Source organism: Aplidium turbinatum, chromosome 4 (assembly GCF_918807975.1).
Source record: "Aplidium turbinatum chromosome 4, kaAplTurb1.1, whole genome shotgun sequence".
Lineage (NCBI taxonomy): Eukaryota > Metazoa > Chordata > Ascidiacea > Aplousobranchia > Polyclinidae > Aplidium > Aplidium turbinatum.
Window position 1 is genome coordinate 30,708,621 of NC_137475.1, and position 144,179 is coordinate 30,852,799.

A 144,179-nucleotide genomic window follows, 5' to 3' on the forward strand; every position below is an offset into this window, starting at 1 on the left:
GGTTACTTAAAAAATAGATCTTTGGTCAAAAAAGTTGGCCACCTTTGCAATAGATTTTATAGACGTATTTTGTTACTTAAAAGCATTTTTTGACAAAATTTACAGTTGCTACTGGAGATCGTCAAAGTTGTATCGGTAACTGTGCAATATTGTGAAAGTTCAATGTCAACTTGAGGAAATTTAGCTTTTTATCAGAAACTCTCAAGACCGGGAATATAAACTTTGTAGCAGAAAATCTTTACGTTACATGGAGTGTAACTTCTTTATCCCAAATAAAAAAGATGTTCAAAAAGAAAAGCATTCGCTTGATTAAGTTGTTAACTTGAGTTCTGGAACTGGAAGTAATGAAGGCCATTTCTGTAAAAGCATAGACTAGCTCTGGACCAGTTCAAACCTCAACGTAGAGACAACGTTTCTTTTGACATAAACGGTTCATTCAAGTTCTAGCATTGGAAGCACCAGTGTTATAATCTGCTGCAATCGACATTCCATGGTAAGAAAGAGAGTAGAGGTTATGGAAAATGAAGGAGGAATTTAATATCATCGCTCCTATTTCTGATTTTTGGTTGCCGTTGACAACTCTTGCCACAGGCTTACACAAGACAGGATAAATGTGGTCAAGAACGCAGTATGTAAACATGATTGCAATGAGTTCATTTGAAGCCAAACGTGGATTTCGCAAATGATTGGTCATAATTCATAGCACCGCTACGATCACGGCAAATCATACCACTTGTACCAGTATTGTTGTTTATCAGTATCAACGGACCATCTTCTCATTTAGGGAATGGCGCTCAGAAATGGTTGTGGACTCATCGATCAGCTGCGGACACTCAAGTTAAAGCAGTCTAAAATAAATTAACCAAAACATAAAAAGGTTTAAAAACGAAAAAAAGTTGTTGACTCAAATGTTGAACAAATTCTCTTTTTAAAGTTTACCGGCAAGCGTGATCGGGGTATTGGGCTTGAACATATGATCAAGTCCAAATCAGACTTTATTAGGCTACACTAGCCCAAGTCTGAGTCCCCGAGACAAACCTTGTGCAAGCTATGTAATGAATGAAACGCAACTCTTCTAAACTCTGGCTGTTTGAAAAACGGCTATGATTATATGTAAATATTTTTTTAAATGTTTGTCACTTCAAATCGATTAGCTTAATCAATCATAAAAGATAGACATATTTAATTAACATAGTTAGAATTTTGTCAAAATAAAAACTACAAAGTAAATGAAGCCGACTTGGACTTACAGTAAATATAAAAACTGCAAGTCCAAGTTTTTCCAGGGTAAAAATAGTCAGGCCGCTAGTTCAATGCATTGCGTGACGATACAAAATTATTATTTTTCAAATTGTTTGTTTTTGAATTAACCACGTTAGCTTCAATGCATTGATTTAAATCAAAATTCAGTTGTAAACGGCTTTAACAAATCGATTATTACAATGCAAGTACATAAATCCCCTGCGGGGGTGTTTTCAACTTCTATGTCAGTTCACCAGAAACTCCCCACAAAAAAAAAAAGATGAGCCAAGCCCAAACAATGGCCATCTTGAATTGTACCAAGGTCAGTTTTTAACTGTTTACATTTTTTTTTGTTAAAGTTGTTAAAATATTTTTACATTTTATTCTATATTGGTAAAGTTATCGATAAAAAAAATTGACAGAATCATGATAAATATGCAGTAAACTGATGGCTCGTACAAATTTTTATTGCTGAAAAAGTTGGTAACGGTCTGATGTCAAGCACAAAATTAAATTGTTGATCGCATTCTTGACCATTATTGTTATCTTGTGGCAAAGTTGTTTTTTTAGACACGATATGACTAACGTCATAGATATGACTAACGTCATAGATATGAAACATGAGATTTAATTGACTGCAATTTCCACCGGAAAAAGTCAACTAAACTGCACTTAAACTGATATCGATATACCGTACAGAGCACCTGCATCACATACCTAACGTCCTAAGTGCTTGCATTTTGTCAGTTCAAGTCGCATGGTTAAATTTTATCTAAACATTTTTAACGTGAAATGTTTTTCTTAACACAAATTATTTGTGTCATGGACTATATGATACACTGCGACGATATATAGGTGCAAAATGGCTACATCGAAAAATAACAAGAAGATTTAAAAAAGAAAATATCATTTTGTATTTAATACAGGGGGAATGAAAGAGTCAAGAAAAATCTTACTCATGACGTCATTACGCTTGGTTTTAGTGCGATGCAGCTTAAGAGGAAATGCAGAAGAGAAAAAACGTAGTCACAGTTAATTAGATTATAATAAGTAAAGGGAATAAGTTAGAAGCCAGAAAACGAAATTGTAAATAGTGGTACAGTTTTGTTTTAAGCAATTAGGTATATTTAAGTTTAACTGCCTTTATTATTTCAAATGCTACAATAGGTTTAAAGAAGTTTTTAATATATACATTGCTTACACACAGGTATGCTATTTCAGACAAGCAATCAGCTAAACTCCATATAAAATTTGTTAAAAAGTTTGTTAAAAAAACTTATGTTTTGTTAAAAATTGGTAAAGTTATAGATAAAAAAGTAGTTATATTTACACAAGATAGAATTTATTTTTTATGTTAATGTATCCAGTTATGAGCTAACAGTAATTAATATTTTTCCTTTTTTTTAAGGGTAAAAAGTTAATTATAATAAAATTCAGTATTAATTATAAATCTGCAAAAGAATTCATTTATTCTATATCAAAGTATGCAACTGTGGGCATTTTGTTTGTAAAATAATTTAACAGACATCTGCTTGTATTGTTATTGAGAATGTAAAGATTGGTATATGAAAACGTCTGTTCAAACAATTTTTACAGAAAAAATTTCAAAGAATTTTTTCCCTTGTTTTTCATTGAAAAGATATTATTTATAACATTTTCATATGCTTCAGTAAACTAAGCTTGAAGTAAAAAGATAACTTTGATTACTTGTTTAGGTATAAACTGTAAAGTAAAATTGCAGTAAACTGATGGGTCGTATAAATTTCTATAGCTGAAAAATGTGGTTTAAAACGGTCTGATGTCAAGCACTAAATTAAATTGTTGATTGCAATCTCGACTATTATTGTTATCTTGTGGCAAGGTTGTTTTTAGACACGATATGACTAACGTCATAGATATGAAACATGAGATTTAATTGACTGCAATTTGCACCGGAAAAAGTCAACTAATATGCTCTTCACTACTATCGATATACCGCACAGAGTACATGCATCACATACCTAGGTGCTTGCATTTTGTCAGTTCAAGTCGCATGATTAAATTTTAACCTTTCATTCATTATTAACTGAATCTAAATATTTTGAATGTGAAAAGTGTTTCTTAACACAAATTATTTGTGTCATGGACTATATGATACACAGCGACGATATATAGGTGCAAAAGGTCTACATCGAAAAATGACAAGAAGATTTAAAAAAGAAAATATCATTCTGTATTTGATACAGGGGGAATGAAAGAGTCAAGAAAAATCTTACTCATGACGTCATTACGATTGGATTTAGTGCGATGCAGCTTAAGAGGAAATGCAGAAGAGAAAAACCGAATTACAGTTAATTAGATTATAATAAGTCAAGACAATAAGTTAGAAGCCAGGAAAACGAAATTGTAAATACTGTAGTGGTATAGTTTTTTTTTCAAGCTATTATGTATATCTAAGTTTAACTGCCTTTATATTTTCAAATGCCGCAAAGGGTTTGAAGAAGTTTTTAATATAATTATACATTGCTTACCCACAGGTACGCTATTTCAGAAAAGCATTCACCTTGATTCCATATAAAATAATAAACTAAAACGGCATTATGTGTAGAAAATAAAAACATGTGTAGGAAGGAAACTATTTTTAATCAATCAGAAGGAAGCTTATTCAAAAAACAAAGTAACACGGTCAAACTCAACCAACAAAATTCGCAATTTCTTGGTCTTGTCGCTTTGTTTCTCAGTAAGATGTGAACAAGTTATTCACCTTTACTTTAATATCCAAGCAATTTTATTTCGTTGTGAGCTGGAAACGAAAACAAGAAACACAACAATCTCAGAACGCAGATGGAGTGGTGAGATTCAAGATGACACTTGACACTCTCTTCGAAAGTTTAGCACCGACATGCTGATTCACGCCTGCGGGCATCCATAACAGAAGCATGTCAAAAGTTTTCTTTGTTTTTTTTTTTTCTTCTTAAAAGCTGTTTTCACATTGTACAATTTCTTTTAAAATTTTTACTTTAGTAAAACTCTGATGCTTCAAACTTTTTTATAGATTTTCTGCTGCCCTTGATCTACTGTAGATGTAATTGAAAAGTTAGACAACCAAAAGACAAGAAAAGACTTGGAAAAAAACTCAAGCTATTCTACCATTAAAATTGCATTGTTTTTTGAGCTACTGCATAAGAATAAGTCACAGATACGTTCTTAGGAATCATCCGTTTAATTATTTGGAAAACTTTTTGGCTGAAACAAATTTCTCTGAACATAAACCTGTTTTCAGATAAAGTACTTAAAAGTTTAGAAACAATGTGACTTGGTAAAAAATATTGCTTCTCGTCGATAGTAAGCTGCGGTCATTGCAGTCATATACCACATAGCATGCTACGAATATCCACTTGGTTGGTTATATTTTATTGTAAGTATTTGATACTGCTTTAAAGCCGTTGAAAAATTAAAATCATTTGATGTTATTGTTATTTTTATTAAAGGAGTCTCACTCACGAAAATTGAAATAGCCTACACGTTTTAAATAAAGCTTACATTGTGAATTAATAGCAAAATAGTTTTGAAAATAATTTAGTAATTTTTATTTTGCGTCGCAGTGTGTACATCAGGGGTGGGCACAGTTGTTCAAAGAAAGAGCCGCTTGCGGATAAACCATAAACACCGGCGAGCCGCAAAATGAGTTGACACAAAATAACATATCAGCAATAAAAACACAATGATTGCTTATCTATATCAGTTTTGTACTTGATTCGCTAATCTTTGAAAATTTGGACAATAAGTTGTTAATGCTGTGCGAACTAATTCTTCTAAGTGTTCATTTGTCAAGGTTGCACGATGTTTTGATTTTACAAAGTTCATTACAGAGAATAAAGATTCACAACAATAAGTCGTAGATAAAACAGAAATGAGCCGTACACTGGTCTTTTTGAGTTCTGGGTATTTATTCTCTGGAACCTGTGGTAGAACTCAATGGTAGAGTGGCACTGACCGAAATTTTTTAGAACCACATCTTCTTGCATGTCAGTCAGTTCCATTTCTACAGCGGACATGTTAATGATGAAAGGTTGGCGAATTGGACAGCCATCCCTGACTACATTAACGTTGAATGAATTGTTGAGAAGGAGTGATCTTCCTGGCGTCAGCACTACCTGACTATACTCACTATGGAACAGTGAGCATTGTGTTTCGCAAACCATACCGGTGTAGTCTCCACACTAGCCATCAAGACTTTTCCCGAAAACCTGTAGATGAGCCTAGCCTCATGAGAGAAACACGTGTCTATCGCTGAGTTCTTGCTACACTCGACTGCCGAGAAACACATGTTTTTGGGAAAAGCGTTGAACTTTTTTGCTATTTGTTTTTTTGGGTCTTGTGGCCGTGCTAACTGCTGTCATATAGCCAACTGCATGATTTTCCATTCAGGCACGTTTTAAACCTTTCAAGGTTATGCCACCTTTTCCCATTCATTAACGTGCTGGTAGGTCTATATCGATTTTTGTAGTTATAGTATGTATGGCTCGAGCCATGCCTGCCATACCCTAGGTACGCCATGCACTGCTTGGTTGACAGCGTGAGATAACATTTATAAAGTATAATCTTAGTTTTTTTGTAATATTACGATTCAATATAAGAGCCACAAAATTTATGTTGTCGAGCCGCAGTTTGCCCACCGTTGGTGTACATCATGAAAAGAAAGTCATCCTACTTTGATATAAAACTTAATGATTTCAATCAGATTGGCACAATCGATCAACATATACACATAGTTTTAAATTTTCCAAACAGGTTACACGTACAAAACGTAGACTTACTATAAAATATCCCTGGTTGTTGCAACTTGCTATAGATTTACATAAAGTTTAATGGAAATAAGCAAATGTACAGTAAAATAATAAAACAATAATATGTTTCTTGTGATGAGTAATGAAGTAGAAGCTTATGTTTCGCTGTATTCATTCCAACTTGTTAGTATTGCTTGTGACTTATAAAATGACTTGAACAGGTTTCAAGTTGATTTTACAGGTAATTTTTGAATGGTTAATTTCATATTTTTACGCTATCCCTTTGTTTACTGAAGATATAGCGTTTACAGTGGCGAAAGCTTTATAAGCTTTACCAACAAATTATACAAGCAACCAAAATTGGATACTTTATTTACTTAATTTTGGGTGTTAATAAAGTTGTTTTTGAACAAATCTGAAATTTATACATGTCATAATTTCAGCTAGTGCAGTGTGGAGTCAAAAGTGCCAATCCAGTCTCGAAGCTTCTCATTACCTGCAAAAGTTCAGTTCCCCTGGCTACCCACATAAATACAGAAACAATCTAAACTGCGTGTGGGTACTTACGTCACCACCGACTTATCAGGTTGAAATTGAATTTGAAGATATTTCTACCGAAGAAGAATATGACGTTATCAGTGTAAGCAAAATAAGTTTCTGATTTCCCGATTTCGCTCACATTGTCGGCTTTGAAAAGCGCTGAGGAGCAACGCATATCTGTGATGGATACAGCGCTATATAAAAACACACATTTTTATTATAACTTTTTGTAAGACGCAGTATAGCAATAGCAGCTTTCCAGTTGTTGCTGCCAGCTGCTGAAATTGTTTATCTACTGTATTTCCGCAAACGAATCTGAAAATTTGAATGACTTCAAACCTGGCTTGAAAACATTCCATCTTACTGCACATTATGACGAAAAGTATCATTTCATCACCATCGTCACAGCGCCCATGCATGGTTTGGACAATGGGTGTATTTGTAATCCACAGATCGCTGCAGCAGATGGTGTATTTTGACCAGCAGACGCTTTGACATTTTTCTCTATGAATCAGCTGACTGCAGTCATTGTGGCCCTTCTAGAACTCAGCCAGAAAGTTGACTCTTGCTTTAAACTTTGTATGGGATTTACAAAAGAAAAAGAGTAACGGCAGTGTTGGGAATTGCATTCACGGCCAGCCTGGCTTGGCCAAATGACTATTTCCTAGCCCTAACCTTACGGGCCAGGCTGGCGACGGGAAAACGTTCCTTTCATTTACTTTCTAACGTACATGAGTGGCATGACTGCAATCAACTGATCTAAATATTGCCTTTTGATTAGTTAATAAGCCTCATCTGCTGCAGCAAACTCTAGATTACAAATACGCAGACGGTGAATGTGACGCCATATACTGTAAATGTTATTGTTATTATTATTAATGCTAAACAATTGAGGAAACTGAAACATTTGTCGTCATAAAAGTCAATGCAACTCTCACATTCTAATGATACAAACAAGTAAAAAAAAACAAAAAAACTCATTAAGTCATGGTACCGAAAATTTGATGCAGCTGTATTTTCGAAAACGGTCAACTTTCAAAGAACAAAAAGTTTCACCCATATTTATTTCATTACATTTAATAGCATATCATGCATTTAAACGGGTTAATTCATCTTATCGCAGTATGTGTTTTCAAATGCATACTTCTATTTTTAATTGGTAAATACCATATCTGTGGGCCATTTAAAATTCCAAACGGCTACTTGCGACAACTATGCAATATGCATCCTGATGAGAGTTGTGTATTATTTTGTACATTTTATTACTAATTTTGTTACAGGTGAAAGATGGATCCAGTAAAAGTGCCGTCTTGCTGGCAACACTAAGTGGGAAACCGAAAAAATTAAGAACTTACATTTCTTCTGGTGGTGTGCTTCGTGTAACTTTTGACTCTGATCGAAGTATTGGAAGTCGTGGGTTTAGAGCCACTTACCGACTTGGTAAGAAATTATAACAAACTGTGTCATTATACAGTATATAATTTATGTCATTTAAGGTGTACTACTGTATCCAGTCCCCATATTTTCTATCAAAGCAGTTTTTTCTCAATATTGCAAATATTGAACAGACTAACGGCACGGCTTGAGCTAGTCGATCTTTAAGTTATCCGGCCAGCAAAAAGTTATTTAGTGACTCTTGGGTCATATCATGAGTGCACGAAATATATGAAGAGTCCAGGTGCATAACGAACAAACTCCAATATTTGTGGTTTTTAAATTTTACCATCTCCGGTTGAGTTAACAACGAAAGTTTTATGTAGCAGCCTTTTTTCAGGCAAAACGATCAATATGTCTCAAAATAAGGCTTTAAAATAACAGGATTCAGCCTCAAAACGATCAATCTCAAACTTAATTTTCAGTCTACTCGAAAAGTTGGTTTTGGTAGTTTGATCGTTTTGCACCTGGACTCTTCATATGTTAAACATTTATAAAACAGCATCTTTCTTGTTTAGCTCTGCAAATGAAATACAACATCACTTCAATAGTTCAGTCTCATTTAATGGAAACAACAGTTACAAGTCACGTGACGAACAATGATAACACAACAAGAAAGGTATGATTTTTTTAACTTAGTAGGCTATAGCTACGTGGTCGCTGGAGGAAAAACAAATGGCTTTTCTTCAATTTGAAGGGCCCAAACTGAGATTTAGTTGTGTTGAAATAAGATATTATTTTCAACAACTTTCTCGAAAACTCGAAGTAGATAATGTAGGTCCCATTTTGGAGTATACTGCAGCTTTTGAAACTTTGCACATAAACTAAAAAAATTGAGATATTAGCTTCCATGTCCTAAATGCAATATTTTGTACTACTTAGCCAATTACAACAAGCTGCAGTTCGCCTACCTGAAGGTCTGTCTAGATATTTTGAAATTCAACGTGCGGTCAGACAAGACTGTGTGATGTCACCAGATCTGTTTAACTTGTATAGTGAAATGATTCTCAGAGAAATAAAAGGCATTGATGAGGAAGTTTTAATAAAAGGCATCTCATTAAACAATATCCGCTATGCTGATAACACTGTGTCAGAGCGACATCCCCGGACGGTCTACAAACACTAATTAACAAAACTTCAGACATCAGCGCAAAATATGGAATCCAAATTAATGACAAAAAAAAAATGGATGACTGTCTCAAAACAAAGTCCTGAACCCCACTTTGCACTTCACCAGGGAGGCAGTACAATTGAACAAGTGTATTTTTTTAACTATCTTGGTGCTCTGTTAACAGCAGACGCACGATGTAAAAAAGAGATACGAAGAAGAATAGACCTAGCCAAAGACGCATTTTATAGACTACGACCTATTCTATTTGATCGCAAGCTTTCTATTCCTCTAAAGGTGGGACTTCTCAAAGTGTTGGTGTGGTCTGTTCTCCAGTAAGGCTGTGTAACATGGACCTTCAACACAGAAACTAGGCGTAACATTGAAGCAGCTGAAATGTGGTTTTACAGAAGAATGCTCAGGATTTCATATACTGATCACATCACATGCAGAAGTTTTAAACCAGATACATCAAGATAAGGAACTATTGAATAACATAACTCAAAGGCAACACAACTTTCTCGGTCACATCATCAGAAAAGATGAATTCGAAAATTTTTGTCTAAGCGGTCGCCTTCTCGGGAGACGTGCTCGTGGCAGGCAACGAACTACATTTGTATCAAATTTTCAACGAAATACATCAATCAGCCAACCAAGAACACTTTGGGACACTGCACGACAAATGGAGCATTGGAAGAATTTACGAACTGAGCATCTAGTTCATCAAAGGCCGCATCGGCTATGATACTGCAGAAACCAATTGAAGGGCTTAGAAGCAGACCGGTCTAAACCACAAAAACATTATTTTGAGTAAATCGCAATTGAAGTATTTTGAGTACCAAAAAATCGACAAACAATACACACAACAATGCTTGCAAGTTTATTAGATATTGTGACAAGCCTCATCTGTTATCCACTGAATGTTTCAAAAAATCGCAATAACTACTGAACAAAATACAAAAATACGGTTAGACCATTGTGGCACACATTGTAACATAACAATACAAACTACAAAAATGCTGTTAGACCATTGTAGCATACATTGTAAGTTACAATTTTGGGAGTTCTATCTACAGTTGGATCTTTTAAGGGCTGAAGAATATTTAGGTTTGGCAGAAAAACTTTACCAAAAGAAAGTGTCAATGCATTTAAGGAATAAAAGCAGTTCTATTGTGAAAAACTTTTGGGATATCATTAACTCACACAACTTTCCTCTAATCATTTTCGTTTTCATGATCTGCTTCGTCTGGTAGCATCTCATCAAGATCCTGATCCGCAGAACTACGCAAGTTCTTATAGAAATCGTGATAGACAGGAGAGGAATATAATCCAACAAATCGTTGATATCTTTTAGTTTTAACGGGTTAATCAGCACAGGCTGATCATGAAGACGATTGAGAACTGCCAAACCATTGGCTGGTCGACCACGACTTTGACGCTTTGCCAAATCCAATACATTCCATTCAGTAATATCAGTCAAGTTGTACTTGAAATACATTAAACTTGATGATTCACTGACAAGTCTGATCCATTGAATTTTTAACCACTCCACCTTTCTGCCACCAGTATCCCTTTTTCTGATCACCCGTTCTTTTTTGTAATCACTTACACCAATAAAGTCTTCTGAAGACATGGGAATAACGTTGAAAGGTTTTTTCCTGTTTGCCTCTGCAACAATGTCCATCCACTGCTGCGGAATGTAAACATTCTCATGACGCTTTTTCGCGGTTTCTACTTTTGCAAAGTCACTATCGTTCGGAAGATAACTATGGCCAGAAACCATGAATTTGTGATTGACTTCTTCAATACCAAGTCTAGCTACTCCATAACTCCGTAAATGTCCTAGCTACTCCATAAAACGGCTGACCTTCTCACAAACAAGGTTATTAGCTACCTACCTTTCTATTAACACAGACAGTGGCGTAGCCAAGGGAGGGGTTTTGGGGGTTACAACCCCCCCTTTGGCACGCGTGTGACGTCACGATATTGAGAATGATGCTTTCAGTCTAAAACAAATTGCGTAATTTTCAACAAAACTGCATTAAAAGAGCGAGTTTTGCCAATACCAAACATCTCAGCCAGGAATTAGCAACAAGAAAACACAGAGACTTAGCTTTATTTCCGAAAAAGGCCGAAAAAAACATGATCTTATCCTTTTGCTATGCTACCGGACAGCACCATTTTACAGGAATATTCATACCCACATTTTTGTTGAAAATGCTCTCAGAATGCACCAAATTCAAAGTAATTTTTCCAAATTTTCTGGGGGAGGCCCCCCAGACCCCCCGCCGCTGGGTTGTCAAAACCCCCCCTTTCAAAATTCCTGGCTACGCTACTGAACACAGAACATCAACTCTTAATACTTTAACTAGCTAAATACTGCTATCTTGTAATTATGATTCTTGTTTTGGACAACCTATAGGCTAAAAATGAGTCTGCAATAATTTGAAGTTGCCAAAATTGCATCATACAGATTTATACACAACATAATATTGAAATGATATTGAAAATAGCCAAATTTGCAAATAATGGCAACTGACAACCCTGAAGCATTTGCACAGCAGCTGCTTTGGCTCAAGCGCAGGGGAAAAATTGTAGCTTAGACCGCTTTGGCTCAAGAGCAGGGAAAAAATTATGGCTTAGACCACTTTGGCTCTAGCAAATATGAAAAAAACCGAAGAGCTTGAAATTAGTCTGCTCATTTCGCCTTCACATACACGTGATAAAGGTTAGACCGTTATAGCATAAACAGATAATATCGATATCTGTTGAATGGCGTCTTTAAATCAAATTTGACATTTTTGGGGTTAGACCGGTTTGCCTCTAAGCCCTTCAATTGTAGGTTGAAATCCTCATATGATAGATACCAATCGCAGTTCTAACTATACCAAAAGTTCTGAACTGTGAGAAAGTTTACCTTTTTTAGGTAAATCTTTACTACAATTTAAATTTAGACAACTTAAATAAGAAAAATAAGCTGCATAGTAAATGCACACATTCTGATCCCAAAATCTTTTCATAGTGATCTAAACGCTAGTAAAAAGATTGAAAACCGTTGGACGATATGGTCATTTTTGAATTTGAAAGTTTACAAGAATTTAAAAGAGATTGTTTAAAAGTATTGTTGGTTACGGTTTACTTTACATCAACTTGGTTTTACAAATTCGTTATTTGCCTTCAGTGCTGCGTGAATCATAAACACTTTTTATCAATAAATGTCTATTGTAAAGCCTATATGCTTCTAATCTAGATAAATATTCCACCGAAAAAAACACCCTGTTAAATATTGCCCTGGATGAAAGTTCTTTGATAAATATTGGCCTGGTAAAAAATTGAAATTGTTTAGCTGGGAAATTTTTGTGTGGGGTGATTTTTTCTGGGATAGTTTTATCCATTACCGCATACCTTAAACAGCAAAACTTACTTAGAATTCACCTATTAGCCTACTGCGTGATGAAGGGTACAAAATTATGAGCTAAATCATGTAATATTGATTCTTTAGGTTCCTTTCGTCCACATAATGCCACAAGATGCTGTTGTGTCAATGTTTGAAGCATCAACAGATGGAGCGCGATATTCTGGAATGATAGACCCCAAACAAAATGCTATTTCAAATCATAGGAAATCATCGGTAGCCTAAATAGCATCTTATCCATTTTGATTGACTGTGACCTAATTATTGTACTAACCTATGTACCTTACAAAAATTGAAACGACGCCACAACATGACGTTAATTTTCAAAATTTAAACTTTACAACAAAAACGACCATGATTTAGCCCACTTTTAAAATCTAGTGCAGTTGTTTCTAAACTTTTCGCAAAGTTTTTACATGGTGGATCGCTTGAATCGTTTTTGATGGTTTGCGGTTCCTTATGAAATCGAGTACTACCTTAAAAATAATATGTTCGTTCATTTTCGTTTCTAATTTACAAAGGCATGAACTTGCATTTACCATGTCTCGCAATCTTGCTAACAAAGATGTTTTTTTTATTAAAATACCTTGCAGTTATCTCTGTTAACATTGTGGTGCAATATCGCAATTGTGGATCAATGAAACACTGTTGCGTTGCATTCATAACAAATTTTTCGACTTTGTATCTATGTAACGTTATAAAGGTATTCCACACAACTAAATTTGAGACTTTTCAAGATAGCAAAATCCGTTATTTTTGCATTGATTTAACGTCTGCAGACGTTGAATCAGTCTGTAGACGTTGAATCAATGTCTGCAGACGTTGAATCAATGTAAAAACAACAGATTTTGCTATCTGGGTTGTAATTTGAACTCTGTACAAGATTAATCCTTGTAACTTGTGTGCGTCATAATGAGATTACGATCAAACCATCAATTGCCAAGAGGAAAACGTTTTCTTTTGCGCACTTCCAAAAACTGTCTTCCAAACCTCAAAGGGTCCTGGGAACCACTGATATTCTAAAGTATTAAAAACAATAGTATCTATATCATAGCAAATGATAAGGCCTCCAAATATAATTCAGCTAACTTATGTTCATGTAACGTTAGTTATCCTTTGCAGTAACAATTCTTCATTTTATTGTACTGTAGTACACATTAGCAGACGTAACAAGTGATAAAATGCTTTAAACTTACCGGTAATTAAAACCATTACACCACTTTATTCTTGACAAATTAAGCCTTTAACCAATCTCGTTTTTCAGCCTCGACAGGTCACGTCAACTTACATAACGTCAAACAGAGAACGGTTAAAAAAGTTTTCTATTTCTTTCAATATCCAACCAGGAGGACGTGTGACGTTTCAGTTCAAGTACTTTCGTTTATTGACTCGGTCAAGATCTAGGTCAGTTTGATGAAGTATGCTGTGACATAATTCGTTTTTGAGATGAATTTACTAAACCTGTTTTCTAAGTAGGCTTTGTATACTATCACTTCGGTTTGACAAAAAGATACTCTGTCTGGCGATAATAGTCTGGCCATAGCTTTTGTTTCATTAATTGCAGCTTACCGAGGGCATCATTGGGTAAAAGGCTTTTATCTTTCCTCAAAGGTTTTTATTGATAAACAAAATCATGATGTTTCTTGCATTGATGGTTTTTGTCAATAGGGTCGTATCCCACTGAAAAGTGGTTTTGCATCATGTTGCCCTTGAATTGAATCAACATCCCTAAAAACAGCATAACTGTGGAAGACAAGCAATATTGTATCATGAACAGAGAATTAAAAACGAAATGATAGTCACAAGCTTAAATAATGTCATTCAACCAATAATGTTTCGTACACAAAACGAATAACTAGCTTTTACTATTTACCAGCAATAAGTGTTTGGTCATTATGACTTGGGTCTTTCATATCATGCTACAAATTTTACCTGTCGACTCTCAATGTATAAAATATTTATCCAAAAGTCAATTTTTTGTCTTATATCAGTAAAAGTTGTTTTCATAGACAGTAGACAAAGGATTTATCATTAAATTATTAACTCTTTCAATCCTGCATTCAGAGTTGAAGCTTAAAAGCATGTGCAGTAATTTAAAGATCATTGTTTGTTATGTGTGGGTTATGCTATGGTGGTTATTCTATGACTTTATGTCATTCAAATATCAAATGACTTATTGTCAAGTGCTATCTCAGTTGCAACATCCAAAGTGGTTGATCAACATTTCTCTGATCTTCTTGTAGATACGTGTACCGGGCAGTGGTAGATCGGCGGCAATTCGTTAGCGATATTTGCTTGGATATATACCTTTGTGAGCCAGCGCCGTTTCGAGTTTTGAGAATCCGGGAAATTGCCAGCATCAATACGGGAATGTTGCCAGTCAGAGGTCAACCCCACCCACCTGGATTCAATGTGACAAGATACAGGTACAGAAAGTTGACAAGTAATCTGTATTGCTGAATCCAATTGCTGTTAATAACAGAGAATTAAAAACTGTACGTTAATTTGGCAAGTTCCACTATTTGGCCAGCAAACGTAAGCGCTTCTGATATGCTAAACTGCCAAGAGTAAGCTTTCAAAGAATCTGTGTCAGCCCTAAAATATAGATTTCCTCAAGTAATCATTCAGCATCTTATAGTTAAAAATGCTCCATATGACTGGCTTCCTTTTAGGGTTTACAGACCCCATAGAAATGTCTCGATTTAAAAAACTTTAACACCGGATAACAAAAGATCCGGTTATGCAACGTTGAATAATTACTCAGCTATTTTATGCAGAGGTTTAGGATTATTGTTATTTTCACTGCGTTCCATGATTAAAAAATCCCGAATAAACTACTTATCAAGAGTCCAAAGTCGAGAATCTAGATGCCTACAATTTATAAGTTAGGCATTTGTGTTCTGATTTGATTTTGGGTGATTCTGAAGTGTAGATTACTTTGCATCATGAAATTGGTGCGAAATCCCTTTGGAATTGTTGAACATTCATAGGACCTTCATGAATAACAAAATTCAAAATTGTTAGTTGAACAAAAGATGCAAGGTCAATTGTGGCATTCAAAAAATAAAAACCATGATGCGACAGATGATTGCATAGTTGTCTGTTCAAAGCTCGCTAGAGCATCGTTACTTGTTGGTATGGTAGCCTATTCACACACAGAAAAGAAATGTGTGATTTCACTTTCCCACAACCCTTATTTCAAACTTTGACCACTAAGCTAAAGCATAATAATAAAATTTACTCACTACTGGTGTTTTTGATTTGGGTTTATGTTTAATCTCAGAAATTACGCTCATATATCTTATCGCCCTCCCGCAGTCAGAGAAACTATATCTAAAGATGGAGAATTCCAAATTCAATACAACAACCAACGCCTGTATAAAAATGGAGTTTTTTACATCGAAGGAACGTGAGTTGATGCAATGAAGTTTATTTGCTAAAGCCATTTATGGCAGTATGTAAGTTCAGACAAAGAAAATCTTTCTTGCTGGTTAATATCAGTTCACTTAAAATCTCAATCAGTTTATCAATACATTTTCCTTAACTGTGCGAAAACTATCAAAAGTTATTAGAAAACAAATGTGTGGATGCTGTAAACCACAAGTTAGGCTATTATAAGTGTCACAATCAAGGTGCAATGCCTCGCGATGGCTTGCTTTGTATCTTCAACGAGCGTGTTGTTTTGGTTGTAGAGTTCTGGTGCGATGTGTTATTATCGGTTATGACCTGAAGTAACCTCTGATTACGAAATCTGTATTATGTAAAATGTGTTTTCTGGAATCATTTTCCCTACGTGACTTTCTAGAGACTTCTGTTGTTTACATTTAAATGCTGCTTGATAGAACAATGGTTCTTTATGATGTAACCTTACGTAACCTTCTCGAAGTTACTGGACTAAACAACCAACTATAAATAGTGGTGTAATTTGTGTAATGTTTATTATGATGATTATTATGAGTTGATTATGAGAGTTGTGTTATGAGTTGTGGATTAGTAGTTGATGCAGAAATTATTGTTGATTGAGAATTTAAGTAATCGAATACAAGTAGATGAGAATTGATGCTGATATAAATTGTGTTCGAAATTAGAGTTATTTGAGAAGCCGTTCGTTAAAGTTCTTCAAGAAGTCAGATTATCATTTCACTAATAGAATTATTCGACATTTAATTGACTGCTTTTCGGTTTGACCCATTAAACTACGTCATTTTGTTTGTTTGTTTGTTTATCTTTATCCTGCATTGCGGGAAAGCGGACTTGAGCGCTATGCATCGGTGTACGCCTTCCGACATACACCTGACCCACGCTGCAGCCGACGGCAATGTCTGTTTCCGGTTGTCTACTTTACGTATGACTTAAATTTGGTACTACCCATTACTCGAAATCGATCACTAGGTAGAGGCAATTATCGTAAAGTTTCTTGCCAAGAGAAACAACAGCAAATGCGGGTGGCTGGAGTCGAACATGCAGGCTCTCGACTGCGAGCCCAACGCGCTAACCACTCGGCCATGGCTGCCGACTTTCCAAGTCTTTTTGGCTTGAATCTTTCCAAGTCTTTTTCCTGGTAAGAGATAGAAAGAAATCGTGACAATAAGCTTCCAAAATATAGTTTATTCCGATTTCCAAATTGGGTAAAGATCTTTTTATTACAACAACTTAAAGGGGCACTGCAACGAAAATATATAGCTTTTGTATTTATAGAGCTTTATGAGAAAAAGCGATTTGTAACAATAAAAATTTTTTGGGGTTTGTCGTTAGCCCAAAAATCTAATAAAAGGGATATTGATTTAAAGGATTCTGATTGGTCAAAATCTTTGATGACGTACTTGGTTGTTCAGGCAGAATTCAGAACCACTAGTTTGTATACAAATAAACTATAAACAAGTGGGCTACTTAATACAAAGAACAATTTTATACTTGAGTTTTACTCGTTGAGATGTTTTTTGTATGGCTCCCGGTTGTAGTAACGGAAGAAACGTGAAAGGGGTACACTTTCATCGTTCACCTCTGAATAATCAAGACAAGCTTTTAAAAAATGGATCTCTGCGATGAAACTCAAAAACCCACCAGTCAACAAGCACTGCCGTGTGTGCAGCGACCATTTTCTGGCCAGCGATTACCAGCGTGATCTACGGGCAGAGCTACAGGGCACCACATCTAAAGTTAGGAAGGGTTAAGACAGGGGTCACCAAACTTTTTTCTCTGAGGGCCGGATGCAAATTTTTAAGAGATATAGGCTACAATTATTTAGAATCTCCAGTGACTTGAATTGAGCACAATTAATAACAAAGTTAGCCGTGGAATAGCAAAGTTGTGATGAAAATCGAAAGGTTGCTGGAAATTTCTTTTAACAATTTGAATATAAATACTGTCCCAAGCAAAACACTGGAGAGGTGGAAACTGTATTTACAAAAGAATTTTTATTAATAATACAATAACCAGCAAGATAACTTTCATTTTCATTAAAAATCATCAGGCAAGTGGTCATCAATGGCTTCTTTGTATTCTTCGTACTGGCCATCTTCTACAGGAAATCTGTTGCGGATTGCAAGGACTGCACAGGCAGGAATTACTTTACGTCTCTTTCAACCCAATTTTCCATATATCCAGAAGTTGAAGCTGCGATAAGCAACATATCTGTACAACCTGTAAAAGAAAATGTGATTTACCGAGAAGTGTAAAATCATCATTTTTTTTTCATTGCAACATTATCAGTAAATCACAATGTAGAAAAGCCCTAGGCTAGAACTTTAGAACATAGGGTAAGAATGGAAACCTTAGGATTTGAGACCCAGGCAAGGGTGCATGTACAGTGGTAGGCTAACTCTGATCTCTTGATTTTTTACATTACCATAGGCTATGTGTAACTCACATATTTAAGAACAAAGTTTACCATTTGGGTTCTAAAACTGCTAAGTTTGGATAATATTTTACAACTATCTAAACTGACCTGTTTGAGATTGGATCTCGAAGATCCTCGCCGACCACATCCTTTAGTGCAGCCATAATTGCTTCTAAGACTTTTGTATCCAGGCACATCTTTTCAAAGCTGCCGACCTGGTTTATGCATTGGCGGGCTATGTCCGTTTTGGCTACCACGGCGTCAATCTCCTGGCAACATTCATTTTCCATCATTGTTGGCATGATGGCACAATTTCCACACCTACACCATTTCAAATTCTCCATCCGACTGCTGTCGGAGCTGGCACTGTCGGAGCTCGAATCCGAATCACAGTCATCTCTGTCAAGGCGCTGTCTTTTTGGTTCAAACAAAAATCTTTTTCTGATTTCAGACATCTTTAAAGATTACGACTTGTGCAACGCTTCCAGTGTTAATATATGAAGCTACCAACTGAGTGAACAACCAACTACGTCATACGGCACATAGCGCCATCCGGTGGCTGATTTTCTTTTCGTTATATTTGCCAAACAAAAACGTTTATCAAAAAAATTTTTCGAAAAAGATAATACTCAAACACCAAAGAATCAACAAAAAAATTTTCATTTTTCATTTCAGGTCCCCTTTAAATGCTGCTGTAACGAGTGGCTACTGCAATAGCTCCTGCCATTAATTTTGCCATGCTAGACGGGTAGTCATTACCTGATCTAGCCCACAGATGAAGTCAGTCCTATCTGATTGACAAAACGTCGGAAGAAAAGCAGATTACCACCTTACACATCTTGTGACAGTTTAGCTTAATTTTCACCGGAAGAACGTATCATGTTATTTTAATTATTTTATATTGTTGATATATGATTGCTGATAATTGTGGGAAATCAGAAAAACAAAATGACAAAATTATTTTGTTAAACTTTACATGCGCTTACTTTTAGTCTATTCCATTTATAGTTCAAGTTAGTATATACGAAACGTCTTCACAGCTTCTTCAGCAATTGCATTTTATTTGAACACGTTTGTCGTGTAGTGTAGCGCAAACAACACAAAAGTCAACACCTTTTGCAGGTCTTTCACCCATATTTTCTCTCCTCGTCTGCCAGCAATTTCAAGGCGCATTGTGTTTGTTCTGGACATTTCTGGTTCAATGGCTGGACTTAAAATTCGACAACTTAGAATAGCTATGTCAAACATCTTGCAAAATTTGGATCGTAAAGTAAGTAATTTTTTTAAAAGAATCTTCTTCGTCGTGTGAGCTTCTGCGGCCGAAGGTTTATCCTTTTCCAAACCCGGATTTTCGATGTTCCCGGAATACACTGGACTACCTTTTAAAAAAATTTGATAATACACTGTAAACGCTTGCGCAGACTAAAAATTAAAAATGCCAAATCCATTTTTACAATGCCGTTACTTTGTAAGCTTAAATTCTTTGAGATTTAATTTGTTACAACTACCACAGCCAAGGACCTCTTTATATTGAAGCACTGTGAGGTTTTTAATCAAGGTAAAAAGAATTGCTGGTTCCTGTACTCATTTCTGAATGCTTGAAAGTAGAGACATACGAAGATTTGCTTCCTTGCCTTCCCCACGGATACGCCAAAAACAATTATTAGAAAAACACTTTACTCCACCAATAGTTCTTGTTCTGATCACATTGTATTGATAGGTTTACTTCAATATCGTGTTGTTTGAATCGGTGATCCGTATATGGAGGGAAGATGTGGGATTAGTCAGAGCATCGAAGTCCAGCAAAGCATCAGCTAAACGCTACATCAATAGTTTGACACCTGACGGAGCCACTAACATCAACGGCGCCTTACTTACTGGTTTAAGACTTCTCACACAGGGTATGCTAGTCAAAGCAGCCAAAAATTTGATTGTAGTAGCATGTAAACCTAACCTAAATTCCATTTTCAACGCACCTAAAGTCTACTTGTTGTTTAATCATATAGCTAGTAGCAAAATACTGAGTACGGTTTACAACATTTATTTTCCATTTAATTGGCAAGAAATATAAGTTATAAGTATAGTAATAACTATATTTAATTTAATTGGCTCTGCTTTGCTTTTTGCTTGACATTAAGCACTTTTTGTAGTATTAATAGTTTTCATTGTTTAAAATATAAATAGATTTTTCAAAAATTTTCAGATTTACTTAAAAATCAGGAAAACATGAGAGTAGAGTGTTTTTCAACACGTTTATTCTATGTATATTTACAAAATCAACTAAACTAACAACATCATTATTGGCCATGGGCTAGAATCAGAATCAGTTTATTTGTCATATAACACCAACGTAAGAATAATAAGGGATATGCCATAAACCGCTATGTGTCATGTGACGAGGAAACAGCTAAAATACCAGATAAGTAGATAACGACGTAGATAAGTTCAGGTTAAACATTTTTTTGTGTCTAAAAGTAAACAAGACAACGTTAACATTATATTTGTGTATAAATTTTATATGTTTTTTTCCAGGAGCTCGTGGTGAATCTCCATTCAGAAAATCACAAGTTCACCCTCTTCTGGATTATATAGTTTTCCTCACTGATGGCCAGCCTACCATTGGAGTACGTTCTCCTTTATTGATTCTGCGAAATGTGGAAAGGCAGAATTCAAGAGGGTTAGTTGACTGTGTAAATTATAATTGTGCTGATAAACCAAAGTTCAAAAAGACGACCCTAATGTAAAAGCAGGTTATATTATCTGGTTTATTCGAGACAAGGACAGTCTTTATAGTACAGGAAAAAACATTGAAATATCAAAGCTCTCTACAATCTACATAGAGTATGGCGATAGTGAAGGATGCATAGTCTAAAATAAAAGAGTCAGATTCGAGACTGTATAAAAGCATTTTCAGATCGAAAACGTCGAGTCACGAGTCACGACCAAAAATATTTGTTAAAGCATCGAGTGAATCTCTACACCACACACACAACTTGGCGTTCACGCATACTGGCATAACTTCTCAAAAATTGACGTGTTAACTTTTCATCTTGCATTGTGATCTGAATTTACTTCTGCACAGTGGTAAAGATGATGAAGACCATTTTGTTAACTCCTCTTTTACTGTTTATAGAAAGCCGCTGAGCTTTATTGCAAACTAATTGCCATGATTGTTTCCGAATTAGACTGTTGCATGACTGTTGCAATGTTTATCATGGAGTATTTTTATTTTTTTACAAAGGTCGAGTCAGGTCAAGTCATGTAACCTCGTCGTAAAATTGTTTTGCAGTATCATTTATAAACATACGCCTATACGCTACGCCAGAGATAAAGTTACCTTACTTGTATTATTATTAAAAGTATTTAATCAAAATTTTAATTCACAAGAAACGATTTTTAATATAAATGAGATTGAGTTAAAGTTTACACTCATCTGTTGCAGCGTGGGCTACACAAGTCATTAAACCTAGCAGACTTACGTTTCACAGTCATATGATTCCATGCAATGTGAGTGCAACTTCACAATATTTTAATGTTGTACCCTTCTGACGTAAAAAACATTAAAAATGTTAATGTTAAGTTTTGAAAAAAATCTCTAAACTTACAAAAGTGTTTTGAAAGAACAATACCATCACAATAGCGGACGAATCGAAAAAAGTAGAAAATATAGCGTAAGCAGATAGCTACTGGAAAATCGTGAGCGGATGTCTCTTGGATGATAATTAATCGAATATGTTCACATGACAAGTGAATAATTACACTTAAGTTTTACACTTATATTTGTTTGATGAGTTTCGCTTAAATTACGCCTACTTGAGGAAAACGTCTTGTTGACTGCAAATATTTTTGACTCACGCCTTCCTCAACTAGTATGCTCTTGAGGTAAACTAATGAGACCAAACAAAAGCAGACCTAAATCAAATTATTTTCGGAAGAGTGTTTGATTGTTACGATGCGTATGCCATATGATCATACGCGCCAAGGCAATTTCTTAGCAAAACTTTCGTGCAAAGACTATATACTACAGTTTTATTTTAAGACTTTCTTATTTTACATGTTATGTTATAATTTGCAGGTACGGAATTTTGTCTATTGGCTTTGGTAAAACTGTAGACGCAACATTTTTGAAAAATCTAGTTGAACGAAACAACGGAATATGGCGGCAAATTTTCGAGGATGCAGATGCTGCAATTCAGGTGTTTGATCAAATGTATGAAATACCACAAATTGATAAAAGAAAATACAAAGACACAGCTTTTTATGTGAACAACTGAACTATGCGAATTCACCAACGTTGAGAAGATATTTTGGGCCCGATTCCGATGAAATTTTCGACCTCCATAATAGCTTAATAAGGCACCTCTAAAAAGAATACGTGATATGATGATATTATCTGTATGTTCCTGGGGCCCTAAAATTTTTTGGGTCCAGGTTTAAAAATATCTACAGTACCTCCTGTCAACATTAATTATTGACGGTAGAAGCATCTCTTCAAAGGCCAGGCAATCTTAAAATAAAATAAGACCAAGCATTATACAGCATTATATACGCATTATATATTATACATATTACATAATAATATAAAGCTTTGGTAGAGAGTTTGCTTTATTGAACCATAGAAAAATAAAACATAGTAACTTTAGCGGGTTTAGCATACTTTATTTCACACAAAATATAACATAATTAAAATAAAATAAACTCAAACGTTTTCGACACGTACGTGTGTCCTCATCAGGAATTAAATCTGCAATACATAAAATGAAAAATCGTAAGATAAATTTGACTATGCACTGTAACTGTAACAACACTCTGGACTGAAAGCACAAACTGAACAAATGATACAAAAATGATTGCGAGTAAATTATGCGGTGGGAAACAGATCACATGAGGTGTAGACTACAGGCATTGGACAAAACAATTAGAACACACACAAAAGGAACGATGAGCCACAGGCAAATAACTGCCGGTTGAGAGATGGATTGTTACGTTTGATTTTTAAGGCTTCCATGATCTTAGTCTGAAAATCAGATCTGCGTCGAGAGATGATTTTAAATTGGTCGATCGAGACATTGTCAGTGCACGTTTCACAAGAGGCGATGTGCTCTTTAATTGCACTTTTAGTTGTTAGGTTTGGGTTTAAGTGCTCCCGGGCCCTTGTCAACAAATGTCTGGTTGACATACCAATGAGAAAAAGGGGGTAGGCGACTTCAGTTCAACTGAAGTCGCCTACCCCCTTTGCTCTTTCTTCAATTGTTATGTATAAATTTAGTTGTTTGCTTGACGCAAACCAGACATACATTGGTATGTCAACCAGACATTTGTTGACAAGAGCCGGGGAGCACTTAAACCCAAACCTAACAACTAAAAGTGCAATTAAAGAGCACATCGCCTCTTGTGAAACGTGCACTGACAATGTCTCGATCGACCAATTTAAAATCATCTCTCGACGCAGATCTGATTTTCAGACTAAGATCATGGAAGCCTTAAGAATCAAACGTAACAATCCATCTCTCAACCGGCAGTTATTCGCCTGTGGCTCATCGTTCCTTTTGTGTGTGTTCTAATTGTTTTGTCCAATGCCTGTAGTCTACACCTCATGTGATCTGTTTCCCACCGCATAATTTACTCGCAATCATTTTTGTATCATTTGTTCAGTTTGTGCTTTCAGTCCAGAGTGTCGTGACAGTTACAGTACATAGTTGTGGTACTCGATTTCGGACGTTTCTGTCCTGAAGCGCTTTGCGCTGACGCTGATTAATTTGTACGCTTACTTTGTTTGCCACAGTTGAGTTCTGTCTTGTGTACTGAGCTGCAGTTGCTTTGTTTAGTTTAACCTTTAGTAGAAGTGTTGTTTGTTGAGTTTTGTGAGTTAACCTTATTGTGTTTTAGGTTTATGCAACTTCTTAGTTAATTAAAACCAACTTAGTTTGTGTGACTAAATGTATGGTATTACAATTTAATTAACTAAGATTAGCGGCAAAGCTGGCCATGGATAAAGTGCTGAAACCTGCAAGGTTTGATGTCAGCCCGAATACTCAAGATGCAGCAAAACTGTGGCGACACTGGCTTGTCACGTTTGAAAACTTCGTTGCTACTTTGCCGTCAGAGAACCTGAACAAATTGAATGTACTCATCAATTACGTAGCAGCCGATATTTACGACTTGTTCAGCGAAGCTACTACCTATGAAGACGCCTTAAGAGTTCTTAAAGCAGCTTTCGTTAAAACACCTAATGAAATTTTTGCGAGACATGCCTTATCCACTCGTAAACAGCTTCCAGAAGAGTCCTTGGATGAATTTTTTCAAATTCTGAAGAATATGAGTAAAGATTGCAATTTTCAACAAGTAACTGCCACTGTTCACAGAGATGAGGCCATTAGAGATGCTTTCATAAGCGGTATTTTAAATAGTAGTATTCGACAACGTCTCCTTGAAAATCAAACGCTAACACTTGCAAACGCATTTGATCAAGCGAGGGTTTTAGATGTAGCACGAAAAAGCTCGGAATGCTACAGAAGTCAGGATGTCGGTTTGTCGATCAATACATCATGTGTTGAAAAAGAAGAGTTTGCGTCTAAAAGTGTCGAGGAATCAACTCTTTCTTTTACAAAAAGGACTTGCTTCTTCTGTGGTTCAGACTATCATCCCCGTTCGTCGTGTCCTGCTCGCGAGGCTACTTGCCACAAATGCAAGAAAAAGGGGCACTACCAGCGTGTATGTCGAGCAAAACCGACCAAGTCTTTAAACGCAACAGTTCGAAATCTTACACTTGCTACTACAAGGCCTGTTGGTGTACCTGATAGTTTAAGAAAGTCCTCCATCCACGTCGTTGTTAACGGTCAACATGCGACTGCCCTCGTTGACTCGGGAAGTACGGACAATTTCATTCACTCAAGAGTGGCAAAGCGTTGCTCCTTGGAAATAACTCCGAGTCGGGAAAGCGTTTCAATGGCCACTCAGAACTTGTGTGCTGAAGTTGAAGGACATTGCATTGCCAGTATTCGTGTTGGCGATAGGCATTATCGTCTTAAACTGTTTGTGTTTCCAAACCTGTGTGCAGATATTATACTGGGACAGGATTGGCAAGCCAAACACGAAAGTGTAACGATCAAGTACGGCGGAGAAGAACCACCTGTAAAAATCTGTAACTTGACCACCTTGGATGCTCCACCACCGCCGTTGTTTCTGCATTTGTCCCCGGAATGTAAGCCTACTGCCACCAAGTCGCGTAGGTACAGTCGCGAAGATCACGATTTCATCAAGAATGAAACTGAAAGATTACTTTCAGAAGGGATTATAGAACCAAGCAACTCACCCTGGAGAGCACAAGTGGTTGTCACGAGAAATGAACGTCAGAAAAAAAGGTTAGTCGTTGACTATTCGCAAACGATAAACAAGTACACTAACCTAGATGCATATCCATTACCAAGGATAGATGATACTGTGAACAAAATTGCGCAGTATCGTGTGTTCAGTACCGTGGACTTGAAAAGCGCGTATCATCAAGTCGCTATTCGAGACGAAGATAAAAAATACACTGCTTTCGAAGCCAATGGTCGACTTTACCAATTCCGTAGAATACCCTTCGGTGTTACGAATGGCGTAGCTGCGTTCCAAAGAATTATGGACAATTTTATTACTGGCGAACATTTATGTGATACTTTTGCGTATTTAGATAACGTAACCATTTGTGGTAAAGATCAAGCACATCACGATCAAAACCTTCATCGCTTTCTGGAAGCAGCTAAAAGTAAAAATCTGGTTTACAACGAAAACAAGTGCATATTTTCCACGACAACTTTAAGCATTCTCGGAAATGTAGTTTGTAATGGTCAAATAAAGCCAGATCCCGATAGACTTAAACCTTTACAAGATCTTCCCCCTCCCTCCAACATGAAAAGTCAAAAGCGTGTTATGGGATTATTTGCTTATTATTCACTGTGGATACGCAATTTTTCTGACAAAATCAGACCTCTTAATCAAAACAAATCGTTTCCACTTAATTCAGAAGCATTATCAGCTTTCCAGCAGCTCAAGCGTGAAATCGAAAATTCAGTAGTTGCTTCTATTGACGAAGCACTACCCTTTCAAATTGAAACCGATGCTTCAGAGTTTGCTTTAGCCGCAACGCTTAATCAAAATGGCCGCCCAGTGGCATTTTTTTCCAGAACTTTGCAAGGGTCCGAACTGAAACATTCAGCAGTTGAAAAAGAGGCAGCCGCCATTATTGAATCCGTTCGGAAGTGGAAACACTATCTCACAGGCAAACGATTTACTTTAATTACTGACCAGAAGTCAGTTGCCTACATGTTTGACACAAAGCACAAAGGTAAAATTAAGAACGATAAAATCATGAGATGGCGCATTGAACTTTGTACTTATGATTTCGATATCATCTATAGATGTGGGAAAGAAAACGTTCCAGCTGACACACTTTCTCGTATTAAATGCATGACACTGAGTAAAAATACCTTGAAAAGTTTACATGATTCTCTTTGCCATCCAGGTGAGACGCGCATGGCCCACTTTGTGAAAATTAGAAATTTACCTTTCTCACTCGATCAAATTCGCGATGTTATCCGATCCTGTAAAACTTGTTGCGAGTGTAAGCCCCGTTTTTATCGACCCAACGCAATGCATTTGATAAAGGCTACTCAACCTTTTGAAAGACTGAGTATGGATTTCAAGGGACCCTTACCGTCTACTAATAAAAATCGATTTATACTAGTAATATGTGATGAGTACTCCAGATTTCCATTTGCTTTCCCTTGCAAAGACACAAGCACTAAAAGCATCATTATTCATCTTCAAAAACTTTTTTCCGTGTTTGGAATGCCAGCTTATGTGCATTCGGACCGAGGATCAGCGTTTATGAGCGAAGAACTGAAACGTTTCTTTCATGAAAAAGGTATCGCTACAAGCCGAACCACAAGTTATAACCCCACTGGAAACGGTCAAGTCGAACGTATGAATGGGACCATATGGAGAGCAATCACTTTAGCCCTTAAAACGCATGGACTGCCGAATAATTGTTGGCAAGACGTGTTAGATGATGTACTTCATTCTATCCGCACGCTGTTATGCACAGCAACAAATCAAACGCCACATGAACGTCTTTTTGCATATCAACGCAGGTCAACAACTGGAACTTCCATACCTTCATGGTTGACGACGCCAGGCCCCGTTCTACTGAAACGTCACGTCCGAGCATCAAAATATGATCCACTAGCAGAGGAAGTAGAACTCATTGAAGCAAACCCCCAGTACGCTCATATACGATTCCAGAACGGCAGAGAGGACACAGTTGCTCTTAAAAACCTGGCCCCAACTTATGGTGAAGAAGCAGAGATAGCAGAACCAGAGTCACAAGAGAATACGAATGCTGATGTTTCCAACTGCTTTAATGATCACTCAAGTAATAACGAAATTCACCAAGAAGTTTCTGAGAACAAGGAAAATTCATCAAGCGGGCCTACTGTTTCAAATCCCTCAGATACCGCTACACAAGTTGAAAACGACTCACAAGGAAAGACGGAGCTTCGGCGCTCGCAAAGAACAAAAAGACCTCCTGACCGATTCAACCCATCTAATTACCTGTAATTTCAGACTATCGTGATAATTTGGCAAAACATTTTAAGGAGGGAAGAATGTGGTACTCGATTTCGGACGTTTCTGTCCTGAAGCGCTTTGCGCTGACGCTGATTAATTTGTACGCTTACTTTGTTTGCCACAGTTGAGTTCTGTCTTGTGTACTGAGCTGCAGTTGCTTTGTTTAGTTTAACCTTTAGTAGAAGTGTTGTTTGTTGAGTTTTGTGAGTTAACCTTATTGTGTTTTAGGTTTATGCAACTTCTTAGTTAATTAAAACCAACTTAGTTTGTGTGACTAAATGTATGGTATTACAATAGTCAAATTTATCTTACGTTTTTTAATTTGATTTTTTTAATGATTTTTTTAATGATTTTTTTAATGATTTTTAAATTGATTTTTTTAATAAATTTGAAGTTTTTTAATTAGTTTTCGACACGTACGTGTCGAAAACGTTTGAGTTTATTTTATTTTAATTATGTTATATTTTGTGTGAAATAAAGTATGCTAAACCCGCTAACATAATAATATATTACATGATACATAATAATAAGATTCAGATGTTTCATTTTTAATAACTGCTGTGACTGTGTACTTGAGTTACATCTCGGAAGAACGGTTTTGATTTTCTGCTTTTGAAAAAATCCTAATTTGGTGCATATTCGTTGGTTAAGTAGCGGCAGCGCTACAAAGTGTTCTTAAAGTCTGTATCCCAGAATATAAGAAAAAATATTATTTTTGTATTTCCTTTTCAGATTGAAAACTTTTTATCTGCTTCTTTAACTACTCCGCTAATGATCGACTTTAAGCTTTCATATCCTGATGACATTGTTGAACAATCCTCAAATGTAACTGGAACTGTGTTAAGACGAGGCAGTGAATTTGTTGTGACTGGTCGGTTAAGATCTCATGCAGACGTAACAGAAGGTGATACGGTGAATGTTTCAGTTTCAGGTAATGTTGAACTAATTTATTTTCAGTCTCAGAAAACTTTGCCAAAAAACGTTTCTTTTAGGTGTGATCGATATATTTCTAGTGTCATGATGAGGAAGTGTTGCGGTCTTCATTCAGCAGAGTTTTTCACAAAATCTTTTATTAAAGAAAAACCTACATGACTTAAGCAGTAGATTAACGTACAGAACTATCCTAAAGCACTTAAACTAAGTTAAGCACAAAACTAATCTAACACTACTAAAGCAAATATAAAGCCTTTTTAACTTTCTACTTAATTTAAAAAGTCTACTCATCTATGCATCACACACTTTTGCGTAATTAAATTATCCAGAAATTATATACTTTGTCAACAGGTTTAACGAACAGACGGTTTCTAAATGTTTCATACAATGCATTGGCACGGAATACAACAAAATGTTCAGGAGAATCTAACGTTTTTAAACACAGTAATGTCTCTGAACTTCTCTACGCTCTTACCCGCATCGAAGAATTGAAAGAGAAGTTTCAATTCGCAACCACGGAAGCGGATAAACGTCTGTTTAGAGAGGAAGCAGTTGATTTGTCGCTAAGGTATCTTCATTTGTCACTCACTAAGCAATTAGATAATGAGCACCCGACTTTTAAACCAAAAAAACATAGCCTGCGTTTGAGCAGCAAATTTCAAGGACAGCTTTTCATTAGCGGTAACTGGCGGATGAAAAAAGTCACAGAGAACAACGCATTAAAAAGAGGCACCTTCAGTTTATCAATCCTTTTGACCGGCCTACGTCAGTGGTTTGAAGTCTCTGCAAGTACGTGAAACTATCAGGATGCTCTGTAAGAAGCTTACCCAGTCCGAGAGTAAAGATTCCTTCAATCAAGGCTGTTACCTAAGGTAGATTTTCTAGTTTTCTGTTTAATTTTATCACTGCCAATCAAAGCAAAAGAAATGATTGCGGCAAGGTATTGTTTTGAGTGAATGAGAATGAAGGCTATGCAGAACTTAGGGATAGCAGAACTTCAACCTCACTCTCTCGTTTCAGACTTGAAAGTTGATTGGTAGAACGGCTGAAATACAGCAGAATGACTATCAACTCTTTTACACGTTTTTATAGGAGAGAGGGCTTTGGGCCATGGCCTCCTTCCTCCTTCAAAAAATGTAAATTTTTTTTAGTGTTGTTGTGGTTGTGGAGTGCAAACATGTTGCTGTTGAAGAGTGGTCTTGGGTAGCGGGGTCGTATTAACCGCCCCTTGTACCCCAGCCCTCGGGGGAGGAGGAGGGTCACGGCTGTTTAGATGCCCACTCATTTCAGTTGTTTTATGTTTTTTGATTGTTTGAACTGAAAAAAATGTGGTAAATATTGCTACAGAAGCTCAATATTCAATATCTTAAATCACACAAGGCCCTATTTACCGCTTTCAAAACCCCGGCTAGTGGAACCACATCTCTGTTTAGGAGCCTACCTATGTTCATAATTAGTTGGTACAGCATTTTTAAATAAAAAATGTAACTAAACTCAAATTTCATAGCTTAGGCTGCATACATCGGGTTTGCAGCCTGTTGATTCCTTTGAAATGACTATTTTAAATCAGCGAAACGAGTAAGTCTATATTATTTTGTTGGAGTTTACAGAAGAAGTAATACTACGCTCTCACTTTCTTAGAAAATGTCTGTCAACGGTTAATAGCACACGACTTGTCCAAAAGTAAATGCTCGTGAAACAACGAAGATGCTCAATAAGGGTTTTGCATACGGAAAGATAGCTCTTTGCATAGCCCTTTCATAGCCCTTTTGCATTGTTAGTTTGTGGAATCAGCTGATGTTTTTGATCCGAATTCACAACCAATATTAAAAAAAAAAACTTTTTAGCCACTTTTACTAAAAATTAGAGACCCACTAGTAAGTTTCGGAGAGTGGGAGGCGAGATGGTGCTCACACGGCCCTGTAAGGTAGGCTTTATTTTATGATACGTTCAAAGTGCGATATTTTTTGTTTAAATTACGATACCGCAATTACATCGATATTTAAACTGTCACAAAACGGATCTATTTATGCTTTAATTTAAGGACATTGTCTGTTAATCCAACTATTACAGTTTCACTTATCCGTTAGGCCTAATATTATGCTTTTCCCAATCCAAAACTAAACAGTGACATACGCAAAGACCATGATAGTTTGTATTTCACCAACAAATAGCATCGGCTACATTAAACTTTGTTTAGACTATACAGTTGCATTAGGTTAGGCTACTCTTGATTTAAAAAATGTCAAATTAATCGAACGCTCCCCTCTCCCAAAACCAAAATCATGCGTATGCCACTGAACGTACCCTCAATCCGCGTGGTTTACTGGGTTCAATAAGCTAACTATGTCTTCTACCTAAAACGCGTCGTCAATAGTGTTATAGAATATCACATTTTTTGTTTTTAATACAAGATCTATCTAAATGAGTAAACTAGTTATCGTCAATGCAAGCTGAGTAAGATAGACTAATCTTACACAATATGACTTACTGGATATTATTAGCAAATGGGTGTTTTTTCAATTTGTTTTCGTTTCGAAAAAAATTCGAATGCCCCCCTCCCACCTTTGAGAACATACTGCGTGCGCCACTGGACATACCTGAGGCCTACTTGGGTTCTGTGCTTGATACGCTATGCAATTATAACGTAGATTTTTTTACATATGAATCCACTATATTAGGTGTTGATGTAGGCTAATTGCGAGTATAACCTAATTACTAATGCTTGTCATTTTATCACAGCTATTCTTTGGTTACCAACTTTACTGTCCTTTTATTTGAGGAAAACAAATCTGATATCCGGGATGCTTCAATTGGTCCCATACTAGCACGTCCCACATTTTCGCCGACTCTGTTTCCAGAAACGGACAAACCACTCCCATGGATATTTCAAGTAGGTTAAATTGTGACAGAATCAAATGACCATACCCCTGTAGGTCTGAAATCTGCATTGTAGCTTATTCCCGATCATGGCGAACTCTAGTGACAGGCCATGACATCGTTATGCGATTGCGGTTGGTATAAATTGGTAAATTGTCTACTGATGTTTTTTTTTTGCTAGTTGATGGTCCGATTGTCGCTATATGGTTTAATTTCATTATGTTTCTTTTCAAAAATACAATAGATTTTTGCAAAGCACTGGTTGTGAGATGCGTTTTACGAATCTTGAATGTTTTGTGAAATTTGAACGCAAAGTCATCATTTATTGTAGTTTGTAGATAATAATTTAATCAAGATAGGAAACGTGGTGCTATCTGCATAATGCGCAAAACTCATTAAATATTATTTTATTCTATTTTTAATGAGTAATGGTTTATATAAATATTCCACTAAATATTGAAAAGATAATAAAGATCAAAAACGATCATTCAAGTGTAATGTAATGAAAACTACATCGGCTTTCAATCACGTCTTAAGAATTAAGATCGCACATTGGCAAGGCCTGTGTGTATAGATCGCTATGCTCCCCATCTACAAACAGAAAAATCACAAGGTGTTGCTGGTGAATAAGTTGACCATATCATATCAAAATAGACACAATAAAGGACATCAGATCCTCGGCATAACGTTCCTCCATAACTTTTTCTTGACAAAGCCCAGGTTTTAAGCAAACCCCGTTGACCAACGAGTCTGCTACTTGTTTTGTAGTCAGGAATTAAACGAAAATTTCGATTCACTCTCTTATTATGCATTCACCCTATTGTTAATATCTTTTATGATAGTCTATATCAAATCACTATAAACTTTTAGATTGATTTTAGCAGATTCTACTGATTATGTTATTACAATTTTTTTACAGGGTGATCCACATTTTCTGATTACTATCAACAACAACCTCACAATTTGTTTTACGTTTGGTGGAAGTCCCGGAAAGGTCGGGTGTAGTTAGGCTAATGTCAAGCGGCGGTAATTAAAACGTAAAATTGCCTATCGTAAATTAATTTTATCTAAAGTGTCTAAGAGAAAAATTGTACTTTCTGTATGGCCAGGCAGCACATACTTCGTGGTGCAGAAGTCGCCAATCCAAAAATTCAATTGCGCAAGCCTACAATTTGTAAAAACATTAGGTAGCCTACCAACCGCAAGGCAATAGATTAGTCATGACTAGCACTAGACTAATGTTTCATATAGCCGAATTTCATTATAGTACCGATAAGCTACCATTAGTAAGATTCAAAAACAAAAAGCTGACTCGATGCTTGCTAAATTCTTTAGTGACTTTCCAGTACGGTTCTGAAGCTTAGCATTTATGGCTGTATCATGACCACATGACATCGCTATTTCTACTCCATTTGTAGCTTACTTCTTTTTCGTGCAATATAGTGTCTATTTGATGGCAAAGGACACTAAGACTCCAGACGACTATCTTTGTTGCTTAGGTAATTGAAGTAAGCTGGTTGTAAGACAAAAATAGCTTTTCGTAATAAGGCTGATTGCAATAGTGCAGAAACAGTAATCTGCTTTAAAATGTAGAAATGAGTGTTCTTCCTGGCAGTCAGCAGCAGTGATTGAGACTGCACTTGCTAGAACAACGAGTAGTTTGCGATTCGTTAACCATCACGGTGTAGCTTCCACGCTAGCCATAAACTGCCAATCAACGATAGCCTATATCTTTCGACAGCCGATTGTAGCAAGAATTGACAGCGATAAAGACAGGTGTCTATCGCTATTAATTCTTGTTACAATCGGCTGCCGATAAACAACACCTACAGTAAAATGTAACATATCATTTACTGTTAGATCTATAGTCTTATCAGTGATCCAAAGCACAAAATTGACGTCAGTGGGAAGATAGTGTCTGCTCCTCCTCGTCCTGCCGATGAAGTTTCTGACATCCACTGCTCCAACAAACCACCGTTGACATATTTTGGTTCTCTTGTGTTTTCTTTTGCAAGAAAAAACATCGCTTTTGTGGTAAGAAAGTTTATCACTTTTTATATATCCTTTCAGATTAAACAGTGTAATCCGACGTGAAATGGCAAGTGGTTTTGCTTACATTTCCTACGCATTATTATTGTAACTGTCTCCGCGCCAGTGTAGCCAAATCGTTTGGCATCCGCTGGCTTCGATCAGTCTTTCAACAAGGTTGATAGGATGTCCATTGTCCAAGCTGTTTTGTCCTTTGCGATGTTTTGCAATCGATGGAGATGTGGTGTGCTGAGTAGGGATCCCAGGCCAGCTTTTCTGATGTCAGATCTCAGCAGTTGTAATAAGTTGGTACGGTGACGTCCGGTTCGGCCTTGGTACTTTTTGCTGCCAATTATTGCAAATTCAAGGGCTTTCTGAGGAGGTGAGTCCTGGTGAAGTCTCAGAATGTGTCCAAACATATTTTCTACGCATATTGATCAAAAATTATCTTCATCTTGCATTGAAGTATTCTCTCTTGTGGAAGTTACCAAGGTCATAAATTAAAGCTATTTGAAGATAAATCTATTTTTACAGTACCGGTAGGCCTACATTTTTTCCTGTGCGAAAATGATACAGCAACGTAGGCTACTTTCGTCTAGCTCTAAACAGACAAAACATTCAACGATATACCATACTGTAACTTACATAACTAGGCTACAGCAAGCACAAAAAAAATGCAGTTTATCAAAATCAAACACACGTTTGCTCTGACACAAGAAACTTATGATAAATTAAACAATTCTTAGAATCATCAATTCAAACAATTCTTTGAAGAAATCAAACAATTCTTAAACTGTGGAATACAAACAATTTTTAAAAGACTGCTAGATTATTTAATGTGGCATATTGAGAAGCATAGCCTTTTGTCTACTGTAGGCTACAGATTAGCACCAGTGTTTCACACTTACGTTCAGTAAAGTTGTAGAATATTATTTGCATGATTTACAAGTAAAAAACAAACATGATATGAAGTCCACCATATCTATTTCTTTTTTAGGTGACTCCTCATAACATAACGATATACAATAACACAAATCGAAAACATCTTAAAGTAATGACTTATCCTACTTCCGACAACATAGTACATCTAGAAGATTCCAACACGAAGATAGAAGTGTATGATGTTTCTAAAATGCACTCTTACGTCAACGTCACACTGCGAGGTGTAGCAACATTTATGGTAAGTTTTTCAATGATTGCAATGCAGACTGATTCCTACCAAAAAGTTCAAACCTGGACCTAATAAAATGCAAAAATGTTGAACAGTCAAACCCTTTGTCTGTCAAAGCCTCTATTTACAAAGGATCAGCAGTGTAAGATTATCAAAAAAGACATCAAGTTTTTGCTTACCGTATAAAACCCTTTAAAGTATTTTCTGGAACAATAAACAGATTGTAGGTCAGACTATATGTGCAGCCATAAAAATATATGTAAATTGACTTTACATGAAAAGAAGACAGCTGGTTCAATTTAATAATTTTCATCACCGTTGTAGTACACACGAAACCGGTTAACCGCAAAGTCAATTTACTAATTTTTTATGTGGTTAACCGTTATACACATGCCCAATTTACCGATACTCCAGGCTTAAGATTTAAAACTGTTAAGGATATTTCATTGCGGGATGTGAAGCTCCGCTTTTCCACATTAGGTTAATTATCATCAACACGACATATTTTCTAAGCTTGTTAGAACCTTGCTTACTACAAAAACTTCGCATTCCTTCAAAATTTGCTTCTATATTCCTACATGAACTACAAAAAGTACAATATTTTGTGAATCAGAGAAAAGTGAACTTTCTTAATGTTGCAGAAAAGCGAATGTAGCTTCGCATCCCTAATCGATTCTTGTGCGATAAAACAATACATACGTTTTTTTTGGTATGGAGCTAACGGATCTTCTCTGTATTATACAACAAATTTAGCGTAATCATACAACTTTGTTACTTATAAATATAATTTTGTACCGTAGACATGGCTTACTTCTTAATTTTACCTTAGGTTAATCTTCACCGCACAAGAGACTTTTTGTACCTTAATCATACTAAACCGGTTGCTGATCATTTGGATTTGGATGTTGTTGGAGCTGATCAATTTTCCTCTCGATCTGGGGGAATTTTTGGGCAGTTTACTTTGCAAAGGCGACAAGTTGAAGCAGAAATCAACCGCGTAATTTTGGATAAAAATCAAAGTGTTTTATTATACAAGTAATGCTATTTCTTTTTTTGTCACTCAGTGATTCATGAATAGATTAGATTTACACGTAGGCTATCGGTGCTCGTACGCAAAGTTGGTGTTAGCAGATATGCCGTCAATCAGACAAAAGCGTTTATGACTTGTGTATATAGATTATTTAGAGTGGCTCCCCTTCGACTATAGCCCTTGATTTTTCTCATGATGATAACAGTAAGATGCTCAAGAGATAAATGCTTCCGCCCTTCTTAGGGCTACGCCTGCTGAACTGAACTCATTTAGATTCACCATTGTCTGTTTTTTTAGAATAAGATTGAATGTGCTATTTTGCGTAGCCTTGCTGCAGAGTTTAGCAGTTTAAATGTATATTCTCAAAAAAGTATAATTTTATTAAATCGAATTATCTGATTTAGCATATGTCATGTTTTTCAGGGGCCATCGAATTAACGTCCAACGCACTGAAATGGTTGATCCACTAGTAAGGCGGCACAAGTTGAAATGCTGGTATGCTTGTGACTCAGACCTCCTTTTGGGTAAATCAGCGAATTACTTTATATCTTCAAGCATGTTTGACAATGAGTTTATGGATTTCTTGCACACACAAATACCCGGATTCAGTTAGCTTCATTCCAAACATGAGCAAAGCCGCTATTGAGCACTGTAATATTGTATTTTGTCTTGGAAAAAAGACTTTGAACGTAAAAGGAAGCTTTGAACTGGTTAAGGATTGTGGATTCAACTACATAGCCACAAGAGATGGGGGAGGGTAGGGAGGACGGTCGCTACCCCGCTGAAAAAAAGTCTCGAATTTGGGAAAAAATGTCCAGTTATTTGGGCAAATCAATCTTACCATGATGTTTCGACATCTCACCAGTTTACTAACTCTACATAATTGTTATAATTTATGAGATACCTTGATATTTTCCAATGACTGTAAAATGTTTTATCATTTATTTTGAAAACTATTGCATGTGGTATTGCAATTTGGGCAGAATGATAAGTTTCGATTCCTCAACCGAAAAAAGTAGCTGTACACTAAAACAGCACAGTTGGCAAACAAAGGTAAGAGTTATTCGCTAGCAAGTAGGCAACCTTTCTTTATGGGTAGGATTCAAAAGCTTGCTGGATACTGATAACCTGATGAGTTTTTTTTTTTCTCTACATACCATTAATGCAATTATATAAAATCATTTGGACTAAAATGTCAAGTTATTTGAACAAAATAAATGTTTACTGTGAGTTTTTAACATTATAGCCTACCAGTTTAGGAACGATGTAGGCTATGTGTTGTATTTTGAAATACATTAACATTTTCTTAGAATGTTAAATGTAGCATCATCAGTTTTGGAAGCTTCTGCATTTGGTATTTCAATTTAGGCTGAGTGTTAAACTTCGATTCAGTATCTGCAGAAATTAAATGTAAAAGAATGCAATTGGTAAGCAGATGTAGCCTAAGCTTATTTTAGATATTCATTAGGATACTAGCCTACATTTTTTTATCGGTACAATTTTGAAAGCCTGTTGGATACTGGCAACCTCACGAGGTTTCTGTTTTAGCATCGGAAATATGTGTAGGCTTATTTCATTTTTTTGTTTATATCCTACTAATGCAGTTATTTGTAAAAGTATTTGGGAAAAATGTCCAGTTATTAACGTAACGATGGTACTGAAAGATCATTGACTATGATTTCATTGTAATATTACATTAAATATTAAAAGTAGCTTTGTTCAAGGGTGCAAGTTTGATGCAAGAAAGATTCTATTTGATGGTTTATTTACGGTAATTGGGACACAGACAGGTCTATGAATGCAGATTAAAGTTAAGTCAGCCTTGTTCACCTAAGTTGAACGTTTTGTTGCCTGTGTTTTTGTACACTGCCAAGTGCCAAGTTGATGACTGTGTAGTTATTTGACCAGGAGTCGAGAACCCATGGCTCTTCGAGACGGCACCTGCCTCACAGATTTTTTTTCATAACAATTTAAAGCTGAAAATACCGCCACAAGGCACCAAATTAAAAGCATTTTTTTCAAAATGTGTTTCTCATCTTCAGCAAACACATAACCCCACTTTTACAACTCGTCACCTGCCACTACATGTTAGTTGTATTAAGTGTCAAAACATTATATGGTTTATACAGAAACATATTTCCAAAAATGTAGCTTTCATGGCTCTCTTACCTAAAGGTTTCCGACCCCTGTATTAGACTACAGTATACACCACCTAAGAGATTGTGATTAATGTTGCGTTGTTGAAAGTACATTTGTACAGACAAACTTTTGCCAAATTTTGTTCGCCCTCCAAAACGTTTTACTCTCCTATGGCTATGCTCAACGATATACATGGTATTTTCTAACCTGGTTATTGGTCACGAAAAAAATGTTTTTGATTTAAAAACGTGTGAAAATGCGTGTCCATGCAAATTTTTAGACAATGCGTCATCTCACTCGTGCATAACTTTTGTTCTGGATCAATCATGTTCATGTAACATCAATTTATGAAAAGACTGTAATTTGCTGTCACTATGCATTGTATGTTGTGTGATTAATTTCAATTATTGTTACACGTTAGATTGGTAAAACTAAAAAAATGTCTTGGCTGCGTTCAGACAATGCTGCAATTTGTCAGTCAAAGCGAAAAACATGACTGTGATAACAATGGTAGATGAATTATTAAAAGATCTATAAACTTCCCAATGAACGAACTAAAATCTTGTCTTCCGCGATTAGCCACCATGCAGAGAACAACAAAAAAGCCGTTCAACAAGCTGGTTTGAAACATATTTTTCAAACAGAAAAATGACAGATTTAGATGTCATACCTTAGCTTGTTCTATGATGTTTCAGTTTTCTAGAACGAGCCTTTTCATCAGTAGCCAATGTTACTCAACAATCTAACTAAGTTACAATTACATTTTCTACCGAGGCTATATCAGGGAGAGTAGGCAAGGGTCACTCTTCTAAATATAGAACAGTTAATTCTTTCAAAAACATCGCAAAGATACAAATTCCTTAGCTCTAACAAAATTTCATTTATTAGGGTACTCGAAATCATGAAGTAAACATTTTACACCAGAAACTTCTTCCATTACGCTTCTGCCGACCCGGCAAGTCTGTCTCTAACTTCACCTTCAACTGACAATACCTATAAACATGCATGGCGTTTTTAGCTACAATATGTCCGTGAAAAGGGTTTAGAAAACTTAATTAGGTTTTATGATTACCTATATTTTTGTAATTTTATTTAAAACAACCAATAAATATTCGTTCTTGATATAAAGGAACTTGTATTGATTTTTTATCGTATTTACTGAAATAACCTGTAGTATAAATAATATTTATATTAGGTTGTAAACCTGGTTTAGACAAATTGCACAAACTTTCATTTCGTTTAGCTACACTTTTACAAGTTTAGCTACAAGAAAACGTGTTTAATTTAGAATAACTGCTCGCGTCTGTCTTATAGTCTTAACTATTCTGTGGTGTACTTTAAACGCCATGTAGTAACACGGCATTTATTTTGTCAAGCAGTTTATTGTGTAGTGGTGTGTAGAAGGAGCGATCCATTTGGAGTCACCACAAGGCTACGTAGTGTGTATTCCTATTGCTATTAGAATATCGAGCATTGCGTTTCACTAACAACAGCACTTCAAAAACTGTGGAATACTTACCCAGGTAAAAAATACCGCGGCAGCTTTACTGACAATTTCCACTTCTTCGGTGACCAAGTCTTTGACTAATTCGTTTGCTGCCTCGGCATCTGCATACGAAATGTCGACAATATTTCGCTCAAGAACACGTCTCTTGATTGCCCCCTTTCCAGTTCTTCCAATTAAACCCTGGACGAGCTTCCAACTCTTCAAATAAAGAAGGTAAATCAGTGCCCCACTAATTTTTTTCAAAGCCATTTCTGATTGATATACGTTGTTGGGCAGTAAATTATCTCTTAACTTTTTTTTATATTTGCAGTCCGAGGATCTTCTGTGTGTTACTGGGCTGAACACCATTTCCAACTCAATAAAGAAGTAAAAATACGACTTTTACGTCAGTAACAAATTAACTATCACATTTGAATGCCACGATTACATTTACGGCCAAGTCAAAGGCTGTGTAAACTTCGTTTTGATTTGCTGCAAGAAAACCTATTTCTGATACACAAGCTCAGCCAGCTTTTTTCGTTGCGAAAGAAGCTAATGCAAGTGTGGCAACATTGTAGAGAGAGAGGTATTTTCTTAATAACCTACTGCAATTTTGTAAAGTTATCCCCAAAGTAAACAATGGAAAAATATTAAGTTAAACTTACTCTGATTTTTTCATGCTCTTCTCCAAGCAAGATGTAAGTAGCTTCCATAACTTTCCGAATAGCGTCCGGGGGGTTAGAATAACTTCTTACTTCGGATATAGTAGTTTGTTTTAACGACATAACAACGGACTTCATTCTCTCTAACTGTTCAAAAAGCGACAAAAGATCTTTTGCTCTTTTAATGTTAGCTACTAATGCTTCGCATCTATTCACGTCTGCTTGTGTGACATCATTTTCATCTAAAGCTGTAGTTACTGCGTCTAAACCAGTTTGAAGTTTTGTTCCATCTCTCATGTGAATGGCGCGGGTCAACCGTAATGTTAAAATATACAAAGTAATGTCAATCAGTTTCCGTTCGACCGCTTCAATATATTTCTTTGCTTTAGAGGGAATGGGTTGCGAACCAAACGATCTCTTAAATTCTTCTAAACTTTCTTTGATTTCATTTTTCATTGCAATCAATTGCGTTATCGGAATTGCATCGCTAAAAACATCAACAGAAAATTGAATAATTGATACACAATGCCCTTGACAAAAACAAAAAAAATACGGTAGATAAAAAGAAAAGGTTGAAAACATTCTACAAATATTTAACCCTTACTTGAAACAATGAAAACTATTAATACTACAAAAAGTGCTCAATGCCAAGCAAAAAGGCAAAGCAGAGCGAATTAAATCAAATATAGTTATTACTATCTGAAGCCTTTACTAATTGTTTCACCTAACGGATCATCAGAAGGTCTTATTCAAATAGAAAAGATAGGTCTTATTAGGTCTTATAGAACAAATAGGTCTTATTCAAATAGAATAGATTCTATTTGAATAAGACCTTCTGATGATCCGTTAGGTGAAACAATTAGTAAAGGCTTCAGATAGTAATAACTATATTTGATTGAACCCTTACTTGAGATATCATTTAAAAATAAAAAAATGCATTCTACGCTCATTAAACTATAGTAGCATGCTTTACTGAAACAGCATATATTCACACCAGAACATGTTCGGTAATCGGGGGAGGGAAGAGTATCTGAAAACTGTCTATCATCACTACACGCCGATCCATTTTTCTGGCATGTTATCATTTAAGAGAAGCACTCTTTCGGTGGAATGTGGCCAAACCTTGATCTGTTTCTTTTTATTCTGTGAAAATTTGAGGCCATTTCAGCATGCATTGCTAAAGTTATGGCCTTCAAAATGTGTCAAACGTTTTGAACTCCACCTACGAAAACCTACCATCACTACTCACTAGCATATAAAACAAAACATGTATTGTACGATGTACATACTTATGAAGATTGTCAATAAGATCATCCATCTTTGTCGATATGTTAGTTGCAAGTTTATTTCTTTTACCCGAATCTTCAGCTTCTTCTTTTGTGGTGAATTTTTCTTTTTCCGAGTAAGAAACCTGTTCTGTATTCTATAAAATAAATTTAAATTATGTCGGCTGCATAGTCGCGTGGTGAGAGCCCTAAAACGGCAATAGAAAGGGTGCTGGTTCAACACTGCTCAAGAGCATGCATCTGTGAATTTAGCAGGACACTTAAAGACATGCCTGAAGGTGGACGTGAAGATTGGCCTTCTTGCCTTCCCGTCTACTTGATCTAAATCTTCAACCATCAGGCGTAAGCCTGGGTACGACAAATAAAAAAAAATTAAATAGTGACAAAATCCGATGGTGATATATTTTTGATTTTTAACCTTTTTTCGAAAGTAGAAATACAGAAATTTTTAGCTGCAAAGCTTGGTGTATGGATTTGTTTTAACCTGTTCTCTTGCAATTAGATAACAGTTTTTTAATGCAAGTAGGCTTATAGGCTAACTTTGTTTTATTGTGTATGTAAATGACAATTTGTACACCTAAACACAGCAGAGCACAACAAAATTTGTAACTGTTAAAATTTATGTGCTTTATGGCCTAACTACCGTAGGAAGAGCCTTTAACAGAATAATTTTTGGGCCCTGTAAGCTACTAATGAGAAATTCGGACTCCAAATCAAAACAATTCTAAGAAAGACGCACAATAGGTTATGTAAAGAATAGGCGATAGTTTCTTTAAGTTCCCGGGCCTCTTAAAAAAGTTACGGGCCCCTAAAATCATTCAGGGCCCTGGTTCAAAAGCATTCTTTGGATACTCCTGTTAACGCTATTGACTGTAGGTATATAACGGAAACAACAAATGTCAAAATAATTAGAATTTTAGCCTACATGGCCCATTGGTACTAAAAAAGATATCTTACTGAGATTAAGTCTATGATCATATCCAGCAATTGAAAAATGAAAAAAAAATTCTAAGTATTTGTGGTACTCGATTTCGGACGTTTCTCTCCTGAAGCGCTTTGCGCTGACACTAATTACTTTGTACGCATACTTTGTTTGCCACAGTTGAGTTCTGTCTTGTGTACTGAGCTGCAGTTGCTTTGTTTAGTTTAACCTTTAGTAGAAGTGTTGTTTGTTGAGTTTTGTGAGTTAACCTTATTGTGTTTTAGGTTTATGCAACTTCTTAGTTAATTAAAACCAACTTTGTTTGTGTGACTAAATGTATGGTATTACAGTATTTTACAGGTGACATTCATCAATTTACTATAATTGTTAAATAAACTTTTCATTGCTTTGTTTACTTACCGCCAACTCGCGGAAAAAGTTCTCCTGTTCATTTGACTTTTGTAGGCCACCTTTAAGCGCTTTCTCTGCGGGCTGCGCAAATACCGAATTCCGTCTTGTACCTCCCAGTAATGAGTCACGTTTTCTTCCACCTAAAACCATGCCCATTTTTTGGTCAGGTATTAACGAACTGCGTCTTCTGTTAGACTGCACTAGATTTCCAAAAATACTTTTATCTGGAATGTCGGGCATTGGTGGTTCTCTTTCTTCCAGAGCACTTGCACCATCCGGCTTTGTTTTCATGTCCTCTTTTCGCTCCTTGCTCTTTTCAATGTAACCAGATTTTTCTTTCAACACTTTAGTCTCTATGTTTTCTTGAGTTTCGTTCTGTGTGTCTGCGTCACTTATTGAAGAAGAATCCTCATTGTTGCGGCCATTCAGGACATCATCTACAGCTGGTTTGCTTAATGGTGATGTTGATCTTTTCATATTTTTACTATTTGCGAATTCATTGCCATTGATTGCAGTTGAAGAGTTTATAAGCAAAGAAGTATCAGCGGTATCTTGAATTTCTTCATTAAATCTCTGCGACGTTTCCTCCTTGTTTTCCAATGTTGACTTTGCAAATGCATTTGTATTTTCTGCATCAGGTTGTGCTTCTTGTTCTTCTGAATGTGCAGCAGGTCCAGAAGTAAGCTTATTTGTATTTTCACTTGATTTTTTGTCATTGGATACCACGCCCGTTAACAAAGCCGTTTCAATGGTTTCTGCTTTTTGTTGATTAGAAATATTTTTATCTGCGGTAGACACTGAAACTTCAGCGTTTTCAGGTGAATTCTCATGTTCAGAAGACACGCTGTTTGCATGCAAAGGCATTTTGCTCATTTCTTTTGCTTCAGTTACGATAGGTGCTGTTGTTTGTTTAACAGGGTTCAAATTCATCATTGTATCTGTTTCATTACTGGAACGTGCTTCGTTCAGTTTTGGTAATGCTGTGACTAAAGCAGAGTTATTGTGTTCACTTACTTCTGCATCAGTAGAAATCGCACTCGCCAACGAAACTTCAGCATCTTGAACATTTGATATATTTTTATTTTCTAAAACGTTTATATCTTTTGCCACAGGAACATACGTATCTGAAGGGTCTTTTTTGTCATTAGTTTCCATGCCAACCAAAGCCTTATTTTCTAATTCCTCGTGATTAGTAATTGTTTTGTTTAGTTCAGACTGAGTGATTTCACTGTTTCTATCTTCAGTTTCAGCAAGATTTTCGTCTTGGGAGACATTTTGTTTTCTAAAATCTGACTTTTCTTCTGGCTTCACATCACAAGATGCTTGGGAAAGAGAATCAGGGTTATTTTTGACTTCTGATTCCGATTTCTTGGCAACCATTGGCATGAAAAATCCTGATAACACTCCAGTCACAATCTCATCTGCTAATTTGTCTGCTGCCTTTTTAGCGACTGTCTCATTTACAGAATTAACAATAGCAGCTTTGTTGGCAAAAGCTCCTGTTTCACCTCCTCCGTAGTCCTATATTTAAAATGACAAACATCGATGTAAAATTAGATGAAAAACTTTTACAAGTCAGAAATAGTTTTATTAGTACAATTATTACATTTTGTTTTTGACTGGTTATCTTGTTAGTGCTGTGATTTATACTTATACCCAATTGATTGGTGTTGTACTATTTATTCTCGATGGTGCCTTGAATAATCAAAACTGTACAGAAAGTTTTTTCTTGCTTGTTTCTTGTATGAATTCAACAAGTTCTACACTTCCTAGACTAAATTATTACGATTGAATTTACAAAAAGTGCTAACCAGCGTGAAACGAAGACACAACTTGGTCGTTCGTGAATAAACGAACAACTAAGGTACTTTAGTGTTCATTGTGACAACATACACTAGGTTGTAATCGAATCAGTTGCTTTCATTTCTGTGTGCCAAAACACATCCGCTTTCTTAAGAGTAGTTAATCCTTCCAACTTTGGGTCAATCTTAGACACTACGATAGACTCATAATAATTTCATTATTTACTCATTTCAGAAAACTTTTTCAAATTCCATTGCGCAAACACGGGCTAACATCAGGCGATACTTTTTGTAATAATTATTCTTCAGCATCAAATACAGTGCGAGTGCTACCACAATGCTTACACTTTCTTTCATGTCTTGAGTAGTAGTTTTTTCTGCATTCTCAGCATGAACTTTTTGGCGCTTTTTGCGTCGTTTATAGAGAAAGAATATTATCGTTAACGTTCCAAGTAAAAGTGCTGCAATGACAGGAATAATCCAAGTCATACTAGTTGCGGCCGTTTGAAAGTCCTTTGAACCAATAGTGTCACTAATCCCATCACCATTACTGTCCTGCAATAAATTATTGTACATAACTGCATTGATAAACAGTGTCTAACAACTCTTCGAGCAAACCGTTAAGTTTATACGTAGTCTTGGACTATTTTTTTTTTTGGTAGTAACGCTACTCTATTTCTTATTTTAATCCAAAGAACGTTATTTGACACACAATTAAGTTTCAATAATATTTTGACTTAACAAATTTAATTTGCAATAAAAGTTTTCATGCAGAGATTTTGCTTAAAGTGTTGTAAAAAAGGTAGCTTATAAAGTTTTAAAATGTTGTTGTTGGTATTTTTCCATTCCCAGTTACCAAACCCGAAGCGTCACTGCAATGATACACAGCACAAAATGAGCGCATAGCATAATGCGCAATTGCGCATACAAGTCACTATGTTACTATTAATCGTTTCAACCAATCCACATATTCAAACGTAATGTACTAGATAAAATAGTATCAGAAGCTCAATAAGTATTTTCATTACAAGGTTTTTAAAATACTGTCACATATAAAATTTGTAGGCCCAATAGGCTTCCCTGTATTTCTTAAAAGCGAAACAAGTTTTTTTCAAATGTATTTAAGTTCTATTTTTTTTAGTAAAATTTTATTGTTTCAATCAACAGATCAAATGCTCAAGGCTTTGTGATCAAACTAAGCGATCAAATGTTTAGGGTTTGCTTACGACACGGGTAAGAATAGGTTACTAAGAGTTGTTGCAGTATGTTTTGTTGTACGAGCTGAAGAAGTAACAGTAATATATACACTTTTGCACAGATAATATGCGCACAATAAGTATGATTTTAATAAAAGTAGCTTAAGATAATAGATTGAGTTTCACCTTTAGCAACATGATCGTCACTTATTTCACAAGTAGAGACAGAACGATCTGTTTCAGCCAATGCTGCGAGTTTGCTGTGGCGATAGTGGTTTATCCTAACGGTAAACCGCTTCTACCACTGTGAACCTGCAACATTAGTCTGAAACAGATTGTTAAATCTACACTTGTAAAATAATTAAAAATAATACTCTGAATTGAAAATCATATCCAACAAGTGTGCCGTTTGCAAAATGCGTTTCATTTCCACCACCATCATTTATTGGACTTCCATTTTGATCGAAAACAGGAGCAGTGATAATAGTTCCGTTTTCGTCAAAAACGTTTGTCCTAATTGGATTTCCATTTTCATCAAATCTAGTGGTCGTAATTTGTGTTCCATTTTCATCAAATACATTGATCGGAACTGGATTTCCGTTTTCATCAATCACATTGGTCGAAACTGGATTTCTGTTTTCATCACTAACAGTAGACGGATTTTCATTTATTGGACTTCCATTTCGATCGAAAACAGGAGCAGTGATAATAGTTCCGTTTTCGTCAAAAACGTTTGTCTTAATTGGATTTCCATTTCCATCAAATCTAGTGGTCGTAATTTGTGTTCCATTTTCATCAAATACATTGATCGGAACTGGATTTCCGTTTTCATCAATCACATTGGTCGAAACTGGATTTCCGTTTTCATCATTAACAGTGGACGGATTTTCATTTATTGGATTTCCTTGATCATCTACCAATATCTGTTGATCAGAATTATCATTACTGCCATCAGAATTGCCATTACCGCCTGTTCCATTTTCTCCGTCTAGTTGACCGTTTTGCGTGGTGTCTGCCTGAACATGAGCACAAAATAGTTGTCAGAACATTCCTTTGTATTGTTTATCCAATGTTTTCAACCATTAGCCTGATGACTTTAATTTCATTGAAAGTAAAGCTTACCGTGTTCTAAGGCTAAGCTACTCTTGATTTATAAATATGTAAAAGAAACAAAAATGATAACGTTCAAACCAAAGTATACGTTCACTGTACAGGCGAAATAAAATGGTTGGAGGGTCCAAGCCCTTTAATGATCTATTCTTTTTATTATTACCCTTCTACATCTAGTTCATGCCTATGCTTTCCAGAGTATAGAAAGTGCATCAAATTGACTTGAAACACAAGTCACTTTAGGGTGAGACTGACTATCTCAGGTAAAATGCACTCACAGTATTCTTGTTTCAATAAAGAGTTGTGAATCAACTACTGAAATTAATCACTTAAAATTCATTTAAACACAGACGTTTATTCAAAAAAATAGTCAACAGCAAACAAGCTTCAAAATCTGAAACAGTCGATAAGGCGATAAACGATGCAGTTTTGTCCTAAGTGGCAAGAGATTAAGAACTCGTAAATGGCTCAGCGAAAAAAATCTGTTTTTAGGCAATCTCATATCTACACAACTGTATCGTAGCTGTTTTATTTCTAAAATGTTACATACATCTATTTATAATGATTGATAGCTCTTTTCTTGTCACTCGCGACAAAGTATTTTAGGCATTTGCTTCTTGACTACTTTTTTTCAAAACAGACCACAAAAAACACTTTAGAGTTACAAACGGTGGCTGGTCACTAACATCGGAAGGTGACTGTTGTTCATTAGACGATGAGCTATATGATGCGGTGGAAGTGCGAACCCGAGGAGTCGTGCTTTCCAAGTCCTCTTCCAATATCAAATACGCAAATATCTTCACCACAAAATCCACATCGCCGCCGTTGACCACAGAGATGTAAAAGTTTAACCAGTTGTCCGAACTGTTGTTTGTGTTGTTGTCTGATAAACTTGGATATCGCTCTGGTAAGGAGCTTCCTTTGATCCACATTATTTCAATTCCCTGAAGAAATTGAGAATATTACAATATTCATTAGTATAGCATGTTAGTACACTTTTGAAACAATATACTACAATGTGGTGAAAAGCATCTAAAGACATCACAAAAATTAGAGATCAACAGAAGCAAAGCGAATTTTCATCTATCCTCAAAACTGTCCAGACTTCCAACATTAAAGAACAGGATTGACAATTGCGTAAAGGCATACTAAATGAAATTTTCAAACGGGAATTAAGCATTAAAATGCGTGAACTGAACATTCAAGAATACATTCCAAAAAAATTTACCGAAAAAAATTTGTTTTCAATGGCACTGGCAAGGCCCAAAGTCCAATGTTTCATTTATTTTTAGTCTTTTCAAAATGACCAAAAAGTGGAAAGACTGCTCGAGAATACGTCACTATCGACAGCAATAACAAAAGCCACGTTACCACATCTGATGTTTTAACTTCAAATCTAATGTTTTGAGCAAACTGTCTGATGTTTTGATGTTGAAATCCAGTGTTGTACGTTGACGCCGTCAATTTGACGGCGTCATTTGACGGCGTCAACTTTTTGTTGACGCTGAGGCTAGCGCCGTCAATTTGTTTTTCAGTTGACGGAAGTGATAGCGCCGTCAACTATTTTGCCGATTTTAAGCGTCAAGCGCTATGCGTCATTTTTTATTTTCATGGAAAAAAAATGAAAAATCTCGTTTCACAATTAGAGTTTCACCTATGGTTTCACAATGTATTCTGGCCAGCGCGACTCATCCGAATTACCGGCTTTTGCGTTGGTTGGAATGGCTCCCTGGAATACACGCGGAAGAAGTTCGCCAAATGGTGATCAGTCTAGGGCCATTTTTATTTTGACCTAAAAAAAAAATTTTTTGACTTTATTTTTATCAAATTTTGACTTTATTTTGACCTAACGAAATTGCTTATTTGTAAAGGTCACATTTCTTCCTTGAATTGATACTAGTTATCCAAACATAATAGTTTGTCGATTTCAGACCCAAACGTAATATTTTGTCGAAAAGTCAAGGTTTTTATGGATTATAAAAAATGCGTCGTGTTTTTCGGCAATAGGAAAATCTCCACAAATCTGTCTAACTTTTGCTGAAGACGATTTAGCTTGGCTATTCCTAAAATCCAAACTGTTGATTTTCGAAAAGACTACGTTTGTGAAGATGGAGCTTTTTATAAAAAATATTTAAATACGTAACAATGAATAAACAATGGGCAATTTGCGATAAAAGGTACTGCTGATCCGTCAGCATTGTGACATATTTCCTGCTTTTATGGGTTAATATGGTTTAATTGTGTCGCAGTTCCTGATTTACAATGCTTCCACGAGGATTTTGAGAAAAATTACTTTCAAGAAACACAAAAAGTTTGTCAAAAGCCATAATTTGACAAATTTTGACTTTATTGAAAATTTTGACTTTATTGTCAATTTTGACTTTATTTTGACCTATAAACTTCTTAGAAATAGTCCCCTAGGTGCTAAAAAATAACTTTATTCTTGGATTCGTGGATAGACGAGGTCCTTAAAAATTTTTGACTTTATTGACTTTTGCGGGCCCTAGTGATCACCCATGTATTGAGAACGAGAGATCAGAGACAGAAAGCGAAAAATCCATGATCGGCTTCGCGGAACGTTGAAGATACTTTATTTCAAGAGCTTTATGCCTCTGAAAAGAGCGATGTTGGTGCAGTGAACCTGGTTAAAAGATTTATACATGCTAAACTATCACAGCACGTTAGGAACAGTGATACCTTTCCGAGTAAACGTTTTCAATTTATTTTTGAAATACAACACACCAATACCAACCAGCGCTGCTGTGGAACGCATGTTTTCACTTGGAAATGACAATAGCCTAGGCTATGCGTCCCAAACGCAGCAAATTGTCAGACAAACGTTTTGCAATGCTTGCTTTTTCTGTAAGGAAATAACTAATAGGCTAAGCAGCTAATTACAATACAGTCTCAAAACATAATATCTGCTCTTTATTTTTAGCTATTGTTAGCCTAAACTTGGTTGAAATATTTCCGTTTTATGAGACGCTGGCAAAAAATAGCGCTAGAAATTAGCGCTGACGCTGACGCCGTCAATTTCTTCAAGAGCTTACGCAGTACTTTACGCCGTAAAGTTTTTAGGCAATTCGCGCTGACGCTGACGCCGTCAATTTATTTCAATGACGCGTACAACACTGTTGAAATCTGATGTTTTGATGTGCATACATACATAGCCTACAGTTAAATCGCCCGCAGTAACAACTATTGCTCGATCAGCTGATTGCTAGTCTATAGTGACGTAAACTGTACAGTCGCACGCTTCGCTGCTCACGCCCATTCACGTTTTGAAAGCTCTGACAAAAGCAGGCGCGGAATGCTGATCAGACCGCAATGGGGCAAAAATTTATTGAAAATTCTTTTATCGTAGCATGTTAAACACAATGAACGTGTACAATCGCCAAGTCAGGTTTTTTCTTTAGTATCCCTTTAACACAGTTTGAAATTTACCGTAGGGTCTAGAATGTGTATGACATCTACTCATTGATGTGAAAGGCTGCTCACATAGAATGTAAAATCTCTTTTTTAAGGCCACAGATCGTTAAAAACGTACAAAAAAATAAATAAATACCTCACCTCTAAAAGATCAAGAGCGAAGTCATAATAAGCCGAATTTGGTTCAGAAATAACTCCAGACATATATCCTTTTCCATTTACGTTGGCTGTTGATTCAAATTGAATGACAAGCACTCTATCCTCCAAAATTTGCGTTTCCAAATGACGCCTTCTACCGTTTGTTAGTGGAACGACTACTTCGACATTCAACTAAACAAATAATATCTTTATTCAAAATTAAGCCTACATCACCTTTTGTCAATCGATTTTTCTTTGATACGTATTGTAAATTAGGCTACAAAAAGAATTAATAGAATCTAAATTCCGTTTACCCGTTTATTTTAAATTTAAAAGGCACTATTATTACATTGTTCCCAAAACATTAAATTTAAAAGGTAATATTATAACCAAAACAATAGCATAAGGATTAAAAAAAAAACAGTTTGAGAACCTCTGGCTTATCCAATTTGTAAATCAAATGAACAGTTGACTTACTGGTAAGTCAATGTGCAGGTTACAAACGTTGTCATACATTTGTCGATGAACTACAGCTACAGTAGTCGTCGTCAAGTTAAGCAAGCTATCAAACGTTGGGATAGTCTTGCTGAGATAAGGATTTACGGAATTAATTTCTCTCAGTGCAGTGAGATTAATATTGTTTCCAATTCCAATTGAAATAATTGTCACATTTTTGTTTTGAGTCTGAAAAACAAGATAGTCCACTGCAAAAAATATTTTTTGTCACATCCAAACGTAGTGCGATGCGAGATGGTTTGAAGAGCTCCTCTCTCTCTCTAAATTGTTCTTTACTTTGTCTTACAAAATTGAAAGCATGGAATTCATTGCAATATAGTTCTAGTAAAATAACTAGTAAGCTACGTCATTAATGGATACAAAACAGCCGCTGAAGCTGTATTGAAAATAAAATACCGCCACGATTATATGACCCATTCCTGCATCTAAGTGTAGCCTAAGGGTTGAAATAAATCTTCGTTTTTTATCCATGAGAAGAGGCCACAAACTATAAAAGTTTGAAAGCCATCGGCCTTGTATTTTTATTGGACTTGTATTTAATAAGGCAGACGCCAAAGCGAGTAATCAAATCAGACGTTTGTACCCTGTAGACAAAATGCTACGTTTAACCAACGAAAGACCAGAACAGGCCTGGTTTTTGGGATTTTATTGGAGGGTGTTCTACATTGGTCTATGGTAGTTAAAGGACTTTAGAGACTTAAAAAATACAAATCTTGTCAGTGCGAAAATCCTGTATTTCAGTATAACAGTAGAGAATAAAAACTAGTAGGAGTCTTAACACTTGGTATGTGAGTTTCGGTAAGTTATGGAATGAATTGGTTTTCAATGCCTAAGTAAGTTATATGTTTCAAGAAGTTTCAACGTACAGTCGAATGTAGAAAAGTAGTTTCAAGTTTTTAAGATGAGAAGTGTGCTCCAACTGTAGAAACTCTCGTTGTGGGTTTCAATTTCAAGATTGATTTCGATCAGTTTTGTATTCTTTGAAAAACTTAATTTCGTCAGATCGGTCTTACTCTCTTTTGTTCCAAAGTGTCAACCGCAATAAACTACTACGAATAGTATACACGCCGTTCCCTGTTCACCCCTACCAATGTCGATTTAGGTTATCCTTTAAAAATAGATTACCTGAAACATGTGCGGTAGCGTACCTGAGACAATCAATATATGGTACAAGTTGACAAAAAAAATTGTGACGTAAATAGAACGCTGAAATTGAAATAGTAGGTAGCCTAGCAATCACCTCTGTTGCTGGTGCCACGAAATCGTCATGACTACTCCCATCTAGCAAAATAATAAGAAAGCGGCCAACTTCATCGTCGCCAATACGCGCTCCTGAGGAGGAGCTAAACCAATTGTCATCTACATCTTTAATTGCTTTACCAATATAACCTTTACCTGGAATAAAAATATACGATTGGAATAGTTATATTTTAAGAAGTTTTATAAGAAGTGTTGCAAATTCTTTATTTAAAATGTTTGCTCTGCAAAAAGGGTCCAGAAAGCCAAAAAATATGAATATTTTAAACATTTGTTAGTCCTTTGACTATAGCTATAATTGATAAAGCTACTCGTAGCACACAAATCTCGATCAGGGCTTTATTAATTTTTTTACTCATGCCAACGTTTCATTCTTGCGTTACGCCTACCTACTGGCAGTAGCAGCAAGGTGTATTTTACTCAACAGTCAAGTTACTTTCTGGCTTTGCTGCGTATCCTGTGATTCTTATGAAGGCAGCAAACGAAGTAGTTTCCTCAAGTTTCATAAAAGTGTCATATTCCGAAGCATACGAAACCGAATAGCCAACTCGAAGACGTTCCGCATGAGATATCCGATCGTTAACTTCATTCACAAAATTTTCCATAAAATTGATCGCAGACATATATTCCTCATTAGTGTAATTCTCAACATTGTCCAACAAAAACCACATATCAAGCTTGTGATCGTTGAAACAATCTAAACAAGTAATATGCAACAGTTGGTCTACCGTTACTTGTTAACTAAATTTGTTTATCAGGATTCAGGAAGTGATAAGAGGATTTAGTTCAATAAAGTTTTATCACGTCTTTATCGGCGCACCGAATTTGGTCTTTCGATGTGATCGAAGCTTTGCAACAGATGACAATTGTTGCGTAACCAACAAGCACCACCATTTTTTACAGTATAAGTGTTCAAAACAACCCACCAATAGTGTGAGCAATGAATTGACGGCGTAGAAAACTAAATATCAAGAAAATTTTCATAATGGTTGTACAGATTGTCTCAGTTGCTAGTCTGCTTTACGTTCTAGTTTACAAGGGTTCATCTTCGCTTACTCATCTTTGTACACGGCAATCACGCATACATTTGTTATAGCCTACGGTACATACAATACAGAATAAGATGTGCTACAATCTCACGGTAACAAACATGTCTTACTGACACATACACTAGCCCATCACTGACTCTTGCAACTGAACGGGATAGGACGTGATACTTAATGAAGGAACCATAAGTTTGAAGTAGGGATGCACAGATCACTGAGCTTTTTAACATTGAGCTTCAGAATATGAATGAAGGGGATTTTTCTCGCCACTAACGTAAAAAGCGTCTTTGACAACAAAATAGACAAGGCTAGCAAAAATTGTTATTTTTTATTTACATACCTTGGGAATTATCATCCATCCAAAGTATTAGATTTTCTTTAAAATTTTGGCCGTAAGTTCCTCCAATTACTTTGTTATTCTGTGAAAAAATGTTTTCGACATCGTCTTGAATCCTTAACCTGTTAACATTGTAGTATCGCTGTTTGAATTAGCTTCTCGCTGATTTGTTTGCAGAACTTAATTTTTTATATTTAAATTTTACATTCAGAATCATCTTTCCTTTCACATATTTTTTGAACTTTTGTTTTGAATGGTCAGCATTGTTGGCCTGTACCTTTTGCCATCAGATGAAAAATCCACGCCATTTTGATACAAGCGATCGAAACATGACCTTCAGCAACCAATTTACAAAAACAAGTTTGCATCGAAACGGCTGTTGATGCAATAATGTTTGACCTAATTTAAAATCATGTAACTGCAGATGTTAAAGAACATAAATTGTCACATGATGCTTTCTGACTTGCGAGATGCAGGAAAGGTTTGTCACAATCATTGTACTGGTTTTACAAAAGATGTAAGAATGAAGCTCATGGTTGAAAATTTGTTTTGCAACAAACTTTCACTTTAATAAAACAATTAATGAAGGTTGCACCCGTGTTGAAAAATACTTACCCAGACGCATAAGAACAAGGAAAGCATGAAAATGAAAATTGAGTTCTTGTTGCAGCTAAAAGCTCATCAGCATCTGTGTAACTGCTTGGGTTGTCTTTCAATTCTGTTTTCATCCACGCATACACCTAGCTCAGATACAAACAATTAACAATTATGCAATTATGATTGTTGTAAAATTTAACCTTGTCTAAGAACTGAAATCTATACATAAATAATATCCAGACCAGAGGTTCTCAACTAGGGAGGTAATTTCCCGCTATAAGGTGGAATTTCGTATAGCCTACATGTAGTGTGTTATAAAACTCTTTATTCTCTCTTCTGATTAGTTGGGTTTAATTGATCTTGCGTGCTTTGCGCACACTCCGCACAGTCGACGTGTTGGCTTCTGGCGTGATTTGCAAAGCTCTTGTTCACATTTCTCTTTGTCCACTTTTCAGTTGTGTTGTGAGGGTTGTAAAAAGTTTGGGTGCTTACTTTATGTTTATGTTTAGCTATGTTTTATAAAGCTTTTGTTATGGTAATCTTATTAAGTAAATAAAATATGTTACAGGGTTGGCATGTTCATTAGGCGAACTAAACGGTCGCCTTGCGCGCAGGCTTTAAGGGGGCGCAAAACTTTTTTTCTTGCAGTTTTTTTAAAGCTTATAAACTTATATTTCTTTGAAAAAAGATATCTTTATTTTTCGAATATTGTCGTGCGAATTGCAGGATTTACTTTGCAACAGTGATTTCAACCGGTGTTAAGTGAAAGATCGTCAGGTGTTCCACAAAAAAAATATCAGTTTGACTAGTGTTGCATGGAACAGTTGGAACACCGGTCGAAAATCAGATATCGTATCAGCCCAGATGTCATACTGAAAAAAACTAGAAGTGAATAAATTGCTGTTGTGCTGTTTATTTTATTGCATCATTTTAAAATTTCATTTGGTGTTATACAAGATTATTTTGATAGACAAATAAAACCCAACAACCACACGGCATTTAACATAATATAATAACATGAAAACAAACTAAAAATGACAAACGTTTTCGGCCATACTCATGTTAGCCCTTTTAAAGTGATCAACTGACTGATGTTCTACATAAATCGAAATTACAAAACTGATCTACATAGCCTACATTGAAATCGAAAAAAAAAAGAAACTCATAAGAATGAAGTAGCAAGGCAGAGGAGAGGCAAAATCACATGACGCTTGATTGTGCAAGAAAAAAAACACATATAAATGACGCAAAATTAATGACGTTTAATATGCAAATATGTATATTAAACAAATCTTTTGCATATGAAGGCAAAACGCAGGAATAGATTGAATGAAACGACATAGAGGAGCCTATAGGCAGCCTCCAAGACAATAGCCCTGCCTGGCCCCGGTGCAGATGTTGCTGCCGAGCCCGCCTAGCGCGACATGTCGCGTCATATCTAACAAGTCACAAATCACAAGCAAAATTTGCGGTGCGCTTTACTCCACCAGGCCAACGCACACATGGTGTTGCGGACAGTGTTTTTATCTTAAAACCAGATCTTTTTAAAAAATAATACAAAGAACACATTAGGTTCAACACTCTATTATTTCACAAAGAATGCAGTATTGTAGTGGTGTTTACAACTTAAACTCACAGATACATAGGCCTACTAGTTACACACGAAGATAAAAATGGTAATACGATCCGGCGTGGCTGACATAGCATTGCATAGGCTATGTGTGCATACAGCTTTACATTAACATACAATACCATTTCTGACCTTGAAATCTGCAGAGACTAGGGGAGAAAACTTCAGATGAATGCAAACTATTGGTTCATGACATTAAGAAATACCAAGTTCATTTCAGGATCAATGATGGGCTGTTTCTTCTTATTTTCACTTCTTTGGTTTTCTTTGCTTGTGGATCGTCCCTCAAGATTGCTTAAGGAGACTTTCAAATTTAGCAAGCTTGTATTGTAAGTTTCCCAAATCCAAATCCTTTTCTAAAACTTCCTTTAACGCACAACTTTTTGAAGCTTATTTGTTTTTCTTTTCAAAGGATTAAAAATAGTTCTATACAAACATCAAACAATATCATCAAAAGATCTCAGCCATCCAGACGGCAATAACAAAAAATTGAAGTGATTGAATGTAAGCAGTGAAACAATACTGGCTCTATCTTTGAGAAGGCGCCTTTCTGCAGGTAAAGCGTTAACGAATTAGGCGACTCGTGCGCAGAAACAATTAAGCTCATTAAATTTAAGCGCAATTAAACAATTAAGCTCAATTAAGAAACAATTAAATCAGCCTCTGGAACAGCTTGTTTGAGTGAAACTGCATTCAAGCAGGATTGAGGGTCACTTTCTCTTCATTTCCACAGCAAGTTGTCAGTATTCAGTAGAAAACAAAGTCGAATATATTTCTATTTTCAGATGCTACGAATGTAAATGTAGCCTACCTACATCTATCACTATATTGTGTATCGAGACTTTACAGACACCCTGCATGACTACAGAATGTCTGTTTTGAGTCAATATTGACACTGTTGCTGAAATTCAAAAATAAGATTGGAATAGCCTGACCGGAGAAGACTGCTAAGAAATAAATAGCGAAAAAAAAAACGAAAAGGAAAATTTAAGAAATATAAAAAAATATTCGTTTATATACTAAGCATATTTTTGAAAATCAGCACCTTTCTGCAGTACTTTAAAAACTAAGTTGCACTGCAATTAGGACACTTCTGATTCTATCTAGAGTTAACAGTAACTGTACTTGAACAGAAATGAAGACCTATGATTTTTACTCAAAGATCACACTTTCACTAATCTTTTAACTTTTTTTTCGATTTCTGTTAGATTGTTATGACATTTGGCCCTGTGTCAAGGACAAAAATTATTTTCCAGCACTGCCTCCATGAAACTTGCTCGCATTTCAATATAGCAAAATGATTTAACAAATCTTAAAAACTCAAAAATACTGTGTATAGGCCTATTGTATATCAGAGAAGTTGCATGATTTCAGTATAATTAATACCCAAAAAAGAACACTTGAACATTTTGTACTGAAAAGTGACAGTGACGACCTCTTGCTCAGCAACTCTAACAATATTTCAATACTTTTACTACTTTCTTAACTCATAAAATATCACACTAAACAAGATTATATAATATCACACAGTATTTTATAATATCATAAAATATCACACTAAACAAGGCTAAAATTGTACAAGTTCAACATGATTACACACAACTGTCACTGTTTGCTTGTGTCATAAATAGACAAGATGTCAGAAAAATACATGGAATATCTTCTGTGTAATGACTGTAACCTAACCTGATCAATCAATTTCTTATTAAAAGATACACACGCAAATATTCACATTAAAGCACCCAGACTAACACTGAAATAAAAATACTAACACTGAAATTAAAACATTGAAGTAAACTGAAATATTCACTCACACTGCAATATTTGCGTTAAACATAAACACTGAAATATTCACAATAAAACACACATACAACCTCTTCAAATCCCTGGCAGACATTTCCGCCTCATTCAGCTAGACAGGCCTTGCCAGTGTCCACTGGTCTCTGTCATGATTACGTAATTAAACTTTCAACAGGACTACAAAGCAGTGACTGCACATCTAACTACTGTTAATTGTAGCCTACTGTAAGAATGTACAGTTACACATTTTTGAAGTTGTCTCTCTGGCAGATGGTGCTAACCTGCTCGTTAGCACTGCTTGTTTAGCGGTAGTAGCCCTGAAGTGTTTACAATAGACAATGAAAATTTGCAAATGATTTAATTTGACTGGGTTGCATTTTTAACAAACCGAAGGCAGTTCAGTTGGACACGTTTGATCACCACAAAAACTGAGAATTCAAGGTCTGTGCTTTATCGATCAACTTTCACTCTTTAGATACGGAACCAATATAAAAACATTTTTTTATACAAAATCGACCTTATTTAGCACTCAAATTTAAACATTTTGTTGGGCACCCCTGAACTAAAAAAATTGAAAATTCTGTAATTTTAAAAAAGGGCATAGGCTACCCATGAAGAGCCCAATCGAGATACGGATTACAGAACTAATATAGAAACAATATTTTCTGCAAAATTGTTGAAATCACTAACTGATTCCAATATATATATATATTTTTTGTATTTTGAACATATATTTTGCATTACTGTAAATATTATTTGGAAAACTAATGACTAATAAAAAGGTAGGCCTACCAATATCCAGTCTAAAAAATTATTAATTGTGAAAAAGTCAGATTCTCTGTCATTGTGATGATGTAAAAGTGCTCTTGACAAAATTAACTTCTAAAGGGGGAATCTGGGTTTGAATAGTACATAAAAGAGTTCCCGAGACAAAAAAAGGTCAAAAACCGCTGGTCTCGATCCACCTATTTAAGGTAAGCAGACTAACATATCAACTATAAAAGCAATGCGTTAACCATTACTAGTGCAAAAACAAAGTTGCAAATTTTGTGCACTGTCTCAAAGACTTTGTACCTAGATTATTTAAAATGCTCTTCACACAATTCCCTCGCAAATATGCATGTTTTACTTCTTCCCTCCTGTTGTCACTATATGTCAGGGCATGTTTAATTGACAATCGAAAATGCAGATTACTGCAAACGTATAGTAAGGTATGAAACAGTTGGATGAACCAAATTATTGTTATAGTTCTAGGTTAAACCTACTATACTCAGTAGATAGAAAAAGACTATCTTTTCTAACAACTGTAAAAAAAATATTTGTATGTTTCTGCTCTGCCAACTTACTGCTGCCGCGACCACGTCGTTGCAAACTTGTGTTCTTCTCGCTTCCAAGAAGCTAGTTTCGTCTAATTCGTCAAGAGTATCGCTTTGAAACAGGTATTTATCCGTTGGTCGAGAAGCGATTTCATTAAGCTGAGCTTGGTTTACGCCATCTCCGACACCAAAGCAATAGATAATAACATCTTCTTCTTTCAGCTATAAAACACAACTGAACTTGTTCAACACTGTCAGCCTATTCCAGGTGCAATAAAGAAGGCAAACAACATAACCGTTTATTTCGGTACCCGGTCAATTGATCGACGACAGACATTTGGTCGACAAGACATTTGGTCGACAGGACATTTGGTCGACAGAACGATTCATTTTAGGGTTAGGGTTAACTAACCCTGACCCTAACCCTAACCCTTACCATAACCTAACCTAACCTAACCTAACCTAACCCTAACCCTAACCCTAACCCTAAATTCTTCAGGAAGAGGACATTTTGTGATGTCGAAAACGTTCGATATTTAATTGTTGCGTAGTTTTGTGTTTTTTTGTAAATATAATAATCTTTAAATATGTTAAACTTGATCATTGTCATCCAGGCACTGTTTATTGAAAATGAAGACATGCAGCTCGTCATTGCATTGAGAAAAAATTGACTTATCAAAATTCTTCGAAGACAAGAAATTCCAGTCACAAAAAAAATATGACTTGTTCGAAATATTGTACAAAACAGACCGTATTGCATTGCAAGTGTAGTAAATTAGCATCGTCAAGTATAATGGTAATGAAATTGAACCACACAGCTTTACAAGTAACATTTCGATCAATTTATAGATAGAAAAATACCCCGCTTTTGAATAAAACAATGATGGCTAAATACTGTGATTAAAATATCTAATCCCATAATCAACAATTATATGATAAAAGCAAATCTTATGATAACCCGCTATTTCATTATGAAAACCACTGGTAATTGCAAATTTGAGTTTGCTGTTAATCTATGGTTTTGTCCCAAAAATGTTGACATTGTATGGCGGAGTGACCCACGTAGAATAGGTACATCATCCAAACGTCTAGACATGTGTGGTTTGACTAATGACATGGCTAGCTGCCACCCCGGCCTCCACAAAACTTTCGTCTCCCTTGGCTTGTGAAAAGGACAACTCGCGGTTCAAGTAACTAATGGTCATCGCATTGACCACGCAACGTCTAAAATGTAAGAAAATGCAGACACAGTCCATTTTGCCGACTTCGGCTTGACTCTATAATATGCCATCCCCAGTAAATTTTGGTACTGAAGGCTTCCCGATCAGTGAGAGATTTTAACTCGCCAACCCCTTTTCTATTGCTTTGCCATGTTCCAACTAAAGTTATGTTTTTGTTCCAAAGCCATTCTGCCTAATCAAGTGAAGTGCAAAATCGATCAAGGGATATGTTTCGTCCTTGAAGCGAAGAAACTCTGTCCAAACTGTGTACCAACGTTTCCACATATTTCATAGTGGAAGTCAGATAGTGTGGTCCTAGTACACTTACTGGCTTACCCGCATAAGCTATGGCGGTATAGGTGAATGACATACGCGCACTATTTATGCTTCTTAGCAACAAATCATATTTAGCAGGCTTATTTTTTGCCTGAAGCCTATTGCCTGAAGGACACACCAACGCGGGATGGAAACAAAGTCTCATTCAGTGAAAGGAAGTCTTCTGGTATTAAAATGTTTTCGCAATTTCCAGTAAAATATCGGAAAAGTTCTCTGATTGCTGTAAATCGGTCACTTTGCTAGCGATCGGCCCTTGTGCCTTTATCATCAAAACGAATATTTGCAGACAGAAATTTGAATCGGTTCAACGACATTGTCGCATTAAATATAGGATGTCCATATAAATGGAAAAAACAATGTTAATTCGGTGAAATGTTCGCTTGAGTAGTCCTCTAATATACCACAATCCAATGAATGCTTCTAGTTCGGTGGCATCAGTTTGCTGAAAATGTGAAGCATGCCAAGATGTTCGTTGAGCCTCCGATATTCGCGATAGCCTCTCTCGTATACATGCGTTGGTGCTTGCAACAATGATGTAGATCATTTCTGCTGTAAATAAGAAATGCCATGCATCATACGACGTCGTTGCATATTGATAATCGCGCTTTACTTCTGGTAAACTGTGCACCACATTAGCAGAGTTTTGTCTTCCTCTTATTGATGGTTGCTTGGTACTCCAAACAACTTTCTCTCTACTTCTTTGGTCAACAACCACCGAAATTCGCTCCTCTTCCTGGTCAGGCAATGTATGGTAATTTTCCTCATCCAAGGCGCTATCTAATGAATTGACAGCATGGCTGCTACAACGTTGGGACTGCCTATGTCTGACGGTCACGCCCTCATCTTCGCTACTCTTGTCAGATGTTAGCTGACTACCTTCACCATCAGATAAAGAAAAATCAACATCACTATCCGAAAAATTTGCATCTCTTTCATCTTCGGTTGCTAATAAATCTGCCGTTTGCCTCGCATCATAATACACATTCGAAGCCATAATTTTGAACTGTAGTATAAGGTACACACGGGCCAATTGCTGAAACAAAATGACTTCATTTTGCAAGAAAAATAAATCCAACATAGGGTGTGAGAAGATTTTTTTCTTCAACTGTTCGTGTTTTGAGCAATTAAGAAGTTAAATTTAATAATATAATAATTGGAGAAAAGAGCAGACATTCGTTACTATTATTATTCAGACGCTATACTATCCCTTGCTGGCAGAGTCAGCCATTTGCATTGATTCAACGTTGGCAGATGTTGAGTCGTTGTTGAGTGACTGATTTTGATAGCCGAGGTGACTCAACTACTGCATCGCATTTTTCGCTCGATTTTGCCATTGTAAAAACTTAGCTTCATTCTTACTTTTGACTGACGATGAAAACAGCAGCTATCGAAACGTTTGAATAAAATGTTTGCGACTGTGTTAGCTTTGATATTCATAGTCCGAATTTCCTCTAAATCCTACGGTTATGCTCCAAAGTTTATTACTTTACTTCTGGCCTTTTCAATGTCAAATTAGTTGGGCCATAAAACATATTTTTTCATATTATGATGTAACCTGACTTGTAATATCGCCATGGTATTATGTGCATTTCTACATTACTCCTGTACGCAACGTTGGTATTTAGCATACTAACATATCATAGATGTCGTTTTATTTGGACAGTTGCTCGTAATACTCCCAGAGCTAAATATACTGCAAACGTGTTGCAGATAACACTGGTCTACAAAAAAAGAATTTTTTTTTTGCTCCATGAACTTTGAAGACTGATTTAGAGTAATTTTGGGGTGCTGAAGCCGAATCTGACCTCAGATTTATCCTATCACGTCAGGTTTGTGAAATATGATAACAACAAATTGCTACTTTCGTCAAAAGTGGAAGATTTGGCGTTGCGTTTACCACCAACATATGCAGTGCTGTAACGAAAGGTTAGTGTTAGACAGGCCAAAACAGCCTAAATATGGTTACTGAACAAGCATTGCCATAGGCTTGCTTAAATCTTTGTGGTTTCATGCAAAACATTGACGGGGGGAGGGTCAGTTACACTTATAGCCTCCCTTTTAGCTTGTTATTACTGCCTTGTTAATAATGTTGCTTAGAAAACAAATTGGTATCAAAATTATAATTGGTAGGTGTATTTCAGCTACTTATGCACCACATGGCCTAGATTTCTGGATCTTGCACAATGTGTATGTGCAATAAACGCAACGTCAAATCTTCCACTTTTAACAAAAGTAACAATATGCTGTTATCATATCTCACAAACCTGACGTGATAGCATAAATCTGAGGTCATATTCGGATTCAGCACCCCAAAATTACTCTAAATCAGTTTTCAAAGTTCACAGAGCAAAAATTGTGTAGACCAGTGTAATCTATATCGTACCTTTAGAGGAATTTATCATTACGATTTTACATAATTCAAGAGTTTGCCGCAATAATCAGGAATGCTTTGTGTCTTATTCAAAGAATTTTTCATACAATTTGGGTAGAGAGGTAACTCTTTGAAACCATAAACAGACATAACTAAGCAACAACACTACATTTAACATTATAAAAACAAAAAACAACAAGCGAACGTTTTCGGCTAGTCATATAGCCCTTTTCAAGCCTATAAGAAAAATACATTATTGAAAGAAATGCTAATTGAATGAACTTAATACTATATGATTCTTTAGCATTTCTTTCAATAATGTATTTTTCTTATAGGCTTGAAAAGGGCTATATGACTAGCCGAAAACGTTCGCTTGTTGTTTTTTGTTTTTATAATGTTAAATGTAGTGTTGTTGCTTAGTTATGTCTGTTTATGGTTTCAAAGAATTTTTCATCTCATAAATAACAAAGGGCCATGAGACATCAAAATGACGCAGAATAGCTGTAAAGTTTATAAGTTTTGCGCAAAGAAATTAAAATCAGCGAGGATACTTTGTTTTCTGTCCGATATAAACTCATCTATATTTGTCTAATAGGTTGAATGACAGTAAATTGGCATAATGTGACGGTTGCAACCGATTACACAAATATGTGAAACGTATAATGATTTTTAGCAATGATGGAACCGCTTGAAGTACCTTTCATTCTTCATTGTAGAGACGCTATGAACTCATAACGAAAATCAATGACCTAGAATTGTTGAAAAGGAGCGATCTTCCTGGCGTCAGCACTACCTGACTACTCACTATAGAACAGCGAGCATTCTGTTTCGCTAACCATGTCAGTGTAGCCTCCACACTAGCCATCAAGACTTTTCCAAAAACATGTGTTTCTCGGCAGTCGAGTGTAGCAGGAACTCAGCGATAGACACGTGTTTCGCCCATAAGGCTGAGCTCATCAGTACCGTACCACTAGTTCCTGCCACATAGTTCTCATTACACCGTGGTGCTGACAAAACACGTTATGTATGTAGCATGACAGGTGTTATATTATATTGTATCGACGCTCTATGAGATGATAAATATAAGTGGATATACTTACAAGAATCTAAGGTACGATAAGGCGTTGTGAAATCAATTATCGAGCAATTTTGTTATGATTGTGGGAGTACAACATGCATCAAAAAGAATCAAATCAAAAATAATTAAATTTGGGCTTCAGCATCTTCTAAGAAACAAGCGTATTTATGACTTCGGCAATGTCGTCGAACAAGGGTAGAGCACATAAAAAGATAAAATCGTAATGTTTGATTTGTAGTTTGTGCGATAGGCTACAATCAAAGTAAGCAACATATTGTTACAATAATGATCAAGCATTTTACGTTGATTCAACGTAGAAATGCATCGACGAAATATCAGGGACAGACTTTCTGTAACGGAATAAAACTTGTTTATTCTATCTGGAAAGCAGCGAAATGTGGAAAGCAGTCGCAATTCTAAGGGCATAGTTCGAACACACACAAGATTGTAATTAAAACCCCAGAATCCTATTTTACGCTTTTGCGGCGAAGCAACGCCTCGGGTTAGGATTAGAACGAATGTCCTAAAACGATATATTGGATAATTGGATCACACAGCGGGAGAAAAACTTCCCATGACAATTAACTGCTGTAATGTAGGCAGTTTCATGAAAATGTCTAGCCACCTGGGACAAAATGCTTATTGTGAAGGGCAGGAAAGTAGAAAAAAGACCAGGGTAGGTTTAAAAAATTCGCAATGAATAAAAACTAAAAGTCAAGAAATTTCACATTTCTAGCATATTTCCTTCTGTAAAATATTTCACTACTAGAGTGGGGCGTCCTCATTAAACCCCTTGTCGTATTAAGAAAAGGTTACAAAAGTAATGGAAAATGAAATTAGAGATGTCATAGCAAGACTCCCAGATGGAAAGAAACTAGGAGAAACGGGATTGCAGTACATGACGAAACTAATAAACAAGATGTACCATAGTGGTGAAATTCCGGATGACTTCACTAAGAGTATCTTGATCCCAATATCAAAAATAACAAAAACAATGAGATGTGAAGAACACAGGACTATAAGTCTGATTTCACATGCCAGCAAAATTCTGTTACACATTATCAAAAAAAGAATAACCCCAATAATACAACAACAAATTGATGAAAATCAAGTGGGTTATGAAAAAGAATCCGGAACAAGAAATGCAATCTTCCTTCTACGAACAATTGGCGAACGGAGAACAGAAAAAGGAAAACACACTTACATTGCATACATAGATTACATCAAAGCATTTGACAGGATAAAACATACCAAATTACTACAATTGCTCGAAAAATTTATTGTTCCGTTCTATAAAAGAAGACTTAAAAAAACATATATTTTAAACAAACAGCAGCAGTTCGAAGCGGTAGCAGTCTCACAGAATTTTTCCCGATATTCAAAGGAGTTCGACAGGGATGCATATTGCATACTCTCACCAATATTATTCAATTTGTAGGCTACTGAAGCAATAATCAGGGAAACATTAACAACACTAAACAAAAACTGAGTAAAATTCAATGGTCAAATAGTAAGCAACATACGATACGCAGATGACACTATCATTCTCGCCGTCGCAGAAGAAAAACTGTAAGAAAGCATGGACAAAATCAATGAAATCAGTAAAAAATATGGAATGAAACTCAATTTGAAGAAAACAAAGAAAATGCTGATCGAAAAAAGCAATGAAAATAATAAAATAAAAATTAAGCTGAAGAACAATTGGATCAGGTCACCACGTACACATATAGGCCTACCTAGGGTCCTTCATTACACAAGATGGAACATGCACCAATGATGTAAAAAGAAGAATCGGTCAAGCAAAAGCATCATTTTGAAAATGCAAGGAATTTTTAAGAGGAAGTATAGATTTACAATTAAAACTGGGACTTCTATCTTGTTACATCAAACCAGTCATATCATATGGCAGTAAAAGTTGGACCTACAGCAAAGAAATTCACAAAAAAATTAATGCTTTTCAATTCTGGTGCTACAGAAGAATATTAAAAATATTATATAAACACACATTACAAACGAAGCAATTAGGAAAAAAATTGGAGTGCAAGATAGATGGGCAAACGACTTAGCAAAACAAAAGATGAAATTTGTGGGACATATTTTGAGAGGATTGGCAGGAAAGCTACATCAATTGGTTATTGAAGATGTGGTGGAAGGAAAGAAGTGCAGGGGAAGAATGAGACGAACATGGGGAGATGACGTAATACAGTGGGCTGATTTGTCAAGCATTAGAGACCAAAAAGAGTAGCGGAAGAACGTGACTTAAGGAAGAAAATGACAGCCAACCTTCGGATCGGAGACGGCACGTGATGATGATGATGATAGGATGTTTACTTAGCTCGAAATCTACAGTACATCAAGCTAAATACATTTGAACTAACTCGAAGGCTAATATTTTTTGCTTATAAACGAGCTGAAACAATTCTTCTGACGTTTTTCAATGTGACACTTGTTTTTCTAATTAACCAGCAATTCAATTAAGCAGAAATTTTTATATGTCTAAAAATTGCAGCTACTGCTGCATCTTCGACCACCACGCAAACATACTTGTTCAACTGGACCACTAATATCATCACCCGAAGACCCGCTAGTGATAAGAACCAGTATCCGCATGGCATCAGATCGAGCACCAGCAGACTCATTGAAACCTTCAGAAAGCACGCGAAGGAGAGCACTTCCTGTCTGAGTTCTGTCTAAAGTACAACAACATTGTTTACAGGTGCAAAAAACGATAAATAATACTTATTTGTACTTCCCTATACATAGCCTATAGCTCAGTTCACGAGAAATAAGATTCTCTGTCGTAATTTGATTTCGCTATGCATCGAATTAAATTTAGGAGTAAAATGGTCGGTATAGCCTACCGAGTCCATTTGATCAAAAATAGATAAAAACCCAAAGTATTAAAATTAAACTATTATCAAGCAAGGTGTTTGAAAACCAAAGTGTTTTAATCTTCAGTGTTTTAAATTGAGTATACGATTCTCAATTTAAAACACTTGCTTGCTCCACTCAACTTTCTACGAGTTTGTATGCCAGCAACCCCAGCGACTGAAATCGCGACACCCATTTGAACAGGCCGCACAACTCTTCATGCAAACCGGTGAAAACCAATCCATCAGTGCGGCTACCTGGGCGGACCACCAATAGAGCTCGGAGTGAAAAAAAAACTCCTCAAGACTGCAAAGTTTCATCTCCGATACTGGCCCCCATCCAACCGGAATGCTTTTGCCAAGGAAGGTCTGGGTGCGGCTCAACCGCCTGCGTAATGGCGTCGGACTATTTCGCCCCAACATGCACAAATGGGGAATGGCTCTATCCGCGATCTGTGAGTGTGGCAAGGAGAAAAAAATGGCAGACCACACCATCTGCAACTGCGCCATTTCCCATGCGCCAAATGGTTTGTGTGGTCTGCGTGAGCTGGACGACGAATCTATTCAGTGGCTGTTCGACACCTTCCCAAACATCTAGACCGAGTGGTAGTCACTGCCCAAGGGTGGTAAAAATCACCTTGACTCCTGGAGGGGCGAAAAGGTTCTCGCGAAGAAGAAGAGTATACTAGGCTATACAGTGTAGCGCTGATGATGCAAACAGTTTAGCTTTCGAGATGCTTGCTGAAAATAAGTTTAATTTCAATACGGTATTTTGGATTTTTTATTTTTTCATTGCAGGAAAGTTGTTTCTGAAAAAATTTGCTTCGATTTGACCAAAGTGAACATTTGTTTTAAACGGTATTAACAGCTTTGCAAGAATTAGTTAGATTCAGATAAACAACGATTCTAGTGAAGAATTGTTTCACTTTGATATAGCCTACTGTGTGTTCATTGTATTACATTTTTATATACCAAACTTACATGGATGACGATTAACACCATCAAATGATGCTTTTAAACTTGCCAAGCCTGTATAATCCTCAAACTGAAATTCAATGCTATGATTGTGAAAATAAATGGAGTAGCCAAATCGAATCCTAGAAGGAGGGCCAGAGAAATTATATGCAACAGAATACAAAAAGTTCAATGAAGTTTGAAATTCGGCATCAGAAACACTGAATGATGTACCCAACAGAAACCACACATCAACCTTTAAATCATTTCTGCAACCTGCAATGGAAACAGTTTGTGAAAAAGTAAAGTCTTCATTCAAAAACTCAATGAGTTTTTCAGGCCTATCATAAGAAAAAAAATCTAAAAATATGTTTTCATCTTGTGAATATTTATTTAAGAAACAAAATAAAGCGTGCATGTTTAAGCGGTGTAGCATACTTTGCATTTGAAATTTTATTCAAATATACTTTTTAGATATAAGCCTAATGTTAGCATTCCAAGATTTTTTTAAGTAGTTTGGCACAAAAGTTGCTGTGTTTATTATACCTCAAAAAGACGAATATATTCCATATTATTATGAATAAGGCTCTCTTACTGGTCTGTTTTTTCACACTTTTGTGAGAAGAAATGCAAGAGATAGCAAGTTTGGCAGTTTATATACCGTAATTAGATCACACTTGAGCGTACACAAACTTTTCTATGTAATAGCAGTTCTAACCCTTACAAAAGAATTCTTTATTTTGTACTGTACCGAAGTGCTCCGCAACAGGTGTGCCACGAAACGATACCATAGGATAGGGGTGTGACAAGAAAAATAGCTTATCGACCCTATATTATCTCAACATACTTTATTTGCAAAAAAAAGTTGCTATTTGAAGGCAGACTTAGTCACTCAAGTCGGTTTTACCAAGAAGTTTTAAAATTCCATTTGTGCTTACCATATTCAACATCATATGTTAAAGCTCTTTCCACAAAATGGTCTTCTGTGCGTTCACCAACTTTCAATGTTTGGTACTTCATGATCCACCAATAAGCTTGCGCCGATACATTACCAGTGCAAGGAGCGCCTCTGTGTATAATCTGTGCTTTGGAGTAAACTGCTGAGAATATTGGAACACTGAAATAAAAAGGATACTCATTCATACAACTGCTGCTATTTGGGCACACTGGGGTGATTATTGCGCATGGACTTTAAAGCAGAGATGTTAGTCAAATTGCTCTGAGGGCCAAATGAATACTGTACTTGTAAATTAACCCGAGGGCCACAATACACAATAAGAAGTCAATAAACAAAATAACACGGCAACAACGCAATGAAAGAGGTAGTAAGAAGTTAAAAACGCACCAAGCATGTAAGATCGAAATAATGGCAATAGTAGCAAGAACAAAGAGGTAGAAAAACACAGAAAGAACGCAAAAAAAAAACGAAAAAGAAAAACAAAAAAAACGCAAACGCAACGACTTGGACCAGGAAAGCAAAAATCTCGCAACCGACTTTCAAGAAGCGCGGGACAAAACTTCATTTTTGAAGACCTAATTGGCGAAAGTACTAAGGTAATAAGGTTATTGTTGCAATGAGGGCACAACAGGTGAAAGAGGTGAATAGGCATTGCAACTGTGATGTAGCAATATACAATATAAGTTTATCTTACGCTATAAAAAGGTGCGACCGTAACGCATAAAAGTCTTGTGAAGTTTGATGGCCGTTTTCAGATTTTTTTAGCAATTTTGGTGTGAATTTCACCTTTTTAAATCTATAGTAAATATGTGGCGCTTGAACAGTTTCTGTAATTGTTAATTATTTGAAAGCTTGAAATTCAAAATACACAGTATTTGAAATTCAAAGTTAAAACTCTTCTTATTCGGGATTTTGATCATTTATATCACCAAACAACTGACCAATCCGAAGAACGAAAAATTAAAGCCAAATTAAACCGAAAAATGACAAACTAGAACAATCGAAATTAATTTCCTTTCTCTTCAGTTCACTTCAGTAGGCCGTAGCTCTATGGAGGGCCGTAGGTATTTCTCTCCAGAGCAGCTTTTCTCGCCTGTTCAAGTCCACCTCTCCAATTGAGAACATTGTCTACCTACTGTGTTCTTCTTCTTCGAAGTTTTTCTTTTCCACAAACCTCTCCTTCGACAGTAGCTAAAACTAATCTATCTCTACTTCTTTTTCTATGACCATTCTCAATTCTCATTCAAATTTCTTTCTCTACAATTGAAGAGATCTTTAAGATCGAAATAGTTGGCCTCGGTCTGCAATTAGTATTGAGTAATGCCTTATTAGGCATTTTCTTTTTAATCATAAAACAGTGTTCCATGAGTTTGAGAAATTGCTGATCTTTTTGTTTTGACTTGTTTCACATGAACATGTTTGGAAGGCTCACAGCCGGTCAATCATTTTTAAGACTATCAGCAAGAAAAGAACTAAAGACTTCTTGAAAAGTGCTGAGATATTTAAAAAAAAATGAACATTAACCTGGATGAAGAGGACTTTAAAGAACTCTTCTTCTCTCGTGTTGTCGCTATATGTCAGGGCATCCGTTGGTTAACCACTGCCTGGTGTCGTCATCAATAGAAACTAGGCCTTCCATACCATGAGGAGGTCTGTATAGCCGGCAATCCTTGATAATGTGGGCTGCCGTCTGCATTTCACCACACTCACAAGCAGCACTCTCTGCCAAGCCCCAACGCAACATGTCTGCACCATAGCGTCCAACACCAGTGAGCAAACGGTTACGCCTTGATGAGGCAAGTCTAGAGAGGCCATGGCCCAGCTGGTTCTCGGGCGGGGTTCTGAATACTTGGCGAAGTGGGGATGTGCTGCTTGACCATTCTTCACACCACGCCTCGTGGCACCACTGTTTGTTAGGGCTTCCACCAGAGGCTAACAGAAGGTCTTGTGCAGCGCGTATAAATGGCTTTGTTGATTTTAGCCGCTGCTTTGGTGGATATCTCAGCGTGGTTGTGTGTAGCAGATGGCCGGGGTTTAGGGCTTTACGGCTCAGGGAAAGAACAGCACGTTGACGCCGTAGTGCAGCTGGCTCAATGTTTGCAAGGACAGGCAAGCAGTCAGTTGGAGTTGGACGGAGGCAACCTGTGACAGTTCGCAGGCAGTTGTTGATTGGCACATCGACAAGGTCAGTATGGGCACTTCTGCACCAAGTAGCAGCACAGTATTCAGCAGGGGCATAGACTAAGGCTAAACCACTTGTTCTCAGCACTGAAGGGCTAGCACCCCACCTTGTACCAGCAAGACGTTTCAAGAGAGCAGAGCGAGCTGTCACTTTTCCGCGTAAGTGTTCTAGATGTTTGCGGTATGTAAGAGACCGATCAAGTCGAACCCCAAGGTATGTGGATGTGGCTTCAAAAAGAAGTGTTTGGCCGTTATTTTGGATGTTAATTTCCCTGTTTGAGTCTCTATTACATAGGTAAAAGGCGCGACAGTTGTTTGAAGAACTGTTCGAGTCGCATTCCCAGAAATTAACAGATGAAGAATTGGCCAAATGGGGAAACAGACAAAAACAAAAAGAAAAGGCAAAAGAAATTCTCCCTAAGCAATTAAGAATTTTGAAGCTAATCTTATATAAATGAAAACTTTTATAGAGAAAGCTCACTATTTTCGAGAATAATAATCTGATTATTGAGAGATTCTTAAAAGTAGCAGCAAGCGTCAGTGATTAATTTAATATTATCGTATCATCTATGAAAAACAACAAAAAAGACGGTGCAAACTTCTTTAAACTAAGTTTAAGAAACGCAGGAAAACGCAAAATTGATGAGAATTGTCAAAAAGACCCAGAATCAATGCCTTCAAGTGTATCAAATGTGTAACTGCAAGTGTGTCATTTTTACTAGCTTCTTTGGCACCCGCTGCGTCTCATTTCCGTGTCGATGCCAATACAAATGGACTGTTGTAAACCGCACCACATTGTGGTCTGCAGGAAACAGGATGAGATGGAAGGAAAGACAGATTTTGAGATGGAAAATGAAAAATGTCAAGGAAGGAAGACAATCTTCCATCATTCCATCCCAATTCCATCATGAACTTTCTAACACCGTATCAAGACATACAAAAGTTGTAAAATAGTTGGAAAAGTTTTCGTTTGATTACATTTTAAACTAAAATGATTCGATTTTTTCGCACTGACTCAACGCGACTGTTGCCCGGACTGTTGTTTAAAAACGAGAAATCGACAACACTCACACTTTGTGAGCAACATACTGTAGCTTCACTTTTACTTCAAACATTTAAATGCATTACATCGCTCTTAAATGACTTTGTACAGTATGTGTAGCCCATGTGTGAGCATTTGAATAATAATTAATCAGAGTTTGAGAAACGATAACATTGTATGGCAGCAAAAAGAGCGCTTTGAAAACCAAAGCGCCAAATGTGATAATATGGTCAATCATGGGTCAATCAATCAATGAAGTGCATTTTAGTATAACATCATATACCGGTGCGGGACATTGCACAAAGTTCATGTATCAACCACACAACTTTTATCCATGTGGAGACCCGGGAAAAAATCATGCGGTTATCAAAGTCACGTTGCCCCCACAACTTTAATAAAACTTAAGCGATAGAAGCTTGTAAGCTTGCCCTGCTACAAACTTCAAACACACACCAGGCAGAAATCCCTGGGAAAAAGAAACAAACAAAAGCAGCCGCTCTTATGCTCCACCAACCCATAAAACTTGTTGACAATACACTGGGAGGCAATGAAAAAACTAAACAGTTATCTTAGTGACATACCCCTGATGTTTCACATGAATTCACAGAACACAGAAAATAGCCACTCTAACGCATATTACTATCGCTTCCTACACACCAGAGTTGGATCAACTACTACAATTGTAAGTGAATGAAATAAATTATACATTTTCATGCAATTGTAATAGCAATTGCAGTTGAGGGTTTTTGTTGTTGTGTAATGTAATTCTGATTTAAAGGCAAACTAAATGAAATTTTCAAACGGGAATTAAGCATTTAAGTGGGTAAACTGAACAATTGAACATTCAAGAATACATTTAAAAAAAAAAAAAATACCGAAAAAAAAATTTGCTTTCAATGGCACTGATAAGGCCCAAAGTCCAATGTTTCATTTATTTTTAATTTTTCCAAAATGACCAAAAAGTGGAAACACTGCTCGAGAATACGTCACTATTGACAGCAATAACAATAGCCACGTTACCACATCTGATGTTTTAACATCAGATCTGATGTTTTGAGCAAACTGTCTGATGTTTTGATGTTGAAATCTGATGTTTTGATGTACATACATACATACATACATAGGGGAGATGTGGGACTTGTGGACCATCGGGACCTTTGGACCATGACACTTTTCTCGAAAACCAAAGGGGGACATGAAAATTAAAACTTAGCTCAAAATGTTTACTTTTTTTATTGGAAACCCTGTACTTGTCCAAATCAGGTTTACCAGCAGTGCTTAAAGGTTTTTGGCAGAAAATTTGTTTTGACTGCGTAATAGTAAATATTTCGGATATATTTCAAACTAACTAGTTCAAAAACGTAGCAAGTATTTTACATATTTCTCTTTTCTAGTATTAGCTAATAGAATTTGCTTTACGAGTTAGACGGAAAGTTGAATTAAAGTGCAAGTTCTTTTGACCTTTTTTTAGTTTTGTAAAAAATAGCGGATTGGGAGACCATTGGACTATTTAATCAGGCTACTTGTAGACCACGGTCCAAAGGTCCCACATTGTAATGCCAAACCTTTATTGATGCAAATTTTAGGTTTTTATTATTTAAACTCTAAGAAAAGTTGTGTTTCGTTTTTGTTCACAGTGATAGCATTGATTCGGCTTGTTCAGTGGAATGTAGGTGTAGTGGTCCAAAGGCCCCACTAGGACGATTCAAAGTTCCCTACACCTGGGGACCTTTGGACTAAAAACCTGCAACATTTTAAGCAAAAAAAAAATCACCGACTATCATCTTTTACCAAATCAATTTTAATTCCAACATGAACAATAAAGCTTTAATATCATTTGAAACTTAATTTCATTCCGCGTTGAAGCGGAATAAACTTGTCAGACAAAAAAGATCAAATTTTGGCCCAATGGTCCCACATCTCCCCTAGCCTACAGTTAAATCGCCCGCAGTAACAACTATTGCTCGATCAGCTGATTGCTAGTCTATAGTGACGTAAACTGTACAGTCGCACGTTTCACTGCTCACGTCCATTCCCATTTTGAAAGCTCTGACAAAAGTACGCGCGGAATGCTGATCAGCTCGCAATGGGGCAAAATATTATTGAAAATCGTTTTATGGCAGCATGTTTTAAACACAAAGAACGTGTACAATCGCCAAGTCAGGCTTTTTCTTTAGTATCCCTTTAAAAAAAATTGGTGCAAAGTCAATTACGTTTGATAAGTTGCACGCATGATGATATTGTTGTATATTATCACGGTTCTTTCTATCTCTTTCCAGGAAAGAGACTTGCGAAAGATTGATGACGTAGTTCATTGGGATATCAATATAAAACATCAAAGCAAATGGTCGAATAGTCTTACTTGTGAGATAATAAATAAAATTTCTCGATGGACTTTAACGAATGGTTCAGCACTTTATGGTTCAGCAATGGTTCAGAAATGAATGGTTCAGCAATGGTTCAGCACACCTGTAACTCTTATATTCTACTTCAACGTACTTCACTAACAGCTTCTCATACAACTCTAATCTCGATCCCAACTTCTAATAGCACCAACTCTCATTTACTCATATTCAATAACTTAAATTCAACTCTCAATCAATAATCATCTCACTATAACCTTTATGTATATCAATTATGCAAATTACGCCACTATTTATATCAGGTTTGTTTTGACCAGTAACTTCCAGAAGGTACGACAATGTTACATCATAAGAACTTATTGCTCTGGTCAAGCTTTGGTACCCGTAAACATCTTTGTGACGTCATAACAACTCACTACTTGAAAAATTGTTCGATGTAGTCGGATAACTTTCTAGTCCTGTACCGTACGTATGCAGAATCTTCTAGAAATACATTATATAATAAGGATTTCGCAGTTAAAGGTTATTATACGACAGTAACCAATAATGACATTTCGTAAGAATATACATTTCGTATATAATTAAAACAGTATGCTTGGCCAAGACACATAATGTAGCCTGTGGTGAGGCTTCTCGTATTGATTGTGACATATATCATAAAAAAACTCAGTGGAACATACTGGGTGCAGACAATTTTCGCAATGGTTTCATGAAATCAAATTGTAAAAATCGTTGAACAAAAATAATATAACGTTTAAATTTTGTAATATTGAAACATGTGTAAAGAGAGGGGCGTTCTTCCCGGCTATCAGCACAAGGCTGAGCACTCGCTAGTACAGCGAGCAGCTGCGATTCGCTAACCATAAGTGGTGCGATACTGACGAGCCCAGCCTCATGGGCGAAACACGGTGTCTATCGCTGTCAATTCTTGCTACAAATCGGCTGCCGAGAAACATATCGTTGATTGGAAAGTCTGAATGGCTTGCGTGGAAGCTACACCGTTATGGTTAGCGAATCGCAGCTGCTCGCTGTACTAGCGAGTGCTCAGCCTTGTGCTGATAGCCGGGAAGAACGCCCCTCTCTTTACATGTCCTCTGCCCTGGCGCCTGCTGGTTTTGTTGGCTCTTTCTTTGTTTCCACAAAGATAAGAGTTAAACTGACTGGTAAAGCGGTGGTCGAATATCGGATTGCGGCTACAACCTTCCTGCCAAAGAAGACGACATTAAAGTGCGTTGTATGGCTTATGCGGACGACATCTGCCTCGTTTCTTCCGATCGCGAGCAGATGATCTCTCTCCTATCTTCTACCGAACCCTTCTCTTCCTGGTCTGGGCTACGGTTCAACCCACGCAAGTGTGGCACCCTTTCGTATGGGAAAGTGTCGGCGTCCCGTCTGCGGGTCGACCCGAAACCTTTCTCCCTTGCCAGGGGAGAAAATTCGAGTCATCCCCAAGGGCGAGACGTATAAATACCTCGGTGCTCGAACCGGTTACGCCTCGGACGCATCCCTAACCCAACCCTTCATCTCCACTCTCGAGAAGCACATTTCTCTATTAATGAAATCCTTTCTTACCCCAAGCCAGAAACTCCTGGCACTCACCTCTATCATTCTCCCGTCCGCGTCATACCATCTGCGAGTGCGGCGCTTCAGACAGTATGAGCTTCTGAAGCTTGACCGACTGGTATTGCGGTGTTTGAAGGTGGCGTGGCGTCTTCCCAAGTGGGCGTGCAGCGCGTTCTTCTACTGTAAGCCTGCATTAGGAGGTTTGGGCATCCTGAACTTGTGTCGCGAAAGTGACACGCTTTCGGTAGCTCATGCTTTCAAGATGCTGACGTCACCTGACAACATTGTCTCTGCCGTCGCTCTCGGGCAGCTTAGGCGTCATGCCTGTCTGAGGCTCGGCACTCCAGATCCCACGCCTGGTCACCTGGCCAGTTATCTAAACAGTGAACCCCCTCCCGACGGCGCCCGCTCTAGACCGTGCCCTACAGGCGAGAGCCTGTGGGGCCGTGTCCCGGCGGCTACCCGTCGTCTGAACGTACGCTGGTCCGCCCGCCCGGATGGCGGCCTTGAGTTGGCCGCGGGGAGCTCCACAATCACCCCTCCCTTAAGGAAAAAAGTGGTGCCGACCCTCCATCAACACAATGACTTGTGGTGGAGGAGACAGTGGGAATCCAAACCTGACCAAGGCAAGACGGTCAGTGCCCACTGCCTGTCCGGTTTCTCAAATTCCTGGACCCGGCGCCCGGAGCTCCTGGATCACGCGGACCGAGTATTTGCGTACAAAGCTAGATTGAATCTAATGCCACTTAAATCAAAACCAAGCCATGGCCGCCGTTACCTTCCTGCCATGTGTCGTGCTTGTGGGAAAGCGGAAGAGACTCTCCCCCACATATTGAATCACTGCCCTACCGTGATGACTGTCGTCACGGAACGACACAATTCAGTATTGAGGGAGATCGTGGGGCACGTGCCTGCCGAATGGCAACCCGGGCTTTCCATAGATAGTACGGTTCCACAGCACGTGGAAGCGGGCGGTGCCGATCTGCGTCCTGACATCGTCTTGCAACGCCCTGACGGTGTCACGGTCGTATGTGACGTCACATGTCCGTTCGACAACGGCGCGGATTCTCTTCGAAAAGCCGCCGACAGGAAACACGACAAGTACGGCGAGTTATGTGTCAACATAAAGGAAGACAGGAAGCGCCCTTGCAGGGACGTCCTGTCACTTCCGTTCGTCGTAGGCTCCCTCGGGAGCTATGCCCCGACGAGCTCTCGAGCTCTGACGGCCTTGGGCGTTCCTTCTCGTGGGGTAGCAGAGGTGGCTAGAAAAGTGGCTTCCCTCTCAATCAAAGGATCCTTCCGCGTCTGGAAAGCTTGGAACGCCGGGCTCACTTGTGGAGGGGCTACGTCATAGAAAAGACGACTTCAGCGATCAGAAACTTATTCCCCAATAACAGAAACGTTGCAGTAAGTATCCGAGCGCGCAAGACAGCAAACCGTTTAGACGTCATAACCTTATATCAATTGTCTTAAAATTCATCACCTTATATCATCAACTTATGTCTATAAACCAGTGTCATCTTTTTTTATAACGCTCCAGTCTCATCAAACCCAAGCATTCAAAAATGAACAAAGGAAAGGAATAAAATGTCTAATGTACATGGTTTAACAGCAATTAAGTAACTTCAATCATCACTATATCTCTATGTATTAATCAATCAATTGTTTCGAATTATCTTACGCTGCCTTCGCCTTGTAACGCTGTTCTTGCCCGCTCGGATCAACCTCGCTCTGCTTTCAACGCATTGATCAACACGATCCCCTGATCAACTCGATGCAGCCTCAAAATTTCCACCCCAATTTTCTACTTTTTCCTGGTAATGTAGCCTATCAGTGCCTCTAGTTTCAATCGCTAGCCTCCCCGACCCAGCTGGGCGAACCTGTGTCAACGTCTGGCCAGTGCACATCCGTGCTCGCCGAATCAAAGCTTACTCTTCTCCAGTGAGTATGTATTACAATCCCACCTATATTTTTTGTTTCTATTGATTAATCGAGCCTCTGCTCCACATTTTTATTTGAATTTTGTTTGCCACGAGAACCAAATTATCCTTAAATAGTTGACTCTCTTCCTCGTGGTAGACCCCAATTTTATCCGCTCTGCCTACTGGCAGACCGGGTATAAGAGTCAAGTACCTGCGCCGAGGTCGCGTGAGGGAGACGTGGGCGCCGCCCGGCGGTCAATTACTGCCGGTTCCAGCGTCCACACGCGACGGGTCGCCCGGCCCGTCGCAGGCCATCTTTCTGGGCAATGCAGAAAGAGCCTGTCTCCCTGGCCCGCTCCGCCATTCTAAATTTGCGGACGGGTCATGTAACGTTTTCGATCCACACTCTCCCTCCACAGGTACCTCGACTCCCCAGCCAGGCCCCCGCGACCTAAGCTGGTGGACTTACCCCTCCGGGTGCATCGTCACCCCTAAATCACGCCGCTCCCCGCCGCCGCGGGGTGTGGCAGGCCGGTTTTCTAAAGTCTTCGACCTGGCTATGTTTGTTTGTGCTCTCTCGCCGTGTCAATTATTTGTACCCGTGCGCTGTTGATGCAAATAAAACAGTTTAACACTGTAGTGGTGCGATACTGACGAGCCCAGCCTGATGGGCGAAACACGGTGTCTATCGCTGTCAATTCTTGCTACAAATCGGCTGCCGAGAAACATTGAAACATGTGATTAATTATATTTGGAAGTGATTGTGATTCGAATGTAATTGATCCACCTCCGCTGCATACCAAGTTTTAAAATTGCACGAAACAAGACTACAGATATACGTCTTCTAAGGTAATTGTAACACCAGACGGTACAGAAAAATACTGCTGTTAAATTTTTACTGTAACTTAAATTTAGCCACAAAGTTTGTAAATAAAAGATGGAAGAATTTTTTGTGATGAAATGCAAGATTTGTATGATGGAAATGAAATCGAATATGGAAAAAACGTTTTCCATTCCAACCCATACCCTGGTGGTCCACAGTCTCTATATTAATATAGAGACTGTGGGTGGTCTGTCAATTTTATCAAATAAAACGAAATAAAAATATTAAACTTATTAAATCAGTGGTCGGCAATCACATGGCTCCCTCACCGGGATGCGAGTGTGGTGCCACAGACCAGACAGTAGACCATGTCGTCCATGACTGCCCAATCCATCAACCACGACATGGAACGCTTGGACTGAAGGCCCTAGAGGACGAGACTGTCGAGTGGCTGATGACCTCATGCCCAAACATATAGTCTGGAAGAAAGATCATACGACGAAGAAGACATGGCCGCGACCAGGTGCCGGTCCGTAAGGAGTTCGTTACCGGTCCGTGTTAAATCTGTGGGAATCATTGATCCATTTCCGTTACTAACACCGATATTCGAGACGCTTTTGTATTCATTGTTAAAGACTCATGGCATTGACCGTTTGTTGGCTAACCTTCTGAGAATTCCCTCGTTTCTTGGTGCGTTGCCTAAACCAGTTTCAACTTATTGCAATCGGATCAGATCAGGCTAAACTTTTCAAAGCCTTCTGCTCTGGCTGGAGTATATGATCACACGCAATTTTTTTATGTTCAGCTAATTGTTGTTCTCGTTTCTAGCGCTAGTTGCAACGTTCATCTGATAAAAGTGAAAGTAAAACAGGTTGATTTGTTGTTTCATTGACGTTTCGTGCACCATGACAACGCGCATACTCAGAGCGAATAACATATAAAATAAAATTTACAAAGTTATATACTGCAGTGCGATTGAAGGCAAGAAAAATTGAAACACGCATTATGTTGAAGATTGGCCAACGATGTGTGAGCGGTTACCTTCCACGTTGAATTACGTAAAAACTTCCAACATTAAAAATAAATTCGAAGCAGTGGAGACCAACAGAAATTCAAGAGGAAATTAAATTGCAATAACGTTTTCAAGTGTGCTCAAATTGGCATGAAACCTGCGTGTCAAGACAAGAACGTTTTACAAGCTTTCGGTAATAGATTTCTCAACCGGAACGATGAAAATCTATGTCTAAACATTTGTTTTTAAACAAGGTCAATCGTTTTTACATGTAGGCCTACGACAAGACCGCTGCTAGACATTACAATTGATGGTATCCTGAAATGTATTTTTCCTATAATGACTTTACTAATGTTTTGGTTGAAGGTCTTGCCAGAATACCCTGAACTTGCTCTTGCCATAAAAGTTGACGAAAGCAATGAAAACTTTGCTGCCATTTCCGACATCCTACTTGCAAGTTTGAATTTTCTGTGATGGTAGCACCAAAAACGAAAACGCGAAACACACTGGACATAAAAGATACATTGCAGGTGTCACTGAGTTTCGCAATTGCTAGGTGAGAACACGACACCTTGTTGCCGCAATACAAACTCAAGGTTCTCATTGCATCAAAGTTGTAATAACTTATGAGCTGAAAAATTTTCATTGCTGAACATTAGTTGTTTTTTGAAGGCGGGTCCGGGATAAAATTTCAGTTTTAAACCGGTCTGCACTGTAAAAAGGGTTGCCGTCCCATGTATTAGATAATAGAATAATAATTAAAGCTTTAGTCATGAATGAATGGCTTATCACGCATGTAGGAATCAGTGATCCATTTCCGTTACTAACACCGATATTTGAGACGCTTTTGTATACATTGTTAAAGACTCATGGCATTGACCGTTTGTTGGCTAACGAGACTGTTCAGCGCAGGGTGGGTAGAGGAATGCCCTTTTCAGGTCACGGAAGTGCTCGCACTGTCGAAAAGTACCGACGCCCCACCGTACTGCAGCTGAACACCGAGGGCATCACGGCCAGCAAGCTCAGCATCATCGAGCACCTGGCCACCAAACATCAAGCCCTCATCATCCTCCTTCAGGAGATCCACTGCACATCTGTGGATAAGTTGGTACTAACCAACTTCACACTCGTAGGCGCAACCTACATTAGAAAACACGATCTCGCCACGTTTGTCCATGACCGGCTGAGCTGATCATTGGTTGATCAATCCCAAGCTCAATCGGAGATCGAGTGGCTTTGTGTAGATGTAGCAGGCTACAACATCGTCAATGTCTACAAGCCCCCACCTTTGCAGATAACATCAACAGCCATCCCAGTGTTCCCCCACCCCAGCCTCTACGCTGGTGACTTTAACTGCCACCACACTGGCTGGGGCTACAACTCCATCAACAACGACAGAGAAAGTCTGGCCGCTTGGGCAACCAACAACAACTCGCCCTCTTATACGATCCTAAGGGCGCAGCAAGCTTCCTCTTCGGTCGTTGGAACACTGGTACGAACCCAGACCTGGCTTTTGCAAGTGATGACCCCGATGATCGCCAGCCGGACAGACGTGTGCTAGAAAATTTCCCAAGGTCTCAACATCGACCCTCGCTTATCACGTGTCCCTTGCTCGCCACACCTATTCCGAGCAAGCCTGTCAAGCGATGGAACTTCAGAAAAGCCGATTAGAAATACTACAGCTTCCTCACAAACAAAGCTACGCAGTACCTCCATCCCCACACACCATCAAAGTGGACAAAGCCTACCAGGACGTCTGTGATGCAATCATATCTGCGGCAAAAGCAAAGCGTAAGGAGCGCTGAACAGAAGCCATCGACTCAATCGACTTCACGCACTCCAGCCGCACAGCATAGAGTACACTCAACAACCTCACTGGCAGATCATGTGCCTCTCGTCGCCAATGCCCCATTTCAGCAAATGCCATCGCCTCACAGCTTGTGGAAAATGGAGTGCACAGAACGAGAGACAGTGAATCAGACAAGTCCGTCCTCAAGGAAATGACGAACCTCTGGAAGGTCCCAACACCTGTCGAGGGCAGCATCTCTGGTGAGTTTACCCCAGAGGAATTTTCCTCCACCCTCCAGCATCTAAAGCCAGGCAAATCCCCGGTCTTGACCACCTATGCCCGGAACTAATAGTCCAAGCTGCCCCCACTGTGAGGTCCTGGATAAAAGACTTCCTTTCCTGTTGCTTGCGTCACCTGCGCATCCCAAGAATCTGGAGAAGAGCCCGAGTGGTTGCAGTCCCAAACCGAAGAAGCCCCCAGGGGATCCGAAGAGCTACCGTCCCATCTCTGTGCTCTGCATCTCCTTTAAGATACTCGAGAGACTTATCTACGCCCGTGTCGAACCGATAATAGACCTTCAGCTCCCTCGGGAACAAGCCGGCTTTCGCCACGGAAGATCAACCGTAGACCAGGTCACTCTGATGACCCAAGACATCGAGGACAGCTTCTCGGCAAAAAAGAAGTCTGGCGCCGTGTTTGTCGATCTCACGGCTGCCTACGACACTGTATGGCACAGCGGCTTTACCTGCAAACTACTTCGTCTCCTTCCTGACAGGCACATGGTCCATATGATTATGGAACTTGTGCAAAACCGCAGCTTTACCTTTTCCACCGACAAAGTAGATTACGTCGACTCAGGAACGGCGTCCCGCAGGGCTCTGTCCTGGCTCCCCTCCTCTTTAACACTTCCATCTATGACCTGCCTGACGCCATCTCCAGGAAGTATGCTTACGCAGACGACCTGGCTCTCTTACATCCAGCCGAAGATTGGCAGTCAATGCAGAGGAACCTAAGCCAGGACATGTCAACTATATCAACATATCTCCAGAAATGGAAGCTACAGCTCAGCAAGGCAAAGACAGTGTCGGCGGCCTTCCACCTAAACAACAACGAAGCAAAACGTGAGATCAACATTACCACCGATGACGAACACCTGCCCTACTGCGCCGAACCCACCTACCTCGGCTTAACCCTGGACAGGTCACTCACGTAACGACGACTCCTGGAGTCACTGCGCAAAAAACTATCTGCGCGTGTTGCACTCTTGAGGCGGCTGGCGGGTTCCGGCTGGGGAGCTGACGCGAAAACCCTTCTCACAGTTACCTTGGCCCTTGTCCATTCTACCGTCGAGTACTGCGCACCATTGTGGTGCCGCAGCTCTCACACCCGCCACATTGACACCGCCTTCAATGATGCACTACGCACTGTGACTGGATGCCTGCGTCTCACTCCAACGAACTGCCTTCCCATCCTTGCAGGCATCCAACCTGCTGAGCTTCGCCGTAAAGGAGCTATGATTTCCCTTGCTCGTCGCGCACTGGACCCCGACCACCTCCTCCACAATACATTCCAGTGCCTACCTGGAGAACAGCAGCGACTGAAATCAAGACGCGCCCATTTGTGCCCGCCGCACGACTGCTTCTGAACAACGTTGAAGATCTTGGAATAAGTGAGGCACACTAGACGAACTACACATGGAACACAGAGTGGCAAAACAACACCTCCCGACTCCGTGATTTCCTACCCGACGTCGATCCCCACCCTCCGGAAATGTCCGTCGCAAGACTTGCTTGGGTCCGGCTTAACCGCCTACGAACCGGCGTCGGTCGTTTTTGCTCAGACATGTGCAGATGGGGCCTTGCTCCTTCACCGGGATGCAAGTGTGGTGCCACAGACCAAACAGTGGACCATGTCGTCCATGACTGCCCAATCCACCAACCACTACATGGAACGCTTGGACTGAAGGCCCTGGACGACGGGACTGTCGAGTGACTGATGACCTCATGTCCAAACATATAGTCCGGAAGAAGACAGCTCATAGGACGAAGAAGAAGCTTATCACGCACAAAACAGTAGGTAGCTTTCCTTTGTTTTTACGTAGCATACACACTACACAGCTTTCTCGTTTTACTAACACAATCAAAACTTAAAGCAACAAAAGTCCCTTTAACTCAGGGGTTCTTAACCTTTTTTGTCTCGTTTACCCCTTGCCGAATGAAAAAAGTAAAATCTACCCCACCGTTTTGCTAGCCCCTTGTGATGTCATCGTGTTCAGCCAACTGTGCGAAGAAATGCAAAACATCCTTTTTTGTCTGGATTTACCTTGGCAAATATCAAAACAAGCTGTTTATTTGCCGAAGACACGATTGTTCTTGACGGGGTCCTGTGAAGTCCACTCAAATGCCCTACCTAAATATCTATGATAAAAGCAAGAATGTTTAAGTTTCTTTCTTTTATTAATAACTGACACGCAATTTCAACAGTCAATCAGTGAGACTTTTGTGCTTGCTATCCACGAACAATTTTGGAGATTCTTGAAACAGTCGTTGAAAGAGCTACTCGCATGTCGTCTTAGGGAACTAAGCGAGATCGATGTTTTGTTTTAATAGTCAACCATGAAGAGAACCCTGCTTCACACTAGTTGGAAAAGGTATAATAACTTCAAATGCACGGTTAGTCAGCATAGGAAACTCTTCGACTAATCCACACCAAAACTTGAAAAAGTCACCATTGCACGATAAGAATTTGGAACAAAGCGTTGTTGAACATTGAAGATCAATCAATTCATCTTTGCAAAAATCATTGTCAGCAATACTTTCTAACTTGGCTTCGAAGGGATGAGTTATCCAAAAAGCAGTAGCCTACTTAAAACTTTCACCTTCGAAGTAACCGTCAAAGTTCTTTTTTAAGCCGGCAAGGTAGGCTACTGGCATATTTCGACTTCGAGGTCAGAAATCTCGTTGCGACTTCAACTGACTTTCCAATCATCAAATGTTGGAAAATTTGCGTAAATTCCTTTTTGAACTCCTACTCCACAGATCTAATTTGGTCTGAAAGCCCTGAATTTTATCATGTACGACTACAGTATAATGGTAACACTTTTTCCTTGCATTTGCATATTGAGCTATTTCAAACTTGAAAAAGTGTCTGTCAAGTAAGCCAATGCACCAATAAATTTGTTGTCACCAAAGTGCTTACTCAACGGGGAATTTGCGTTCTCGAAGAAAAATCTCGATTTCATCATGTAGTTCGAATACTCGAGACAAAACAAGGCCCCTAGAAAGCCACCGAACTACGGTGTGATAAAGGAGACTAGAGTGTTCTGATCCCATCTGATCACAAACCACTTTGAGTTGCAATCAGCAGAGTTGCAATCCGCTTTGTGGTCGAAATCCTAATTAGGTTGTGTACAGTAAAAATGTAGCACACATAGGCTACACTGCTGAAATGAAACTGGTAGTTTACTTGCGTGGAGATAAAAGAAACAAGACGAAAACTTACATTAAGCATAAATTTGAATCAAAATCGAGTGCAACTGCAACACTACCAGTTTTTTAATAACTGAAAAAATCAAGCTTGCTTTAATTTATGATTCAGTAAATTTATCTCCTCGGTGGGTGAAATTTACCCCCAGGTAAATTTATCCCCTGGTTAAGAACCCCTGCTTTAACTGAACACTGCAAGAAAGGCTCTTATGAAAACCGGCTTGCTGAGATTGAGTGAACCAAGAGGCGCGAACAGAGAAAATAACAAGGTAAAGCGCGCCGAGCAGAGAAACCATAACCTAAAAACATACATAAAATAAACGTAAATTTACAACACATGACAAACAAATTGAGAAGTATACTTATCGGAGAATAACTGTATCAAACCTGAAGTTGTCAAGGCAATTGAAGCACATGTTGAATGCTGCTTCACTGTTCCATATGAAGGTTACATCGCCTTCTTGGGGTTCACTTGGGGCGCCAGTGTCATATACTTGGTCACCATTTTGAAAAAACTGAAATAGATAAAGCATAAATGAAGAAATGGGCTACTGTAAATGCAATTTGTAAGAAAAAATAAACTGAATGAAACTTCACGTAGCCTACGTGACCACCCACCGGACCGTATTTAAGCTGTAAAAACTTTAACATGTTTCTAGCACTAGTTGCAACGTTCATCTGATGAAAGTGAAAGTAAAAGCAACAATAAACAGGTTGATTTATTGCTTCATTGGCGTTTCGCGCACCATGACAATGCGCATCCTCAGAGCGAATAACATATAAAATAAAATTAACAAAGTTATATAATTCTGTGATCTTCTTTTAGCATGTTTTTTTGTGTGATGTGTGAAAAAGCATGTGTGAACAAAGAGCTGACTTTTCATTTTCCATATTTTTGACAGCTCTGCGATGTTCTTTGACCGGGGAATTTATGCTGCGTTCAGTTTGGCCAATATAAACTACCATCAGTGGCGGCTCGTGCCATGGGGCTGCAGGGCTGCAGCCCCACCTGAAAGAAAGAGAAGAGGAAAAATATGTTTTCATCTGTGTTTGTCCGACCAGGTTACTTTTTTCACTTAATAGAATAATTCCCTGGCAACAACACTTTAACAATCGGAAAACTCCACACTGTCAACCTCGGTAACCAGGGCAGTTGATAGGATTTCTCGGGCCCGGTATCAATTTTTTTTCGGGCCTTTTCATCGACAATGTTATGAATATAAAGGTTGTTGTTAAAATGAGGATGACACATGCCGTTCAAAGTAGAAAATGAAGAGGAATAGATATGCCAAAAGCATGGTTGCTTAACAAATCTTGCGCAATCTTAAAATTTCCCGAACCACGAAACTTACTATCTCTATTTAGTGGTTTCTTTTTTGAACTTTTATATGTCACATGGCGCTAACCGCTAGCGTATTGCTTCCCGATTCCGTTGATGGTCATTCACTGGTCATTCTAGGCTCACCACAACTTCATAAGAGAATTTACAGCAAAGTTAATGCAGACGGTCATAAAGTTTTCAATTTGATTTGGAAAAGGTTTTTGGGCCTAGGTCAAACATTTGATGGTTGCTGCAATCTGAAAAGCGGTTTTGGTCCAATTTTTAGTCTAGAAATAGGAATAGCAATCTTCTCATCTGTGCCATTTCAGTTTTTGAGTTTAAACAAACATTAGCTTGTTTATTTTGAAATTCGTATTTTGGGTTAATTTTCACTAAATATTCGTCGTTATGGAAATCAGTATACTAGACTAAATTAAATTTTTATTTTAGCCTACTGTTTGGTGGCTGAAGTGACTATTTTACCACCAGAGATCTGAAGTGGGTGCAGTACCCAGAAGGGGGCCCGGTACTTTACCATCTGATGGTTGAAGTGGCTGTTTTAACCTCTGATGGCAATTCCTTTAGATCTGATTACATTAAGATCTTGAATATGTTTGAAGTCGCGAGGAATATTTTAAATTTACCCCTTAAATATTCCGGGCCCGGGTCCAAAAGTCCACCTAGACCCCCTGTCAACGCCCCTGTCGGTAACCGGCCATGCGTCAAGAGTCTCTACAAGTATGCGAAACTACCAGGAATAACCAATCAAGGCTTTGTCAGTCAGAGGATAAAGATTCAAACCAACCAACCAAGAATAGCGGATCCAAAATTGAAATATCAAAAGTTTCGTTTGGCAACACCGATTTTGGGCAAACTTCTTTGCAGCCCGAGATTCTGGATTTCAAGCGCTTTAATTGGCTTAAAATTATCCTTGAAGCTCCACCTCTTTTGGTAGAGAGTTTGCTTTGTTGAACCATGGAGAAATAAAACAAAGTAACCTCGAGAGATGATTTTAAATAGACCAATTTAAAATCATCTCTCGAGGCAGATCTGAATTTCAGACTAAGATCATGGAAGCCTTAAGAATCAAACGTAATAATCCGTCTCTCAACCGGCAGTTATTCGCCTGTGGCTCATCGTTCCTCTTGTGTGTGTTCTAATTGTTTGTCAAATGCCTGTAGTTTACACCTTATGTGATCTGTTTCCACCGTATAATTTACTTGTAATGATTCCTGTGTCACTCTTTCAGTTTGTGCTTTTCAGTCTGGAGTGTCGTTAGTATACAGTTATAGTGCAAAGTCAAATTTACCTTACAATTTTCATTTTATTTATATTGCAGATATGTAATTCTTGATGAGGACACACGTACGTGTCGAAAACGTTTGAGTGCATTTTTAATTATGTTATATTTGTGTATGTAATACATCATGCTAAACCCGCTGAAGTTACTTTGTTTTATTTCTCTTTTGTTATTTTACAGCAATTTTTGGATCTGTTTGGGGCTGCATGGAAAACAGCCCTACCTAACTGAATAACTTTACAGACTTTTTAAAGTTAGTGAAAAAAAATTTTGAATGCAGTATTGCAGTAATATTGACGACCTTTTAAAGTATATGTAGTTCAAACAGAAATAGAAAATGTTGGGTGGTAATTCAATGTTCATGACAAAGTCCAATTGATATTCATCTGTTGCAGATCGCGATTTCGGGTATTAAACCCTCTTCAGTACAACTTATTAGCTCATAGTATTAGTAAAATTTACAGCAGTTCACTTTAGAAAATGATTAAAAATGTTATAAGGTTGCTAAGGAACAAATTAGTCTGCGAGATTAGTCTGCGAGCAGTAATAATGACAATTTCTATGCAAATTATGAGAGTTATTAGGTCAAACAACCGACAGTTGCAACAATAAAAAGCACGAAAATATTAAACATTCAGGCGAAGTATTTAAATTCTAACAATAAACAAAGGGGTCAGTCAAGCTGACATACACCTAAGCCTGGGACCAGTCAAGCCGGCCTCCTGTAGAATGATCCATATAAAAGGATGCAAGATACTTCTAAAATAAATGAAAAAAAGAGAGAATTTCGACACTTTAAACCCTGATTAACGTAAAGTCAATAGAGGATCCGCGTAAAGCAGATACAAAAGCATCTAATTTAGTGAAAAAATTTTTTGAATGCAGTAATATTGACGACCTTTTAAAGTACATGTAGTTCAAACAAAAATAGAAAATGTTGGGTGGAAATTCAATGTTCATGACAAAGTCCAATTGATATTCATCTGATTAATTTTTTTGAATGCAGTAATATTGACGACCTTTTAAACTACATGTACTTTAAAAGGTCGTCAATATTACTGCATTCAAAAAAAATTTTCACTAAATTAGATGCTTTTGTATCTGCTTTACGTGGATCCTCTATTGACTTTACGTTAATCAGGGTTTAAAGTGTCGAAATTCTCTCTTTTTTCATTTTTAAAGTTAGTTTTTATTTCGCAAAGTAACGATGAGCCATGAATTTATTGTAGAAGTGTTAGCTGTAGAGTTAGGGTATTCAACAGGTTATAGGAAGTGCTAGGGTATCTCAAAATCACTTGAACCTTGTATGCAACGGCTAGGCTGGTCAAGACTAAACTCAGTACTAGTAAAGTTTGTCTCCAAAGCAATAGGCTAATGTTAGTTTTTTTTTAAATGCAGCTTAGGAATACATCAACTTTTCAACAAAGTTTGACTGCATTTTGTTCAAAATTTGTGGTAAAAACATGCTCAGAATGCACCAAATTTATTGCGATTTTTTAATTTTTTTTGGAAGAGGCCCCGCGAAGTCGTTTGCAGCCCCAATGCTCACAAACAGCACCAGCCGCCATTGTAAACTATGTCACAATCATTGCACGGAATTTCATAAACAACACCACATTTATTGTGAAAAGGGGTTGGGTCTTTTGGTAGTGATAAAATATTGCCGATCCGATGGTTTGAAACGGTTTCATAGCGACTGTAACTCCGGCGCGATTCAATCCTTGCCTTATCGATTCAGAAACTCCCTATATGTAGGCCTATGGAATTGTGGTGTAACTGTTGCAAGTTTTCTGGTGCTTTGTTTGACGTGACGGTTGGTCGAAAAATGAGTGTGCCGTGCTTCCATTTTCTTAAGGAATCCATTAAGTTTTAAAGTGTTATAAATTTGTTTGTTTTCGTTTTTCTTGTTATTTGAGAAAGTGACCAAGTTGTTGGCGCGGTTGTAAAGTGTTTTGGGGATAGATATAATTTGTGTTGAAGTGGGTGGTGTGATTTATACTGAATCGCTGTTAGTTTGTGTCGGTTTTTTGTAAATCTCTGTGGCTAATCTACGTTGGTTTGTCTGGTGACCTTCACATCAAGAAATGCCATGCTTTGGTTGCTTTCAACTACTTCAGTGAATTGGATGGAGTTTGAAATGGCGTTTAAGTGTTGATGAAATTGATCTGGTGCGTGTTTTTGTAGTATGACACAAGTGTCATAGTCTCTATGAAACTGTTTCGAACCATCAGCAATATTTTATCACTGCCAAAAGACCCAACCCCTTTTCACAATAAATGTGGTGTTGTTTTCTTTTTTCACTTTTGTAAAGTTAATTTAAGTTAAGTTGCGATCAAAATTAAAACGTCGACTTTCAAAAAAACTGATGAGAACAAATACTTCTATTTTCTGGCAAAGTTTCAGCGCGCAATACGGAAAACAAGCAAAAATTTTTTGAAACAAGTTTGCAAACAAATTTTTTATTATGCAAAAAATGGGGTAGGCAATTTAACGCAGTAGCGCACCCAGAAAAAAATTTAGGGGGGACTAATTCAAAAATGTCGGCCGAGTGATTTGCGACAATAGTGACAGTGACAATAGGCCAATGCCAATCATTTTGATTAATATTTAAAGGCACTCACAACCCACAACCCACCGGTTGCCGACAGGGGCGTTGACAGGGGGGTCTAGGTGGTACTTTTCGACCCGGGCCCGGAATATTTAAGGGGTTCGGATTTAAAAAATTCCCCGCGACTTCAAGCATTTTCAAGATCTTAATATAATCAGATCTAAAGGAATTGCCATCAGAAGTTAAAACAGCCACTTCAGCCGTCAGATGGTAAAGTACCGGGCCCCCTTCTGGGTGTCGAGCCCATTTCAGCTTTCTGGTGGTAAAATAGTCACTTCAGTCACAAAACAGTAAAATAAGAATTTGTCAAGTATAGTGATTTCCCTAACCACGAATATTACCCGAAATACGAATTTCAAAATAAACAGGCTAATATTTGTTTAAACTCAAAAACTGAAATGGCACAGGTAAGAAGTGTGCTATCCCTATTTCTGGACTAAACATTGGACCAAAACCGCTTTTCAGATTGCAGCAATCAGCAAATGTTTGACCTAGGCCCAAAAACCTTTTCCAAATCAAATTGAAAACTTTATGACCGTCTGCACTAACTTTGTTGTAAATTCTCTTCTGGTGAGCCTAGAATGACCAGTGAAGCATCAATAAAATCGAGAAGTAGTACTCTAGCACCATGTGACAAATAAAAGTTCAAAAAAGCAACCGCTAGATAGAGATAGTAAGTTTTTCAGCTCAAGAAATTTTAAGATTGCGCAAGATTTGTTAAATGACCATGCTTAAACGACATCAATAAAAGTTTGTTACAACCTTTATATTTATAACATTGTCGATAAAAAGGGCCCGAAAATAAATTGGTACCGGGCCCGAGAAATCCTGTCAACGGCCCTGGTTGCCGATACAACAGGATTCGTTCTCTCAATCATATTAGAAGTTGGCCTATTGAACCCCATGCTACTAGCACCATCAGCATCCTCATCCCGACGTCCACTCTCGCAATCTTCTATACATTTCGACTTTTTCGTCATGTATGACAAAATATAATTAGTTTTTCGTTTGCCAACACAAATAAGTGCGAAAACAACAACTAGCACGAAAACAGTTTGAAACAAAACACTAATTTTGTAAATAGTAAATTTGACGTGGATGTTTTTCCCACTTACAAAACATTCAAATTTAGTTCGTATTTTCAATTAAAGTCCCAAACGCCCTCGTCTCTCTGCTCAAACGTTGTATACAGTTTTACATGTCCATGTGATTCGGCATTGACGTACGGTACATCGGTACGTATGTCCACCAGACATTTGATCACGAGAGTATGAGAGTATCTGAACTTTAGAGAGTTAAAGAATTTGACATGAATTTGACAATTTGACACCAAAATTTAGGAAGCACCATTAATCAAATGCTACGACCCAAATTTAAACAAACAACTATTTGCTGGAGGCGCGTCCATTCTCTTCAACGGCACCTAGCACCATTCTCGGCAGCTAGTGAATGGAATAATTCCCCGGCAACAACACTTCAACAATCGCAAAAACTTCACTATGTCAATCTTGGTAACCGACCCTGCGTCAAGAGCCTCTACAAGTATGCGAAACTACCAGGAATAACCTATCAAGGCTTTGTCAGTCCGAGGATAAAGATTCAAAACCAACCAACCAACATTCACTTGATGCATCACGTTCCCTGTGGTGGAAATTTTTTTGTAGTTATTTATGTAGTTGTCTTTGTTACGGACAATTTTTAAATCAAACGTCACATAGAACCGTTGTCTACTGAACCTGACGTCTTACGTCATGGACTGTTGCTAGAAATAAGCAAAAATTGCATCACCTTTGTCACACCTGTGAAACATTACATAATCGTTAAATCTTGAATTACGAGATATGGTGTAAGCCAAATTTAACAGGTGTTTGAATAACTTCATAGTGCTTATTATTATTACGTCACATAAGCTGCTTACGTGCGTTTGAAATATTGCAATCTATTCTCGTCATTCTTAAAATTGTTGCTTGAAAAGTTGGTCGCATATTAAAACTGTTTTGCTTAGTGCTTGCAAGCTGGACGAAGTTTCCGTCTTTATCTCAGTGATTTGTATTGTTGTGACAAGTTTTAGTGGCGTATCGTGTTGCGTCCCAATTTCGACAGCTTTGAGGCTATTTTTACAGAAATACAATTATTGAATAGACGTTTTCAGAAAAGTGTTTCTTTTGGTCATTGCATACAGACGAACGGATCCGGAAATCTTATGTTACAATTTTCCCACGAAGAGATTATGGTTTACCGTTGTGACCAGCCTTTTCCTAATGTAATTTTACCTTCAAAAAGTTGAAATTTATTGCATTTTTATAAATATTTTCAGATTCCTGATGAGGGCTTAAGTTAAACCGAAAACCTTCGACTGTTAAAACTATTTGTAAATAATTATGTAAAATGTATTGTTGTAATGCTCAGCCCTGCTGTATTGTTGTGTCTTATTCATATCTAACCTGTAAGCAAAATGTATAAATGGGGAACATACAAAAACTTCATTTTTGATGGCGGGTTTGGGGCGGGCTTGAGTCCCCTTAGCCCCATGCTGGGTTCGCTACAGATTTAACGTATTAGAGAACAACTACACGCCCAGTGAAGCCGGTGCAAGAGAGATGGCCACTTACGAATCCAAAAGATGCGATGCCTGGGAAATACAATGTTCAAAGAAAATTTATGACAATTTTTGTGTTGCTTTCTTTTTTTATCAAGTCGAAGTCTTCCTTTTTTTAACGACTGCGACTCCGCATACGTCAAAATTTCCCCAACTCCACGACTCCGACTTCACAGCTCTGAGAAAAACTTCATAAAATAAATGTTCGATTTAATTTCTTCAAATTTTTTTAAAGCAATTTAACCGTAGCCTATCTGTTACTGCTTCCTTTTGGTGGCAAGAGTTACTGGCTGAGACCATCAGGTCTACGTCTCCCTTATTGCTAATTGCTCTGTCGGCTTATATCAAATAACAACAGGAAAAAGTATGCCGTTGGTCAAAAGCCTTATCTATCACTTTGGTCACAGCGTTAAACCATAATCTCTTCGTGGGAAAATTGTAACATAAGATTCCCAGATCCGTTCGTCTGTATGTATGACCGAAAAGCAACACTCTTCAGGAAACGTCTATTCGAGAATTGTATTTCTGTAAAAATAGCCTCAAAGCTGTCGAAAATGGGGTGCAACGCGATACACCACTAAAAACTTGTCACTACAGAACAGATTACTTGGATAAAAGATGGAAATTTTCGTCCAGCTGACAAGCACTAAGCAAAACAGTTAAATATGCGACCAACCTCTTCAAGCAACAATTTTAAAATGACTAGAATAATTTGCGATATCTCAAACTCACGTAAACAGTAACTGTGACGCAATAACGAAAGACATTGTCACGCAATTCTAACAGGTGTTTAAAGGTGGTGATCCAATGTTTCATGTTTAAACAGGTTTGACACAAATCTTACGAACGATGGTGCAATTTTGGCTCATTTTTTAGGAAAAATTCCATGACGTAATACGCTAAGATTCAGTAGACCTGAACGGTTTTTATATGACGTTTGATTAGGTGAACCATTGTCTGGAACATAGCGCCCCCTAGTTATGACAGTCTGACATGGCATAACTAAAAAAAAATTGACGACAATTGTGAGCCAATGAATAAAAACACATGATACACAAATTGTTTGAATCACTCACGTTTAAGTTAATACGCAAATACAAAGGGCATGCAACGAATGAACAGCAATACGAATAAACACTACGATACATGAAATTGGTACCATAAGTACACGCTAAAATGACGCTATGTACCATGGTTGCGATAATAACCGACTGTTCTGGGCTCAGACAAGTATCGGCCACCGCAGACAAAACCAGGCTCAAACCCTAACACTTAGGTGTTCTTTACGGGGGCGAGGCACGAAATATCCCTCAACACGTAGTCTACTTTCACTTTCCCCGTACTCTCATCATAGTTGCAGACGGCAACTTTAGCTCTACGAACCACAGGCTTCCCTTTCCTAATTTGTGGAACTACCTCATGCACCCTCCCAAGTTGATACTTCCCACGTTTACCAATGTCTTGGAGAAAACCGACCACTACAAGTTGACCAGGCTCCAAATTGTCGGCCATTTTTAGCCATTTTTTCCGGCCCTTAAGACCTGGCAAATAAAAATCGATCCATTTACTCCAAAACTGCTGAGAAAGTGACAAATTGAACCGATAATCCCTTCTTAATTGGTCACGATCATGTGGTTTCCCGACAGCACAGTATGGGTCTAAGTATGGGGTCAAAAATGAAGCAGGGGTGATGACAGTAAAATCCTTAGGGTCGTCACTCAAAGGTACCAAAGGGCGTTCGTTCACGATCCGAACACCACTGCTTGTGTACGTAAGCAGTTCAATGAAATTGGGCTTGCGTATTGAAGAGTCCAGAATGTGAAAAAATGCAATTTTAAATTGTTTTACCATTGCTTCCCAAGCGCCACCTTGCGCTGGAGCATACGGAGGTATAAATTCCCAGTTTATATCCTTCTGTCTCAGGGCGTTGTGAAATTCAGCTGATTCTATCAACTCGGGTAACTTCTTAGATGCTGCCTGAAAGGTACTTCCATTATCGGAATAGATAGCATTAACCTGCCCACGTAAATCTGTAAACCTTGTAAAGGCAAGTAAAAAATCACTCAGCGACAATGACGTAACCAGCTCAACATGAATAGCTCGAGATGCCATACATGTGAACAAGAGTCCCCAAGCTCTTTTGTGACTTCTACCTTCAACAAAGGTTAAAGGTCCAAGATAGTCTAAGCCGCAATCAAAAAAGGGTTTCCTATGGGCAGTTGTGCGAGACAAGGGTAAATCAGACATGAGCTGCCTTATAGGCCGTGCTTTCTCAATCGCACATACACCACAATCATTAAGATACCTCTTCACGGAGGCATTACCATTAGCGATCCAAAACTTCTGTCGCATAGACAACAAAGTGTGCTGTACTCCACAGTGCGCATTTCGATTATGATGCGACAGTACAACAAGCCTAGTGAAGGAGTGTTTCGAAGGCAAAACAATCGGATGCTTTGCTTCTAGAGAAATCTCGGAAGAATTACTTAAGCGCCCTTCAATGCGGATTACACCAGCATCATCTACACAAGGTCTGTACTTTTTAAGTGAACGCAATTCTTTCAAGCGTTCCTTCTCACGTTGCGAAGCGCCAACACTGCCCCGCTTTATCACTTCCTCAAGGGCATCCGGCGATCGTTTGGTCATTAAATGTACCACATCGCCATACACGCTTTTCTGAACAAACTTCACAGTTAAGTCTAAGGCTCTATTAAGATAAGAGGCGTCCAGTTTTGGCTTCACAAAGCTACGCTTTCTCGTTATACAGCACAAAAATTCAACAAAAGCAACCAAATAAGCGATTCTCTTTTTCATAACATACAAAGAAGGTGCGGCCTCGATCAATCTGTGAAGGCCACCCTGTCCAACGTCAAGCGACTCCTCTTCGTCACGAAGATATAGGCTATGGACAGGTACTGAAGTGACATTTTCTACAGATGGAATTTCTTCACACTGATAGAGAAGACTAGAACCATTCAACCACAACTCTCGAAATTCTTTCTTTGTAATAAGATTTGGCCGTGTGCCAACATCAGCTGGGTTCATATCGGTAGGGCAAAAACGCCAATCCTGGGCTCCAGACAACAATAAAATATGCTCAACTCGACGCGTGATAAACTTATTCAAACGTAAATCAGGGTTTTTAACCCACTGTAACACAGTCCGAAAATCACACCAAAAATACTTAAGGCAGTCGGGCATCTTCAATGCCTCGTAGGCCTGCTTCACGAGTCTTGCTGTATTCAAAGCGGCAACAAGCTCTTTCCTAGCTATCGGCCAAGAAAACTGATTTTTTACAACAATGGTAGATTTACCCAGAACGAAAGACACACTAGGAACTCCATTAACCAATCTACGCAAGTAAACAACAGAAGAGAAAGCTTGATTCGAAGCATCACTAAACCCATGCAATTGATATGAAACAACATCATCCGGACTACACACACCAGAGTATGCAAAATACCATCTCGGTAACGAAAAATCCTTAAGCAGGTCCAAAGAGCGAAGCCACGACTCCCACTCTTTAACAAAGCTATCAGGGACCTCGGTGTCCCAATCAAACTTGTCTATCGCCAATTGCTGAAGTATCAGGCGTGCTTTTAGAAAAAATGGCGCTCCAAAGCCTAGCGGATCAAAATTTTGTCCAAGCTGACTGAGCATACTTCGGCGAGTGTGTTTAGCTAAGGGCTTTAAGGAACATGCGATACGCATCTCGTCAGACTCGGTTTGCCACACACAACCCAATGTCTTCGCTGATGGCAAAGTCATATTTTCAGTCTGAAAGTCAATGTCACGAATCAAAGGTGAAAGCATTTCATTATCCAAATTTGACAAGACAATCATAGCCTCCTTGTTAGCACTCCACTTAACAAGTTTAAACCCACGGCTATCAAACAAAGCAATTGATTCATGAGTGATTTGCTGAGCTTCCTCTAAGCTATCAGCCGAAAATATAAAATCATCCATGTACATATTATTGCAATATTGCAGAGAGTTAGTTCACCAGCACCGCTGGGATTCTGCTCGATCATTTTCTTTATAGCCAAGCAAGCGATATATGGGCTACTCTTTATTCCCCAAGGGTGTACACAAAAACGAAATGGTACCATCCTACCATTTTCAAGGTCATCATCTTCAAACCACAATATACGAAACAAATCCCTTTGCGACTCAGGTAACTTTATTTGAAAGAAGCATTTAGTCACATCAGCCATGAGACCAAATCTACTCAGCCGAAATCTAGCCAAGACATCTACCAGAGGGTTTAACAAGTCAGGACCCGAAAACATTACATCATTAACACAAGCTCCTCGAAATTCAGACTTGCCATCGTAAACAATACGCTTTTTTAATTGTGACGTCACAAAGTATGGTAAATACCATTCAAATCCCTTTACATTTTCTGCTTCACCAGCACGCTCAATATAGCCATTAGATTTAAGATCCTTCATGGTGTCAGTAAGGAAATCACAAAGTTCAGGTTGTTTTAAAGCCTTCTTCCTTAAAGCAGCAGCTCTATCTGACGCCAACACAAAATTGTTAGGTAGATCAATATCTTCCTTCAACGGAACAGGTATCTCAAATCGACCATCTTTCAACTCAATATTTGGTTCGACAAGTTCTCTAGCCAAAATATCATTGTGAGACAATTCACAGGTTTCATTTTGCAAAGTCAAATCCTGAATGACTTTATTCAAGTCTGCTATTTCCATATCACGAGACTCAATTTTACGCTGAAAGCCAGAGATGACATCCGACTCTGAAGACGTCTGCACTCTGCACACATTTGCAACGTTTTCATCTAAGGGTGACTTACCACCACAAGCCAACCAACCGAGAGGAGTGAGTAAAGCATGCGGTTCACTATGATTTTCACCAACACGTTCTTCTTTTGCCCACATCAAATAAGCGTTGTCGTTGCCAATCAGTACATCTACAGTACTACAATCATTCAAATGAAAAATATTCACGTCATGAAAATGACGGAAACCACTTAAATCCTGTTTATGCGGTAAAGTTTTAACATCGTCAGCCCAAGCTGGGTTAACCACCGAAGTTATATCACAAAACAATTCATCTGTCTCTAACGACTGGATGTTGAGTTTAACAAGGTTAGCACAAGTAGCTTTCTGACCAGCCAGAGTATCCATTTTAAACGACGCTTTATCATACGGTTTACGACCAAGTTTGCACACCAAATCACTCGAAACAAACGTCAACTGCAAACCAGGATCATGCTGACAATACACCAACTTCGATTTGCCAGTCATTGGATTCAAAACACGAGCAGCAGTAACGCGGTTAAAAGCTGCTTTAACATTTCCAATCTTAACATTACGCACAGGAACTCTGGCACCAGCATCACCTTTGCCGATCGAATCCAGAGAATCACGTGACGTCACATAAAAATCATGCAGAAGAAAATAGTGTTTCCTATCGTTGTTAGGCCCACACTTACGACAGTTGTTTGCATGAACGCAATCCCTAACCATATGCTGGCGCAAACAATTCAAGCATTTGCCAGCTTTCACAATAACATCTCTCCGATCTTTAGGTCTCAAGCGCAAAAATTCTTTACAATTATACAAAAAATGATATTCAACTTGACCACGTGACGAACAACAAATGCATGCCGGCATGTCTCTACGTCTGGCCACACCACTGCGCGGTGCGCCAACAACAGTCGAGTACTGCGAACTCCCTGACATCACATCATCATGGGGTTTTACCGACGTCTGCCTAACCGGACATGAAGGCAATTTTCCTTTGCCAAACTTTTTAAAATTGTTGCTTGAAGAGGTTGGTCGCATGTTTAACTGTTTTGCTTAGTGCTTGTCAGCTGGACGAAAATTTCCGTCTTTTCTTTTTTATGGTCACAGCGGTAAACCATAATCTCTTCGTGGGAAACTTGTAACATAAGATTCCCAGATCCGTTCGTCTGTATGTATGACCGAAAAGAAACACTCTTCAGGAAACGTCTATTCGAGAGTTGTATTTCTGTAAAAATAGCCTCAAAGCTGTCGAAAATGGGGTGCAACGCGATACACCACTAAAAACTTGTCACTACAGAACAGATTATTTGGATAAAAGATGGAAATTTTGTCCAACTGACAAGCACTAAGCAAAACAGTTAAATATGCGACCAACCTCTTCAAGCAACAATTTTAAAATGACTAGAATAATTTGCGATATCTCAAACTCACGTAAACAGTAACTGTGACGCAATAATGAAAGACATTGTCACGCAATTCTAACAGGTGTTCAAAGGTGGTGATCCAATGTTTCATGTTTAAACAGGTTTGACACAAGTCTTACGAACGATGGTGCAATTTTGGCTCATTTTTTAGGAAAAATTCCATGACGTAATACGCTAAGATTCAGTAGACCTGAACGGTTTTTATATGACGTTTGATTAGGTGAACAATTGTCTGGAACACACTTCAATCAATTTATTTCGCAAAATATATTCGTGATTGTGTATTTTAGGTAGAAAAGGTGATAAAGACTCGGTTTTTGACATATTTTCGCCATTTCTTGGTCAAATTTCTCAGTTCACATTTTATTTTGAAAATCTTCTTGCGTTGAACACAGAATTTTATCAATTTTTTTTCCGTTTCTGTGCAAACAGTATTACATGCACTTTTTGCACTACAAAGCAATTTGCGCAAATAACAAATTACCTTCCTAATTATTGTCTGCCAGCATAGAATGACTCATATCGCGTCAGATCGCGACTCCCTACCCAGACAGCAAAATCGACATTGAATCAATGTAAAAATGACGGATATCACTGCCTGGCTACAGAATGGAATTTTAGCGCCGCCGACAAACACAAAATGAAACCGCACGCTCATAGTAAACTGTCAATCAAGCTATTGAATATCAGCAAATTTCTTGCATTTCATAACTGGCTGTGACAAAAGGTTTATTGTGAACTTCACAATTATCCGATACTAACATAATCGGAATTAAAAGTTGGGGCAAGAAAAAAAAGTAAAAGTCAAGAAATCTCAGGTTTCTAGCGTCACTGCTTCTATGTGAAATTGCTGAATTAGCAGAGGGCGAAACCATAGGGTCTACGCCAGTAACAGGTACGGTTAAGGCATCCGTCCGTCTGTGTCACCATCCAGTAGGTACAGTATAGGCTTAGCCCACATGGCAAGCTACCTGTGTCTTGACCAAGCGTTTGAGGAAAGTTTCGAGAAGGGCAACAAAGCAGGAGTAATCTTGGTGGACCTCACTGCTGCCTATGACACTGTGTGGCACCAAGGGCTAACCCTAAAGCTCCTCCGCATGATCCCAGACAAAAAGGTAGTGCGATTTCTCGCAAATATTCTTGCAAATCGGACCTTTTTGCTTAAGACGAGTGAAGGGCAGTGCAGCCGGCCTCGCCGCTTAAAAAACGGTGTTCCGCAAGGATCATGCTTATCACCCCTACTATTTAACATCTACATTAGTGACATGCCAGAGACTACGTCACGCCAGTATGGCTATGCTGATGATCTGGCACTACTCAATTCTGACAAGTCCTGGCATGTGGTAGAGGAAGCACTTACAGATAACATGGCCCAAATCGCAGACTACGGTACCTGAAGCTGTGGATGCTGAAACTGAGCCTGGCAAAGACCACCATCACACCTTTTCACCTTTGCAACATGGAATCTACGCGCCAATTGTCAATCTTTCTCAACGGAAACCCACTCCCACACAACCCGTGTCCCACCTACCTAGGAGTGAAGCTCGACCGACAATTAACCTACAAACACCATGCTGAAGCCCTCCATGCTAAGCTATCAGCACGCAACAACTTGCTGAGATGTCTAGCTGGAACATCCTGGGGTGCTAGTACATTCACACTCCGTACAAGTGCTCTTGCACTTGTTTACAGCACCTCCGAATATGCTTCCCCCACTTGGTGTCGCAGCGTACACACTTCCAAAATTGACACTGCCCTCAACACCACCATGAGAATAATCACCGGTTGCCTGCTTCCAACTCCCACTGCCTTTCTGCCGGTACTATCAGGTATCGCCCCAAGTAGACTTCGTAGGGAAAACCACGTACGTAGTCTGGTCCTACAAGCTGTGTCAAGGGATGACCACCTCCTCAACCAGATTGTTCTAAACTCGCACTCCCAAAAGCCCCAGCGCTGGAAATCTCGACGTCCGTTCTCCCGACATGCTGCAGCTATCTGCAAATCGAACTTCCACATTTCCGAAGTTTGGAACCGTGAATGGAGAGAAGTTGCGAAACCAACCCAATTCACAGTCCTTCCCAATACCAACACCCCACCTGGAGCAGAACTACCCCGGAAGGAATGGGTGAAGCTCAATCGCCTGCGGACTGGAGTGGGCCGTTTTAGCAGCAACATGTTCCAGTGGGGCCTCGCTGATTCACCATCTTGTGCGTGTGGCTCAGATTTTCAAACTGCACACCACATTATCTATCAATGTCCTGTATACCGACCACAAGATAGACATGTGGACCTAACAACGCTCGATAAATACACAATCCATTGGCTGCTGCGCCTGGATGTAACAACGTGATCTGTGGCGGCCTCAAACGCAAGAAGAAGAAGAAGACCAAGCGTTATAGGCTACTGTTTTAATTGTATAATTCTTACGAAATGTTATTATCGGTTACTGTCCTACACTTTTGCAAAATCCTTGTTATGTAATGTACGGTACTTCAATAAGAATTTGCATACGTACAGAATTAGAAGGTTCCCCGACTTAATCGAGCAATTTGTCAGGTAGTAGGTTATTATGACGCCACAAAGATGATTAGGGGTTAGTAAAACATGACCAGAACAATGAGTTATAAAAGAGTTGGTGCTTTTAGAAGTTGTGATCGAGATTAGAGTTGTATGAGAAGTTGTGAGTAAAGTACGCTGAAGTTGATTATAAGAGTTCCAGGTGTTGGTGTACAGTTATTTTGATTATTTGTTGCAAATGCTGAACCATTCGTTAAAGTCCATCGAGAATTTTCATTGATTATCTCACAAGAAGAACTTTTCGATCATTTACTTGACTGTTTTATTTTGACATCCCAATAAACTACGTCATCAATTTTTCCCAAGTATCTTTCCTGCTAAGAGATAGAAAGAATCCTGACAATTTGCAATTGCCGGAGTAGTAATTAAACATCTTAGGCAACTCAGATTTGTGTACCAAAATCAACTAAATAGCAACTTTGACAAACTAGACTTATGTATCCCCTGAAATCTCAGAGCTAGGGAAAGAGGAACAACTATCAACTTTTGGATCAAGTTTGTTCATATTTATTTCTTCGATGACATGTTCTATAGCTTATGGTGTAAGCTTATATTAGCCTAAGTTGAAAATTGCAGTTGTGGGTATAGAGAAATTAAAAAAAATCAATTTACGGTATCTTATTTCTTACTTGCCAAACACCATCTTCCGCTCTATACCCAGGATCCATGCCAGCATTAGATTCTGCCAAAGCCATTCTTCTCCAGCAATGGTTACGAGTAGAAGAAGAGTTTGTAAAGTAATTAACCTTTTGCATCACCGCATTAACCAGATCAATTCCTTTTGAATAAATTGACATTGTCTCATCGTGGGTTCTAAACAAACACTTGCAAATTGAAAAGTTGTGTTTACATTTATTTGTCGACTTTATTGGGCATTAAAAAAATTGTTTAAGATGTTCAATGGCTGCCTGCATCGTTTCAATTATTTGTGGTCGCGTAATTTAAAAAACTTTAAACATAAAGCTACTGTAGGCCTACCATTGACATTCTATTTCGTAGTTACAGAAAATCGCAACTAAGGCCTACAGTTGATGCATGATAAGAAACACAAAAAAATTCCACGAATAAGGAGAAAGCAGCAATGACAAAAGGACAATTGCTAAAAACCTTGTAGCCTATAGTAAAAAGACTAAAAAACAACACTATCAATGTATTTTCTATAATTATGAGAAAACTGATAGCTGTTGGCAACGATGTAAATGAGCCCACTAAAGTTTAAAAAAGTCAAATATCAAATGTCAGAATTCATGCTTTTCCGTGTCATCAAACAGGTTTGGTTTCAACTACTCAGAATGGGTCTTTCTTGGAAAGCAAATCAGTGCTTTTTTTCAAACGACGATGATTTCCTGTCCGGTTTGAACAAGTTTTTATAAAAACGAATTATAGTCAAAACGCAAAATTATTTGTCCTGGTTTCGTTTACTTCATTTCAAAATACAGGCAATTTAATTTTACTTTCATTCTGGAATAAAAGGCATGAGAATAAAGTGAAACGCATAAGAATTTCCAAAAAGAAAGCACCCTAACATTTATATTAAGCTACGTGGAACTAAGGTTAGGCCACGTTTTTGTTTAAATAATTTCGAGTTTTTCGTTTTCACTGTTGTTCAACAGAAGTTTTTTTGACAATTTTCCGAAAAAAGAAATCAAGGTATTGTTTCATTTCTTTTGTTAAATAAAATTTGTTTTTGTTTCGACAAAACAGTAGGGTTGTTCGAAATAATTTTTTCAGTTAAACCCGCGGTTCTCAACCGGTGGGCCATGGCTCACTAATGGGCCATGGAAAAAAATTGAGCTGGGCCACAGACTGATTTAAATGAATAATGCTGCTGTAATTTGATGCAAAATGATAATTTTCATTCTAATTATTATTGAAGTAATAATTTTGATGGCGTGGGGTGATCAATGCCGTCTGTTGAATAGTATACGGATGTTGATTTTAAGCAACTACAACAATGTGGTTCTCGTAGGGAGCCACTTGGCTCCATAATTTTTAGCTTGAAGGAAGAAATAATCGTGTTGAAAGGAATTGAGAAGGAATGTAAATGAAATATAATTGTATTTAAATTAATCTATTGACATGGTTAGCCTAATTTATTTATGACTGAGCACACAGTTTAAGATCAACGTTAAATCAACACTTTAGAATGTAATAGACTACTAATTACAATCAAGTCATGGCCTAAATCAGGGCTATTCAACTGGCGGACCGCGGTCCGAATCCGGACCTTCTGGGTGTTGATGGTGGACCTTAAGCTTTTGGAAAAATAACCTCATTGCCACGTTTCAGGGCTTTTTTAAACAGGTTTCTACTGGGAGGACACGATTTCTACTGTGATTATTTTAGTTTCTGGGGGGCTTCGCCCCCAGACTCCCCAACACTTTCTCAGTAATCCAAGTGGTGTTACATTTTACTAAAAAAATTTACCTAAAAAGTTATTCATCGGATCGCTAAAAATATTCAACTTGTCAAGCTGGACCTTTCTTAACGATAGTTGAGTAACCCTGCCCTAACTGAAAGTGGTAGCCTACTGAAACGTCTGCAGATCTGCTTTTCGGATTCTTTTTCTCAATTATTGTGGAAAGGAATTGACATTACTTGAGGCTTTTAAAGAACAAAAACGGCGTAAATGTTGAGAACGACTGTTACAAGTTGGTCTAATGTTTAGGAGCACACATCTCATTGATGCACGGTTGAATATAATCTGTTTTGAAATATTTTCTGCTGTTTGTGTGTTTTTAGACCTATTTTGCTTTTTTTTTCTGTGTAATCACATCAGGTAATGGGCCACAAGAATTTTTATGCAACGAAAATGATCCACGAAAGAAAAAAACGTTGAAAACCACTGGGTTAAGCGAAACTAAATACAAAATATTGATATAAAATTTACTTAAAATTCTTTTGAAATTTTTCTATGCTGAAGATTTAGAGTCCCAGAAACCTAAATAATAATTTCAAGTTTAGTCTCAAAATTTTTGTTTTTTTAAAACGATACCAAACTAACAAATTTTGAGTCGAAATGGAATTGTGTTGTTTGAAACAACTAAAAAAAGTTTTAATCAAAAATTCTTAATCAATCTTGACAAAAATACGTTATTGAACTGAAACTTTGCGTGTTGATAGGAAATACTACTTCAAAATTTTTAAGCAAAAAGGAATAGTTGTCGAGCAATTTACGTTTCAACCCTACATCAGTGCGTAACAATATTAGGCCTATAAATAATGAGATTATTCTAATTGAATAAGGCTGATCTGATGATCTCCAGTAAAAGGTGAAACAGGTTGTAGAGGCTATGACAAAATGGTAACTGAATTTGATGCAATGAATAATACAATAACTAGGCCTATATAATGAAATAAAAAAAGTTGGCCGATATTGATGCTTCTTTGCATTCTTAGCACAGCAAACTCAAAGCATCACATTTTACAAATTAGATAGCCTGTTGAGAAACTTACTCGAACCATTGGACACAGTTTGATTTCTTATTAAAAATACACAAAACCAAGAAGATGAGGCAATTCAAATGCATCTCAATTCCTGGGCCAGTTTTTTTGATTTTACTTCTAGAGGTCTTCAACCGTTCGAAGACTGCAAGGCAAGTAGAAAAATAAATATTAGTGAAAGCATTTCTGTGATCTAAGAAAGTACTTCGTGATGTCATAACGGTAAGAAAATTTGAAACGTAGATCTGCAAATAATGATGGAAAATCATCATAATGCGAAAAACCTGATAATCCGGGAGCCTATGATGTATTGTAACATCATCATAAGGTACAAAAGGTTTGAGTGTTTCATCAAACTTACTTACTGTGGGATGTTCAGAAACCCACATCCGGAGTTTCACTGCTGGGGCGTTGGGGGCCACGGCTCGATGAAAAACCAATTTTGGGGGTAAAAAAAAAATATCACAGGCAGTAGCTTAGCCAGGAATTTAGAAAGGGGGGGTTGACGACCTAGCGGCGGGGGTCTGGGGGGCCTCCCCCAGAAAATTTTGAAAAATTACTTTGAATTTGGTGCATTCTGAGAGCATTTTTAACAAAAATGTGGGTATGAATATTACTGTGAGATGGTGCTGTCCGGTGGCATAGCAAAAGGATAAGATCATGTTTTCTTCGTCATATTTCGGAAATAAAGCTAAGTCTCTATGTTTTCTTGTTGCTAATTCCTGGCTGAGATGTTTGAATGTTTGGTATTAGAAAAACTCGCTCTTTTAATGCAGTTTTGTTTAAAATTAGGCAGCTTTTTTTAGACTGAAAGTATCATTCTCAAGCATAAAAAGACTGAAAGCATCATTGTCAATATCGTGACGTCACACGCGTGCTAAAGAGGGGGTTGTAGGGGAGACCGGGGGCGAAATTTTTTTTCCCACAAGATTTCAGTCTCATTTACATATTTTGGTAAAAGTTTGTATTAACTCTTTCATATCTGGGCTTTTTGAGACGATGTTTTTCTGGGCAGGGGCACAAAGTGCCTTAAAGTTTAACCGCTTATAACTTCTTTCAGTTATGAACTAGAATCTTTTACCGCTGGAAAAACAATCGCAAGGCCTTTGAGCGTTGAATGATATTAACATGTTTGTAATACATATTATTAAAGTTTGTTAATAAACGTGTTTACGAACGCGGGTCAAATTTGAAAGCTGCCTGATTTTTATAATAAAGAAACAAATCTTTCGTTTTTCCCACTCTCGCGTCATTTGCCTTTTTCTAGACCTCTTTTTCGCTGTGATGGTCAGAAATAAAAACAAAACTCAACTGAACTGTGAAGACGTATTGTCGCCTGATTAGTTACGCTTGGCCGGCCGCGAAGTATTTTTTCCCACGAGATTTCTGTCTCATTTACATATTTTGGTAAAAGTTTGTATTAAAACCGTGTGAATGCAACATTCTCTCGTTGGCACGGTTGGTTCAGTGGTATCATCCTCTGCCTAGTAATCGTGAGAACGAGGGTTCGACGCCCGTCGAAGTCAAACTTTTTTTTTCTTTAAATTAATTTTTGCGGTGCACAAGAGCTTTTCAAAAAAGTAGGGTTAGGGAAAGCTTATATTTTATTATCATTGCAGAATTTTATTGGCAAATAGTTATTTCGCAATCTGAATCAACCAATCTCTCAAACACTTTCGGAAAATCTTACTTTTAAAGTGACTAAAATCAATGAGACAGAAATCTCGTGGGAAAAAAAATTTCGCTGGCCGGCCAACAAACAAACTATGTCAATTCGGTGATTACGACGACGTTTGACAGCAATAGATTTATTTTTGATTTGATTCTTTTTGATGCATGTTGTATTCCCATATTCATAACAAAATTGCTCGATTATTGATTTCATAACGCCTTATCGTACCCTAGATTCTTGCAAGTATATTCACTTGTATTTATCTCGTAGAGCGTCGATACAATATAATATAACACCTGTCATGCTACATACATATCGTGTTTTGTCAGCACCACGGTGTAATGAATTCTAGGTCATTGATTTTCGTTATGAGTTCACAGCGTCCTTACAATGAAGAATGAGAGGTACTTCAAGCGGTCCCATCATTACTAAAAATCATTATACGTTTCACATATTTGTGTAATCGGTTGTAACAGTCAAATTATGCCAATTTACTGTCATTCAACCTATTTAGACAAATATAGGTGAGTTTATATCGGACAGAAAACAAAGTATCCTGGCTCATTTTAATTTCTTTGCGCAAAACTTATAAACTTTACAGCTATTCTACGTCATTTTGATGTTTCATGGCACTTTGTTATTTATGAGATGAAGAATACTTTGAATAAGACACAAAGCATTCCTGATTATTGCGGCAAACTCTTGAATTATGTAAAATCGTACTGATGAATTCCTCTAAACGTGCGATATAGATTATCACAAGGGAACACAATTTTTGTTGACTTTGATCTTACAATTGTTTTTGACTAACTTTTGGGCGCTGAATCCAAAAATGACATCGGTTTTTCTCTATCACGTCAAGTTTTTGAGCTAGGCACCCACCACTTTGTCTCATAACCCAGAAAAGTACAACATTTAAGAGATCTGCGTTTATTGTATAAAACGTTTTAAGAACTACAAGCAACCGAAAGTAACTCCATGGTTTTCAAATAAACATTCATACAGCTATATTCTGTTCCTTAAAACGGATATTGCTTCTGCAGGACAAATAAAGTGCGAGTTTTAAGGCAAAAATTTACACTTGTAGCTTTTCCTGGAATGTTGAAGCTATGAACAGTCTCGCTTATTACTCCAGCAATAGTCAGCCAGCATATCTAAATCCAATCTTCCCTGATATCTTTCTACCATCACCTTCAAATCTTGGTGGAATCTTTCTCCTTGCTCATCGCTGACCGCACCAAGGTTTTCCGGGAAATTAGCAAGACGGCTATGCAAAAAATGCATCTTGATGCTCATGTTGCAGCCGAGTTCTTTGTAGCTTTCGAATAGCTTCTGAACAATTTAGATATAATTCTCTGCCCGAGTGTTCCCAAGAAATCCCTTGACAAAGTTTTTAAATGATAACCACGCATTTTCTTCCAATTCTGACATTGAACCACTGAAATGTTCATCTTTGATGAGTTTCCAAATTTGTGGACAATTAAATAGGCTACACCAGCCTTAATTTTTTGTATTGACAGGCCAGGAAAAGCCAAAACGAGGTAATTGAAACAGCTACTTTCGGTTGACCATGCTTTAACGAATTGCTTTGTCAGGCCGAGCTTTATATGCAGAGGTGGGAAAATAATTTTCTCTCTGTCAACAAGTGGCTCATTTAGAATATTAGGATCACCAGGTTTAAGGTCAGATCTCGGCCACAAAGCTACTATCACTTCGAAAGTACGGTAAAAACGCACTTTTTTTCGATCGAAAGTGATACCTTCGCTCCTTTCCCAAGTAAATTTTTTTCATTTAGTCTGGATGCTAAGAGTTCCGAAGCTTTTTTTCCTAGTCCCAAATCTCGTGCTAAATCATTCAACTCATGTTGATGGAATACTACACGTTCTGAATCATCTTCAATTGCAAAATCTTCATCATTAGGCTTGTCATCACTAAAACATTCATCATGATCCAAATCTTCGAGCATAGGTGTTTGAACGAAAACTGGAACTGGGATTTCAGCTGAATGAGGCACTGGAGGTAGGCTATAGCTGATGGAAGACTTGGGTACTCAATTTTACGTTTTTTTTCTTTTTATACCCTGAAGTTTGCACCAAGCAAAAGTAACAGTCTGTGTAATGATTTTTAGGCTCTCGCCAAACTATGGGTATACCGAATGGCAATTTGTCTCGTGTTCCCTTGGTCTACATCTGCAAACTCTCGATACACTGCTTGCATACCTTGTGGCGTGCCCAAGACTTATCTTGATCATCAAGTTTTATTTTAAAAGGTGCAAAGTAGGCTTATTTGACAAATGCACTAAAGTCTTTTCTTTGGCTAGGAATAGTAAAACTGCCGCAAATATAACAAAATGAATCCGGGTTATTTAGACACTGAGGACGAGAAACAGCAGACACAGTCGCAGACAAGATAGTATTCTAACAAACAAACATGTAGTACTAGTACATACATGATTGAAAGTGGAAAGCAACTAACTTCAAAATTGATGACTGCATCGTTGGATGATTGCATCCTCCTACCAAAAGTGGGGGAAATAGCATCGACCTAAATCGATGCCTGTGCCTGTTTTGCTTAATAATTCAGTTGACCCTTCTTGTATATAACTTACTATATGATTAGCTTGTGCATTCCTATTACGTATGGAAAAGCAATACGGCTAAACTCGTGAAAAGTTGCATATTTTGGGTGTATGCTGTAGAGCAAAAACTTGACGTGATAGAAGAAAACTGGCGCCATTTTTGAAATCAGCACACCGGAATTAGCCTAAATCAAGTGTAAAATCAAAGTCAACAAAAAATGTTTTCAAAATTGTTCCCCAGTGTTATCTGCAACACGTTTGCAGTATATTTAGCTCTGGGAGTACTATGAGCAACTGTCCAAATAAAACGACATCTACTATATGTTAGTATGCTAAAGACCAACGTTGCGTACAGGAGTAATGTAGAAATGCACATAATACCATGGCGATATTACAAGTCAGGTTACATCATTAGGCTATATGAAAAAAATATGTTTTATTGCCCAATTAATTTGATATTGAAAAGGCCAGAAGTAAAGTAATAAACTTTGGAGCATAACCGTAGGATTTAGAGATAATTCGGACTATGAATATCAAAGCAAACACATTAGCGAACATATTATTCAAACGTTTCGAAAACTGCTGTTTTCATCGTCAGTCAAAAGTAAGAATGAAGCTATGTTTTTACAATGGCAAAATCGAGCGAAAAATGCGATGCAGTAGTTGAGTCACCTCGGCTATCAAAATCAGTCACTCAACAACGATTCAACATCTGCCAACGTTGAATCAATGCAAATGGCTGACTCTGCCAGCAAGAGATAGTATAGCGTCTGAATAATAATTGTAACGAATGTCTGCTCTTTCCTCCAATTATTGTATTATTAAATTTAACTTCTTAATTGCTCAAAACACGAACAGTTGAAGAAAAAAATCTTCTCAGACCCTATGTTGGATTTATTTTTCTTGCAAAATGAAGTCATTTTGTTTCAGCAAGTGGCCCGTGTGTACCTCATACCACAGTTCAAAATTATGGTTTCGATGTGTATTATGATGCAAGGCAAACGGCAAGTTTATTAGCAACCGAAGATGAAAGAGATGCAAATTTTTCGGATAGTGATGTTGATTTGCCTTTATCTGATGGTGAAGGTGGTCCGCTAACATCTGACAAGAGTAACGAAGATGAGGTCGTGACCGTCAGACATAGGCAGTCCCAACGTCGTAGGAGCCATGCCGTCAAATCATTAGATAGCGCTTTGGATGAGGAAAATTACCATACATTGCCTGACCAGGAAGAGGAGCGAATGTCGGTGGTTGTTGACTAAAAAAGTAGAGAGAAAGTTGTTTGGAGTACCAAGCAACCATCAATAAGAGGAAGACAAAACTCTGCCAATGTGGTGCACAGTTTACCAGGAGTAAAGCGCGATTATCAATATGCAACGACGTCGTATGATGCATGGCGTTTCTTATTTACAGCAGAGATGATCTACATCATTGTTTCAAGCACCAGCACATGTATACGAGAGAGGCTATCGCGAATATCGGAGGCTCAACGAACATCTTGGCATGCTTCACATTTTCAGCAAACTGGTGCCATGGAACTAGAAGCATTCATTGTATTGTGGTGTATTAGAGGACTACTCAAGCGAACATTTCACCGAATTAAGATTGCTTTTCCCATTTATATGGACATCCTATATTTAGTGCGACAATGTCGTTGAACCGATTCAAATTTCTGTCTGCAAATATTCGTTTTGATGATAAAAGCACTAGGGCCAATCGCTGGCAAAGTGACCGATTTACAGCAATCAGAGAACTTTTCCAATATTTTACTGGAAATTGTGAAAAGATTTTAATACCAGAAAACTTCCTTTCACTGGATGAGACTTTGTTTCCATCCCGCGTTGGTGTGTCCTTCAGGCAATAAGCTTCAGGCAAAAACTAAGCACTGCTAAATATGATTTGTTGCTAAGAAGCATAAATAGTGCGCGTATGTCATTCACCTATACCGCCATAGCTTATGCGGGTAAGCCAGTAGGTGTACCAGGACCACACTATCTGACTTCCACTATGGAATATGTGGAAACGTTGGTACACAATTTGGACAGAGTTTCTTCGCTTCAAGGACGAAACATATCCCTTGATCGCTTTTACACTTCACTTGATTAGGCAGAATGGCTTTGGAACAAAAACATAACTTTAGTTGGAAAATGGCAAAGCAATAGAAAAGGGGTTAGCGAGTTAAAATCTCTCACTGATTGGGAAGCCTTCAGTACCAAAATTTACTGGGAGGAGTCGAGAAACCACATTACCGTTACGTCGTACGCAGTCAATCCAAAATCTACCGGTAAACGCAATGTTCTGGTCTTATCAACTATGCAGCCAATCCTTGGAGTAACCAAAGATGACGGAAAGGAAAAACCTGCAATAATCAAGCTCTACGATTTTACCAAGGGTGGGACTGATGTCGTCGACCAGAAGATGGCATATTATAGCGTCAAGTCGAAATCAGCAAAATGGACTGTGTCTGCATTTTCTTACATTTAAGACTTTGCGCGGGTCAATGGGATGACCATTAGTTACTTGAACCGCGAGTTGTCCTTTTCACAAGCCAAGGGAGACGAAAGTTTTGTGGAGGGGTGGCAGCTAGCCATGTCATTAGTCAAACCACACATGTCTAGACGATTGGATGATGTACCTATTCTACGTGGGTCACTCCGCCATACAATGTCAACATTTTTGGGACGAAACCATAGATTAACCGGAAACTCAAATTTGCAATTACCAGTGGTTTTCATAATGAAATAACGGGCTATCATAAGATTTGTTCTTATCATGTTATCGTTGATTATGAGATTAGATATTTTAATCACAGTATTTGGTCATTTCTGCTATATGGCTGTGAATCGTAGACTGTATGCCCGAAGATAATGAAGAAGATCAACAGTGCTGAAATTTGGTTCATTCGTAGAATGATGGGAATTAACTGGATGGATAAAATCACTAACGAAGAAGTGTGGAGACGCTCTGGGTGCACCCCTGGCGTCCTCATCACAACTATCAAAAAAAGGCAAATGACATTTATCGGGCATGTCTACCGCAAACGCGGAATTGAACACTTGGCAATGATGGGGCGATTTCCTGGTCAGAGACACCAGGGGCGTCCACATTTGGAAATCTTCAAAAATCTTTCAACGTGGACAAACCAAAATTTTGAAAATCTAATTAGAAGTATGGACAATCGATCGTTGTGGAGACTCACGGTAGCCGACACCTTATTCAGGCATGGCCGATGATGATGATGATTTGGTCATCACCGTTTTATTCAAAACCGGGTATTTTTCTATCTATTAATTGATCGAAATATTACTTATAAAGCTGGGCGGTTCAATTTCATTACCATTATACTTGACGATGCTAATTTACTACACTTGCAATACGGTCTGTTTTGTACAATATTTCGCACAAGTCATATTTTTTTGTGACTGGAATTTCTTGTCTTCGAAAAATTTTGATAAGGCAGTTTTTCTCAATGCAATGACGAGCTGCATGTCTTCATTTTCAATAAACAGTGCCTGGAAGACATCATGTGTTTCCATTTTCGCTGATAGGCATTACTTTCACAGATCAAATGTTTGTACTGTTTCAACGTCTGACGATGGTGAACCGCTGTAAAGCGGCCGATATTTCCTGCGAAAGTTTTGCATAACAAAAAAGCATTCATTCCAGAGGAATGCAATTTGAAACAAACTCATGATTTTCTTAGGTTGTATCGCAACACCGCTGAACGTTGTATCGACATAAGCAAAGTATCTATAAGCTGCTAGCACTCGCAATGACACGATAGGACATATCAAGCTGTGCTTATTTCTCTACGATGAGAATTAGGTCAGGGCAAGAGCGGCAAACCAGAGTTGACCTTTCGCTGCTTGATATTTGAGCAAACAAATTATATGGTAGATTATAAATATTAGTGCAATTTCTTTGTAATGTAAAAACGCCCGAAAATGCCTTATATTTATAAGGAAAAGTTAATTTTTGTTTAGTTTAGCATTACTCCATGTTATAATTCAAAAATATGCGTTCGAACGGTCAATTTTGAAGCTGTTTTCAGGAAATTAGAATAAAAACCTACTTTCTATGGTTTTTTCATCTCAAAGACTTTATTTCAATAACTTTGCTGGGTAAAATTTTAATTTCTACACGCACAATACACATGGTTTTATCTTGCAAAATACTTTGGCTCTGTGATTTTCATAGTTCCCGTTATTAGCGATTAATTAGCACGGGGCTAAAATAGCCCGTGTCGAATATCGAATATCGTGACGTCACACGCGTGCCAAAGGGGGGGTTGTAACCCCCACCCCCCCCCTTGGCTACGCCACTGAGATGCTGTATCGGAGGATGGGGTAAGACACATCAAAAGACACATCGCTAGGCTGTAAATCTACACTGTCTTCGCCGTTCGCAATGAAGCGTCCACGTTATAAGTTGCAAACTCTTTCACAGTTCAGAAGAGCTTTGCCAGCGCAGAATTGCACCTTTTGTTGTTACCCAACCAGAGATCTCTCACCAACCACAATTTACAAAGCTCACTCTAAAGTATTACTTACATACGTTCGACGTCTGTTGATGTTGTGTATGTCTTGTAAAAGCTGCGCGATCATTTCGGTTGCAACTGCACAAGCTAACGCAAGGCGAGGCACGAAAGGAGATGCTCATAATAATTTGACGTCTACTGGCGTTGAATCAATGCAAATAGGGTGATGTTTCTATAAAAGATTCAATTCTGCAAGTTGGGCACGTGCTATGCGCCGGCGCGTAACACCAGTGAATAAAGAAACAACAGGAGAAAATTTCTGCTCCTAAAAAGAGCAAACTGCAAAATGTTTCTGACAAGGTGTCATAAACCACGTTGTATTTCAAAAAGTATCTGAGATACAAATTTTTGAGTAGCATCTCCAATATGCGTATGAACTTTGTGACAAAGTCATGAAATTTCAGCTTTTTAGAATAGTTTTATCGTATGGTTTTCAGCGTTTAAAATTTCGTAAGGCATGAGATGCCCTAGCCCAGGCATGAAAGTGTTAAAACCGTGTGAATGCGAAATTTTCTCGGTGGCACGGTTGGTTCAGTGGTATCATCCCCTGCCCAGTGATCGTGAGAACGAGGGTTCGACGCCCGTCAAAGTCAAACCTTTTTTTTTCTTCAAATTCATTTTTGCGGTGCACAAAAGCTTTTCAAAAAAAGTAGGGTTAGGTAAAGCTTATATTTTATTATCATTGCAGAATTTCATTGGCAAATAGTTGGTCACAGCAGTAAACCATAATCTCTTCGTGGGAAAATTGTAACATAAGATTCCGGATCCGTTTGTCTGTATGTAATGACCGAAAGAAACACTCCTTTGAAACGTCTATTCAAAATTGTATTTCTGTAAAATTAGCTGTCGAAATTGGGATGCAACACAATACACCACTAAAAACTTGTCACTACAACAAACTACTTAGATAAAAGATGGAAATTTTGTCCAGCTTATTCAAGCAATAAGCAAAACAGTTAAATATGCGACCAACTTCCAAGTAACAATTTTAAGAATGAGAGAATAAATTTCAATATCTCAAACTCACGTAAACAGTTACTGTGACGTAATAGTGAAACATTGTCAAGCAATTCAAACAGGTGTTCAAAGGTGATGATGTAATGCTTCATCAGGTCTTACGAACGATGGTGCAATATTTGAACATTTTCTAGCAATTTCCATGACGTAAGATGCCAGCTAGGTTAAGTAGACCATAACGGTTTTTATATGACGTTTGATTTGGTGAACCATTGTCGGGAACATAGCGGCCCCTAGTTATGACAGTCTGACATGGCATAATTAAAAAGAATTGACGACAATTGTGAGCCAATGAATAAAAACACACGATACACAAATTGTTTGAATCACTCACGTTTAAGTTAATACGCAAATACAAAGGGCATGCAAAGAATGAACAACAATACGAATAATACACGACGATACATGAAATTGGTACCATAAGTACACGCTAAAATGACGCTATATACAATGGTTGCGATAATAACCGACTGTTCTGGGATCAGACAAGGGTCGGCCACCGCAGACAAAACCAGGCTCAAACCCTAACACTTAAGTGTTCTTTACGGGGGCGAGGAACGAAATATCCCTCAACACGTAGTCTACTTTCACTTTCCCCGTACTCTCATCATAGTTGCAGACGGCAACTTTAGCTCTACGAACCACAGGCTTCCCTTTCCTAATTTGTGGGACTGTTCCCGACAATGGTTCACCAAATCAAACGTCATATAAAACCGTTATGGTCTACTTAATCTAGCTGGCATCTTACGTCATGGAAATTGCTAGAAAATGTCCAAATATTGCACCATCGTTCGTAAGACCTGATGAAACATTGCATCATCACCTTTGAACACCTGTTTGAATTGCTTGACAATGTTTCACTATTACGTCACAGTAACTGTTTACGTGAGTTTAAGATATTGAAATTTATTCTCTCATTCTTAAAATTGTTACTTGGAAGTTGGTCGCATATTTAACTGTTTTGCTTATTGCTTGAAGAAGCTGGACAAAATTTCCATCTTTTAACCCTTTAAGGGATATAATATTTCTAAGAAAGTTTTTTTCCAAATAAATATGTTTTGTAGTTTAAAATGGCAACTTAAATTGAATTTAAGAATTTTTTTTTAAATTTGTGTGTTTGTTTATTATAAAACGGTATGGTACATATGTGTACCATTGTCCCTTAGGGGAAATTTTATTGATAACTCTTTTGATTATAGTTGCTTCATATGAGGAGCCCTATTGTTTTTCATGAGCACTTTCGCTTTACAGTCTTGTGATTTTAAAGATTTTATCCACACCACTATTCAATGTTAGGTATTTAGGGGGTCAACCCATCCCCATATTCACCCCTTTTATTATGAAAATGTTGTTTCCACGCAATATAACTTGATGATGGAAATCAGAAATTACCACAATCATACAGAAACAACTTCCAAGTGTAATGGTGACAGTTCAGTAAAGTTAGCCACATTTATGGTACAATGAGGAGCGACTTCTACCATTTACAAAGCACAGGTGGGCATTGCACTCAACACATATAGGGGGTCAACTCAGCCCCACATTCACCACTTTTATTATGAAAGTGTTGTTTCCATGCAAAATAACTTGATAATGGAAATCAGAAATTCCCACATTCATACAGAAACATCTTCCAAGTATAATGGTGACAGTTCAGTAAAGTTAGCCACACTCATGGTACAATGAGAAGCAATTTCTACCATTTACATAGCACAGGTGGACATTACACTCAATACATATATTGCTTGTTCTGTTTTGGAGTGTTTTTCTGGTGCAATGTTTGCATATATGTACAATTGTACATAGGCTATTAACATTTGATGATTATAAAGAGCTACGAATCAGCAACAACACGAAAACACACTGCCTACAGGCACCTCAATTAGATCTGAAAAGTTATCTGATATTTCCCCTAAGGGACAATGGTACACATATGTACCATAAAATTTATATGATTTTTTTCAATACTAAAATACTTTCAACAATGGTAAAAACGTTTATATATTACAATACAACAACTATCCTTTATGTTTCTAAATGAAATAGAGCAAACTGCTGCTTGTTGTTTCCACAAACATACCGTGAACAGACGTCACCGTGGTACTGCGCTAATTGCTCAAAAACCAACCTTTGAAATGTGTGAAAAATGATCCAGAGTTTCGAAATTCTAATTTTATATTGAATAATCAATGTAGCAGAATACCATAAAAACGTAAAATTAACAAAAAAATGTTTATTTTAGTTGCGGAAGCCCAAAACTTTTATGGTACACATATGTACCATTGTCCCTTAAAGGGTTAACTAAGTAGTTTGTTGTAGTGACAAGTTTTTAGTGGTGTATTGCGTTGCCTCCCATTTTCGATAGCCGCGGGCTAATTTGACAGCAATACACTTTTTGAATAGACGTTTCAAAGGAGTGTTTCTTTTTCGGTCATTACATGCAGACGAACGGATCCGAGAATCTTATGTTACAATTTTCCCACGAAGAGATTATGGTTTACTGCTGTGACCACAAATAATAAAAAGACGAGTTCTTGTCAGTTGGTAGGCTGCAGAAGCAAAATAATAAAAGACGAGTTCTTGTCAGTTGGTAGGCTGCAGAAGCAACAATAATAAAAGACGATTCTCTGGCTAGTGTTTGTACGGAAGCACAGGCAAGACATAAATAATAAAAGACGTTACTCTGTCTAGTGTTGGAACTTAGAAGCATAAATAATAAAAAACGAAGTTGTTGGTTGGTAGGCTACAGAAGCAAAGAAATAATAAAAGAAGATCTTGTTGGTTGGTAGTCTACAGAAGCAAAAAAAAATTAAAGACGTTTTCTCTCAGTTGGTACTGAAGAACTTCAATAGCTGAAAATTAAAGGCGTTTCTTTGTTGGTTTTGAAGAAAAAGCTACATTGACATTCATTGGCAAGAAAAAAGATTAAAGACTATCGATCTGTGCTTGAAGATTCAAGTGGACGAATCCAAGCAAGTTTTGTGGAACGTTTGGACTTCATTCATATACCCTTACATCTACGGTATTGTGCATTTAAATTCTTTTTTGTATTTTTACGGTCTTTGCAGTTAAGTTTTTTATAACTTAATTTTGTGTGTTTGTGTAACTTAATTTTTAATTGTTAAATTTAGCCCCAACATTTAATATGTCTACACTCGGTGGCGACAGGGACTCGACCGCCGTCGACTCGACTGAGTTTAAGCCTAATGATGTTCTTTGCGGTCGGGCAGGCCATTCTGGGGAGGGACCCAGTAACGATGAGGCTAAGTCAGTTCGAGAGGCCCGGCATCTTAGAAGGGATATTTTGACTCAAATTGGGGAACTTTCTGTAGCCCTAGATTCTTTGAGTGATAAGCAGGAACTGTTAATTTTTAGATCTAAGTTCTCTACTTTGGAAGAGAATTTAAGGCATTTCCATGCTCTTTTGAGTAAAATTTTTAACTCTGCCAATTTGGCAGAACTTGGTGATAGGGTAGATCCCGAATTTAACTCGTTGAAAAATAACTTCGAACAAAAAATAAGTGAGTTCTCAGATATGTTGGATGCTGACATACATCCTGAGGATAGCACCTCAAATGTAAGCACTAGGATGTCTAGGAGTTCGTCTCGGATAGTTGCACAAATTAACCTACAGCTAAGACGAGAGGAGCTCCAGATACAAGCTGAGGCCGAAGCAAGAGCTGCTGAGGCCATGACGAGAGCTGAGGCCATACGAGCTGAGGCTGCCGCGAGAGCTGCTGAGGCCGCACGAGCAAAGGCTGCCGCGAGAGCTGAGGCAAAAGCGAGAGCTGCTGAGGCCATACGCTGAGTTCGCACTCAAAGACGCTCAGTTGAGGGCTGAACAACGTAAAGAAGTAGTTTTAGCTGAATATCGTTCAGAGTTGGGCTCTCGGCGTAGTTCTAAGAAGGGCTCTTCTAGCCATTCCAGAAGTGAACATCACTCGCAGTTTAATTTACCTAACCTTTTCTAGGCGCCTGTTCAGTCCGTGAGTGGACCAGGGCAATCCACATGTTTTCCAGCTGTTTCAGGAGGTCTCGGGGCCGCGGCTAAAGGTCTTCCGAAGGCTGTAGAGCCAAGGCCTGTGAATTATAACCTAACTCCTCCCCCAGAGCGTACAGGTCACGGGGTCGCCATTAGCAGTAAAGCTTTGCCCCCTTCACAGTTTTCTGCGCCGCTAGTTTTTGATCGCCCAGTTACACGTAATTTGGGTGGTTGTGAGAGGCGTATCGCGTCTCCTGATTTTAACGTGTGTGAGGATCGTGATCGGGCTGTGCATGTGACTGAGCCCACTCAGCCCCTTAAGGGATACAGCTTGTCTTCTCCCGCTAAATCGAGTTCTCAACAATAGGATTGCTTTTTTGAATACCAAAATAGTAAGACGTTTTTTGATAAGGCGGCCTTGATTGGTTACGATGGTAATAATATGCCATTTATCTTCTTTAAAAATCGTGTTACGGCCTTAATGGCAGCTTTTCCCTTTAAAGGAACTCGTTTGACTTTGTTACAAGCAGCTTGTGTTAGGACAGCTGCGCAAACGATTGCTAATTTGGTTTCTGACACTCCTGGCTTGTCAGAGGAAGACAGGATAGAAATGTCGTTAGCTTGCTTGTCACAGCGTTTTGGAGTTCGTGGAGGTCTTTTCGCCGAACCGGAAATTAGAAAGTATCGCTATGGTAGCAAATTGACTTCGATCTCTTCCAGTGATTTGAAAGAGTTTAAAGATGAATTGTCGCAGTGCCTGAATTACGCGCAAGCTTATGGTCAGCGTGACAAATTGGAAGGACGTTTTGTTTTGGATTTGGCTAAGCGACTCCCGTTTGACGCTAAGCAGCGTTATCTTGACTTTTTAGGTGATCAGTATGGTGGCACTAATGAGCCTACTTTTCAGAGTTTGTTCGATTTTGTAGTACGGGAGGAAACGCGTAAGTCGACTGATTTTAGCATTATGCTAATGGGCGATTCTGGTGAGTCGCAGCATTTTAAAAAGTTTGGCAAAGGAAAATTGCCTTCATGTCCGGTTAGGCAGACGTCGGTAAAACCCCATGATAATGTGATTTCAGGGAGTTCGCAGTACTCGACTGCTGTTGGCGCACCGCGCAGTGGTGTGGCCAGACGTAGAGACATACCGGCATGTATTTATTGTTCGTCACGGGGTCAAGTTGAATATCATTTTTTGTCTAATTGTAAAGATTTTTTGCGCTTGACACCTAAAGATCGGAGAGATGTTATTGTAAAAGCTGGAAAATGCTTGAATTGTTTGCGCCAGCATATGGTTAGGGACTGTAATCATGCAAATAACTGTCGTCAATGTGGCCCTAACAACGATAGGAAACACTTTTTTCTTCTGCATGATTTTTATGTGACGTCACGTGATTCTCTAGATTCGGTTGGGAAAGATGATGCTCGTGCCAGAGTTCCAGTGCGTAATGTTAAGATTGGAAATGTTAAAGCAGCTTTTAACCGCGTTATTGCTGCTCGTGTTTTGAATCCAATGACTGGCAAATCGAAGTTGGTGTATTGTCAGCATGATCCTGGTTCGCAGTTGACGTTTGTTTCGAGTGATTTAGTCTGCGAACTTGGCCTTAAACCGTATGATAAAGCGTCGTTTAAAATGGATACCCTGGCTGGTCAGAAACCTACTTGTGCTAACCTTGTTAAACTCAACATCCAGTCGTTAGAGACGGATGAACTGTTTTGTGATATAACTTCGGTGGTTAACCCAGCTTGGGCTGACGATATTAAAACTTTACGGCATAAGCAAGATTTAAGTGGTTTCCATCATTTTCATGCCGTGAATATTTTTCGTTTGAATGATTGTAGTACTGTAGATGTGCTGATTGGCAACGACAACGCTTATTTGATGTGGGCTAAAGAAGAGCGTGTTGGTGAAAATCGTAGTGAACCGCATGCTTTACTCACTCCTCTCGGTTGGTTGGCTTGTGGTGGTAAGTCACCCTTAGATGAAAGCGTTGCAAATGTGTGCAGAGTGTAGACGTCTTCAGAGTCAGATGTCATCTCTGGCTTTCAGCGTAAAATTGAGTCTCGTGATATGGTTCTCTACAACGGTGATAAATTAGAAATAGTTGACCACGCTAAATATCTTGGAATAACTATTGACAATCAACTCTCGTTTAAACCCCACATTGATGATGTAAAATTAAAACTTGCTCGGTCCGTCGGCATCTTGTCTAAATTGAAATCTTTCATTCCTCCAAAAACAAGACTTCAATTATATTACTCGCTTGTGCATCCTCATACACAATATGCAATAACAATATGGGGTTCCACTTTTAAGACACATGTCGACAAACTCCAAACATTCCAAAACAAAGCAATAAAAATTGTCGCGGGAGGTCGATGGTCGGATCACGTGACTCCATATTTCAAACAACTAAATGTTCTTAAAATAAAAGATTTGTTCAAACTCGAAACTTCAAAATTAATGCACAAATATGAAAACAATTCACTACCATGTACTTTTTCTAATTATGTTTAAAAAGCACAAAATGTTCATTCTCGCAATACCAGAAATGCAATTGACAAGGATAATTTTTATGTTCCTCAATATTCATCTTCAAAACTTCAACGTAGTTTCAAGTATACAGGAGTGGAAATTTGGAATTCAATCCCATTGGAAACAAGAAAAAAATCACCTAACTCATTTAAAAAAATTTATAAAAATTTACTACTATCATTTTACCAATGATAATGGCCTCAGGACTATGTAGAACTTTTATTAGATGATGTATTTTGTGTTCATTCAAGCAATTATACCGTAAATTTATGTCTTTCTTTTGCCTTGTTTCATTGATGTTTAATTTGTTACTTTTTCTTTTGTTGAGGGTGGCTGCTCGACTAGAAGACCTTCCAGGTCACTTCGCAGCCACCCGTTGCAGTATCCACTCATAATACATTCTACGTTAGCGTTTGTTTTATCCGACTTTGTTGAATATGTGTGTTTATACTCGCAACAAAAATAAAATGTCAATGTCAATATGGAAATAGCAGACCTGAATAAAGTCATTCAGGATTTGACCTTGCAAAATGAAACCTGTGAATTGTCTCGCAATGACATTTTGGCTAGAGAACTTGTTGAACCGAATATTGAGTTGAAAGATGGTCGATTTGAGATACCTGTACCGTTGAAGGAAGATATTGATCTACCTAACAATTTTGTGTTGGCGTCAGATAGAGCTGCTGCTTTAAAGAAGAAAGCTTTAAAACAACCTGACCTTCGTGATTTCCTTACTGACACCATGAAGGATCTTAAATCTAATGGCTATATTGAGGGTGCTGGTGAAGCAGAAAATGTAAAGGGGTTTGAGTGGTATTTAACATACTTTGTGACGTCACAATTAAAAAAGCGTATTGTTTACGATGGCAAGTTTGAATTTTGAGGAACTTGTGTTAATGATGTAATGTTTTCGTGTCCTGATTTGTTAAACCCTCTGGCAGATCTCTTGGCTAGATTTCGGCTGAATAGATTTGGTTTCGTGGCCGATATGACCAAGTACTTTTTTCACATTTTGGACACTTCAATACGCAAGCCCAATTTTATTGAACTGCTTACGTACACAGGCAGTGCCGTTCGGATCGTGAACGAACGCCCTTTGGTACCTTTAAGTGACGACCCTAGGGATTTTACTGTCATCACCCCTGCTTCACTTTTGACCCGATAAAATTGAGTCTCAATTTAGACTCAATTTTACGCTGAAAGCCAGAGATGACATCTGACTCTGAAGACGTCTGCACTCTGCACACGTTTGCAACGCTTTCATCCAAGGGTGACTTACCACCACAAGCCAACCAACCGAGAGGAGTGAGCAAAGCATGTGGTTTACTACGATTTTCACCAACACGCTCTTCTTTAGCACACATCAAATAAGCGTTGTCGTTGCCAATCAGCACATCTACAGTACTACAATCATTCAAATGAAACATATTCACGGCATGAAAATGACGGAAACCACTTAAATCCTGCTTATGGGGTAAAGTTTTAACATCGTCAGCCCAAGCTGGGTTAACCACCGAAGTTATATCACAAAACAGTTCATTCGTCTCTAACGACTGGATGTTGAGTTTAACAAGGTTAGCACAAGTAGGTTTCTGACCAGCCAGGGTATCCATTTTAAACGACGCTTTGTCATACGGTTTAAGACCAAGTTCGCACACCAAATCACTCGAAACAAACGTCAACTGCGAACCAGGATCATGCTGACAATACACCAACTTCGATTTGCCAGTCATTGGATTCAAAACACGAGCAGCAGTAACGCGGTTACAAGCTGCTTTAACATTTCCAATCTTAACATTACGCACTGGAACTCTGGCACCAGCATCATCTTTGCCAACCGAATTCAGAGAATCACGTGACGTCACATAAAAATCATGCAGAAGAAAATAGTGTTTCCTATCGTTGTTAGGCCCACACTTACGACAGTTGTTTGCATGAACGCAATCCCTAACCATATGCTGGCGCAAACAATTCAAGCATTTTCCAGCTTTCACAATGACATCCCTCCGATCTTTAGGTGTCAAGCGCAAAAAATCTTTACAATTAGACAAAAAATGATATTCAACTTGACCACGTGACGAACAATAAAAACATGCCGGTATGTCTCTACGTCTGGCCACACCACCGCGCGGTGCGCCAACAGCAGTCGAGTACTGCGAACTCCCTGACATCACATTATCATGGGGTTTTACCGACGTCTGCCTAACCGGACATGAAGGCAATTTTCCTTTGCCAGACTTTTTAAAATGCTGCGACTCACCAGAATTGCCCATTAGCATAATGCTAAAATCAGTCGACTTGCGCGTTTCCTCCCGTACTACAAATTCAAACAAACTCTGAAAAGTAGGCTCATCAGTACCACCATACTGATCACTAGGGCAACCAATTTTTTGACCTAAAAACTTGAAATTTTGACTTTATAATTTACAAATTTTGACCTAATTTTGACCAATAACTTTCTGCGTTTGCAACCCAAATGCGAAATACAAAGCATATTAGAAATCAAACCGTTAGGTAAGGATATCTTTTTTTTTCTAATAAAATAAAAGAAAAATGTGGAAGACTCAACGACACCACAGCTAACGAACAGGTAATGAAAGTCACTCGAAAAACTGCAAAAGATAAATATGGATTGTCTTTAAATATCCGGAAATTACTGAGAGGGTTCTGCAGTAGTATACTTCAACATCAAGTGATGTTTCACATTATCGCCGTTGAAGTTCCTGTCTCTCGCCAAAAGTTTTCCTAAAATGGAAAAGCTTCTTTCTACTGATACAGAAGTTGCTTGGGAGTTCCTCAGCGGGCTATATAAATGTGGTGAAATATCATCTCGTCCCATTTTCACAAAGCACTTGATGTCATCCCTTGAGATTCTTGCTTGAATAAATTTTCCAATTTGGCAGCCATCAACACCAAAGTCAAGGGACGTCATTTTCTGATAAGCTTCTTGAATGGTGTAACGGCTGTCTTCCATCTTCTGAATTAAATCAAACAGTGCACTGTACTGCTCCTCTATTTCTACAAGGCGAGTAGCTAAATTGGGAGCTTTTACAGCATCTTGAGCACGCCGCAGCAAGACACCACCACCATGGAAGCCTTCCACAATATTTCTTACTTCTGGTAAACTTCTTGAATAATAGAAAGCAGCTTTCAACCAAGTGGCCCATTTAGTTACAATTGGCTGTGGAGGTTGGTCAATGGAAGTAAAACTAGCTCTTCTTGACCTGTTTTTAATGGTCACTGCTTTTACCTGGCAACCAACTCATCAACAGCAGGGTAGCTGGCTAATATTCGATCGTCAGTAGTGGGCGAAACAAGATTATTACCTCAGAAATTGCAACAAAAGGATTATTACGTTAAAATAGCAACAGAAATTGCAACAAAAAATCAGTATCTGTGTAGCTTTAATAAAATACCAATAGAAAGAAGAAAAACTACGTTAAAAGAAAATTTTGACCTAACCATAAAATTTGACTTTTTTTTGACTTAATAAGTTTGAAACCTCTCTTCGTGTCAGCCTGAAATTTAGTTTATGGACGTTTTATAAACTTTGAACAAGGCAGAAAAATTTTGACTTTATTGACTTTTGGTTGCCCTACTGATCACCTAAAAAGTCAAGATAACGCTGCTTAGCGTCAAACGGGAGTCGCTTAGCCAAATCCAAAACAAAACGTCCTTCCAATTTGTCACGCTGACCATAAGCTTGCGCATAAAGCAGACACTGCGACAATTCATCTTTAAACTCTTTCAGATCACTGGAAGAGGTCGAAGTCAATTTGCTACCATAGCGATACTTTCTAATTTCCGGTTCGGCGAAAAGACCTCCACGAACTCTAAAACGTTGAGACAAGCGAGCTAACGACATTTCTATCCTGTCTTCCTCTGACAAGCCAGGAGTGTCAGAAACCAAATTAGCAATCGTTTGCGCAGCTGTCCTAACACAAGCTGCTTGTAACAAAGTCAAACGAGTTCCTTTAAAGAGAAAAGCTGCCAAGGCCGTAACACGATTTTTAAAGAAGATAAATGGCATATTATTACCATCGTAACCAATCAAGGCCGCCTTATCAAAAAACGTCTTACTATTTTGGTATTCAAAAAAGCAATCCTGTTGTTGAGAACTCGATTTAGCGGGAGAAGACAAGCTATATCCCTTAAGGGGCTGGTGGGCTCAGTCACATGCACAGCCCGATCACGATCCTCACAAACGTTAAAATCAGTAGACGCGTTACGCCTCTCAAAATCACCCAAATTACGTGTAGCTGGGCGATCAAAAACTAGCGGCGCAGAAAACTGTGAAGGGGGCAAGACATTACTTCTGATAGCGGCCCCGTGACCTGTACGCCCTGGGGGAGGAGTTAGGTTATAATTCACAGGCCTTGGCTCTACAGCCTTCGGAAGAACCTTAGCCGCGGCCCCGAGACCTCCTGAAACAGCTTGAAAACGTGTGGATTGCCCTGGTCCACTCACGGACTGAACAGGCGCCTGGAAAAGGTTATGTAAATTAAATTGCGATTGATGTTCACTTCTGGAATGGCTAGAAGAGCCTTTCTTAGAATTACGCCGAGAGCCCAACTCCGATCTATATTCAGCTAAAACTACCTCTTTACGTTGTTCAGCCCTCAACTGTGCGTCTTTGAGTGCGAACTCAGCAGCTCTCGCTTCGGCCTCAGCTCTCGCGGCGGCCTCAGCAGCTCTTACTTCGGCCTCAGCTTGTATCTGGAGCTCCTCTCGTCTTAGCTGTAGGTTAATTTGTGCCATTATCCTAGACGAACTCCTAGACATCCTAGTGCTTATATTTGAGGCGCTATCCTCAGGATGTATGTCAGCATCCAACATTTCGGAGTACTCACTTACTTTTTGTTCGAAGTTATTTTTTAACGAGTTAAATTCGGGATCTACCCTATCACCAAGTTCTGCCAAGATTGCAGAGTTAAAAATTTTACTCAAAAGAGCATGGAAATGCCGTAATTCCTCTTCTAAAATAGATAACTTAGATCTAAAAATTAACAATTCCTGCTTATCACTCAAAGAACCTAGGGCTACAGAAAGTTCCCCAATTTGAGTCAAAATATCCCGTCTAAAATGCCGGGCCTCTCGAACTGCTTTGGCCTCATCGTTACTGGGTCCCTTCCCAGAATGGCCTGCCCGACCGCAAAGAACATCATCAGGCTTAAACTCAGTCGAGTCGACGGCGGTCGAGTCCTTGTCGCCACCGAGTGTAGACATATTAAATGTTGGGGCTAAATTTAACAATTAAAAAATTAAGCTACACAAACACACAAAGTTAAGTTATAAAAAACTTAAATGCAAAGACCGTAAAATACAAAAAGAATTTAAATGCACGATACCGTAGCTGTAGGGGTATATGAAGTCCTAAAGTCCACAAAACTTGCTTGGATTCGTTCACTTGAATCTTCAAGCACAGATCGATTGTCTTTAATCTTTTTTCTTCAAATGAATGTCAATGTTGTTTTTTTCTTCAGAACCAACAAAGAAACGCCTTTAATTTTTAACTTGAAGTTCTTCAGTACCAACTGAAAAGAAATGTCTTTAATTTTTTTTTGCTTCTGTAGACTACCAACCAACAAGATCTTCTTTTATTATTTCTTTGCTTCAGTACCAAACACTAGACAGAGCCACGTATTTTATTTTTTATGGTCACAGCGGTAAACCATAATCTCTTCGTGGGAAAATTGTAACATAAAGTTCCCGGATCCGTTCGTCTGCATGTAATGACCGAAAAAGAAACACTCCTCGAAACGTCTATTCAAAAAGTGTATTCCTGTAAAATTAGCCCGCGGCTATCGAAAATGGGACGCAACACCGTACGCCTCTAAAACTGTCACTACAGAACAGATTACTTGGATAAAAGATGGAAAATTTGTCCAACTAGCAAGCACCAAGCAAACAGTTAAACTTGCGACTGACTTCCAACAAACAATTTTACAAATGACTAGAATAATTTGCGATATCTCAAATGCACGTAGACAGTAACTGTGACGCAATAATGAAAGACATTGTCACGCAATTCAAACCGGTGTTCAAAGGTAGTGATGCAATATTTCATCAGGTCTTACGAAAGATGGTGCAATATTTGGACATTTTCTAGCAATTTCCATGACGTAAGATGCCAGCTAGGTTAAGTAGACCATAACGGTTTTTATATGACGTTTGATTTGGTGAACAAAATTGTCGGGAACAAACCCATACTGTGCTGTTGGGCAATCACATGATCGTGACCAATTAAGAAGAGATTATCGGTTCAATTTGTCACTTTCTCAGCAGTTTTGGAGCAAATGGATAGATTTTTACTTGCCAGAGCTTCAGGGCCGCAAAAAATGGTTAAAAATGGCCGAGAATTTGGAGCCTGGTCAACTTGTAGTGGTGGGCTCTCTCCAAGACATTGGTAAACGTGGGAAGTATCAACTTGGGAGGGTGCATGAGGTGGTCCCACAAATTAGGAAAGGGAAGCCTGTGGTTCGTAGAGCTAAAGTTGCCGTCTGCAACTATGATGAGAGTACGGGGAATATGAAAGTAGACTACGTGTTGAGGGATATTTCGTGCCTCGCCCCCGTAAAGAACACCTAAGTGTTAGGGTTTGAGCCTGGTTTTGTCTGCGGTGGCCGACACTTGTCTGATCCCAGAACAGTCGGTTATTATCGCAACCATTGTATATAGCGTCATTTTAGCGTGTACTTATGGTACCAATTCCATGTATCGTAGTGTATTATTCGTATTGTTGTTCATTCTTTGCATGCCCTTTGTATTTGCGTATTAACTTAAAAGTGAGTGATTCAAACAATTTGTGTATCGTGTGTTTTTATTCATTGGCTCACAATTGTCGTCAATTCTTTTTAATTATGCCATGTCAGACTGTCATAACTAGGGGCCGCTATGTTCCCGACAATGGTTCACCAAATCAAACGTCATATAAAAACCGTTATGGTCTACTTAACCTAACTGGCATCTTACGTCATGGAAATTGCTAGAAAATGTCCAAATATTGCACCATCTTTCGTAAGACCTGATGAAACATTGCATCATCACCTTTGAACACCTGTTTGAATTGCTTGACAATGTTTCACTATTACGTCACAGTAACTGTTTACGTGAGTTTAAGATATTGAAATTTATTCTCTCATTCTTAAAATTGTTACTTGGAAGTTGGTCGCATATTTAACTGTTTTGCTTATTGCTTGAATAAGCTGGACAAAATTTACATCTTTTAACTAAGTAGTTTGTTGTAGTGACAAGTTTTTAGTGGTGTATTGCGTTGCATCTCATTTTCGATAGCCGCGGGCTAATTTTACAGCAATACATTTTTTGAATAGACGTTTCAAAGGAGTGTTTCTTTTTCGGTCATTACATACAGACGAACGGATCCGAGAATCTTATGTTACAATTTTCCCACGAAGAGATTATGGTTAACCGCTGTGACCAGGGACCACCTCATGCACCCTCCCAAGTTGATACTTCTCACGTTTACCAATGTCTTGGAGAGAGCCCACCACTACAAGTTGACCAGGCTCCAAATTCTCGGCCATTTTTAGCCATTTTTTCCGGCCCTGAAGACCTGGCAAGTAAAAATCTATCCCTTTACTCCAAAACTGCTGAGAAAAAGACACATTGAACCGATAATCCCTTCTTAATTGGTCACGATCATGTGGTTTCCCAACAGCACAGTATGGGTCTAAGTATGGGGTCAAAAGTGAGGCAGGGGTGATGACAGTAAAATCCCTAGGGTCGTCACTCAAAGGTACCAAAGGGCATTCGTTCACGATCCGAACACCACTGCTTGTGTACGTAAGCAGTTCAATAAAATTGGGCTTGCGTATTGAAGTGTCCAAAATGTGAAAAAATGCAATTTTAAATTGTTTTACCATTGCCTTCCAGGCGCCACCTTGTGCCGGAGCATACGGAGGTATAAATTCCCAGTTTATCTCCCTATGTCTCAGGGCGTTGTGAAATTCAGCTGATTCTATCAACTCGGGTAACTTCTTAGATGCTGCCTGAAAGGTGCTTCCATTATCGGAATAGATAGCATTAACCTGCCCACGTAAATCTGTAAACCTAGTAAAGGCAAGTAAAAAATCACTCAGCGACAATGACGTAACCAGCTCAACATGAATAGCTCGAGATGCCATTCATGTGAACAAGAGTCCCCAAGCTTTTTCGTGGCTCCTACCTTCAACAAAGGTTAAAGGTCCAAGATAATCTAAGCCGCAATCAAAAAAGGGTTTCCTATGCGCAGTTGTGCGAGACAATTCACAGGTTTCATTTTGCAAGGTCAAATCCTGAATGACTTTATTCAGGTCTGCTACTTCCATATCACGAGACTCAATTTTACGCTGAAAGCCAGAGATGACGTCCGACTCTGAAGACGTCTGCACTCTGCACACATTTGCAACGCTTTCATCTAAGGGTGACTTACCACCACAAGCCAACCAACCGAGAGGAGTGAGTAAAGCATGCGGTTCACTACGATTTTCACCAACACGCTCTTCTTTAGCCCACATCAAATAAGCGTTGTCGTTGCCAATCAGTACATCTACAGTACTACAATCATTCAAATGAAACATATTCACGTCATGAAAATGACGGAAACCACTTAAATCTTGTTTATGCGGTAAAGTTTTAACATCGTCAGCCCAAGCTGGGTTAACCACCGAAGTTATATCACAAAACAGTTCATCCGTCTCTAACGACTGGATGTTGAGTTTAACAAGGTCAGCACAAGTAGGTTTCTGACCAGCCAGAGTATCCATTTTAAACGACGCTTTATCATACGGTTTAACGCCAAGTTCGCAGACCAAATCACTCGAGACAAAAGTCAACTGCGAACCAGGGTCATGCTGACAATACACCAACTTCGATTTACCAGTCATTGGATTCAAAACACGAGCAGCAGTAATGCGGTTAAAAGCTGCTTTAACATTTCCAATCTTAACATTACGCACTGGAACTCTGGCACGAGCATCATCTTTCCCAACCGAATCTAGAGAATCACGTGACGTCACATAAAAATCATGCAGAAGAAAAAAGTGTTGCCTATCGTTGTTAGGGCCACACTTACGACAGTTGTTTGCATGAACGCAATCCCTAACCATATGCTGGCGCAAACAATTCAAGCATTTGCCAGCTTTCACAATAACATCTCTCCGATCTTTAGGTCTCAAGCGCAAAAAATCTTTACAATTAGACAAAAAATGATATTCAACTTGACCCCGTGACGAACAATAAATACATGCCGGTATGTCTCTACGTCTGGCCACACCACTGCGCGGTGCGCCAACAGCAGTCGAGTACTGCGAACTCCCTGAAATCACATTATCATGGGGTTTTACCGACGTCTGCCTAACCGGACATGAAGGCAATTTTCCTTTGCCAAACTTTTTAAAATGCTGCGACTCACCAGAATTGCCCATTAGCATAATGCTAAAATCAGTCGACTTACGCGTTTCCTCCCGTACTACAAAATCGAACAAACTCTGAAAAGTAGGCTCATTAGTGCCACCAAACTGATCACCTAAAAAGTCAAGATAACGCTGCTTAGCGTCAAACGGGAGTCGCTTAGCCAAATCCAAAACAAAACGTCCTTCCAATTTGTCACGCTGACCATAAGCTTGCGCGTAATTCAGACACTGCGACAATTCATCTTTAAACTCTTTCAAATCACTGGAAGAGATCGAAGTCAATTTGCTACCATAGCGATACTTTCTAATTTCCGGTTCGGCGAAAAGACCTCCACGAACTCCAAAACGCTGTGACAAGCAAGCTAACGACATTTCTATCCTGTCTTCCTCTGACAAGCCAGGAGTGTCAGAAACCAAATTAGCAATCGTTTGCGCAGCTGTCCTAACACAAGCTGCTTGTAACAAAGTCAAACGAGTTCCTTTAAAGGGAAAAGCTGCCATTAAGGCCGTAACACGATTTTTAAAGAAGATAAATGGCATATTATTACCATCGTAACCAATCAAGGCCGCCTTATCAAAAAACGTCTTACTATTTTGGTATTCAAAAAAGCTATCCTGTTGTTGAGAACTCGATTTAGCGGGAGAAGACAAGCTGTATCCCTTAAGGGGCTGAGTGGGCTCAGTCACATGCACAGCCCGATCACGATCCTCACACACGTTAAAATCAGGAGACGCGATACGCCTCTCACAACCACCCAAATTACGTGTAGCTGGGCGATCAAAAACTAGCGGCGCAGAAAACTGTGAAGGGGGCAAAGCTTTACTGCTAATGGCGACCCCGTGACCTGTCCGCTCTGGGGGAGGAGTTAGGTTATAATTCACAGGCCTTGGCTCTACAGTCTTCGGAAGACCTTTAGCCGCGGCCCCGAGACCTCCTGAAACAGCTGGAAAACATGTGGATTGCCCTGGTCCACTCACGGACTGAACAGGCGCCTGGAAAAGGTTAGGTAAATTAAACTGCGAGTGATGTTCACTTCTGGAATGGCTAGAAGAGCCCTTCTTAGAACTACGCCGAGAGCCCAACTCTGAACGATATTCAGCTAAAACTACCTCTTTACGTTGTTCAGCCCTCAACTGTGCGTCTTTGAGTGCGAACTCAGCAGCTCTCGCTTCGGCTCTCGCGGCGGCCTCAGCAGCTCTCGCGGCAGCCTCTGCTCATGCGGCCTCAGCAGCTCTCGCTTTTGCCTCAGCTCTCGCGTCAGCCTCAGCTCGTACGGCCTCAGCTCTCGCCATGGCCTCAGCAGCTCTTGCTTCGGCCTCAGCTTGTATCTGGAGTTCCTCTCGTCTTAGCTGTAGGTTAATTTGTGCAACTATCCGAGACGAACTCCTAGACATCCTGGTGCTTACATTTGAGGCGCTATCCTCAGGATGTATGTCAGCATCCAACATATCTGAGAACTCACTTACTTTTTGTTCGAAGTTATTTTTCAACGAGTTAAATTCGGGATCTACCCTATCACGAAGTTCTGCCAAAATTGCAGAGTTAAAAGTTTTACTCAAAAGAGCATGGAAATGCCGTAAATCTTCTTCTAAAGTAGATAACTTAAATCTAAAAATTAACAATTCTTGCTTATCACTCAAAGAACCTAGGGCTACAGAAAGTTCCCCAATTTGAGTCAAAATATCCCTTCTAAGATGCCGGGCCTCTCGAACTGACTTAGCCTCATCGTTACTGGGTCCCTTCCCAGAATGGCCTGCCCGACCGCAAAGAACATCATTAGGCTTAAACTTAGTCCAGTCGACAGCGGTTGAGTCCCTGTCGCCACCGAGTGTAGACATATTAAATGTTGGGGCTAAATTTAACAATTAAAAAAATTACGTTACACAAACACACAAAATTAAGTTATAAAAAACTTAACTGCAAAGTCCGTAAAAATACAAAAAAGAATTTAAATGCACAATACCGTAGATGTAGCCTAAGGGTATATGAATGAAGTCCAAAAGTTCCACAAAACTTGCTTGGATTCGTCTACTTGAATCTTCAAGCACAGATCGATTGTCTTTCATTTTCTTTTTTCGTGCCAATGAATGTCAATGTTGTTTTTTCTTCAGAACCAACAAAGAAACGCCTTTAATTTTTAACTTGAAGTTCTTCAGTACCAACTGAGAAGAAAAGTCTTTAGTTTTCTTGTGCTTCTGTAGACTACCAACCAACAAGATCTTCTTTTATTATTTCTTTGCTTCTGTAGCCTACCAACCAACAACTTCGTCTTTTATTATTTTAGCTTTTGTACCAAACACTAGACAGAGTAACGTCTTTTATTATTTATGCTTCTGCAGCCTACCAACTGACAAGAACTCGTCTTTTATTATTTTGCTTCAGTACCAAACACTAGACAGAGTACCGTCTTTTATTATTTATAGTCACAGCGGTAAACCATAATCTCTTCGTGGGAACATTGTAACATAAGATTCCCGGATCCGTTCGTCTGTATGTAATGACCGAAAGAAACACTCCTTTGAAACGTCTATTCAAAATTGTATTTATGTAAAATTAGCCACCTAGCTGTCGAAATTGGGATGCAACACCGTACACCGCTGAAACTTGTCACTACAACAAACTACTTAGATAAAAGATGGAAATTTTGTCCAGCTTATTCAAGCAATAAGCAAAACAGTTAAATATGCGACCAACTTCCAAGTAACAATTTTAAGAATGAGAGAATAAATTTCAATATCTTAAACTCACGTAAACAGTTACTGTGACGTAATAGTGAAACATTGTCAAGCAATTCAAACAGGTGTTCAAAGGTGATGATGCAATGTTTCATCAGGTCTTACGAACGATGGTGCAATATTTGGACATTTTCTAGCAATTTCCATGACGTAAGATGCCAGCTAGGTTAAGTAGACCATAACGGTTTTTATATGACGTTTGATTTGGTGAACAATTGTCTGGAACAATAGTTATTTCGCAAACTGAATCAACCAATCTCTCAAAACACTTTCGGAAAATCTTACATTTGGAGTGACTAGAATCAATGAGACAGAAATCTCGTGGGAAAAAAAAATTCGCAGACCGGGGAGGGTTGTTACATTTTTCAGTAAATCTAAGATTTCTTATTCAATATTTGCACAAGGTTGCTGAAAATTTTATGTAATCTTGCTACATGACCAGTTGTTATAAATACAACTTCAAAATTTAAAAAAGTTATGTTCACAGGAAAATATTTGCATTAATATATCGATAAGTCAGTTGTAACAAGTCACCCCAATATCGGAGTGACTTGTTACACAGTATGGGGTGAAATGTTAAAATTTCAAATAGGCTGTACTATTAACTAATTTTTCTTACTAAAATACCTAAAACTGATAGAATACGTTGACACAGCATTCTTGAATTTATTTAACATCCAAATTTAATAGAAAAAAACATGAACAAACAAATAACATCATTATTAACAATGCATTGTCACCAGGATTGCAAACACATGATCTCCATCCATCCAACCATTCATGGTATTTGGCCTCAATAAGGCACCCTTTGTTAGTTTTTGGCATGTTTAGGCACAGATACAGCATTACAGTAACAACAGATATTAGTAGAACTTATAAATGTAATCAACTATTTTAAATAATACGAAATTTGTTATCTGAGTACCAAATTAAGCCCTTTTTCCAGTTGGGATGAGCAAGCATTACACTGTGTAATAACTCACCCCAATAGTAGTTGGCTGAATAAGATCAACATTATGTCAAACATGTGACACTCAGCTTTAAAATATTTATAACGAATCAAAGGTATTGCACTTCAAGTCTGATTTAATTTTGAAGTCAGTTAAATATCATTCATAGTTTTGTAGCAATAACATTTTCTTTAACAAAGCAAAAATTTTCTTTTCATACCCTAAAACTGTTTTTCATCAATAATTTTCTACTGCAGCCTTCAAAATGGCTGAAGCTTCGTTTGCACATGGAAACTAAAAACTCGAAAAAGAAAAACGTAATTTCAGCGGTTGATGTGAACTACTTTAAAAGTTAAAAGGACTGTGACAACCCTCCCCTGTAACAAATCTCCCCGGTCTCCCCTAACCCCCAAAAAACCCCCCTTGGCTACGCCCCAAGCAAACAACGTAGGAAGATACAGTCCAAGACATTGACTTTACCCACTCAAGCAGAGCTGCATGGAAAAATTTCAATCGCCTTATAGGCCGCAACTTCAATCCTGTAACTGCTAACTCAATAGCACAAAACAGCTCCTAGCCAATAGCAAATGTAAAGGGGAAAATAAGAAACACGCCCTTGCAGTGAAGCAGAAGGCTCTGGAACGTCCTAGGCACAGTCTCTATATTACTAGTCTGGAAGTTCAATGGCGTTGCTATGCAAGGCAGTGTCTTAGCATTTGAGACAGCGCCTCAAGTGGTAGTAGGGTACTTTTGCAAGTCGTAGCCAAAAGTCTAGGCAGGCTTAGCCGAGTAATGTCAACTGCAGGTTGTCTTAACTTTAAGTAGGCTAAATTCTTATTTGCAGATTACCGCTAAATAGGCCTAGGCTATTTTTTCTTATTACCAGATTATCCTACTAAGTTAGTATTAAGTTTTTAATATAGAGACTGTGGTCAAATCACAGAATCTGCTTGGAAGGTAGGCTATGCAAATACAGGCATATTGCCAACTATCAACGGTGAAACTGCATGATATTGTGGTTGCAGACTGTTTTTAACTAATGTAGAATGTTTAGGATGTTAGTTACAGTTAATATGTAGCATGACGAACGGCAACATCAACTTTTGTGATGCTTTTCTCCTTCATCTGCTGTCATTCGGCAACATTGGGAAGATTAGATCACAAACAGAACCAAATTAAACTGCTTTGAGACTTTTGTTTCGCTTGAATGGTTTTTCGTTTTTTAGTTTTGCTTCATCAAACACACGTGTTCAGTGTGGTGGTTGAGACTACTGAAAGTGCAGTATTGTAAGTGATAAGTTTTGAAGGATAGACAGGCTATATTCGGCAATTTTGTTTGAGAACATGTTGATTAGTGATGGTACAGTATATAATCGGAAGAGCACATTTCAGTTTCATGTGTTTCGCTTTCTAGAATTATTTGATTTGCGATGTTGCCGTTCGGCAACAATGGGAAGTTAGGCAATGGAGTGTAAGTGTTTTGCTGAAACTTTAAGGATTGATGTTAGCTTTGTTTATTGCAGCTTATCTGTCAAAAATTACTGTTTAGTTACTAGTGCTACCTTTATATGAAATGGCGAAGAGATTTGGAGTTGATGATGCGATTAATTATATTTTGCTCCCTGATGGGATCGAGTCAGATGTGGAAGATGGCGATGAAGGAGATGAGGAAATGTACTTTAATGATGATGTTGTTGACCCAGATTATAATCCAGATCAAGATGTAAATGCTGGGCCGTTAGAAATTGAAATCGAAGAAGTGGCTGTCTCTGTCGACGAAAAAGAAGATCAAGCATCGGCAAGTTTTAGTTATAGTCAAATGGGCGTGGAGAACCAAACCAACAGCACGCAGAAAAAAAACTACAGATGGAGGAAACAACCATATACCTTTCCAGACGTTACTTTCAAAGGTGAATTTTCAAGTCCACCAGATGAAATTCTGACGCCATTGCAGTATTTTAAATTGTTTCTAAACGATGATTGCATGGTGTACATTGCAGAGCAAACGAACTGCTATGCTCATGTTAAAGATGGAAAAGTCATTGGTACATCAGCAAAAGAAATAGAGCAGTTCTTTGGGATATTGCTCTTTACAGGGATTTTTCCATGCAGAGCTTATACTATGTACTGGTCCAATTTTTCACGCTTTCCTTTGATAGCAGACGTAATGTCAAGAAATCGCTTTCAAGATCTTCTCAGGTATATCCACTTTAACAATAATGCCGACATGAAGTCCCGTGACCACACAGACTATGATCCACTTTTCAAAGTGTCTCCTCTTCTGAATAGACTGCGTGATGCCATGTCACAGCTTGAGCCCGAAGAACGCCATTCTGTTGACGAGCAGATGATCCCTTTCAAAGGGCGCTCTGGGCTCAAACAATACATAAAAACTAAGCCTCATCGTTGGGGCTGGTCACAGCGGTAAACCATAATCTCTTCGTGGGAAAATTGTAACATAAAGTTCCCGAATCCGTTTGTCTGCATATAGTGACCGAAGAAACACACACTTGAACTTCTTTTCAAACAGTGTATTTCTGTAAAATTAGCCCGCGGCTATCGAAATGGGTATGCAATGCCTACACCTCTAAAACTGTCACTACGATACAGATTACTTGGATAAAAGACGGAGAATTTGTCCAGCTAGCAAGCACCAAATAAACCAGTTAAATGTGCGACCGACTTCCAACAAACAACTTCGAGAATGAATCAGAAAAATTTGTGATAACTCAAAGGCACGAGAGCAGTTCGTGTGACGCAATATTTCATAACCAAACAGGTTTCAAACTGAAACAGGTTTAAACCGGTTTGACAGGTCTTACGGACGATGGTGCAATTTTGGCTCATGTTTTAGGAATTTCCATGACGTAATATTCAGTAGACCCGAACGGTTTCTACATGACGTTTGACCAGGCGAACAACCGTCTGGAACATAGCGGCCCCTAGTTATGACAGTCTGACATGGCATAACTAAAAAAGAATTGACGACAATTGTGAGCCAATGAATAAAAACACATGATGCACAAATTGTTTGAATCGCTCACGTTTAAGTTAATACGCAAATACAAAGGACATGCAAAGAATGAACAGCAATAAGAATAAACACGACGATACATGAAATTGGTACCATAGGTAGTAGGTACACGCAAAAAATGACGCTATATACCATGGTTGCGATAATAACCGACTGTTCTGGGCTCAGACAAGTGTCGGCCACCGCAGACAAAACCAGGCTCAAACCCTAACACTTAGGTGTTCTTTACAGGGGCGAGGCACGAAATATCCCTCAACACGTAGTCTACTTTCACTTTCCCCGTACTCTCATCATAGTTGCAGACGGCAACTTTAGCTCTACGAACCACAGGCTTCCCTTTCTTAATTTGTGGAACTACCTCATGCACCCTCCCAAGTTGATACTTCCCACGTTTACCAATGTCCTGGAGAGAACCTACCACTACAAGTTGACCGGGCTCCAAATTCTCGGCCATTTTTAGCCATTTTTTCCGGCCCTGAAGACCTGGCAAGTAAAAATCGATCCATTTGCTCCAAAACTGCTGAGAAAGTGACAAATTGAACCGATAATCCCTTTTTAATTGGTCACGATCATGTGGTTGCCCAACAGCACAGTATGGGTCTAAGTATGGGGTCAAAAGTGAGGCAGGGGTGATGACAGTAAAATCCCTAGGGTCGTCACTCAAAGGTACCAAAGGGCATTCGTTCACGATCCGAACGGCCCTGCCTGTGTACGTAAGCAGTTCAATAAAACTGGGCTTACGTATTGAAGAGTTCAAAATGTGAAAAAACGCAATTTTAAATTGTTTAACCATTGCCTCCCAGGCGCCACCTTGCGCCGGAGCATACGGAGGTATAAATTCCCAGTTTATCTCTCTCTGTCTCAGGGCGTTGTGAAATTCAGCTGATCCTATCAACTCGGGTAACTTCTTAGATGCTGCCTGAAAGGTACTTCCATTGTCGGAATAGATAGCATTAACCTGCCCACGTAAATCTGTAAACCTTGTAAAGGCAAGTAAAAAATCACTCAGCGACAATGACGTAACCAGCTCAACATGAATAGCGCGAGATGCCATACATGTGAACAAGAGTCCCCAAGCTTTTTTGTGACTTCTACCTTCAACGAAAGTTAAAGGTCCAAGATAGTCTAAGCCGCAATCAAAAAAGGGTTTCCTATGCGCAGTTGTGCGAGACAAAGGTAAATCAGACATGAGCTGCCTTATAGGTCGAGCTTTCTCAATCGCGCATACACCACAGTCATTAAGATACCTCTTCACGGAGGCATTACCATTAGCGATCCAAAACTTCTGTCGCGTAGACAACAAAGTGTGCTGTACTCCACAGTGCGCATTTCCATTATGATGCGACAGTACAACAAGCCTAGTGAAGGGGTGCTTCGAAGGCAAAACAATCGGATGCTTTGCTTCAAGAGAGATCTCGGGAGAATTACTTAAGCGCCCTTCAATGCGGATTACACCAGCGTCATCTACACAAGGTCTGTACTTTTTAAGTGAACGTAATTCTTTCAACCGTTCCTTCTCACGTTGCGAAGCGCCAACACTACCTCGCTTTATCACTTCCTCAAGGGCATCCGGCGATCGTTTGGTCATTAAATGTACCACATCGCCATACACGCTCTTCTGAACAAACTTTACAGCCAACTCTGAAGCACTGTTAAGATAAGATGCATCCAGTTTTGGCTTCACAAAGCTACGCTTTCTCGTTTTACAGCACAAAAATTCAACAAAAGCAACCAAATAAGCGATTCTCTTTTTCATAACATACAAAGAAGGTGCGGCCTCGATCAATCTGTGAAGACCACCCTGTCCAACGTCAAGCGACTCCTCTTCGTCACGAAGATATAGGCTATGGACAGGTACTGGAGTGGCATTTTCTACAGATGGAATTTCCTCGCACTGGTAGAGAAGACTAGAACCATTTAACCACAACTCTCGAAATTCTTTCTTTGTAATAAGATTTGGCCTTGTGCCAACATCAGCTGGGTTCATATCGGTAGGGCAAAAACGCCAATCCTGGGCTCCAGACAACAATAAAATATGCTCAACTCGACGTGTAATAAACTTATTCAAACGTAAATCAGGGTTTTTAACCCACTGCAACACAGTACGAGAATCACACCAAAAATACTTAAGGCAGTCGGGCATCTTCAATGCCTCGTAGGCCTGCTTCACGAGTCTTGCTGTATTCAAAGCGGCAACAAGCTCTTTCCTAGCTATCGGCCAAGAAAACTGATTTTTTACAACAATGGTAGATTTACCCAGAACGAAAGACACACTCGGAACTCCGTTAACCAGCCTACGTAAGTAAACAACAGAAGAGAAAGCTTGATTCGAAGCATCACTAAACCCATGCAATTGATATGAAACAATATCATCCGGACTGCACACACCAGAGTTTGCAAAATACCATCTCGGTAACGAAAAATCCTTAAGCAGGTCCAAAGAGCGAAGCCACGACTCCCACTCTTTAACAAAGCTATCAGGGACCTCGGTGTCCCAATCAAACTTGTCTATCGCCAATTGCTGAAGTATAAGGCGTGCTTTTAGAAAAAATGGCGCTCCAAAGCCTAGCGGATCAAAATTTTGTCCAAGCTGACTGAGCATACTTCGGCGCGTGTGTTTAGCTAAGGGCTTTAAGGAACATGCGATACGCATCTCGTCATACTCGGTTTGCCACACACAACCCAATGTCTTCGCTGATGGCAAAGTCATATTTTCAGTCTGAAAGTCAATGTCACGAATCAAAGGTGAAAGCCTGGGTGAAAGCATCTCATTATCCAAATTTGACAAGACAATCATAGCCTCCTTGTTAGCACTCCACTTACCAAGTTTAAACCCACGGCTATCAAACAAAGCAATTGATTCATGAGTGATTTGCTGAGCTTCCTCTAAGCTATCAGCCGAAAATATAAAATCATCCATGTACATATTATTTGCAATATTGCAGAGAGTCAATTCACCAGCATTGCTGGGATTCTGCTCGATCATTTTCTTTATAGCCAAGCAAGCGATATACGGGCTACTCTTTATTCCCCAAGGGTGTACACAAAAACGAAATGGTACCATCCTACCATTTTCAAGGTCATCATCTTCAAACCACAATATACGAAACAAATCCCTTTGCGACTCAGGTAACTTTATTTGAAAGAAGCATTTAGTCACATCAGCCATGAGACCAAATCTAGCAAGCCGAAATCTAGCCAAGACATCTACCAGAGGGTTTAACAAGTCAGGACCCGAAAACATTACATCATTAACACAAGTTTCTCGAAATTCAGACTTGCCATCGTAAACAATGCGCTTTTTTAATTGTGACGTAACAAAGTATGGTAAATACCATTCAAATCCCTTGACATTTCCTGCTTCACCAGTACGCTCAATATAGCCATTTGATTTAAGATCTTTCATGGTGTCAGTAAGGAAATCACGAAGTTCAGGTTGTTTTAAAGCTTTCTTTCTTAAAGCAGCAGCTCTATCTGACGCCAACAGTTCAATATCTTCCTTCAACGGAACAGGTATCTCAAATCGACCATCTTTCAACTCAATATTCGGTTCAACAAGTTCTCTAGCCAACTTATCATTGCGAGACAATTCACAGGTTTCATTTTGCAACGTCAAATCCTGAATGACTTTATTCAGGTCTGCTATTTCCATATCACGAGACTCAATTTTACGCTGAAAGCCAGAGATGACATCCGACTCTGAAGACGTCTGCACTCTGCACACTTTAGCAACGCTTTCATCTAAGGGTGACTTACCACCACAAGCCAACCAACCGAGAGGAGTGAGTAAAGCATGCGGTTCACTACGATTTTCACCAACACGTTCTTCTTTTGCCCACATCAAATAAGCGTTGTCGTTGCCAATCAGTACATCTACAGTACTACAATCATTCAAATGAAACATATTCACGTCATGAAAATGACGGAAACCATTTAAATCTTGTTTATGCGGTAAAGTTTTAACATCATCAGCCCAAGCTGGGTTAACCACCGAAGTTATATCACAAAACAGTTCATCCGTCTCTAACGACTGGATGTTGAGTTTAACAAGGTCAGCACAAGTAGGTTTCTGACCAGCCAGAGTATCTATTTTAAACGACGCTTTATCGTACGGTTTAAGATCAAGTTCACACACCAAGTCACTCGAAACAAACGTCAACTGCGAACCAGGATCATGCTGACAATACACCAACTTCGATTTGCCAGTCATTGGATTCAAAACACGAGCAGCAGTAACGCGGTTAAAGGCTGCTTTAACATTTCCAATCTTAACATTACGCACTGGAACTCTGGCACGAGCATCATCTTTCCCAACCGAATCCAGAGAATCACGTGACGTCACATAAAAATCATGCAGAAGAAAATAGTGTTTCCTATCGTTGTTAGGCCCACACTTACGACAGTTATTTGCATGAACGCAATCCCTAACCATATGCTGGCGCAAACAATTCAAGCATTTGCCAGCTTTCACAATAACATCTCTCCGATCTTTAGGTGTCAAGCGCAAAAATTCTTTACAATTAGACAAAAAATGATATTCAACTTGACCACGTGACGAACAACAAATGCATGCCGGTAGGTTTTTACGTCTGGCTTCACCACCGCGCGGTGCACCAACAACAGTCGAGTACTGCGAACTCCCTGACATCACATCATCATGGGGTTCCACGGACGTCTGCCTAACCGGACATGAAGGCAATTTTCCTTTGCCAAACTTTTTAAATTGCTGCGACTCACCAGAATCGCCCATTAGCATAATGCTAAAATCAGTCGACTTACGCGTTTCCTCCCGTACTACAAATTCAAACAAACTCTGAAAAGTAGGCTCATCAGTGCCACCATACTGATCACCTAAAAAGTCAAGATAACGCTGCTTAGCGTCAAACGGGAGTCGCTTAGCCAAATCCAAAACAAAACGTCCTTCCAATTTGTCACGCTGACCATAAGCTTGCGCGTAAAGCAAACACTGCGATAATTCATCTTTAAACTCTTTCAGATCACTGGAAGAGGTCGAAGTCAATTTGCTACCATAGCGATACTTTCTAATTTCCGGTTCTGCAAAAAGACCTCCACGAACCCCAAAACGCTGGGACAAGCGAGCTAACGACATTTCTATCCTGTCTTCCTCTGACAAGCCAGGGGTGTCAGAAACCAAATTAGCAATCGTTTGCGCAGCTGTTCTAACACAAGCTGCTTGTAACAAAGTCAAACGAGTCCCCTTAAAGGGCGAAGCTGCCATTAAGGCCGTAACACGATTTTTAAAGAAGATAAATGGCATATTATTACCATCGTAACCAATCAAGGCCGCCTTATCGAAAAACGTCCTACTATTTTGGTATTCAAAAAAGCAATCCTGCTGTTGAGAACTCGATTTAGCAGGAGAAGACAAGCTATATCCCTTAAGGGGCTGAGTGGGCTCAGTCACATGCACAGCCCGACCACGATCCTCACACACGTTAAAATCAGGAGACGCAATACGCCTCTCACAACCACCCAAATTACGTGTAGCTGGGCGATCAAAACCTAGCGGCGCAGAAAACTGTGAAGGGGGCAAAGCATTACTACTAATGGCGGCCCCGTGACCTGTACGCTCTGGGGGAGAAGTTCGGTTGTAATTCGCAGACCTTGGCTCTACAGCATTCGGAAGACCCTTAGCCGCGGCCCCGAGACCTCCTGAAACAGCTGGAAAACATGTGGATTGCCCTGGTCCACTCACAGGTTGAACGGGTGTTTGGAAAAGGTTATGTAAATTAAACTGCGATTGATGTTCATTTCTGGAATGCCTAGAAGAGCCCTTCTTAGAGCTACGCCGAGAGCCCACCTCTGATCGATATTCAGCTAAAACTACCTCTTTACGTTGTTCAGCCCTCAACTGAGCGTCTTTGAGTGCGAACTCAGCAGCTCTCGCTTCGGCTCTCGCGGCGGCCTCAGCTGCTCTCGCTTCGGCCTCAGCTCTCGCGGCAGCCTCAGCTCGAATGGCCTCAGCTCTCGCGGCAGCCTCAGCAGCTCTCGCCATGGCCTCAGCAGCTCTTGCTTCGGCCTCAGCTCGTATGGCCTCAGCTCTCGCGATGGCCTCAGCAGCTCTTGCTTCGGCCTCAGCTTGGATCTGGAGCTCCTCTCGTCTTAGCTGTAGGTTAATTTGTGCAACTATCCGAGACGAACTCTTAGACATCCTAGTGCTTACATTTGAGGCGCTATCCTCAGGATGTATGTCAGCATCCAACATATCTGAGAACTCACTTTCTTTTTGTTCAAAGTTATTTTTTAACGAGTTAAATTCGGGATCTACCCTATCACGAAGTTCTGCCAAGATTGCAGAGTTAAAGATTGTAGTCAAAAGAGCATGGAAATGCCGTAATTCCTCTTCTAAAGTAGATAAGTTAGATCTAAAAATTAACAGTTCCTGCTTATCACTCAAAGAACCTAGGGCTACAGAAAGTTCCCCAATTTGAGTCAAAATATCCCGTCTAAGATGCCGGGCCTCTCGAACTGACTTAGCCTCATCGTTATTGGGTCCCTCCCCAGAATGGCCTGCCCGACCGCAAAGAACATCATCAGGCTTAAACTCAGTCGAGTCTACGGCGGTCGAGTCCTTGTCGCCACCGAGTGTAGACATATTAAATGTTGGGGCTAAATT

General features: G+C 38.5%; 2 protein-coding genes across 2 annotated transcripts; one reads left to right on the forward strand and one right to left on the reverse strand.

Annotated features, from left to right (window-relative positions):
* Nucleotides 1-4,504: 4,504 nt before the first annotated feature.
* Nucleotides 4,505-37,629, forward strand: LOC145769326 (inter-alpha-trypsin inhibitor heavy chain H3-like). Its single transcript, XM_082580926.1, has 20 exons — nucleotides 4,505-4,639; nucleotides 6,455-6,651; nucleotides 7,832-7,991; nucleotides 8,504-8,604; nucleotides 12,596-12,724; nucleotides 13,773-13,912; nucleotides 14,752-14,934; nucleotides 15,792-15,917; nucleotides 19,470-19,617; nucleotides 20,068-20,248; nucleotides 20,880-21,024; nucleotides 22,423-22,543; nucleotides 28,689-28,887; nucleotides 29,241-29,457; nucleotides 31,632-31,782; nucleotides 32,689-32,763; nucleotides 33,630-33,803; nucleotides 34,795-34,977; nucleotides 35,798-36,003; nucleotides 36,422-37,629. Exons 1-20 carry the CDS (start codon nucleotides 4,603-4,605, stop codon nucleotides 36,609-36,611), a joined length of 3,063 nt encoding a protein of 1,020 aa, XP_082437052.1. The 5' UTR covers nucleotides 4,505-4,602; the 3' UTR covers nucleotides 36,612-37,629.
* Nucleotides 37,630-39,002: 1,373 nt separating this feature from the next.
* On the reverse strand, nucleotides 39,003-105,220 carry LOC145768726 (uncharacterized). The gene is made up of 21 exons (XM_082580303.1): nucleotides 105,103-105,220; nucleotides 102,276-102,459; nucleotides 85,433-85,560; nucleotides 68,846-69,024; nucleotides 67,935-68,183; nucleotides 66,628-66,773; nucleotides 59,109-59,300; nucleotides 54,351-54,475; nucleotides 53,739-53,857; nucleotides 52,789-53,049; nucleotides 52,336-52,490; nucleotides 51,057-51,263; nucleotides 50,583-50,771; nucleotides 47,699-47,956; nucleotides 46,277-46,918; nucleotides 45,052-45,261; nucleotides 42,914-44,425; nucleotides 41,575-41,708; nucleotides 40,289-40,772; nucleotides 39,657-39,842; nucleotides 39,003-39,130 (listed from the first exon to the last, which is right to left on the reverse strand). The coding sequence occupies exons 1-21, from the start codon at nucleotides 105,174-105,176 to the stop codon at nucleotides 39,074-39,076; spliced, it is 5,691 nt and encodes a 1,896-aa protein (XP_082436429.1). The 5' UTR covers nucleotides 105,177-105,220; the 3' UTR covers nucleotides 39,003-39,073.
* Nucleotides 105,221-144,179: the final 38,959 nt, after the last annotated feature.

What these genes read in the sequence shown, in the direction of transcription:
- LOC145769326 (XM_082580926.1), top strand. Translation starts at nt 4,603, where the DNA reads ATGCTACGAATATCCACTTGGTTGGTTATATTTTATT. An exon ending in ATGATAACACAACAAGAAAG is followed by an intron (nt 8,605 to 12,595) that starts GTATGATTTTTT and finishes TTGATTCTTTAG; the next exon opens with GTTCCTTTCGTCCACATAAT. An exon ending in CAAATCATAGGAAATCATCG is followed by an intron (nt 12,725 to 13,772) that starts GTAGCCTAAATA and finishes CTCGTTTTTCAG; the next exon opens with CCTCGACAGGTCACGTCAAC.
- LOC145768726 (XM_082580303.1), bottom strand. Translation starts at nt 105,176, where the DNA reads ATGCATTTGAATTGCCTCATCTTCTTGGTTTTGTGTATTTTTAATAAG. An exon ending in TGGTGTTAATCGTCATCCAT is followed by an intron (nt 66,774 to 67,934) that starts GTAAGTTTGGTA and finishes GTTGTACTTTAG; the next exon opens with ACAGAACTCAGACAGGAAGT. An exon ending in ACGACGTGGTCGCGGCAGCA is followed by an intron (nt 54,476 to 59,108) that starts GTAAGTTGGCAG and finishes TATCTGAGCTAG; the next exon opens with GTGTATGCGTGGATGAAAAC.